At 33.2% G+C, this 144,179-nt stretch overlaps 1 protein-coding gene across 1 annotated transcript; it reads left to right on the top strand.

Moving 5' to 3' along the window:
* Positions 1–43,093: 43,093 nt before the first annotated feature.
* LOC129231691 (transient-receptor-potential-like protein) lies at positions 43,094–131,591 on the top strand. The gene is made up of 11 exons (XM_054866055.1): positions 43,094–43,825; positions 65,862–66,107; positions 76,228–76,439; positions 79,624–79,757; positions 84,721–85,216; positions 101,977–102,172; positions 106,107–106,310; positions 114,886–114,933; positions 115,047–115,118; positions 124,381–124,496; positions 129,220–131,591. Exons 1-11 carry the CDS (start codon positions 43,094–43,096, stop codon positions 129,674–129,676), a joined length of 2,913 nt encoding a protein of 970 aa, XP_054722030.1. The 3' UTR covers positions 129,677–131,591.
* The last annotated feature ends 12,588 nt before the right edge of the window (positions 131,592–144,179 follow it).

Raw genomic sequence — 144,179 nt, 5'->3', positions numbered from 1 at the left:
AAAAGAGCTCGAGCTTGGCAACAAAAACCTATTTTTCTAACGTGTTTTATTATTCAGAGACAAGTTGCACGCTTTGCGGCAGGATGGAATTTGCATTTTTCTGTGACGTCACTACGTCAAATGTGAAAATGGCGAACAAGAGCAGTAATTTCCGTTTCTCAGCCTTTTTTCCATTATTTCATTCTATTTATATTATTATTTTTTTTCAAAACAGAAACGGAAAACTAGTCCTAAATACAGCGTGTTATTTTTTTTTTCATTCCGCGCGAACATTTTAAAGCTATTTCTTTTCTATTCATTAATTTTTGTTCCTATTATAATTCCAAAGTTTTTTCCATGTTGAAATAAATTTGAAAAAACATTTTTTTTGTTTATTTACTCTATAAAATTTTGTAAAAACAATTTATATTTAACGATACAATATGCATTTATAATATAATAAAATAACATAATTTGATATACTAGTTTTCTGTTCAAACCTTCCATTGAAACGCGACTTTTAAATCGTTACTGTCGTTACGGTGACCGTTACTGATAAAATTGTGTCACTTAAAGAAGATAAAAAAAAATAAACAGAAGTAATTGAGCTTAATTTACATTTAATTCGTTACATATTTGTCACGAAATATGCATCGCAGCTAGTTTGCTAAATTACCATTTATGAATATTTCTGCCTAGTTTTTCAGTATATGAACACATTCTCTTTTAATCTAAGCTAAGCGATCAGTGCAAAAAACATTAAAACGAAGCAAAAAGTATTCGAAATAATTTTTCAGAAAAAAAATGAAATGAGATGATTTTGGTCATGAAAATCGTTTTACAAAAAATAGTTTTCAAAGGAATGACAAATAATGCCTTTCTACATGTCACGCAAAGCTTTTAACCTTTCTTCTTTTTGACGCAATACCTGAGGAATGATTGATTGAGGTTATTCTTATAACGTGTTAAGAGAAGGGGGCACAAGAAAGAATCACATCTTGATTTATATACATATTTTATGCAATTATGTATAAATATTATTTATGTATAAACATATGTATATATAAATCTGTGTCTACGAGAGCGTGCGTGTTTATTTTACTATGTTGTTGGAACAAGAAATAATTATGATAGCACATCATTCTGGAGGGGAAAATCATTTATATAGTAAGTTATACTATAAGCATTATGAAGTTCCTATGTAGAGTGATAAACATAACTCCCGTTATTCAAAAGACAGCCATGAGACATAATATTATTATGATATCATTTTGGCAAATGTTCTGTGTCTTAACAAAAAAAAAGCTTTGTAATTTGAAGCACAGGAGCTGTCAACTCAAAGTTCCATTGAGTATAAAACATTTACGATGGTCCCTCGATGTGATATCCCAGTCGTATGAAACATTTATGATATACCGTCTAAAAAATGCATAAAGATGAACCTGTCCTTGTCCTTTAAAAAAGGCATTGATGTAACATGAAACAATTGCGTTATCCCAAAGGAAAGTACATCAACGACAAAAAAATATTTTTTGAAAAAAGTGTCAAGATACGAAATGTCAATAAATGTCATTTCAATTGCGGCTGAATCCTTCCAAAACTTTGAAATTGGGTGCTAAAACTAGAAGCATTTGAAACTGAGCAAAATATATTTTTTGGCTGAAGAAATTTCTTTTACGGATTTAAAATGAAAAGAAAACTTATTTCAAGTCCTAGTTCTGTAAACTTTTCAAAACAGATTACTTTTCTTGGAAGATAAAGTATCTAATGCCATAATAAACTTTAAACTTTAGAAATTAGGTTTCACTTCCCTCATCAACCACGACCTCCCTATGACCTTCACTTCAAGGAAAGAAGAAAACTTTCTTACACTTCCTCGACATTTAGGTTAATCAATTAGTTACCCGTTTGGAGGTACTGTAATCAAAGGCAAAGAGCATCGAGGGACGTTGAAGGTGTGTAGTTTCATAGCTATGAAATCGATTTAACGACACATTTCACTATCTAAGAAGTCTGATAAGGCCCATGAGGTTTTAAGCAGTAATGAAGTTCACATTAAAAATAGATGAAATGCGAAAAACATCCGGTTAAGCCTTTGCTATATTTGTTTCGGCATTAAGTATAATTACTTCGCAGACCTTAAACCACAAAACGCGTGAATGACCAATTAGGTAAACCTACGTAGAAAATCTAGTGGACTCATAGGTACGATTAGGACATGTTTGTTGCAAACCTGTGTATTTTGGAAAAGTTTTAAATTTATAACAATGAACAATGGTGAGTGAAATTTTAATGCGTAAAGCTTGACATCAATGATCAATTATGCTGCAGTGAAAACTGAATTTAATAATAGCAATAACTGCATGCGCTCAGAATGAAGGAATTAAATTCTGCCATTAATGTTATCATTCAGTGTAGGTGATTTAATAGCAACTACAAAAAACCCCAGCAATTTATTGGTTGAGAGCTATTAAACTTTATTGAGAACTTCAGTATAGTCTTTTGTATTAAACTTCGTTGCTCTTTGTTTAGATGATTCAGAACAGTTATACAGCGAGTTTCCGTTTAACATACAGAGGGTGGCCAAATTAATATACTCAAACAAACTTTTCTGTATTTTTATTGTTTTTTATTGTTGTTCCATCGTTTATTATTTGTACACATTTTAAAGTTTACTTAAAATATGCATTAAATATATTAAACATAAAGAACCTTCTGATCGATACTATAAACAGGTAAAAAAATATCTGATCGATACTTTAATTAGGTAAAATTTAGTAACTCCGCCTTTTGCTGCTATCACGGCTTGGATACGGCGTGGCATACTTTCAATGCATGATATCGCTACTTGAGTTACTTCGTATTATACATAAAATCGTTAATTTATTCCAAAAATCACGCTCACAAGAAGAAGCTTGTAACTTGAAATTTTAACGGACATTAACACTGACGTCTATCATTTAAAATATTTATTAAAAAAAAAAAAAAAAAGTCAAATGTTGCCAGAATTTACTTTAAACTTTTAAAGAAACTGTAAAATGTGTTCAAATAATAAAACTATGTAACAACAATAAAAAACAACAAAAATACAGAGCAGTTTAAGTATAATAATTTGGCCACCCTTTGTACATGACCTCTGTTTTCGCAACCGTTAGTCCTAGATGCATACTTCCAATTGCAGAAATGCTCAAATCTGCAGACTCAAGATAATTAAAGTTAGAAGCGATAAAAGATATTTGAAAAAATAATGTCACTTTTTATATGGTCTCCAAGTCCACTGATTGTATTTAGGGAAATCACAAGCATGAAAAAAAAAAAACAATTCGAACACAAAACGTTTGACAGTATTACGATCAAAATTCACAGGCATGTGAAACGCATCGTTTTGTGACTTACACACCTCTTTACGCTCGCAGTCAAATACATCTTTTGAGGAGAAATATAGGGGAGTTTCAAATTATATGCGTGCTTAAAGCGATTTTTTTTCTTTCTTTTTCAAATTGTACTAGCTTTTGTAGTGTGCTTTTGCGTATTATAGCATAACATTTGCGTTTATATTTTAATAGCAATGAACAAATGAATATTTCTTTCTTTATGTTTACAATATGTCATTTTTTTGAAGAGACAATATGTTCCAATCTCATCCTCTGCCCTATCAGTTTTGAGCTCGAATATCTATTTTAACTTTCGTCGCAAATGTTTGAAATTTTTTGCGTTGATATTATTGTTCAATCGAGATTAGAGTCTGATGAGGTAAAGTGGTCATAAAATTCAGGTTTTTCAACTTAGGTAAATAATACAAGAATTTCTTCAAAAGCTTCAGATTTTTTTGTCGTTTTTTGCATTACGTTAATGCACTGTATTGCTGTTGCCCTGAATTTTCAGAAGAAGAATATTTATTTAAATAGCTCAATGCGATTTTCTTTTTCATATGTGTCAATGACCTTTGGTGGGGGTTGGTTTACCAAGAAATTTATCATATTTGGAAGGTGTGATAATTTGAAATGTTTTATATCTATAGGAATATATTAAAGATAGCGTCTGAATAATGGCTAAATTATCTAAATTACGCAATAAAAAAAAAATACACCAAATAGAGTTCCGAAAAAATGTTACTAAATTAAGAAACAAAACGGAAAAAAATGGATTAAGAATTCAATGCATGCAAAATGCTTCTAGTTCTAAGTTTCAAATTTTTATCTATGTTTAACAGCTGATTTTTTGAAGGGTGGAGGAAGAGGGGGGGGGGGGAGGATTGGCATAAATTATTCTACTAGAATAAATTAAAAGCTGTGGTTCCAGAAAAAATGCTGTGATTTTTTTTTCAAATATTGTACGATTACAATCTTGCTTTACTTTAATCGATATGCTATATCAAATTTAAGTGCAGTTGAATTCAATGTATGTTACCTTACAAACAGTATATGTTCAGTTGTTCAGTAAACTTAATATTTAGCAAATAGCTGCGTCATGAATGCAGACTGAATGTTTTCAGATGAAGGATATATGTTAAGCCTAACCTATGACCACTTTACCCCATCATACTTAAATTGGTCTAAAATAGTATATAAAATGAATACAGCTTACTCTCCGTTCTCGAAAGCAAAGACTAGCACTCAGGATAGATTCCATTTTGAAAAGGGGCGACAGGTTGAGGATGGGAACTTTCTGCTCGTACTTGCTATCTCTGTCTTTTTCGACGCTACTTTGGACAAATTGCTGAACACGTCATTTTGCACCTTTTACTTCCGGGTTTCCCTCCCTATTTTGATAAAATAGAACAGACCTGACGCATGCGCAAACTGGTGGAAGGTCTCAGCTAATGAAAATAGACATTAGCTGTTTATGCAGACATGTTCTTGAAGCATTCAAGTAAGCTGCCTGCAGAAAGAATATGTTGAAAATTTCAATAAACAAAATTTTAGAAACTATTTAAAAGAGGTGTTCAGATTTTAAAATGCTTCATAAGTAAAAAAAAAAAATAATTTTTCACGAAATAAAATATTGCCAGTATTAAAATATGTAGTTCAAAACTTAATTCCTAATTGTTAAAATCTAAACTTAAAAAATTACCCTCATTATTTCATTTATTTCGAATATACAGTGGCTCCCAAAAGTGTTCGTACACTTACGATTTTCAATGAAATACGCCATTACCGATTCGTTAAAATTAATATTTCGGAATGGATATTTAATAAGATCTATGATCTATATTCAACAAATTTACAAGAAAATTTTTAACAACATAATTAAACTTGATTTTTAAGAAATTAATAATCAAAAAGTTCCAGAAATTTATCTTACAAAAAACTTCGTTCACTTTGAAAAAAAGTCAAAAAATTAGTAAATAATTTAACTTTTTACTAAGTTATTATTTGGTAGAATATCATGAAGTATCAACAACAGCTTTTAAACGTCTGGGAATAGATTTCATTGTTTTTTCTTTCTTTTTTTGTGCAATTTCCGAGTAAGTGTTCAGCTGCACTTCGAGGCTTACTGTTTCTAGTTCGCTTTTCGTTTCAATGGAGTATTTTCGTAATCTAGCCACCAGATATCTCCTAATATGTTTCATTAAGTTTAAATCTGGCGATTGAGGAGATATTTCTAAGCTTAAGGACAATTTTTGAGGCAACTAACGCAAACGTGTGCTTCTTATCGTTCACTCTCAGAAATGGACTTTCAAATTCGACGAAATTTTCTTCGTTTCTGACGAAGTCGCTTCCAGGGATATGCTCCGAGCGAACATTTCGTCAAATTGGGGAAACTGCTTTCGTCTCTGGTTTGAAGATGCGAATTTCGTCAAATGTAACGAAATATTTCTTCATTCTAGTTTCGTCAAATCGACGATCATTTTCGTAGTTTTGAGAGCATTAGTTTCGTCAAATTAATTTCGTCATATTTGAGCATGTTAATTTCGTAATTTTTTGAGTTTATTTATTTCTTTTATTTTCATTTTTTCTTTTTTGAGCTGATTAGTGTTCTTTCTTTTTTTTGAGAATACAGACGAACCTCGTTAATTCGAACACGCTTAAAAAGAATTACTTCTAAAGCGGAGTTTTTTGTAATCCCTGTCCCATTGTTGTTTTTTGGATAAAACGAATTCTGTTAAAAATAATCGATTTTAATGATCCATTAAAGTTCGTTTTAACGAGGTTCGACTATATTTTATAAGATTTAGTCAAATCTTAACTTCAGAATCTTACACCATAATTTCAAACTTTGATGCGCATAGTTACACTCACAGGCCCGTCATTTACGGGGGGGGGGGGGGGGGTGTCATTCGTGGGAGATGATCTCCCCCCCCTTGATTTTTGAACATTTATGTCTTTACGTACGAAAGGCCGTGGTTTTAGTTTGTTTTCTATAAAATTTTTGAAGATAATACACCTTTTTCCACAATTGGAAAAAAAATGGAAATGACTGGCCTGCACCCCCCTCCCTCAAGTATTTGTTGAAGAAAGAGGCACATAAAAGATGTTTAAAAAAAATTTTATTAATGTAAAAATAAAAGCAGACAATTTTCTTTAAAATGTAAAATTAATTATTGCAAATTCAAGTTAAAGAACAATGTGAAATGACATCTGGGAATCAGGGCTTTACGATGCACCGATACATCGTAAAATACCGATGTACAGTACACCCTTCATCATTACAACCGGTTTAGAATAAAAACCTCTAAAACCGATAGATCGGTGTGCTCCACAAGTTTGCTTACATCCAAGCATTTTTTTTTAATCCAAGCAAAAAAAAAAAAAAAAGAAGAACGGAAACCCGCAATGTTAGTCCGGCCCCATAAATTCCCCCATGGTATCTAACTAAACCCCCATATGGGGAGTGTTCCTGCAAAAAATCTATTTTTTGCCAGATCTTTTCCAAATTTGGCACAGAGGTTCATTCTTGATGCTCAGGAATACTCATTGAGCAGTTTTTGTCCCGCTACGGAGGGGGGGGGGGGGGGGGGACAACCCTCATGGGGGTTCTCCTTATAAAAGCCAAGTCTTTGTTGGATTTTTTCCAAATTTGGCACAGAGGTCCTTTGATGCTCGGGAATGCACTCACAATGGTTTTAGTCCCTCCAGGGGGGGGGGGGGCACCGCCCATGGAAGTTCTCCTTACAAAAATCAAGTTTCTGTTGGATTTCTTCTAAATTTGGCACAGAGGTCGTTTGATGCTCGGGAATTCAAAGGGTGGTTATTGTCCCTCGATTGTGGGGGGGGGGGAGAGGGAACCCCATGGGGGTGCTTCTTATAAAAACCACGTTTTTGTCGAATCTTTTCAAAATTTTACACAGACGTCTTTTAATGCTCGGGAATTCAAGCAGGATAATTTTCGTTCTTCTATGGGAGAGGGGGGGCAACCCCCCATTAGGGTTTATTCTTATAAAAACCAAGTTTCTGTCGGATATCTTCTAAATTTTGGCACAGAGGTCAGAGGTCGTTTGATGCTAGGGAATTCAAAGGGTAGTTATCGTTCCTCTATTGTGGGTGGGGGGGGGGGGGGAGAGGGAACACCATGGGGGTGCTTCTTATAAAAACCACGTTTTTTGTCGAATCTTTTCCAAATTTTACACAGACGTCTTTTAATGCTCGGGAATTCAAGCAGGATAAATTTTCGTTCTTCTATGGGAGGGGGGGGCAACCCCCCATTGGGGGTTATTCTTATAAAAACCAAGGTTTTTTGTGGGATCTTTTCCAAATTTTACACAGAGGTCTTTTGTTGCTCGGGAATTCAAGCAGGGTAATTTTCCTTCTTCTATGGGGGAGGAGGGGGACAACCCCCATTGGGGTTCACCTTTAAAAAGTTTTTGTGGGATGTTTTCTGAATTTAGCACAGAACTTCTTTGATGCTCAGGAGTTCTCATTGGGTAGTTTTCGTCCAGCTATTGGGGTCTATTTTTTTTTTTTTTTTCAAAAACCAGTTTTTATAAGATCTTTTCTCAATTTGGCACAGAATTCCTTTGATGCTTGAGAATTCCCCCGTTTTAGTCCTGCTATGCATGGGGAATGCCCCGCGTATGTTTTTGTCGGATCTATTCCAAGTTTGGTACATTTGTCCTTTGATGTTTTTTGAATTCCCATAGGATAGTTTTCGTGCCAAATTTGGGAAAATTCTGACAAAAGCTTGGATTTTTGCAAGGGAAAAACTCCCCTAATCGGGGGGGTTTGCCGCCTATAGCGGGAAAGAATAATTCAATCTGTTTCAACTACTCGCAATGTAAGTTTGGCGTTGCATCACGATGTAAAAATTCCTACATCGTCCAGCCCTACTGGGAATATAGAAATGCTACTTCCTCAGAAGACATTGGGTTCTAGAAGAATAAGACATAGGTTACTTTTATGCAGAGTTACATCAATATTTGCTCATGAGAAAATTGCTGGGGATTTACTTCTTTATTGCATCGCATAAAAAAATTCCAAAGAAAAAAAAAGATTTTTATCAAACTAATACCATAAATTTTAAAGAAATAGTGCAATAAAATGGACAGCTTTAAGTTTGTATATCTTTGTTCGAAAATTAGATATAGAAAATGAAATTAGATAATCTTGAGAAAAAGCTTACCTTTTTCTTTTTTCAATCGATTATCTGTCTTATTAATTTTGCTTCTATGTAGAATGTTTGTTTGGCAAAATTTATGTTTAATGCAGGAGGTGTATTATTGCATGCAGTACATACTTCATACTTTGAAGTACTTTGGTACATACTTCATACTTACCTCTCTGGAACTTCAAGGGAAATTAGGTACTTTATTTAACATAATTGATTAGAACCTTACTGATTTACTAAGATAGCTCCATAAGCATTAATGCAACCATGGCCAACGCTAAGACAGAATTGCAAGTAAGAGATTCCAATGTATGTAATGAAAATAGTGACTAGCGTATCGAGCAAAGTTTGCTAGTTTTTATCATATACTTTTTATTTTCCTTTCAATTTTTCATTTGAAATTTTACATAGACATTTTACTTTGTCTACAGCAAAAACCATTACTTTAACTTAAATTTGGACTTACTAGTAGTTTCTCTATGAAATGCTTCTGAAGGGAATTCCCTTTTTTTTTTTTTTTTTTTTTTGCTGATAATTCCTTGAGGCAGCAAATATGGCAATAAAATTAATGCTGCATTTGTTTCAGCTGTAAAAACTATGTATAATGGAAAAATTCATAATTATCACAAATCAAGTAACGCAAATTAACATAGAATTTAGCGTACTAAATGTGAAAATAAACAACAAAAAACGCTTTATAATTGTTATTATTTTCAAACATGCTGCTAACTTACCTTATTTTTTAAATCAAGGTTATCTTCAATAACTTATTTTAAATTTGGGAAAATTTGAAAAAAAATTGAAAATATTTAGCTGCAAAGCACAAAGATCTAGTTCTTTATGGAAATTAATATTTTCTTTGTAACTCAAAATGCATTGTATTAAATTAATACTTACTTTACTTCATGTTTTATTTTGCAAGTAAAACCATTCAAAAAAAAAAAGAAAGAAACAGACTCAACAAATAATGAAGTATTGATACAACATAAACAGAAGACAGCTGCAGAAGGAAATGACATTACATAAACAACATGGGGTGCGACTTTAATAAGTCCGGTCAACGAGCCTAATAAAAAAGGGGGGGGGGGGTATCATTTCCGAACCATAAGCTGAGAGCCAGTTTGCATTTACTTTTAATTGCATTAAGCACTTTTTTTCCTCGATTTTTATGGGATTGTTTAAAAGGTTGCTAAGCAATTATTAAAAAATATTTTTTATGAACACTTTTGTGAGACAAAGTTCTTAATACTTTTTGATTATTAATTTCTTCAAAATCATATTTTATTTTTCTATTAAAATATTTTATGTGGTTTTGTTAAGAATTAACTATAGAATATTTATTGCTTATCCATTCCAAAATATTAATCTTACCTAATGGGTAGAGCAATATTTCATTGAAAATGATAAGTGTTACGTACACTTTTGGGAGAGAGCTACTGTATAAATTATTATTGCATTGAATAAAATATTACATGTAGAGTAGAAGAAAAAAATACCAATACTTAGAGAGGGGGGCGAGGGGCGGTACATTTGTTTTAAAAAATAAAAATGCAGAGTAAAAAAATTTTGAATTATTAAACAAAAACACTTCGTTCACCAGAATTATATTAGTAAAATTCATGAAGAAGAATGAAAACACATAACCATGTAACATATTCAACGTTGAAATTAAAATTTTCAAAGTTCTATGCTATTTATCAAGGCGCTGTATTTATTATCTGCGTTGCTGCAGCTACGGTGGAATTTTTTATGTAAGTTTAAATTCGTAAAAATGCTTTGGTCATCTTTGTCAATTTTCTAACGAAATAAAGGAAGTACGTTTTTGGGAACAAATGTCAACAAACAAACATTTTCATTTGCAAATAAAAAATAACGCTAGTTAAGCCTAACGTGGAGGTGATTCAAAGTTAGTTTATACAGAATTCCAAACCAAATCGAACAGATCGTTTTCAATTTTAATGTGTTTTAAATACAACAATAAACACAACACTAAACAAAAATATAACAATACATAAAAGAAGGCACATTGCACATAAAAATTTTAATAAATACTAACCTTTTTTTATAAATCCTTTAGAATAACTGCCGTAAAATAATTTAACGAGCAAGTACAAGACTGAAACGAAAACTCCCAGAATGCACTGCAATATGACGAAATCGGGGCGAAATTATTTCGTGAAAAATTTGAGATTTCTGGTTTCGTCAAATATCACGTGATTCAGTGACGAAAGGATCGTAGAAAATAACGAAATAGTGCTCGAGGATTGCTGAATCGTCAAAATTGAGCGTTTCATTTTTGACAGTGTTATTTTGATAAAAAACAAAGTTGTTTCTGATTACCAAATTTTGGGCTAACAGTTTAAAATTGCTTTTTTTTTAAATATTTAAACGTACAGCATGATTCATTATTTCATCAAAAAATTCCAATATTCCAATTCACCGTCCTGAATAACTGATCCGACTAAGTTCTTAAGATTAAATTCCTCATATTTTCTTCTATTTACAATTACACACAATTTAACCCAAAATGTTGAATTTATTTTTATCTATAAGTAAGACGTTGTTCCAAAATGTTTTGAGCTTATTTATCATTGATTTTACGACGGAAAGCGTAAGCTTTCTGTTTTTCGCACGAACAAGAACATTTCTGCTAGAAGAGGTCCCATTTAATCCAGCTAATCAGAGAACTTGGCGAACAATTTTAGGTGAAAATTGAAACGTAAAATGTTTCATTCAATTCTGCATAAACTTTTTCAGGACTCAAATGTGTATTTTTCATTTTTTTTTAAACTGTAAATCTCCGATCACGCGTTCTTAACTTTGCCAGTCGACCTTTTTTTTACATTGTTTTCGATCCAATTCTTGTCTTTAAAGCATTTTATCCAGTACTTCACTATAGAATGGTATAAATTAACTAATTTAGAGACATTTCAAACCAATTTACGGCTACTGTGAGGGAAAAAAAATCAAATTTCGAATCGTGTTTGTTGTTTTTTACGCATACCTGCTATTTTAAAATAATAGGCAGAATATAAGGGAATCAATAAACAAAATATTAGAGCCAAATGACTTTATTGTGTCCTCGCAATGCAAAAATAATAAAAAAAGACATAATGCTAATTTTAATCATGAGTTTATTCGAAAATATCTCAGTGTACGATGACTTTTTTGGCGCATTTTTCTCTCTCTTCGTTTTTTGTCAAATTTCAAAAACTAAATCTGGCAATATTTTGAAAAAAAAAAAAAAAAAACTACTAGATTTTATTCAGAATGGCATAAGAATGATGTGGAAAAAAAAAGGACTTCATATTCGAATTCAGTTTCGCTTTATTTTGGTTTTACTACAAAATTTCAACGTGTTTTGGGAGCCACTGTATAGCTTTTTATTTGATTTATGACCACTTAACTCAGTTGACCACATACTCCCATCAAACCCTACTTCCCTAAGTACAATTAAGGCAACTTGGAGATCATATGTAAAGTTCGATTTCGTATTTTTTCTCTAATTTCTTTTTTTTTTTTTTTTTTTTTTGCTTCAAAATTTTAGTATTTTTACTTAGCATCTTACTTAAAGTTGATTAGTGCGAAAAAAAAAAATACTCACGACGTTGTTCAAAATAGCAGTAAACCGCTACATCCATGAGAACTTAATTTTTCTTAAAGCAATATATGTTTATATTTCAAAAAACAATTACCAGTACACATACCAAAACTAGAAACATACTACACAATTGGAGAACACCGACTATTTAACTGAAACTCTTAAGACTGAAATAAAACCACACATCTGCTTCATAGCCTTCTAATTTATTTATAAACTCTGAACATTATGTCACATTTCTCTTTAAATCGTTTTTCGTTTTGTTAGAGATTACACGAAAGGTATTATAGTCTTTAAGCAGTTAAACGATTTTTCGTTTTTTGAGAGCACTTAAACATTTTTTTCTTTTTATAAAAATATGCTATTTAAAATTTCTCACGTTTTTTGTCATGTTATTGACTGGAAATCCAATCGGTTTTTTGTTTAAATCTTAACTAATTAAACTGGAGTACAGTCGTCCAGTCAAACTTTGGAACAGCTTTTTATAAATTGGATGCTTTCAGACATGATTTGAAACGATTGCATTGAAATAAATCAAAAAATATTTCGCGCATTTCTCTCAAATTGAGCTAGATTTTTTTTATTACAACTCAAAGTACTTGTATTCCATACAACAATAAACCTTGGAGAGAATCTGCAACAAGACATTTCATTTAATATCTTTCAAATTTCAAACGAATCGTTTTTACTTTTATTGCAAGACACTTCAAAAATTTGAAAGGAACACATTTTTAGAAGAGTGACCATTTATTTTTCGTTTATTTCCTCCAGATGTTGTGACATTTAAGTACGTAAGAAAGTTTAGAGAAAAGTTTGGCTCTTCAAAATAAACTCTCATCGCCCCAGCATGTTTCTTAAGAAATATTGCTTGCTGCCTCGCTTCTTAATGTTTCTTTCTTTCCGATGTCAAAACGTTTTTTTTTTTCCCCAGCGCTATATTTTTATTAGCATAAAAGCACATCAAAAATAACTGCTAGATGTCAAAAAGTTACGTTGAATGCTAAGATACGTTAAAGAACGATATTTATGTAAAATTTGTATGCATAAAAAGTTTAAGTATTTTGTTGTTTTAAGATACTTCGAATACAAGCTGTTTTTCTGTAGAGCATACTTTTGTAATGTTATACAAAAATAAATGCATACAAGCCCATAACGAAAGGATATAAGTTTCATTTCCTCTTATCAGATAAATACCGCAGACTCCCATAGGTAAATTTTATATTTAATAACCTTCTATCAATAAAACTATTCTAATGATCACTTGTCAAGATTGCCTAAAATCTTAACTTGTCTAAATTCATTTTTTTTTTTTTTTTTTTGCTGAAAACTTAGCAAAGAAATGTCCGGAATTTCTTCCCCCTACATTGATTGGATGAAGTTTTTAAATGCATGTGTGGTCTTCTTTCTCTCTTTTCTTTAATGAACATTACTTTGGAATTTTTTAGAAACTTTTTTACAAGTAAATTCCCCTTAATATTTGAACAAGTAAATTCATTAAAGAAGGTGGATACGCTATATCAATTGCCACAGCTCTAAGGTAGTTAAGTTCCTCTGTAAAAGGTTCCGGTGAAGAACAAATATTAATAGAACGGTAAGAAAAGTATTAAAAGCAGAATATTTTTGACTAGGAGGAAAAGATGATAGTCTATGAAGGAGGTACAGAAATAGCAAAAGCTTCGTGATAAATCTCGAAACACGTGTACCTTGTTTTATTTTCTTTTTTTTTCCTGTAGTAGTTTTACTAACCTCTTATCTTCGAGGGAAATTTGCAAGGAAATAAGAATTCTGTTCAAAACGTTTTAGCACTGAAATTTTATGCTGTCTCAAGAGAATGTAAGAAGTTGTTGTTATCGTGTGCCAGCTATGCTGGCAATTTGGGGTGCGCCTCTTCACTTTTCCAACTGCACCGTAATTTGGTGTGAAGTCCGACTTCTACAGTACACACTGCCATAAGAACCTTTTTATAGGGTAGGCAACCATTCACAGCATAGCAACACATTCACACAAAGAAAAGAGACAGCAGAGAAAAAGTACATCCATGACCGAGCCGGAATTCAAACCCGGGACCTCCCAATATCAGTCAGACTTCTCTGACCACTAGACAAGGAGGGCGGCAAAGTAAGAAGTGGTAATACTTTTCAAACCTCGATTAACAAGACCTACTATTTTGAAATTCTTTAAAAAGAGTAAACTGTAACATAGCAGAATATTATGAGAATTTGGATAAGCCACTTGCAAATTTTGAAAAACTTGCAAATTGGCGGGTATTTTCTTAGCCAAACGCTTCATGCAATTTAATCAGCTAAGAACGAATCTGATATTTAAATATATTTAACTTTTAACTGATACAGATTATATGTTAGGATTATAAATTTAAACTTGGTTATGTATTAACTGAAGATAATTGTTTCTTCCTTATACTATCACATTTTGAATTTCATATTTTCAACTAGAGTTTATAAAAGCAAAATAAAGAAAAAAATTAATTATATTTAATGAAAGTTATCTTCATGTTATTTATAGCTCAAAACTTCTTATGAGCTTGAATATTATTACTTTATTATCGTGTAGGAATTATTAGCTACATGTGCTACAAATAATGGGAATACTTTTCATATTACAGCCAACAAACATATCACAATCACAGCCTTGTACTCAACTGTATTTGGGCAGAGTACATTTAGGAAATCTTTTAAAATGAAAGGGAAATGATGGTCTTTTTTGAATTTGCTCTCTGAGAATCAACACCAAAATCAAGATGTCTGTCCTTTCGCTCTTCTTTCCTTGAAAAACTAAGCCACATTTTTATCTTTCACATTTTCTAGTAAAGAGTGCAACAGAGAAAAACTTACTCTTCCAAGGCATAATGATAGCTTGTGATAGATTGTCTGGTTTGACAGCTTAAGGAATTTTAAGCAACTCTAAAAGTTTTCAGAATGGCTCGCTTTCAGGGGTAAGAGCTTTTTCAAAAACAAACAGAGCTCAAAATGTGTTTCTTAAGCTCATTTTCTGTATTTTTGTGGAAATTTAAACGTATGTTATCACTTCTAACAATTTTATATAATTATAGCTTAAGATTATGTGTAAACAAAGTTCTTGTCTGCTACAAAAGGATTTATTTAAAAAAAAAAGGATGTCTACGTACATTTTAATGTATTAAAAACTTCTTTTGAACAAATGGTGAGTTAAACACTAATCTCTTATAGACTAAAAATGCTCATTAAAAGTGAGTTATGTTAATAATGTTTTCCGAATAATATAGACTTAAGGGTCACTTTTTGCAGTTTAAAATTTTTTTTGTCAAAATTTCTTATTATTTGTTCCTGTTGATTTGAAAATCTCTTTGATTCTCATGCTTTTTGCTTTTTTTTTCCTACGAATTAAAATGAGTGAAGCCTTAAACGACAAAAAAACAATGAGTGTTTCAGGCAGAAAATATAGAGGTGTTTTGAGTTTTCGGTGATTTTCTGCAGAAGTTGCATCTTATTTTGGGCAAAAAAAGAATTAAAATTCAAACTTAGGAATACAAAACTGTTGGGGAACCAAGGTGTAGTTTAAATGGATGTCATTATGATTTTTGAAAATGTATGATGTGAATTAATTAGGATTTCAACTATAAAAACTAAAAATCCAACGTTAAAATATTAGTGCTGCTAACATTTAAGTATCTTGTCAAGCTGTTACTCTGCAGAATTGCACCAAAGGATTGCGCAGAGTTAACTTCAAATACAGACATTTTTTGTGCTGCCATTAAGCTTAAAAGGCGTTCAAGTATATTTCATATAAACATGCGTAACGAATCATACAACATCAATAATTAACTGCAGCAAAAGAAAAAAACTTAGGAGCTTCTTTAGCTACATTAAATTTTACTAAGAAGATTGTAATCAGAAGCATTAATCCAAAATATTATGAGACATCCAAATAACACAGGCAAGTATAATACCGTCATCAGTAGGTTTTTGAAGATCCTCTGAAAATGAAAGTATCACACGCAGTATTATGGAAGTATGGAACAGAAACGCGCAAAGTTACCCTCCTATGCAAAACTCGACCACTTACCCTAGATAATAAATCGTAATTTTTAAAAAGAACATCAGTCAGCTGAAACAACATTTTGAGAAAATAATAAGGGGGGGAGGAGAGACTGATTGAAACATAAATGAATCACAATGTTTTAATGTTTTGTGTATTAATTCGAAGCGCTCAATATACGCCTGTATAAAAAACGTAACTAATGAATTTATCTTTCAGAACCATTATTAATTAGATTAGAAATAAGAAATAAATGAAAACTGACGAAAATTAAAGATTTCATAAAGTAAAATTATATTGTTGTAAGTTTTAAAAATATGAAAAAAAAACCTCAGCTGTTTTTTTTTTTTCTAATTAATGTGTAGTCGTTTACTCTGAGATTTCATTTTTATAGCTAAATTCCACAGATTTAATAAAATAACTATTGTAGAGTTCAAGAATTCATGATCTGTATATTTTTTCACTTGTGTAATACCTTTGAACTCTTTTTTTTCTTTTCTTTCTTGGAATATTAATATACGTCACGTGTTCAAGCTGCAGATATTATCTTATTTTTCGTGAAAACGACACATCAAACCTTGATTGTAGAACAATATTCAATGCAAATTTTCTTTTACAATCGCTAATGTAAAAAGCCCATTTACCGATAATTTGAACTATCGGATTATTTGAATTGTCATTAGAAGCAGGAAAGCTTTTGCAGTAAATGTAGTACCAATTTTTGAAAAAATAAGCCCCAACACATTTCAATATTACCGTTTTTAAACGCTGATTAAAATTTTCAATCATTTACCAAAAAGGGAAACAGATTTAAACCATAGGCGGATTTACGGGGGTGCCAGGGGGTGCGCCGCACCCCCAAAATTTTTGGTTGGGTTTCGAAAAAAAATTAGTTTAGTGTATTTCACTCAGAAACGCACTTGGGGGAAAAAATTCATAGCTGTGTATTAGTAAATTTACTTGAATCCAGTGTATCACCACACGTCGCTCCTGCAAGAAAAACATAACTGTGCTCATATTAAGAATTAAAGTAATTTTATCCATTTGGAGAAAAAAAAACCTATTAAAGAATTTCATGCAAATAAAGAAACTTCTCAAACAATTTCAATATTGTATAGAATAATTGCATGTTCTGTAATGGGTATTTATTCGTATATCAATACCAATTCTTCTATTTTGAAACAACAATGTTTAATAAAGAAAAAAAAAAACATGGCTATTGCAAGAAACTTTATCAATAAAATCTACACCGAAATCGACCAAAAACCAACATTTTTAAGGAAAATCTTCAAAAATTTTTGAAGGAGGGCTCCCGGACATTTTGCTGCAGTGGTGCATCCAGGGGTAAGGGGGCACAAGACTCGTGACCCTCCCCACAAAATGCTGAGTAAATGTTTTTTAAAAAATATTCTTTATTATTGAAAAGAAGAAAAGATCTCATTTTGAGAAAACGCAGTTTTTTTACGAAAAAAAAAAGAATGTTGGAAAAAAATCTTAATTTCTTTTCCAAAACGAAATATTGACATTAAATTTTTCAACAGGTTCAGATTTGGCGGCGAGTTGTGTCCCTCCTCGCACAATCCTCTTTCTTTCATATATCCCCCCTCCCTTTTTTTTCATTTTTTCTATTTCGTTTTAATTTTTTCTATTAGTCCTCAAAATTTTTCTTCTCCAAAGCACTTTCTCCAGCCAAAGTTATTACAGAATAAATCAAATTTCGTTTCTTGGGCTTCATTTTCACAAAATTTCCAAGGAAGATCTTCTAATCACCGGAATACATCGAAAATTGTTTAAAATTGCGTTTTTGAAGCTTCAGTTTTGAAAAACTGCAGTGTCCCTAACGTTACCAAATATGGTCTTACACTCATGAGTTTAAGACTTGAATTTTGGAAAATATTCGAACAAGGGCCTCCGACCCTCTTTCTCTAATATTATCAAAAAGTGTTAATATTTTGGTTTTGAAAACTACTATATTTCGAAATATTTAAGTTGGAGAATTCTTTTTTTTAATACGATGGAGTATTGCAGAAGAACTTCATTTTTAGGACTTCAATTTTTAAAATTTTCCAGGGGAGAGCTCCAGAACACCCCGTCCGGTAACAGCATCAAAAATTGTCTTCCGTAGTATTTTTGGAACTTCTATTACGAAAAGTTAAAGAGGTAGCGTGGGGGGAGGGAGGGGTACGTATTTCTATCTGCTTTTCAAAAAATCGATTGGAGACAGTCTATGAGTCTTATTCCTAACCCAAACTATAAATATGGACAATAATAACATTTATAAGACAAAAATTACTAAAAATAGCCTTGAAGTCACACGTACCTTTCTTGCTCCTAAAATATTACCAAGAACTGTAAAACTGCGTTTTCAAAACTACTATTTCAAATTTTTTCTGGGACGTGAATCCCATTCCAAACCAGTAGCTGGATTCACCCATTGCTTCTAATATCGACTTTCGTTTAAGACTTTTTTTTGTAGTTTGAAATGAAGAATTACCCATCCCCTAATCTTACTAAATATGGTTTACATCACGTTTTTTAGACTTAAAAGTGTGTCCCGCCCTAAAAATTTTTTCTGATTTCGCCACTGCCTTGTTATTCCGGGAATACCCCCCCTCCCCAGATCCCTGTTATTGTTGCACCCCCAAATATTTCGGTCTAAATCCGCCTATGATTTAAACGACCTCAGATAGCTATTGACGCCCTCTTAAGGAAATGAAAGTGGTTATATCCCCTACCGTAGACCGATTGTTGTCATTTTACTCCAAATTATGTGGCTAAGAAAACAGATTTCAAAAGTCAATAAAATGCAAATTGGAAAAAAGTGACTTATGCTTTTTTAGCAACCCACTATTTATAAGCAAAGGGTGAGCTCATAATGCATCTTGTTAATAGCGGCGTCTCGCACATGGTGAAAAACTGTGGATGTGAGTCCTCCACAAACTGCTCACTGACTTAAAGCCTCTTAAATAAAGCAGTTCGAATGTTTTAAACTGTCTTTCGTTCTTGCAGCGATGACAAAAACCATGAAACTTCAGCCTCTAAGAACCGTAGAAATTGGCTTGACTAAAAAACGTTAAAGACGCTATGAATGAATAATGCTCAGCTTACTGGGGGAAAAAATCGACTTGTAAAAGGAGATGTAGCACCACAAATAGTTAACTTAGATCGGTCGAGAATATGCAACGAAAAAAAGAAAATATAAAATGTCGATCAGAAAATGGGTTTAAATGTTTTACTTTGTTTAGAGGAGTGGAGGGTGATGAAAAAAATGGACTGTCAAAGATCCACGAGCAACGATAGGGTGAATAAGTAAAAAAATATACTATCCACATATGCTTCAGGATTACAAGGAACAACATCACATAGAAACGTTGAGAAACATGAACAACGGTTGCAGTGACGCTTCCTTGTTAGCTTTCGGCATTCCTTGTAACCACGGCACAAATGTCTGCAATATATAAGTAAAATGTCCCCACTGTTAGAAATATACTACACGCGCAAACTAATGTTTAAAACTTGAATATTGTAGGTATATCCCACGAAAAATTCAATCCTTTGTCATTCACGCGACGGTTCATATATTTAAAATTAAAAGGTAATAATTTTAAAGGGTAATAGCAAAATATTTTGGCTTAAGAAATCACACATAAGTTTGTAATTTGTTAAGCAGAAAATTTTGTTCATTAATATTTTAAAGTATTATTTTTGATGAAATATATGAGCCGTCACGTATGGGACAAAATAACCGTTTTCCGTGAAATGACCCTGTACAGCTCTTAACTCCTTTAAATTAAAACGTCACACCGTGAAACTAGAGATCACTCCAAACGCATTGAGAAACTATACTGCCGTGTGCAGGTAAACGGCAGTAACTGCAGCTTTTTCGATTTTCATTTTTTTGCATCTTTGATATCTGTATTGATATAGTTTTATGGTACAAACATTTTTATTTGGTTGCCGCAGAAAAAAAAGCATTTTTTTACCAGTGGTAATTAGCAGTCACTGCTTTTTTCGCAACATTTTGCGGGAAGTCGGCAGTATGTACTTACTGCTCTTTACCTGCCCACGGAAGAATGAAAACTTTCTCCCGTGGGCAGGCAAACAGCAGTAACTGCTTTTATCGCTACATTTTGCAGGTAATCGGCAGAATGCACTTACTGCTCTTTACCTGCACGCGGAAAAACGGAAACTTTCTCCCGTGGGCAGGCAAACGGCAGTAACTGCAAACTTTTTGATTTTCATTTATTTGCATCTTTGAAATTTTTTGCCCACAACCATTCTGTCGTGGGAAGGTAAACGGCAGTGACTGCGATTTTCTTCATTTTCATCTTTTTTTGCATCTCTGAAATCTGTATTACTTCTTTTTTATGGTGCAAACATGATTATTTGCTTGCAGCTAAATAAGAGCATTTTTTTAAATTTCATTAAAATTCATTTTAAATTTCATCAGTGGTGATTAGCAGTAATTGATATTATCGCTGTATTGTGCAGGTAATTAGTAGCATGTATTTACTGATCTATACCGGTCCATAATCATTGCCCGAAGAATGGAACATAAATGAATCGCTACCAAAATTTGCACCAAGACGCAAAAACCGTTTTCACACTTATTTTAAAACTCAACTAAGCTCAAGCAATAGCGCCCCGATTGGAGGTCATTGTGTGGCCTCTCAAAAAATTCTTTCTTCGGTAAATTTAGAGACAATATTGCATTTTTAAAAATGATTCCTTGTCGCTTCTTATCAGATGTAGATATGCGTGCCAGGTCGTATTTTATCAATCGGCAAAATTGGGAATTAACGCATCTCAAAAATTTAACTTCGAGCATCCTTCGGCGCAAGAGAAACTTAAAACCATTGTTTGAGAAAAATAACCATACTTTATTTCAAATAAAGTCGAAGAAAACGTTTTGTAATTTCACAGGCCTCAGACATTAAAAAAAAAAAAAAGAAATGTTCATTGATTCGTCATATTCGTGTTCTAAAAACAATAAAACAAAATCAGTTCTTGCTAATATACAATTATAAAAGATAACATACGAGCAAACACGAGCAATACTTGGCAGACGATAAATAAACATGTAGCAACAGAGCGATTTTGTTCCATTTGTTTTGTTTTGTCGCAGGCGATATTTTCCGCAATTTTTAATATTAAGCGGCTGCAATTTTAGTTGTTCGATGAGCGCCAATTTGTTAACATACGAAGTATTTCTTCTGCCTAAATTTTCATAGAGATTTATTGGAACATTAAGCGATTTTTCATAATTTGTAAAAATGCCTAAAGAATCGTGCAGTTGCCAAGTGACAACACAGGAACATAAAAGAGTTTTCGATAATGCCGTAAGCAATCAAAACATATGCCTAGGAATCGGAGCAAGAGCATTCATTCAATCCATCCTCAACTCGAACTTCCATGCAGAATGCTAAAGTTCTTCTAGCGGAGACAGCAAGTTATGCTGCCCCTTTTCCAAGACTGCCTACAAAAATACGAAGTAGAATTCAGGATCAACGCATTGCTCGAGATGCGTTAAAAAAAATTAATTAATTAATTAATTAATTAATTTGAATTTTGACATCTTGAATTCAAACTATGTTTTTCGCAATCACGAGTGTGTGTGTGGGGGGAGGATATGTGTGTTTGTGTGTATGGGGTATGTGTGTGTAGGCATGTGTGTTTGTGTCTGTGTGCAGACATGAAAGTGTGGGTAGTTTTGTGTGTGTGTGTGTGTAGGTTTCTGTGTGTGTATATGTGTAAGTGTCTGTATGTATGTGTTTGTGTGTGTGTGTGTAGTTGTGTATGTATGCGCGTGTGTGTAGGACATGGATGCAACCTGGAGACGGCTTTCGCTATAGGAGCAGCAGCGTGAGGAGCCCGCCTGTCCACGGTGATGGTGCAGAGGGTGGCGGGGGGAAAAATCAAAGGACCTCAAAAACAGTCAAATGAAAGGAATAAGCAATCGTGATTGCTCAAAAAACTGCTGAAGTGTTTTAATATTTAACGTTTTATTAAAGTCAAAAAATATAAACTAGAAATCTGAGTTTGTTTAGCAAGGACTGTTTAAATAAGCAAGTATATCTGGTATTTGGATAGGTACGTATATGTTATAGCATTAAATTTCTACCAAATGTATGTAGGTCATTTTGTTTGATACATATTTAAGTAAAATCTTTTTTAAACCAACATATATACATAAAGACATTTATTTCCATTTTTTTATGTAAGAAAATAAAATTTTCTTTTTATTTTCAAGTTACATTTAATTCATTTATTTTAAATTTATGTCAAGTGTCTACACGATATTTATTTATGTTTTAAAACAAAATATATTATTCACTTTGCAATAAATATACTTCGTAATAACGTATCTACTCCGTATTATGTCGAATCTGTAATTATTGGTCATTCTATAGCACAATGTGCAGTTACTGCTAACTACCAGTCAAAAGTGGATGAAAATTACTAGTGCGAAGAGCAGGTAAACGGCAGTATCTGCATTCATCAAAATTTTGATTAAAAAATCAAATTGAAACAGACTACCCAAAAAATATTTCGATATAAACATATAGAATAGTCTAAAATCAAATTTCAATATTTTATTGATGTTTGTGGGAAATCAAAAACGCGTTTCTTCAAATATCTCAGAAACTCATTTTTGTAGATATTGCAGTTTACCTGCACACGGCAGTATAGTTAGAGAGTTGTAGCCATCGTACGGAAGATTTAGTGATTATTATTACGAAATAAACAAAGTTTTCAAAGTGTTATGTGAATTGCATCAAAAAAAGAAAATCACCAATGAAAATAATCATATAGACTTTAAGAGTAACGGTTAATGGACTTAGGAATTTTCATACAATGCAGAAAGTTTCAAATGTAGATTGTAAAGTAGAAAATGAAGTTTACTAATGCAATTTGTAAAATGTGAGCAGCACTTCGTCGCAAAATCTTCGTTTTGAAAAGAAACCGTGCAAAGAAATGGACTTGGAAAAGTGCCATGGAGTCAACAAGTGAAGAGGACTACGTTTTGACGAACATAAAACTTGCCGTTAAGATTATTTTGAAACGCCCAATTATTTCGAAACAGGAAAAGACCTCAAGTTATTAAAATACAAACATCAAATAATAAACAAGGATTGAAACGTTTATATTTTTCAAGAAGCGGAAAGTGGCAACGACACGATGCCTTTACGTTTACAGTAGACATCGTATAAAGTTTCTGCTGGAATGAAACACACAAATTTGAAGCATTGAAAGATAGGTATAGATTGTAGATGCTATTTATATTTTAGATTTTAACTTTAATTTTTAACTTGATTTTTTAGCAAATATTCTTCAAGCTGCTTGCTGCACAGATGACGTTTTAAAGAAAGGGACAGAAACAACTAACGCTTTCAAATTGACTTTATTAAAATTTACCTGTGTTCCTCGAACAAATACACCGCAAACTTTTGAACGCATGCAAAAGAGTGATTTATTAACTCATAGGGGAATGCATTGTAATTCCCAAAACATGAAATATGCAGAACTCAAAATTTGAAAGTGTTAAGAAAATAACTTCATATACTGTATTGGGTAATAAATGAGACAAATTAGAAAATTCCTTATGAATCATCTTGTTGTTTACATCAAGCCAAATCTACAATAAAACCTTAATCTTGACTACTAAAAATAAAACAAAACGCATTTATGATATTTTCAGAAAAGCTTTTGATGACAATTGAACTTTACTGCTAGCAAAACGTTCTACTGTAGGTTAAAAAAAAATAGTTTTTTTACATATACTTTGGAATATGCGAAAAAGTGGAGACTAAAAACTTCTTAGAGATTATAGAAAAATTCTATAACAAGTTGTATGTCTGCAACGCATCTAATGCGTAACTTAACATCGTACTGAAAGTGTAAAAAGATAAAATCAAAGATGCTAGTGAAGAATATTCACTTTTTAATGTTTTATTTTACTAAATTCTTCGAAACTTCACCGATAAAATAGGATTGAGAAAAATGCCATAATATTTACACTTTAAAATATACATGAAGAGATCATTAAGTATTACTGCGCCAACGGTCTGCTGTTAGTATTTTGCATCGCGTTTGTAAAACCTTTTACAAACTATAAAAACTTTTAACTTATGCTACCAGTACATGAGAAAACTAAGTCAATACTAATGAGTCTCCATAAAGTACTCATCTGGTTTGTCTTCATTAATTTGAGGAAACGTTTGAGTTCACGAACATTGCAGTGACTGTAAAAGCATTGGTAACTAATACAGGAGAAAATGTGTATATCAAGGCAATTAAGAATATTTATGGAAAAACACCTAAATCTGTCCACTCAGTAAAACTAAGGGCAAAATGAAGCTAATTAGGTCTGTATTCAAAAAATGCATGAAATATTTAATATTTATTTAATATTTTAAATTATTTTTTCCTTTATACTTTCTAAATTACTTATTCAAATAGACTGCATTCATTATTTTAACTATCTCGTGTGCTCGTAACCCTCTCTCTCTCTCACGCACACACACACACACACACACACACATATATATATATATATATATAAGAGGGGAGTGTATGTACTTTCCTAACGAGAAACGGAATAGCAAACAGAGCAAAAAACCCAAAATATTTCCTACACATCCGACTAAACTTGGTATTCTGTTGCCGTAACTTCGGTCAAATCTTGTCTATCGCAAACGAAATCAAATCAAATAGCAAAATATTGTTTGCCCTTTCATTTTTTTCTTTACCTTCCTTTGCCGATCAAACTTTATTTTCTGTCGTTGAGATGATCGCTGGTTTCACTTTCTTTGGAAAATAACCCAAGTATAAATGCTCTGGAATGTGATTTATGGACGATTTACGCATTGACTTCAAGCTGAGTTTTGGCGCCGACCTATTTAGAAGTTTTTTTTGCAGTTCTTCTGCCAGTATCATTTGTTTTCTTTTCTTTGAACAGGTACATATATTTGTACAGAGATAGTTTCGAAGATTTCTTTTTGTATAACTACTACTAAAGAAAATGATAAGACTTCTTCGAACTTCAACTAGGTATTTTTGGTTTTAATACGATATATCTTATTATTTATCATTGCCGAGAATATGCATTGTGTGTCATCATCATAAGCTCAGTAAATGTACAACTTCCATATAAATTAAAGTACGTATTTTTAAATGGATTGGCTATTTTTTTCCAGTAAAGTATTTTTATTCCTATTCATTCATGGTTATGATCAATAATATAGACAGTGAAAAAAATTGGTCGTAAATTTGTTTTTGCTGTTCTCTGTGGTATAAAATGTTGCTGTTGGTAATGAGATTTCGAAAAAGTGGGGGGAGGGGTTAAACCCTATCAAGAAAAACCAAATCCTGGCATTATAAAAAACCATTTTTTAAAGTTCTGCAGTTTTATTCTGCAATTCCATAGAATTGTTTGCTACAGTCTAAGATTTACTTTATTATATTTTGCTAAACTCCAAGAACAACTTTACTTTACTTTATTTTATTAATTTTTTTATATTTTAAATTTTATGGTTTAAGTGGTTTTCTCCTTTTTATAACATTTTTAAGAAAGGTTGGTTTTTTTTTTTTTCATTCAGTGATGTAAGTACATATTTTCGTGTTATGTATCATGCAACACAGTTTGAGATCTAATAGCCGATTCACGATTAGCTTGTTTGAACGTCATGTAAGGACTTCTGCTATGAGGTATAAAGTTTTGCGAACCCTCCGTGCTCAGAAATAAGAGCATAATAAATGATTAACATCAACTTTTCCATTAGTGAAAATCTACTGACTTTTGCGAACTTTCCCCAATTTTTTTTCCATAGATTATAATAAAATTCTGCTTCCAAGTATTGATGACTGTGTACTTTTGCCAATACTGAAACCAGTCCATGAAAACAAATTGAATTTCGAAATTAATAAAGTGAGGACGGAAAGCATTGTATGAATGCTTTAGAATGAAATAAAATTGTTAAAAAAAAAAAAAACATTGAAGAAAAAACATGTTTAGAACAGTACCTGGATGTTGAGTGAGAAAACTTTAGTTTTAGTGTTATAGCTAAAATTGTTTAGATGATGTTGTTTGCTTAACTATTAGAAATGAAGTTACAAGGCTAGGATGACTGCTGAATTAAACCTATACATGAAGTATCTGTGTTTGACAGACCAAATAAATAACATAAAGTTTCCAGGCACATGCACCAAGGGACGAAAGCCATCACATCCGTAAGCTGTAACCTTCAAACACCAACTTGTTTGCTAGACTGAAAGTGTTTTTTATATTTCCAATGCAGTAGCAATGGGAGGAAACTACCGAAGCCATTTTTACTGCATTTGTAATACGCGAACACTAGCTGACCCGTGCGAAGCATCCGCGCTCGAAATTTATAGCAATGCTGCAAAATTATCCTATGAGTAAATTAATATTCTTCAGGTAGAAAATTACTCAATACCTCAAAAACTCGCTAATGACTTAAAAAAGCAAAATCTGTCATAGTTCAGTATGCTAATGAATTTAGCTGTTTAAGAACTGTTTAGCTGCTAAGGCAGTCATCCAAGAGTCAAAAAGCAAAGAGAATTCCCGCTGAATTAATTTTAATGCCTAAGATGTTATACGCGAAATACTTAATATGCTTTATAGACCGGCTACTTGAACAGAGACTCAAACCCGGAACTATTCGGTTGAAAGCCGAATGCTCTACCGACAGAACTTTCCGGTTCTCCCTTTTCACAATCCAAGCTCCGATTCGATATCTATTGAAAAATCAGCGTATCCACTAAAAGACCTCTTAGAGGATTTTAAATCTAAAATTTAAGAAAGACGGTACATTTTTAAACCGTGGGTCTGGTTTCTGTCATTAGCCGACATGATAAGCTTGAACATGAGGGGTAAATCATGAAATTTGATAAAGAAAATAGAAAGTACACATGAGACGGCAGAAAATCAGCTAGAGAGATAATATTTAAGATCAACACTCCTAACATAGAAAAACGACAGCAGAATAAACCATCGAGAGTTAGCTCTTCCGGTCGTCAACAGCTGTAGGCATTAAATTGAACGAAAGGGACATTTTCTCTAATCTAATGTTCCAATGGTTACTGCTAAACGACCGACTACAGCATGGTTTAGTACCATGGAGGTTTTGATACAGTTAATGGGCAGGGTATCAGTAGATTTTTATAGACTTGGACATCGAACCTAGGTTCCTACGATATCGAATACATTGTAATAACCACAAGGCTTAATTGCGATTTATTGCTGCACGCGGAATGTAGCCTCACTCATCCTCAAGCATATGATAATGAGCACTTTTGCGAATGAGAACAAGCTCATCAGCAACTTACTACTTTCTCTCTGATACTTCAATTACAACTGATACTTCAGTCAGATGATGGCTAGATTCCTGTCTCAACCCCGAGCAAACGGACAGCCGTCGGAAATATTTTTACTGGTGGACAGAGACAGACTGACAGACGTGCACATATTTTAATGCTATTGAGAGAATAGAGATGCCGCCTCGTAGTCCAGAAAATACTTGTTCTAGTGTCCGTGTCCCACGTGATACAAAAGTCTCTAAAACTTAAATTCTCAAAAGTTTCCCGAAAAGTTATTAATTTTTTTTCCTTCAGTTTTTATTTCGTTTTGCAAGTCTTATTCCCAAGCAAGTTGTTTCATTCTAATCTATTGTTTTATTTATGATGTAAAATATCTTTCTTTCAACCCATTTCTTTCACTTACATTTACTTCAGACGATAAATTTGCCATTAAAACTAGCTGTAATAGAATTTTATGAGCCGAAAAAAATCTAACCTTAAGATCAAATGTTCAAACGGAATGTTTATCCTTCCTACATAAAGTGTGTTTCTAATGTCGTAAAAGCGTTAGTTTTAATCTGACGCTGTGGTAAATGAAACGAAAATCAATTACAAGCCTTCTAAATTGTTTCTAAACATTTATTTGTATCTTGCAATACATTTATAAATATAAGTTGAGTTTCTATTTACGATTTTGGTATTCTTCCTTTGCTGTATTGAATTGCTAATCATAAAGGCCTTGTGTATTCGAAAAAGAATCTGTCTTGAAAAGTACCTTTCGGACATTTAGAAAGGAATTTTTGTCAAACAAAGTCTGAATTTTGTAAATTTTCTGTAAGTGCGTGTTTTGTTTCTATTGGAATGTCTACAACCTAACATTAATCTTTGTTACGAGAAAGTTATGTTTTTTGTTCTTAGCTTTGAATTGCGATAGAGCTCTCGCAAACTTTGAGCAGTACATTAGATGTATTTATTTATTTATTTATTTTTATTCGTTTGAAGTGAACATCTTTTTACACGACAAATGTAGGTTCCGATTGAGAGAGACATTGGACACGTACCCGTTTGTGATCTTAAGAAGGGAAAATGTCCTTCGTTTTAGCTGGTATCTTTTCTAATATAAATATTTTTTTAGATTAAATATAGAATATTTTTGCCTCAATATCTCATTGGGGAAGGGGACCTCATCATAGTAAGAATTTGTTATTTATACTGGAATTAAAAATCGTGACTTATTAACAGAAAGAGCAAAACATAGAAAATATTTGGCAAACTGTTTACGTTGATATTTTACTTTTCAAAGTTACCTTAACAGTAACATGCAATTCAATTCTTGCTATCGTAAACAACATGTTCAAAACATAAACTTTAAATAAGACTATGTATGCAACTAAGGTATATTTCCCTTCTTCTTGTATGTTAAATCAAGCAAGGTGAGAAAAAAAACTTATATAGTAAGAAAATTGATTGACGCGAGTTTCAGGGTTACAAGAAACCATTTTTCAATGCAAAGAAATGATCAGGTGGAGGGAAAAAATCCCACAGAAGCGACTAAACGGAGCAATTAACAGTTCAAAAAACACACATCTCTGCTTTGAAAATGCGGATCATTGTTACTCCGAAACATTTGTCACCATTTTATTGTTATTTATGCATTTTAAACGTTGTTTTAATAATTTAGCTAGGTGTGTTTCATTTCAAAAATCAATATTTTTGAACTATTTCTTGATATATTAAAATAGGTACTCCATCATTTGTACTAACAAGAAAAAAGAAACAAATGTTGCTTAGAGCTAAATCTGGGTCCAAATATACTTTATGAGGATTGCGGATCAGTGGTTCTCGATTAGTGGCACGCGTATCCGTAGGGGTACACGAAAATAAGTAAGGGGTACGTGGTTATCTACCAAAAAATGTCAAAATTATATTTATTATGTAACAATTTAATTGCGATGAAGGGTTGAGTTATGTTGCGTGATCTCACATTGAAAGAAAAGTATTACAATACTTTTGTTTGTTAATTAACTTTTAGACAAGTGCAGTAGAACCACGCTACTACGTCACCCTTGGGTCTGTCTAAAATATGTCGTGTTACCCGGAGCGACGTCTTAACCGGAATAATTTACACTCTCCGCCTTACTTGAAGCAGCATACGTGGGCTATATAATAGCGCTGGTCTCTTGTCGCTTTTCAAAAATTCTTACAGTAAGCTTTTCCAGATTTTTTTTATTATTTTACTGATAATATTTCTGTTGTAAAGAAAAATTCGATCCCGTCTAAGCTGCCCAAAGTGTCATGGTAATCGGAGTTGCGCAATAAACCACTGTCGTGAAATCCGGAGCTACTTATTGTGAGGACTGCATGTCATAAATTCGGAACTTTGAAAAAGTGACCTAACATCCAGCGTGTCTGTCGTGAAATCCGGGTGTCGCGATAGTGAAGTTTGACTTTATTTTAAAAGAACACAAAGAACTAGCAGGCATCGCTGTGAAGGTCCTTCTGTGTTTTATCTTTCTTGTGCGAAAAAAAAAGGCTTTCCGGCTTAACTTACTTAAAGAGCAATTATAGTAACAAGCTGAATACTAAGGATTATTTAAGGCTTTAATTGACCAAGCTTCAGCCATGCATTCATGAACTTATAAACAAAATCATGCCTAAATTTCCTACCAGTTTCTCCTGTTTCTTTTTTATTTTATGTCTGATGAATAAAAACACAGTAATGAAACTTCCATAATAAATATTCTTGTTTATAATTTTAGTTGTATATTTATTAACACTTTAACAGTTCAACTGTAACTCATAACAAATTTCAATAAAACTAAAGTTGGGAGGTAAGTGTGGTGATACACAAACAAGGGTTTATGGGATGAAAATGGTTGAAAAATTCTACTGTAGATCAAAGCTGCTTCTTCTCATGAACCTTTATGTGTTTATTCATAGTAGATATACATATAAATCTAGTAGTAGACAAATAATAAGCGGTGGCTATATCACAAACGAAACCGGAAATTATGTCCATGGCACGAAAAGGGATTTAGCCCGCTGCCTGTTATTACACACTGAGACGTGTGGGGATAATATTGCTCGACGGAGAAGCTTGATCTGCTCTAATGTGTCTGCATATCACCTGCTCCAAAACAATCGGTTAAAATATGCCTCTATTGGTTGCACGAAGCTCATAAAAATAATAAATTAACATTTAATTTGTAGAAAATACTTTCAGATCATGTTAAAATACCTAAGCAACAGCAGCAATAGTTGGTGTAAAGTTTGTAGGCTACTATTTTTGTAGGCTAAATCCCTAGTATGGAAAATTATCAATCAGTTTAAAAGAGAAATCTAGATTTTAAATTATTTAGTGCATAAAATTACTATCTGTTTTAAATATACCTTAAAAAGTGTTGACAACGCATTGGTAAATCTTTGGTAAAAAAAATAACGAACTAATCAAAGACAAACAAAACTTTTTTTTAAAACAGTTTAAATTTTAATAGAAGTTAGTTATGCATGAAAATAATTATAAAAGCCACTTACAAAGTGATATGCATCATTTTCAGTTCTACTTTTAAAATAAATACATAATTAATGGTTTAACAGTTTTTAATTTATACTTCTTTTTGGCACGAAAAAAGTGAAACTGCAACATGCAACAAAAGTAATGCCGCATAACTATAGTTTGTTATAGTATTTTAATCGTAGTTCTCAGAAAGAATTTCCATTCATCTGGGAAAGCACGTTTCAAAAATCACTTTTTTAACATTTATTATTACACGTTTTTAGACATTCTTTCTTCAGATAGAATATTTTCCAAATAACATGGTTCATGCAACTGTTGCGTTCCTTCTCTCAAGACAACTTTTTCTAATGTATATTTTTTAACTTAATTTGTTTATTTCTTCATTTACTTAGTTTTGTTTTAACCGCTACTATTCTGAAAACTTTATTTCGGTATAATTTTTGTAAAATCTGATTTTAAATTAAAAACAATGATTTTTAAATATCTTAGTTGCATCATCCACAAACGTGTTTTTCCTATATTTTTAGAGGTTCACACATTGTCTTGGACACTTTCAGTAAAATTCAGAAGATGTCTTTTTCAGGTGGCAAATGAGGCAGTGAGAAGCAAAGGGATGTAAATGGACATTTTCAAGTTTTGAGTAAAACGCGTTTACAGATAAGGACATTGGTAGACTTTCATTTGAAAAGTTTCTCTAAATCATGCTGTATTACAGCACTTATCAGGGCTACTAGTACTAGCTCTTACCCCAAGACAGAGGAGAGGTTCACTTACCATTTGTTTTGATTATCTGCAAAATTTTAAAATTGTTACTTGCATCCCTTTGCTTCTCCTTGCCTCATATGTTTATGAATGCTGTTAAATGTTGTGTAACCGAAATAACTATTAAACTTGTTTCTTCAAAGGGGGACATCATTACTTTTTTTATAAATATGTTAAGTGTTTCCCAATGACACTAAATGTGGTCTATTGTTATTGTTTGATTTTTCCTTGCGTGAAATCCACTTGAAAGTAGGTACGATGCCTCTGTGTAAAAGATGCAATACTTGTGCACAAATTTGATAAAAGATCATTTTCCATCATCGGGATTTTTTTTTTTTTAATGTCTTTTCCAACTTTTTCTCGATATTTAAACCCATTTGAAACCTGGATTATCTTCATAAAATAAAACTTCAGTACGCTTCCTAATGTGTGTAATAGCTTTTTGAATTAATTTAGCATATTTAATGAATAAATGCTATGCTATCGGTTACACAGAAATCCATAATTACTTGCAAAGGAAGTCTGTTTTACATTTTGGTTTTAGTTGCATAGTGTTTTGTCAATTGTTTTCTACTCCAGTTGGTCATTCATTTGATTAAGTTGAACTAGCACGGTTGCACTACAGTTTTGATGCATTATAGACTATCCTGAAAATTGCTTAATAGACAAATTTTAAGATGTAGGAGCACCACTCTATGTTGCTTTGAGCATTTCGCACTTTTAAAACTTTCCAACTTTCAATCATTTCAAAATTTCAAGGTCTTAAATAGCCTACTCATTTAATACGTTAAATTTAATAGGTATAATAACATTTTACCCAATTGCATCATTCCTGGTTAGGTTAAGTGTGTTAAGTAAACATTCATATTTGTGACGGTCGAAAAGTTTGGATACATAATGAGTCATAAAGGACTTAGCAAACGACCTAGAATGTCCGATTGCTTCAGGAAAATACTCTTCTGGGAATGAACGAGAATATGCTGTCAGAAAATGACTCTTAATGTCGATAGTGTATGAGGCTAAAATGGTTAATGACAACGCTTAAACTTGGCTTTCGCTGTGAAGAGGTCTTTATAAAGTATGATTGAGTTTGTTAATAATATCCATTCATGTAAATTTCATAGAAGACATAATGCTGTGTAGCGTGTAATTAAGATTCAAAATCTTACATTTAAAGGCTAAATTTTCAAATATACTTGAAAAAAAAATTAAATGTTTGTAACGTATATATTTACAACTTTATCAATGTAACAAATTTATATTACCTGTACAAGAAGGCTGTATGCTTATTTTTTCTTTCAAAACGTGTATTGAAAGTGAAACTTTCAAACCGTTGTCTATAAGTTAAGCATTATTGATGTTAATGCGGATGTTTGAGGTAATCTAAGTCAGAATGGCGGTAAACGTGGTATGCAAGTGTAATGCACTTATACAAAAAATAAACTGCAAAAACAAAGAATATGAATCAACTTTATATTCCAACGGAGCAATTTGAAAGAAAAAAACGCAAACTAATAGTTTATAGTGAAAATTAAATTAAATGAAAAGATTATTTGGCAGTTCAGTAAAGTGCTCAGTCGCCTTTGGTAGCTACGTATGCTGTACAAAAACTGGCCATGTGTGTTATGAGAAGGTGGGTGACTTAGGCCTCAGAATTATGCTTACCAACCGTTTTTTTCTTTTTTTTTTCATCTCTGAAAAAGAGGTTGGCAGAAATTTTTCTCTTGAATACTTCCTCTAAATACTCAACAGGGTTGAGATCAGAAGGATAACGGAGTCTGCAAGGGCTGAATGTTTTTATTTTCAACGTCCTCGACCAGGATCGCCTTATAACAAACACGTTATCAACCAAGGAAATAAATGACCAGCAGCTCATCGAAACAGATGAGCATAAGGTTCAAGCACTTAGTCTCTGAACCTTTTAAAAGTAACAGACCTCAAATTAGGTTCTGTATGACTAACCGACATTATATCTACCTGTGGTAATTTTGCCCACATCATGACTTCCTTTAAAGGAAAATATGTCTTTCTTTGTCATTTCTTGGGTAAAAAAGTTTCATGCTCTGTTCCTACAGTTATTTGAAGAGAACCAGTGTCTAGAGGAAAGCGGGACTCGTCCCTGAACATTATATTCACCCACTGTCTGAAACTCCGAAGTGATGTCTCATACTCCAGTTTAAATGAGCTCGTTTTTGCGCAAGCGTGAGAGGCTGCAGGTGGCTAGTTGTCAGGTGTTGTCAAAGACCAGCACAATTAGGTCTCCTGCAGACAGTTAGCATGAAAACTTGATCTCCTGTGGTGGATGTGCACGCAAAAATAAGTATAAGGGCATAACTGTATCTCTCTGGTTAGTGCCAAATATCTGTCACGATGAACGAATGTTTCTCCTGGTCAACCTTGTTGTATCGTCGGATAACATCTTCCGTACTTTAAACCTTTGGCATAATCATCCGCTCACACGCTGAGTCACATTAAGAATTAGAGACTCTTTAGTTTGATAATAATAATTAATTCTTCCTTTCAAATCATGTCCATGTGGTGTCTGTAAGCCCCTTTAGCTATCTTATCACTTAACTCGGCAGTCGAATTTCCGAATGCCACGTGAATCGGTTTCATACTATATATGACATGTGCACACTATTTTGAGCGATGTAGACCGTAATGTTTTTGCACTTTCACCTTCAAACAGTGCTGTCTCATATTTTTTTTTTTTTTTTTGAATATTTTGACTTTTATTTACTCAGGTTCTTCCACGTTTTACAAATTACTCAACTTTTTAACTTTGTATAGAAGAAAACCTGTGATTAAACTACTAATTTAGAATTTGATTCATTCAATAACCTAAAATGTAGTATTTGAAGAGTTTAATCAGTGCAAATGTTTAACAAACACTAAAAATAAAATAGTAAAATTTAGAAAACCATCTTCAAAGATTTTATCTTTCTTTTTCCGCCATCTCAACTAATCAGCATACTTCTCACGCGATTAAATGGTCATTGCTGTATTTCAGTATTTTCCCCATATTTTTTTCTTGCTTGATGTTGTCGGTAGTTTCTCTTTGGCTCAAGTATTCAAGCTCGAAAATCTTCGTGCCGGATCAAACTCGTCTCTCGGAGAAAGAAAACCTTATTTCTATAACTGTATTAAACTACGAGTTCTCAAACTAAAAGTTTCGCCCTCCTTCCTACATGTTTCTCATTAACATACTAACATGTTCATATCTACATTTCTTCAAAATTTTCCCTTCACTTGTTTGCCATCAAATTATTCACTTGCAGACATGTTATGAATCGTGTCTGGAAGTAATCAATAAACTCAATATTAATTTTTCTTGGGAAATATCTAAAAAAAAATTGTAATGTCATTAGTAGCTTGTATAAGAGTTTTCCTGAAATTAGTTTATGTCGTCGCCTCAGAGCAACAATAGGATATCTTACTGTTATTCCTGGTATTAGATATCTTATTATTGCTCTGATGCGACGATATGCATTGTGGTACATATCCTGGAAACATTTGTGAAACAAATAGAAAACCACAAATAGTTGCGTTATCAAAATGAGCCTAAAATCAATTAATCAAATAAACATCAAGTTCTCTGGATCACTTCTTGTGAAAATATCAGTAAAATTACATGTATATATATTATGAGATCTTGAACAAGGAGTTCTTGTTCTTACTTTAATGTTAGTTACACAATAAAATCAGTATCTTATTCGCTTTCTTTTTTGAGAAGAAAAGTTATTTATACCAAAAGGAAAAAAAGTACACTGCCCCACCACTTCTAAATCAGAAAGAAACATTTTTTTGACGAAACTCTGAAATAATGCTCAGTAGTGAAAACCAGTCCCCGAATTTCGTGTGTCAAGAGTTTGAAACTTCTTTGTAGATATTTGTATTCAAAAACAGGATGAGCATAACTTGAATGTGGATGCTCAAATATTTATTACAAAGATGGAACTAAAACTTTATCCATATAAAGGCACAATTACCATATGCTTTGTCCACGTGAAAGTTAATGTAATATTCATTGGAATAGGGTACTGTCATTGAAAGAAGTGCAATTATTTTTGTTTCCTGCTACCTTTTGTGTGATATTAAAGTAGATTCGATAATAAATATATTACGGAATTTCGCTTTTCTAAAGCTTACAAAGCAAAGAGGCTATATAAAATATTTCAAACTAAAAGAAAAAAAACATTTTCAAAACTGGAACCCGGAATTAACTTTCAAAAACACAAGAAGCGAGAAGTACAATTAGAAATTCATCCGTTGATTTTGTAATATGAGCTATATCTTTCTCAATAGGCTCCAGATTGTTTGAATATACCTTTTAAAAAATTAAAGAAAATTTAAAATAAAAAAATTCTTTCTCTGAAGTAAAAATATATTATTGTAGAAATTCAACAACAAATTCTTCAATAATTTAAAAGATTTTCTTAATAGGAACATTTTTAGTAACAATTTTTTTCCCAACGCCGAGCATACAAATGACTAATGTAGAAAAACAAACCGAGAACTTAATTACAACAAAGAAAAATGTAAACAATCTAAACTGCAACGTAACCCGCAATGAAAAATTTCGAATCCAAAATGTAATAATTAAATAATTGATTAAAATCAACTTGTATGCAACATTTTGAAAAGACACCTAATTTTAACCAAGTAGTTTATGTTACTATTTAAAAAATACCAAACAAATAAGCTATTAAAAACTAAATCAAAAAGAAGTTTACTTTTTTCACTGCCTCAATTGATGCAGTGAAAAATAAAGGGATGTAAGTGCCAAAATTTAAAATTTTGAAATAACCAATACAATTAGTAGGTGAACTACTCCTCATAAATATTAAAATATCAATGTAAATATATATCCCATAGCCGTTTTCAATAAACGGACTATTCAACACAAAAATAAGTTTTCGATTCGAACCAGTAGTTTCTGAGGTCAGCGCGTACAAACAAACAAACAAACTCTTCAGCTTTATATTATTAGTATAGACATATGCAGATTTGCATCGATGTATCAGAGTGTCCCATACCGTATCTCATTATTGTTTTCATTAGTGTCCATCACTGGAACACTAATGAGAAATAATTGAATCGTTATCAGTTTTATTTAAAATAGAAGAAATTTCTTTCTTAATGCACCCCGGTGCCAAATCACCCCTGATATATATATATATATATATATATATTATATATATATATATATATATATACATACTGATTTTCATAAAAAAACGAGAGAAAAGTAATCATATAATACTTAATATAAGTAAGTTCTTAAAAAGGAACACCTGAACCGTTAAAAAAAACCCTTCACCTTTTTATGTCATCGAGACTGAATGCAAAATAAATTCCACTCGTGTTGAAAGATTTAAATGGAAAATGGCTTACTGAAAGAAATTCTCAGAAGCCGAGGAAAGTACAATTCTCCAGAAACTCTCTCTCTAGTCAACTTACCACATGTTTTTTCAGGGTTTATGTTTTGTTTCGCGCTGAAAGTTGTCTAGACACATCGTTGTACACTTTGCACAGATTGCTTCTCTCTGGAGGCCTTTTCAGGAATGTAGTCAAAAGCAGACTAAACGTGAAACAAATAAAGTTAGTTTTATTTTCTTCCGAATTTTATACATGGCCAGAAAATATTTTCACATCTGAGAATACCTTTAAAATGTGTTAGGAAAATGTCTTATTTTATAACGAACTTCATTTTTTTTTTTCTAAACGTTCTAAAGTGATGAGCAATAATCGCTAGGTTGCTTCCTTTTTTGAAAGAAGAAAGTTTTCGACGGTGATTAAAAACTGAGTTTCTTATATAAAAATATATATTAGAGGTAGTCACTAGATTTTTTTCAGTGACTATAACGACGATAAGAGAAAAGGAGTTAATATAGCTTTGAAGAAATGACTTTATTTAAATTTGAGATTATCTTTTCTTAAATTTGAGATTCTCTTTAGATGAAGTAGCAATCGAAATTTTAAGATTGTCTTTCATTAAATTTGATAATTTGATGGAATCCGTTGAAAGAAAACTGTTAAAACTTCCTTGGCCTGTTTCATGCTGCAGTGTAGTTAAAGAAGAAGAAAGTCCATATGTGTGTGTGAGTTAATATGAACAGGAAAGACGTTTCACTTTTTTCAATTGGTAAGGGATTATCCACCAGTTTACCACTTTTTCTATCAAAATGTGTCATTGTTTAGGTTAGGGGTGTTGCTTGTTATAATATTCTACACTTCTAAAACAGTTTCTATCCTGTGGGTGCTTCTTATTGTGTCGAGTGTACTATTCCATAGTTCCAGTTTTGGATCAATTTCAACTTTGGATTTAACATCCAAAAAACGACGTCTGTCACTACTCTTCACGAAAGCACTGGTCTTACACAGCGTGGTATTGCTTCATTATGTGAAGTAAGCATTTGTGTTGTCAATGAAACTATTAAGTTATAAAACGATGTTCATTCAATTACATATTATCAGAAGGACCATTGCTGCCGAAAGCGAGCAACAAGCTCCTGAAAGAATGCATTTCTTGTTGACGAATGAACGGATTTTCCTTTGCTCACATTAACTTGCACAAGGGTGTGCACGTTCTTATGATACCCTAGTTTTTTTTAAATGGCCGCTTAAAAAGAATGCGTTAAATGATAAATAAGTAGAAAATGTTTATTTATTTATTGCTGTATAGCTATCAAGAGGATATTAGGAGTATTTGGAAGAAAGAGCTGAAGGATCTCATACAGGATCATTTTTTCTGTCGATATATTCTTTCGCGTAGTTCATAATATGTCTTGTCATATCTGAATTTGTCATTTTTAATGTCAAATTGCGAGTGTTAATTTCAGCACATGTTTGTAAAAGTTCAATTCCTACTCCTAATCTTGAAATAGTGCAAATATTTTCCAATTTATTTCGATAATATGCATGTATCTTTATCATTGGGGAGTATAATCTCTTTCATTGGGGCTGAGGTAACCAGGTTGGACTAGCACCAGGCATGTGGCCAAAAGGTTACGAGTTCGATACAGGCTTATCGAAGATCTACGCAAATGGTAAATAATGCACGTTAAATCTGTGGAGGTTTCAAAGTCTCTTCCAAGTTCCTATTCCAAATCCATACTTGTTTGACTCTGTTCTGGATAAAACTACTTTTTAAATTGTGCATTTAACCACTAAACGTTGAAAAATGGTGCTTTCATGCAATACAGGACGATAAATGGTGCTTCCATCAATCGCGTGTTGTCTAAGCTGAAGTCAGACTTCCACCTTTACGGTGCTTAACTAAAACGGATGACTCTCATTAGGATCCGAGTAGCGTATGAAAAACCACATTTTATCCTTTATTAAGGATATATTCTTTCTCCTTCCTTCCTTATTATACCTGTACAAAATTAAAGTATTTAAAAAGTAGCGTTATAATGTGTTATAATTTACGGATGAAGTATTTTTCTGAGTACACGAGTGTTTTCAACTAATAACAAGAAGTTCCGAAGCCTTGTACTTAAATTATTGTTTTAATGTATCATAGTATTTATGAAGTTCTTGTATTGATACCCTCTTGGATAAAACTCGTACCACAGCTTAAAGAAAAATGTTCCCTATTTATTTAAATGCTTATTTATTTACATATTTTTCAAAAAAAAAATACAAAATGTGTTAGCTAAACAAATGTTATTTAATATCATTTACCAGACCACAGCAGTATTTTTTTATAAATTACAAATTTCAATAAACATAATTAGGTCTCTTGTTTTAGTTCTTTCAAAATACGAACGCTGTTTGCAGAGTAAATAAAAATGTTAAATTTAACGAATCTGTTTTTGAAATAAAACAATATTTTATGCTAATGAGATTTCCCCCTACAATTTTTTGACTGTAGTAGAGGCAAATGCACTAAGAGGTTTTTTATCTTTTAAGCTTTCAGTATTCTTTTCAGAGGAGAAAGATATGCTATTCATTTTTTTCATTTATTCTGTTTATCAAGGTTTGTAATACTGGTGTTTCCCTTTCTTCAAGTTACTTCAATCCTGTTTACAAGCAGATTAAAAGCATTTTGACACGTTTTATTAACAGTCGTGTCAATTTTCTCTAACTCTCCCATCCCATTGCACAAACACACACACACACACACAAAAAAAAAAAAAATCCTCGAAACATCCACGTCATCCTCTACATCTCATCATCCTCTACATCCTCAACACTCTCAAACATTCGTTTTCTTTAAAATATTTTAAAAAGCAATTTTCCAGCGTTGGCTATTTTTAAGGAAATACGACTAAAATTAATGTTAAGTTCGGGTTTATAGATGTTATTTTAATTATTTGATTAGTTGGAGAATCCTTTCAACTAATTGAGAATCCGACAAAAATCTTGTTACTGAGAGTAGGAAGAAAACTTTAGGTTTAGATCTTTCGTATATGCATTTTCAAGTATTGCAAGTGAACAGAAATATTTTAGGAATGAATATTTAAATATCTAAAACAAAATCTTAAGTAAAGATACAGGAGGCAATACCATGATTTTGCTCCAATATCACATTTAGGTCTGCTCTTAAAGTTTTTTTACACAAAAGATTTTAGTGATACCATTTTTCCAAAATGAATATCCATAAACTTATAATTACTAACAACTACCTATAACATTGAACTTTAGTTTTTTTGATTCAATATTTCAGGATAGTTAATATACTTAACTGCTTAGAATAGACATCAGATATTTTTTTTCGACATAACTGCGTATATTTTTTTTTTGTTGACGCATTACTCGTTTTATGTGCCATTAACTCGACAAAGAAATATACCTTCAGCAACCTTTCTAGCATATTTTGATGAAGAGTTTCAGAAGGTGACCTTCAATCCATAACTTTTTCACACTAAGCCTAAAGATAAACTCTTAATACTATTTATCCTTAAATATCATTTATTGCCCATCCATTAATAAAAAAGTTTGAAAATGCTCTTTTCGCAGTAAATTGAATTTACTTTTGTTAGTTTATTGCTTCTTTAATAATTATGTATGTGCTTTTTTGTCATTTACAGGAAGTCCTGCTGAGATTTCCGATTGTCTTGACGGTATGAAGTTGGAAATCATGGTTCCTATAGCGACAGGTTATGCACGTGAATATTTTCATAGACAGCGGATGTATCAGATCATTGTTCCAACTTGCTCGTCAAACAGCAATGGCTCATGATATGGCTAACAACCACACTTCCAAACTAAGATATTTTATAAGGTAAGGGTACAAAATGTACATTTACTAAAACTTTTATGCGTAGTCTTTCTGTTTTAAATGATAGTTTGCTAACATTCTTTTTATGTTCTGTTATGATATATTTTAGTTCAGAATTTTTTTGACGCGATTGAGGCAGTGAGAAGCAAAGAGATGTAAATGCCAAAATTTAAAATTTTGAGATAATCAGTACAAATGGTAGAGGAACCTTTCCTCTGTTTTGGGGCAAGAAATGGTACTAGTAACTCTGGTGGGTGCTGCTATACAGCATGATTTAGAGAAAAAAAACTTCAGTGACAGCTTACCTAGGTTCTGAACTTTAGACGCGTTTTCCTCGCAACTTGAAAAAGTCGTCTTACATTTCTTTGCTTCTCACTGTCTCAATTGTAGCAATTCAAGTGGTACCTTTAGTAAGTGAAGATAGGGAAGTATCGAATATATTTATAGAAACAGGTAGACCGTTACTATGATGAAAGTCAGAGTGACTTTTCTCAGCAGTTTTAGTAAAATATTGAGTCTTAAATTTGCACTTTAAAAAATTTTAGACTTGAAAATGTTCGATAAAAATGTTACTATAGTTATTCACTTAAAAATTTAATGATTGACTAGCTTTACAGCCTCACTTAAAGTTATTTATTTAGTCCATGAGAGGGGACTTTTTAAGTGTATAATAAGAGTAGTCAACAGAATCTAAGGCACTATTGGAATTTCTGTGTAAAGCCAAAAATTTAGTTTCTATTTCAAGTAAAATGTGACAACTTTTATTTTTGAGCATTGTTGAACAGCATTTTGTAGAAAATGTATTTTAGTAGCTACACATAGATAGGGGAGGATGGCCAAAAGCGGGTAGGCGTTTGTATACCTCCGCATGGTGTGCAAGTTGTGATATATGCGTATGTCGTGTTTACCCGAACACCCCCGAGTTTCAATCAGTCACAACGAAGCAGCAATGAAGCGGCATGGCGTAACCAGGCTTAAAATAAGAAAAATGAAACATATCTTTAAAAAACTGAAGGCATGTAACTTGTGATTAGTCGAAGAGCAGTTTTTTTTTTAATGTCAATAATATTACGTTATTCTGACACCATCTACTTACAAACAACGATGGTCATTTTGTTTGTTTCTGTTTTAAATTTAAGGTTATAACTATTGAAATAAATAGCATGCCTTCGGGCAAGGCTAGTAGGGCAAAGCGGGTATAAGATTTATTTATGTATTTATTTATAATTTCTTGACACATGTGCTGAATTGGATTTTCTATTTCAATATATAGGACAAGTATATAACTTTAAAAATTATTTTTTATGGTGGCAATTAGTTAGTCTATTAATTTAATCAGTTATTTCTTTATGTTTTATAAACAAATGTGCTGACTTAGATTTTCAATTTTCATTGGATAAGTATAACTTTTTTGTATTTTTTTTACTAATGGCAGTTATATAGTCAATTAATTTAATGATTAATAACTTCATATTTGATTGGCAAATGTACCAAATCACGATTAGTTAAGCTTACCCGCTTTACCCGAACTGCTTATCTGCTTTGCTCTACCAAGGGATGGTAAGGCAAATCGGGTTTTTCAAGTGTTTCTAATGTCTGATAATAAGTATTGGGTTTGAAATAATGCAAAAATCTTTTAATTTTTTTGTGAAGATCAAGAACCCTGCTAGGAAATAAAACCGAAACTAGAAATCCGAAAACTACAACTTTCGAGAGTTCTTCGTTAACCTACTGGCTTTGGGCCACCCTCCCCTATTTCCATCAAACACGTACATTACATATTATTTTTACAAAACTCAAAAAATACTTCAAAATCTGTTAGGTAGTAATTTATGTAACATTTAATTTTGAAATTAGATACTGGAATGCGCAACAATGATATCAGAAATAAAAGTTTTCGTAAAGGATCTGAATCCCTAATTTTGATCCGGTGAAATTTATGTTGCTTGTAACTTGATCTAAGGGGTATTTTCTTGAATAACATTTGCATTATAATTTACATTTTCATAATTTATTATTGTGAATATTCAGTTTCTGATGCGTTTACCTATAAAAACCCCTTTTCTGTTTTTAGAACTTATTTTCTCGATTCAGAAAGATAGCAAATCTGATGCGTCCTATTATTCTGCTGGACAAAATGTATCAAAAAATGACTAAATGCAGTAACAGTAGAAACGCGAAAGGACCTCATAACTTCCCTCACCACAGACATCGCATTCCTATTCCCTTGGAACCTTTAAAAGACGGCCCCTCCATGGATCCTAAGGAACGAATATTCTTGGAAGCTGCCGAGCGTGGTGACAAAGCCACCATGGTTCGATGTCTTCAGCCTCCAAACCCTGTCAGTGTGAACTGTACCAATATTCTTGGACGGAGTGCCATCCAAATCGCAGCGGACAATGAAAATGTCGAGATCGTTGAACTCTTGTTAGAGCAAGAGAATGTGAAAATTGGCGATGCTTTACTTTATGCCATTAGTGAAGGAGTGTATAAGATTGTTGAAATGCTGATCAACCATCCTAGTATCACGAGTGAAATGCTTGCAAATGGTTGGGCAAAATCCCGTCTTCCTGGAGAAGAAAGTTCGGACTACTCTCCCGATATATCTCCAGTGATACTTGCGGCTCACTGTAATCAATTTGAAATCCTCCAGCTCCTACTTACCCATGGAGCTATCATTGACAAACCCCATCCATTATCCTGCACGTGCCCACGATGTCGTGAAGGAATACATACTGACAGTTTGAGGTATTCGCTTAGGAGAATTCATACTTATAGAGCCTTGGCAAGTCCAGCATGGATATCCCTAACCAGCGAGGATCCTATTCTCACAGCATTCCAGGTATGTTTGCATTATATTATCATTCACCTTCAATGCAAATGCATGTGCTATTTTACAATTTATAAATTATATTAGGGAGTTATCGACCCCATTGTCTATTATTGACCGCTTACCCTTTTCTGTATTTTTCTAAGATAAGCACTTACCTATACAATGTTGCTGCTTAGAATATAACTGAACGAAAATAAATAAGCCAGAGAAGTCCCGGTTGTGTTAAAATATGTTGAAGATGTAAAATATGTTTGCATCAATTTCTCATCCGTGGGGTGCCGATAATTCCTTTAGATTAAAGCAGGGGTTCTCAAAGGCGTGCCAAGGCGCCCTTGGGGTGCCCCGAACTGACCACATGTTCAACCCCTGGATAAAAGGATACGATCTCTTTTGTTCTCCTTACCGTTTGTTATCTCATTATTTGGAGGGATTTTTTCTCACTTTAAATATATTTTTAAATCTTGACTCAGCTTAATAAGAGTAACATTCTAATTGTAGAACGGGTCGTTTAAGGGTTAAAAAATTCACAGTTGCAACAACTGAAGAAATTATAACTGCTGCTCGGTTGAACAGATGTTCACCAACCGACTAGTTTACACTTGCTTGAGTAACAGCTCTTACCTTTGGGTAACAAAGGAAATTAAAAATTGAGAAACCTTCGATTTTTAGGACAAATACGTACTTTCGTTATACAATAGGCCTGTTTTTGGTAACAAGTGTTCTAAAAAATATACTAGAGGACAAATGTAAAAAGTTGTCAAATATGGTAAATGCTTGTACTAGCGTGTACATTAATATACATGGTGTTTCAAAATTAAAAGCGGGGTTTTAACATGTTATAATATTTATTACACCAAACTTACAGCCACAAGTGATATATCAAATGAAAGAGAAACTCAAACAGTTTTACATTATAGCCTACAAGTGTTCAATGTGAGCACCATTCGTCACTCGGCACACGTCAAGACGATATGCGAGTTCTTCCCAAACTTTGATGAGTGTCTCATTAGTAATTGCTGCAACAGCTGTTTCAATCCTGTTCCTTAATTCGGGAAGGTCGGCTGGCAGTGGAGGCACATACACACGGTCCTTAATAAACCCCCAAAGATAGAAATCACACAGCGTTAGGTCGGGTGACCGTGGAGGCCATGGGAAACAAGCCCTGTCATTAGGCCCCTTACGGTCAATCCAGCGGTCGGGTACAGTTAGGTTAAACCAATCGCATACCTCATTATGCCAGTGAGGCGGCGCACTATCTTGCTGAAAGATGAAGTTTTCTGGTTCATCTTGTGTCAGTTGAGGGAAGAGCCATAGCTGTAAAGTATCCAGATAAGAAGTTACAGTTGCGCATGCGGGGGGGGGGCACTGATGCCAACAAACAAAACTGTTTGAGTTTCTCTTTCATTTGATATATCACTTGTGGCTGTAAGTTTGGTGTAATAAATATTATAACATGTTAAAACCCCGCTATTCATTTTGAAACACCCTGTACTTTGATTTCCTCGGTACTCATTTTCTGATTTTTTCCTCAAAATTTCAAAGCATTTTTGCAGCTCATTTGTCACGAATGACTGAATACTTTAAGTTTTAGATGTTTTTCGCATGTTTATAAAAAAAAACTAGAGATTCATTCCAAAATTTCAATGTGTAAAAAACAAGTAAAACCTCGTATATTTCACCCATGGTATTGTTCTAATGGCAAATGAGAGATTTGCAGCAAATTTAGGAAGAAATTTCCTGCTTGGGATTACCCTGCCAAACATAATGCGTGAAATAAGTTCAAGTTCATGAGGTTTAGGGTAGACCGACCAGTGAATGAACAGTTAAGCACAATTTCATTTTTTTTAAATCTTAGTAATTTTAAATTCTATACTATACAGATCGTGATAGCTAAAACATTTTAATTGATCTATGTAAATATCTCTAAAAAATCGCGGGAACTTAATTGGTACCGCTTCCGACTTTTTTAGGTGTTTAAAGAAAAAATGGCACAACGACCCAGTGAATGAACACAAATTGGTCCAGTGAATGAACATGATGAATTTTGATTCAAAAATAAACTAAGTTTCTTTGATATCTATCTATCTATATAACTATTTATATCTATTTATATATCTATTTATATAACTATATATCTATCTATATAACTATATCTATTTATCTATCTATCTATTTATATAGCTATCTATATCTATCTTTTTATATCTCTATCCATCTATCAATATACCTTTCTATCTATTTTTCTATCTACTTATCTGTATCTAGCTATCTATATATCTATCTATCTATGTACTTATCTATATATCTATCTACTTATCTATCTATCTATATACTTATCTATCTATCTATCTATATATGAACTTATCTATCTATGTACTTTATCTATATATGTACTTATCTATCTATTTATCTATATATCTATCTACTTATCTATCGATCTATCTAATTATCTACTTATTTATCTACTCACCTACTTATTTATCTATCTATCTATCTATCTACTTATATATCTCTATCTACTTATCTATCTATCTATCTATCCATCTAAATATCTAACAATCTGTTATCCTAATCAATCTATTTATCTATCTATCTACCTGCTTTTTACCTGTCTATCTATCTACCTATCTATCTATCTCCTTATCGGTATATCTACCTATCTATATCTATCCACCAATCTATATCTATCAGTCTATCTACCTGTCTATATATCTACCTACTATCTATCTCTATATCAGTCTCTCTCTACCTAGCTATCTCTATATCAGTCTCTCTACCTAGCTATCTTTATATTAGTCTCTATATCTACCTATCTATCTATTAACCACTACCTATCTATTTATCTATCAATAAATCTATCGATCTATCTATCTATATACAAACATACATACATATCTACCTATCTATTCTCTCTCTTTGTGTATATATATTTCTATTTCTCTATCTCTCTATCTACCTGTCTATCTCTCAAGAGAGATAAAGATATAGAAAGATAGATGTAGGTAGGTAGGTTAATATACAGATAGAGATATAGATAGATAAAAGATAAAACTCAGTAAAAAGTGCATGGTTTACAAAGACAAAAATTAAGAAATTATAAAATATATAATGAAATACATAAACAAATAAGCATATAAAACTATCTGCTTTACAAAAAAGTACAAAAATGGAAATATCTCAAAGAAACTTCAAATTTCTATTTAAATCAAAAGAAATTTTGCCATTGTTCATTCACTGGGTTTTCGCAATTTTTCGTACCCAGTGACTGAACACCCCTCTACCTGAAAATCTACGCATTCTGCATTGACTGAAACAATTTAAATCCATAGCCTAAATATGTATACTTAATTTTTCTTTCGTAGAGTTAAAAAATAAAATTTATCGATAAAAATAATATGTATCAAAACAATTGCTAGCACGAAACCAGCCTTATTATTTTGAAAGAGAGAAAGAACGATTCACGGCAGTAAAAATTTCAAATTTTTTCCAGGAAAAAAATACGCATCCAAAGTAACCAATCAGGTGTCAGATAGCTTAGAATATCAATAAAGAACGCTTTTGTAGTGAATTTATTCAGAAAAAAAATTTTGGAAGCTTTTTTTTTTTTTTTTTTAATGACGCGCTGTTCATTCACCGGGTGGTGTTCACTCACTGGTCGGTCTACCCTACATGTTCCTTACACCCTTGCAGTGTTACAATAAATCAAGTAAATTTTCTAGATATTCAGCAAAACTTCTAAAATCTTAAGTGACTGATAATTTAGTAGCAATATAGTGTACACTGTAAAAACGATTCAGAAACGTTCCTGGAAAATAATGGGCAGCTGATGTGCCCAATTTCTGCCACTAACACATCTTGAAAAATCCAGGAACGTTTTCCGGTAAAATTCAGTAACCATCCTGTTCTTACCTTGGAAGACTCGTGAAAAATTCAGAAATGTTCCCGTTAAAAGGCAGTCGTGTCTCTGGGAAATTAAAAGTAAACTTAGGAAGGTGTAATAAAAAAACTTAGCATCTTCCTGATTTAGCAAGGAACTTCCAAGAGCATTACTGCAAACATGCCCAAAGCAAAGCCAGAATTGCAAGTAGCGAGAATTTTACTCGCCTGCAATTCTGGCAAAGCTACCTAGTCCATACTTATTCGCTCCCTTTGGGAGCTTAACTAGCATGGACAAGCCGTGACTGAGCTGAAACCTTTGCACTTTATAAATACTCTCAGTTAATCTTTGAACTGGGAGCTAAAAATATTTTTCAAAACAGTGAAAAGTCTGCTTTTGTGTAACTTGTAGTAATTCAGGAAACTTTTTGACGATAAAACTTGATTTTTCCAGGAAGTGGATAAAAACCATTAAAATCCCGAAATGTAACACGGAAATACCCAGTAACGATTCAGAATTTTTTTATAGTGTATTACTATAGGTCACTTCATTGTTAAAGGTCACAATAGCGTATTACTATAATACAAAATGTTACCTTTCGCTAACACATCCGATTTATCGTACCTTTGGCGTAAATGAGATGTAAGTGCATTGCACTGAGTAATGTTTTCAGCACCATGTGGTGTAATTAAGTATGACATGAACCTTTAGATTAATCTTTATCTAAATAATAAAGCTGTACTTTTAATAGCTTTGTGGATTTAAGTGCTTATCTCTCTCAAGATCATACAAAATACTTATTTATCTTACAAAAAACTTAGCAGTGAAAAAATATTTCTATAGTGAAAATGTTGAAATTGCAATTGACGTAGTAATTTAGGTACATCTCGACACCTTAAAGGGAAATAATGAGTAGTTAGCTAATATTTGTGGATATAATCATTTGCTTTTCAGTAAAATATTTTTCTCCTATATTCTAGTATCACACTGTAAAAGTTTGGTTCGGCTTGATAACACCATAAAGCATAATAAATACAATGAAAAACACAAAAACAAATGTCCACTTCTCCCTGAACTGCGGGAAATCTCGACAGGTATCTACGGGACGACAGAAGGAATTTGTAAAAAAAATATGAACAATACACCGAGAGAACAAAAATATTGACGTACTAAACACATAGTAACAATACAGTAAAATCCATCCACCTTTTAAAATGAACATTTGTTGTATGCAAACTAGGTTCCATTGCCCTTTTCTGCACAAGTCTCAAGGAACCACTATTACCGTCTGCAGTATATTTCCCCAACTTTTGTCCAGCATTATCAAGATAATGACTAAGCCACCGCACTCACCACAGTAATTTTCACTGTTTTCGATATCCCTTGAAGTACTGAGTTTAGGTTCAGTTCCCCCCTATCTTGTCCCTGTGTGGATGTCTTATTGCGTATTTGTTTCCTGCATTCTGTTGAGCTTGGTGACTATGGGCAATGCCTTAAGTTTCCTAACATGAAGGAGAAGCCCTGATATCCAGGTAAATTTTTTTCCACCAGGATTTGAACCCTGTTCGGTTGCATGATAAACACTCACAGCATATCGAAGGGCATATCGTAAAACACCATATCGAAGGGCAAAATAATGCAAATAATACCGTAAAATAGTCCAACTATGGGCCACTTTTCGATGTTTTCAATGAAAGTTCCGTGTACATCTTTGATTTAGAAATATGAGAACTTTAGCAATGTTAGCTATACATCTCGTCTTTCGAATGAAATGTTTAAAAACGATCTAAGTTGAGACGAAGAGGAAGGGGAATTTTTTCCCCGTGGCCCATAGTTGTACCCCTACAGGGTACAACCGTGGGCCACCTCATTTTAACCTAGAAAACACATTGAAAACTTGATCTGGCCTATTGTGATTTGAGACTACACGTTGTCCTCTGCTTGAAACTGTATAAAGATTTTTTTTAGTCCATCATTTATCTTTTTTTTTTCATTTTTTTAAGACTTAATCATCACTTGTCGTCTCGAGTGATTAATAAAGTTCAACATAGTAAACATAGGTAACGTTCTTTATTATCTGCCTAGATTTTGACATAGAAACATTTGAAAACTAGAAAAATCTCACCAACTAAAGGCTAAGTACCTATACTTAGTTCTCAAAAAATACGTAGGTCTGACAAATTTTAAACGAGATCAGCAAAAATTTTGAAAACTGAAATGTGAAATCACATTTCACATCTCATGAAAATAAATAAATATTTTTTTTTAATTATCTTAATTTATATTTGCTCCGGATTTCAGTCAACATCTTCTGCAAAAACTCCTATGAATACGGACGATAGGGCGATCCTCAAGCTTTCTTCCGTCTTTTCTTGCCATTATTTACAATAAATAACACATAATATGACGAAAGCACCCTACAGAGAATAAAATGAAGCCCCAAGCCCTTAAAAACAATGAAAAATAGGTGGACCATTGTTGTACCCCAACTTCCCATTTTCGATAAATGTTGAGAGCTTGTGAAAACTATGAAACATTTTAAATCAACAAGCGGCTTAATTCAGAACTGACAAATTAGTAAAGCAAATCTGAACTTACCGAATCTAGGAAAACAGTATAAGTGGTCTGCCCAAAGGAGACTATTGGCTCTTCCACGAGTGAGTCGAATTACGCACTACGAACGACTAAGTTATCTAAGCTATACAAATACAATGGCAATCTTTAAAAAAAGCGTATTTAACTACCTAAATGGTTACACTACCTGGTGAATTTTTTGGAGCTCGTAAGTTCAAAAAAAAAAGCCGCTAGATAGCAAAATAATCAAAATGGCAACAGTGGCCCATTGTTGTCCCCTTGGTACAAAGTTGTACCGTTTTACGGTAATTTTTGTTTAGGTATCATTTTGAAAATACAGGAAAAGAAGAATTCGACAAGTCGAGATCTCTCCAAATTACACATAAATGAAAGATGGCACTACTTCCCTCTAAGTGACCACTAATGCATTCATGCTGTTCAGGGGCGGCATTTCAGCATTTCATTTGGGGGTCGATTTTCTTATATATTAACTATCTTAGTATAGAACAAAACACATTGGCTAACAGGAAGTGGTCATAGAATGTGTTTGATATTAATAAAACTTAGTGTTTAAAAACAATTTAAATTTTTGTGAAAAAAATTTTCATTCATTTTAATTATAAGTTATCATATAAAACATCTTGATTGTACAGTTTTTACCTTATATTAAAGTTTTAATGCATGATTTTTGCAATCCAAAAGAACAGGAAATCTTGTTACTAAATTAACTATACTCTTGTTACCATCAATAGCCAGTGTCAGTGTCGTGTTCTTTGGCCAGTACAGCTAAAGATAAAAGTTTTTTTCGCCCATTATGCTTCGAAATCAATTCTCTAACCTTCTAAAATCTGAAAAGGATCTTTCTTGACTAGCCGAGCTGATTGGAATAGTTAAAAAATAACTGAATTAACAAAAGTTATGTACGAAAATACACTTTTCAGATCGTGCTCTACAAAATCACCCAAGCAACTTTAAAAATTATGTGGGGCTTCGTTTTTCATCATTGACTAGTCTAATCTCTTTTCACAAAACAATTCTTCTTGCCTCATATAAATTTTACTCATAATTGAAACATTTTATTTTTCGTTTTCAATATCCAATCAGATAATATAGAGCAAAGAATACAGTAAAATATTTATCATCAACTCTCGTATTGATTTCATTAGAAACTTAATCTACTGGTTCATACAAAATATTAAATCATTGTTTAACTTCATATAATTTAGATTTTTTCCACCGCTTCTAAGTTCTTTTTTTTTTTTTTTTTGCCGCGCCTTTTTAAAATTGGCTCGGAGTAAGAATTTTGTTTCTGAAAAGTTCCACGCTAGTTTGAAAAACACATCTACGTGAAATTTATTGAGTTTCAAGTGTAGATTGAACTGAAGCTTGAACAGACTGAAAAATAAAGTTATCTACTGAAGATATTTCGATCGAGTAAAGCATTATTCAAAAACTCTTTACAATACAAACAAATTGAGTAAAAATTTAAACGAAGTCCTACATGTTAAAGAGCATCTGTTTTTTGACGATTGAAAGAGTCGTTTTCGAAAGAAAGATTTCTTCCAGGTGTTTAATCACTGCTTTGAAATTATCGAGAAATGTTTTTATGGTTTTAACTCCTTAAGATCATCTTGTGTCACTCCATCCATAATTAAAGAGCCCCAGAAAAGGTATTTGTTGAAGTGCGATATTTTTTTCAAAAATTACATGTATTTTAAGAAGTTTCTATGAAAGCATATTATGCATTGAGTAGCTAAAATGTGTTTTCAGAAGAAGAAAGCGATGAACCAGGACCATATGAAAGGGGGTGGTTTATAGGGTTCAAACCCCCTCCGAAATGTTTCATTCAAAAAAATGCTTTCCATTATTTATTTATTTTTAACCGACTTCAAAAAAGGAGGTTATGATTTCGTATTGCGGCTTTTTATGTGTGTTTTCGAATTATTCCAACACTACTGGACCGATTTGAATTTTTTTTTTTCTTTTTTTTTTTTTTGTTTGGAAGGGTATACTTCCCAGATGGTCCCATAGTAATTTGGTCTGGATCTGATAAGGGGTCTCGGAGAAATCCAAGAAACTTGAAATTTCATACGTCATGGTCACGTAGTGTTGCCGTGATCGGTGTATTTTCACACCTAAAAGGTTTTGGCTTTCTCTTGAACGATATTTAATTCTCGCGGCACATGGATGATTAATTTTCTCAACGCTGCGCTGCATGGTAATTTTTTATTATAGTTGTTACTAATGTATTTATCACTGCGGAGCAAAGCAGTAGATTAAATATATTTTGCTACTTTAATAGTTGAATCAATTACCTTAATATTTTATTTACTAATAAATAACTTTATTTAGGCACTAAAATATAAAGTTCTTTATTTAATATTCCAATTTTTAAATATATTTAGTGTTCAATTGAGGAGGAATGGAATACAGAACACCCCTCTCCCACGATTTAATTTATATTTTTTAATAATATACATTATAACTGTGTATGATTTCTGAAGTTTGACCAATATTCTAGATTTACTATTTCACGATGCCGCCAGTTCAATTTGAAATTAGGGTTATATTAATTAGCAGGCTTCAAAAGAAGGAGGAGGTTCTGAACTCGTCAGATTTGTTTTTTCTTTGTACAATGTTCCATAAATACTCGAAGACACCTGCACCCAGGGGCGTGCACAGGGAGGGGGGAGGGACACCTGTTGGCCCGAGCCCGAGCCTGGAGGGGGCCCAATAATGTTTTAACTAACGGTGAAATATAGGGGTAAACAATATGGAGAGGGGCCCGGAAAAGTCATTTGTGATGGCCTCCAAAATTTCTGTGCACGCCCCTGCCTGTACCGATAAGGAAAAGTCTTTTTTTGTTTGAAACAGTTTTGTTCCTCGGCGGTCTAATATTAATCAAATTCAGGTTTGATGAAATTGAGGGAACTCTTCAAATATCATACTCACATTTAAATCGATTTGTACTTTATTAACTTCGTATATCGTTTCTCTTAGTGAACCGGTTTTTATGCTTTTTTTTTTTGTTTTGTTTAGTGGCGGTTTTGTTTAGGGGTGGTCTAACTTAGGTTCCAAATCTTTGATTTACCCTATTTGTTCTTTAGGGAAAAGTTAAGGGTAAAACAATAAATTTCATGCAATTTCCCTCACAAACGATTAAATATGAAACCCATTGATAAACAAAGGCCATAAGACAAAGATTTATACTTTCTTTACCTGTAGTTAAAGAAAATACTAAAAATATATATTATTAAGAGTAATGATAATGAAAATTTTGAATTAAGGATTCTCTGAAGCAAACATAAAATTCATTCTAGTGGAATTTTTAATCTTCATCTATAGTGGGGCCATGTGAAGAAACATGCGACTTTTATCACGAGTTACATGACACTAATTGCGAAACATAAATTACAATTTACAATATTACAATTCTAAAATTTACAATTTTTCAAATTTAAACTTAAAGCGATTTTTTTTTTTTTTAGTGACTCGTGCATTTGCTTTCGGAAAGCAAACTTTGATAAAGTTGAACAAAGGATGAAGACAATTTTTTTTGTACATTAGTTACGCATTTGAAAAAGCCTTTCTTCACAGTCGTCGGAAGTCTCCGAGACGCTCGCCGTGTTATTTACACCACTAAAAAGCAAAAATAAATTACTTTTAAAAAACCGCCTTCAAAAAATATCCAGGAACTAAAAAGCAAAAAATAACTGATTACACTTACATTCTATTTCCTATCCAAACATAGAAATGAAATTTATTTTACAATTCCAGTACAAAAATCAACTAAACTAAACACCGAATTATAAAATAAACACTGATTTAAATTACTATACGATGAATTATTTTAAATACCTAACTAATTATATACGATCTCTTAATTTTTAATAACCTTTTTAAGTCGGGGCCTCTTATAAACTACTACCTAACGTAACTGAGTAGGTTTAATTTTAAAGACTAATTTCGCGTATAGTTAAATTAGTGTTTAATTCAGGATTCGGTGGGTTGTCCGTTACGTAATGTAGTTGTTTATAGGAGGCTCCGACTTCAAAAGGTTATTAAAAATTAAGAGATCGTATATAATTAGTTAGTTATTTAAAATAATTCATCGTATAGTAATTTAAATCAGTGTTTATTTTATAATTCGGTGTTTAGTTTAGTTGATTTTTGTACTGGAATTACAAAATAAATTTCATTTCTATGTTTGGGTATGGGTAGGAAATAGAATGTAAGTGTAATCAGTTATTTTTTGCTTTTCAGTTCCTGGGTATTTTTTGAAAGCGGTTTTTTTTATTTAAAAGTAATTTTATTTATTTATTTATATTTTGGTGACAAAAATAATATTGCTGTTATTATTATTATTTCAATTTTATTTGTAAAATGAAATTAGTATGACTGAAAAATTGTACAAACTCATTGTGTGTTTATGGTAGTTATTGAGAAATTCATTTATTTTGTAACAATATGGCGTTTTGTAAGAACATCCCCTTCCTCCATTTATCTAATCTAATGTAACAAAAATCAATAGAATACACATGAAACCAAATTTGATAGACCATATAAATGTTTCAAAAAATGTGTTTGGTAAAACCCCCTCCGAAACAAAAGTCTGGTTACTGCCCTGCGATGAACATTTTTTAAATAAACATACACTTAAAATGTGGGCGTAACAATTAATGTAAAATACTAAGGAATTTTCTTGTGAAAATTATGCATTCACACCACTTGCACGAGTCTCTCATATTGGGTATACCAACGTTGCACTGAATACACAAGTATGAAGCATTTAACATATGTGAGGAAACTACTTGTTTAGTTAAATTTAACCATGATTGATGAATTACCATCAGTTGTTTTTTTTTTCCTCAAAAGGCCTGGCAAATTATTCATGAATTTCTAAGTCATCATCCAAATAACGGAAAACACTTGTTGTTGTCGGGAAATGTGTCGAGTTTCATCAACTATTAATAAGAACCAGCGAATTTTTTTTTCAACGAGCATTGATTTGAGATTTACATATAAATTGAAATCACCCATTTTTTATCATTCTGCTCGGAAAATTTGGTAATGCGATCGCCCCCTCTCGCCCCCCCCCCCTATTTGCCGTCCTTGATGCTGTTGAATGTCTGATTTTATTAAGCAGTCACCTGAGAACAGCCGAAAACAGAAGGTAATGTCAAGGGGGCACGTCCCCCCCCCCCCCCAACTTGATGGACACTTAACCTTTTGTCCCAGAACTAAAAAGAACACAAAAATCAAAATGAGTGTCAGTTTTTTCTAATTTATATGGTCTTAAAAATGCATTCTAAACAATCTTTGCTGTACTAGAAAAAGCGGATTGGGGGCGTATTCCCCTGCCATTTTTCGAAATTGAAACTTGAAAAACACAATTTTACATTTTTTTCTCTATTTACGTTAAATAGGTTGGGGTTTTGAGGTTCTTCCACGAAAATTTTTCAAATTGTTGTTTTAAAAACTCAGTTTTAGACTATATTCGGAAATGTTAAGGAGAGAAGAAATCCTGGGGGATCCTTCCGGAAATTTTTCGAAAATGAACAATTTAAACAATGCAATTGTCGGCCATCTTTGATATTGTTGTGAGGACCAAAAATTTTTCGAAATTCTTTTAATGATGTTTGGGTGAGTTTTCCAAAATTTTACCGAAGTAATTATTCAAAATTTAAGGCCGTAAACGAAATTTAAGACTATTTTAAATTATATTGGCAAGGGAGGAGGGAGAGGGACGGACGCTCATTCATAAAATTTTCGAAGTTTATTGTTAAAACCCAGTTTTAGACGATCTTTGGGGATGTTACTGGTAGGAGAGGTTCGGGACCCGTCTTCAGCAACCAATTCACCAACCAGTCCAGAAACGCAATTTTAGATGACTAGTTGACCCGCGCGAAGCATTAGCGCTCAAAAGGAGAATTTTCTAATTCCAATGCAACCTCGAGACGCTATAGACTGAAGCAATGCGTTGTAAAGCAGCAAAATAAATTGAAATTTACGTTTGTACAAAGTTAAACTGCTATTCACCCTCTTAAAATCAATGTTTTGTTTCCTGATTTTAACAACAACAGATATACAGCTTAGAATTCTGCTATGAGTATAATTTTGCTTATTAATGGAAAATTCTGCTAAAGAAAAAACCCCATTAAAACGATATTTTTTGGCTGAGATTTGAACACCCTTTCTCTCATTAGCACACTGCTTTATCCAACCGAGCCAATGTGCCTTCGCTCTCGGTTGCTATTCATTGAAGCTATGAGTGTTAAAAAAATTTAAAAAAAAAAACAAAAAAAGAAAAAAAACGGTTTTTTTACAAAAATAAAAGAGCAATTTTTAGACTGTGGATTTTTTTTTTCGTCATTAGCAGATATGATAAGCTTCAAAATGATGGGGTAAATCATGCAATTTGATAAAGGAATAAATTAAATCTCGTGTAGCGACAGAAAAACAGGCTAGAGAAATAATATATTGGATGTTTAATAATGTTATCAGGATGTTCGGGGACTCTCCCCGGAAATATTCTCAGAATTTAAGCCCTAAATGTGAAATTTTAGAGTCTTTCGTGAAATTAGAGGTAAGAAAAATTCGGGGATCTTCAGAATTTTCCTCAAGTACTAAAAACCGAATTTTAGACGATCTTTAATGATGTGGCAGACTTTTTCAAGGGTTTGGGCTGTGGCGCAGTTTTTTGAAATCGAAGTCCATAAGTAATTGCACGCCATATTTGATGGCGATGAAAGAAGAGGTGGGGTAATTAAACTTTTTCTAAATCAAATTTTCAAAATCGCTCTTCTGTAGGCTAAGTTTGATCGCGTAAAACAAAGGGATACAGTTCGGGATCTCTCTCCTTCTCCTTTTTTCTTTGGCAATGTCACTATCGTTTTTATTTTATTAAATATTTGATAAAAATGTTCTAAAAAAACTCTCCACTATTTTTTTTTTCCAAAATTATTTGAGTGCTTTGGTTTTTCAATAATGAGATTTTCAATTTCCAGCCTTATAATTTTATTTGTTTGAAACACAAGCATTTGTGGCCCCCGCCAAAAAAAACTTTCAACGTTTTGAACTTACATAGATGAATTATTTTGACTCATTTTAGTATTTTTTCGTTTTTTCTTTTGTTTTAAATTCATGTGTTCTAAATATCACTGTAAAATTTTTGTGTAATTTCGCCGTTTATTTTTAAACACCCAGAACTAGTGGTGTGACTAGTGATAAAATATTTTAAATCGCGCCTTACTCTGCTTCAACTTTGTCTCAATTAAAACGTATTTTGTCGGCACATACATTTTTCTCTACTTAACCGCGTTTTTCATGTTGACAAAAGCAAAAGAAAAAAAAGATAGAAATTTAAAATTGCCAGTAGCTCCGATGAACATATGTTTATTTACCTAATCATTTTTTATTTGACTGATGCTTGTCATAGGTTTTCACTATACACTGAATACTTTCTAATTCGTTAAAAAATGTTCAAAACGTTCGTTTCAGCGTCCCTCTGTTAGGTAAATCATAATGCAGAAACTTGGATGTTCCTAAATAATATTCAAAGTTTGCATTTCCTTTCAAAATTTCGCAGAAAAGAACCCCTTTTAGACACCTTTTTTATATTTGTTCATTTATCATATCTGTTCAATGTTCTTAAGATCGCGAAGGATTCCTTTCTGCTTTTTTTTTCATCACTAAAATGAAATTGGTGACACCATTTCTGAAAAAAAGGGGGGGGGGTAGAGCGAAACCCTTCTTGGCAACGGCCCTGGTCCCCCCCCCCCCAAAAAAAAAGTTTGGTCACGCTACGCCTATGGTTGTTGTCAGGGGCGGCAATTTAGCATTTTGTTTAGGGGGTCGAGTTTCTTGAACATGAATTTCCTCAGTACGGTATAAAATACATATTGGTTAACAAGAAGTGATAATAAAATGGTTTTAATGTTAAGAATAATTAGGTTTGTTAAGAAAATTAAAATTTTTACGGCCGAAGCTTTATATTTATTTTGTAATAAGTTATCTCGCAAAACATCTCGGTACTAGTTTTTATTTTTTAGTAAAGTTTTAACCTGCTATTTTTGGAGTCAGGAAGAACAAAAAATTTTGTAACTATATTTAATCAATATCCAGTGTTTTGCTTTATTGTCAGTACAGCTAAAGATGAAGGCCATGCTTGCCTCATTGCGCTTCGAAGGTAATTCTCTAACCTCCTGACACACAAAAGTCAAAATTGGTGGACGTTTAGTTCTCCCACAACTTTCTGGTTGTGTGTTGAGTTTTTTGCACTGATGAAGAGGCTCCATTGTAGCCTTGAAATAGCTATATGATGTATTTTCGTGTTAATTTGTGCTTTATTTACATTGGTTTTTCAATTTAATCACAAAAGTCATCTTTCAAATGACTGACATGACTGAAATGAACAGTCAAAAAGCAATGGAAACAAAAACGTTAGATCAAAAAACACATTTCCTTCAGATTTCTCTCTTTAAAAATAACCAAGAAAGCTTTTTAAATTGGGCTAGTATTTATTTTGCGTCATTAAAAAGTATAGTCGCAATTCACAAAACAATTCCTCTTACCTCATACTATTACTTAAAGTGTAATATTTTCTTTTTCGTTTTCTATAACCGAGCTACATAATATTGAACTTAAGATCAATGATAAATACATCTCATCAAATCCTGTCTCAATTTCTTGAGAAACTGAATTGATCATTTTATTCAAAATATTGATTTAATATTTTTTTGCTAAAACTTCATGTAGGTTTTGTCACCTCTTCTACATCGGCATACAGTAAAAACTGCTGAGGAAAGTTCTGTCACAAAGTTCCACACTTGGTTCAAGTATGCATTAGTACGAAAATTACTAAAAGTTTCAATTGTCAATTTAAAAATTAAGATTAGCTGGTTGAAATTTTTATGATAGTATGTAGCATTGTTCAAAAAACGCTCCGCAGTATAAATAAAGTAAACAAAAATTCAAACAAAGTCATAAATATAAAATGACTTCAGATTTTCTGTTAATGAAACGGTCGCTTTCCAGTAATTCTTCCAGCGGGCTTTTATAGATTCAACTCTTGAATACCATCTTGTGTCACTCAGAGATTGTCAAGTAAAGAGCCTCAAGATATATTTGTGGATATGAAAATATTTTTTTGATGTGGGATGTTTTTCAAAAATAGCATACCTTCTTTAAAAAAAGTTTCCATGAAAGCATATAATACATCGAGTTGCTAAAATGTGTTTCTAATACAAATCATCAATGAACACTTACCAGCTAAACATTAAGCTATAATATGAGCATAAAAATTTATGTAAAATGACATGGAGTTTGCGTGTAAAAATTGCGCAGTCTCAACACTGTACGAGCATCTCATACAATATGCACCATCATAACATAGAGTACACAATTTTGAAATGTTTAACCCATATGAAGAGATTACTTCTTTAGTTAAGGCAAAAAATTATTCTCCATCAGTTTTTACTGTTCTGAAACTGCAGGCAAATGATTTTCTTAATTATCTAAATTGAATTTACCCATTTTTTTTTCTTATTCTTAATGAAAATTTTCGGGGTGCAACCCCCCCCCCCTCTCTCAACCCCCCCTATTTGCCGCCCCTGGTTGTTGTCAATGCCAATCTTATAACTTAGGCTTTGTAAACTCCAAGAACTTACTTAATGGACTTTTAACGTATATTTTCTTTGCTCAATTTCTGAAATTTAAGGAGTTTCGATTAACAACGATGCGTGACCACTGCCCAATGATCACTCCAATACAGTGGTTCCATGCGCGGAACTAGAGTGCAGACTTTTTTGTTTAAGGGATTTTCTTGAAAGTGTCGAAATCTCCCCAGGTGTCAATTTGTCCCTAAATTACACTATTATAATAAATGTCATTCTTCTATTTGTCTGAATAATTTCGTTCAATGGCATTTGTAAGCAAAGAGGTTTTTGTTTTGTTTTCACAGTCCCCCCATCCTTTCGAATGCTTTACTGAATTTATAATTTGCATGCTAAGATGTTTCATTTCAGGCTGCTTCCCAACTGTCAAAACTTTTTTTTAACAGCATTGAATTTATTTTCCAAGATGGCAAGTTGTACCTATACAACATGATCATTATTTGCTTGCTCTGCGGCGACTTCCTAACTTCTCAACTAAAACAATTTATTTACTCTAGCGAAATAATATTTAAAGATTTTAAAATCTTTCTGTGTTAGCTTTCAAAAACACATAGCTGTCGGAAATCTGTAATAAAAATGTCTAACAAAATGAAATAATGCAGATTGAGATCATTACTATACCTTCATAATATCTTTATCGTTTTCATTGGCATAGAAGTCATTTTAAATTTTCATTAAGACATGAGACAAAGAGTTTCCACATCTTTGTTCTTCTCGAAGAATATCTTGTCATCAAAGCGTATTTGTTTTCTCATTCAATTCGATAGTTGCCTAAATTCAAATGAATGGTTTTTAATGAAAAATGATGTATTTGCTCTTCAAGGCTAGGTTGATTTAGTGCTTTTTGTTTTCATAATACAAATTTATTACTTTTAAATAGTTATTTTTATGCTATAAACAAGGGTGGTTCTGATAGGGGTGTGTGATAAGTTCTGGCAGTTTAAGGACTAAAAATAATTTCGTTTGATCAATAACTGTGAAGTGGATCAGGAGGATAAAGAACCCGAAATTTAAATATAAATTTAATCTAAAAAATTTTATTACAAATGATAATTTTCAACAAAATCATTTTTTTTTTCTTGAACTTTTCCTACGTCAGAAGATTTTTCCGCTGAAGTTTGTTCGAAGTAAATACACTTCTTAGACGAAAACTCAAATGGGAGTTTAACTACCCCGTAGTTTCCAATGTTAACGTTCTTTTTATATGTTCAAATTTGAACGAAACGTTGTTAAAATCAGAGAATGAAACATGAGAAAGTACTAACCAAAATCTTGGAAACATAAAAACAGTTTGTTTCGAATCGGATTTTTCTCAAACTCTATTAGGCATGGAGGTTTCCTTAATTTCAGATGTTCAATTTTTGAGTGTATATTGAATTGATCAATTAATTGTTAACTTATATTTGCTCTTAGTGACATTTTAAAGATACATTCAGTCTTCCTTCATGTGTTTTAGAATCTTTTATAAATGCGTAAGAACCCAAACCCTGTGGCACTACAGCCCGCGAGGGCCAAGGTCTACTGTGTCCAACTCAGTTTTCCTAACCAGGGGCTCTGGGGTGCAAGGCTGATGTTCCGGTTAGGTGGTCAGCCTAACGCGGAACCCCAAGTGTTTGCTTCCCAAGTACGCTTGGTACTCATTTTATCGACCCACTGAAGGAATGAACGGTTGAGTCAACCATAACCAACCCAGGAATATAAATGTGTAAACTAATAACAACTTCTTGCTTTAAAAAAATTTGAAAAGAAAATATTTCTATTTCAGGGAGGGGTAACTACCGTCATTATTCTGCCAGTAAAAGCGCCACTGGTCGTAAAGTATCTGTAATCATTTACTTGCGCTCTAATTACCATTTACTTTCTTTACTAACTCTTCATCCACAAAACAGTACTAAATGTGCCGCGGCAATTAGAAGTTATGATAAATTATTTTTTTCATTACAAGAAATATGTCGAAAATAAGAGAATTTCTCCTTTAATTTGCAACTTAGTATTTTTCATGTAACGGTAGAGCAAGAGCTTATGCATTTAGTGCTGCCTGTTTGAGTTTCCCAAGAAAATCTTGAGCAGAATTTAAAGTTATTTTATGCCTTAAAATGTTCCCTTCTATCGCATAACTTATAACATAAAGTAAATATTATAAGTCAGTATTAATTATGCATTACAATTCTAAAAAACAAGTAAATTAATAAAGTAAGGTATAAGTTATGACATATAAATCAAAAAATAAAATAAAATTACATTCTTTTTCTGCGTTTTTTTTTCTACCCGTGGCGAGTTTCGAAGTAATCAGAATACGCTGATACACTGAAAGTGAAAACAAGAAAATGTCTTAGCATTAGTATTATTTTACCGTATATCTCGGTTTCATATTTTCGGTTTCTTTTTTTTTCACCTAAGAAACTGTTTGGTAAAACAATCAAATCAATTAGAAACTAAACTTTTTTTTCTGTAAAACGAGCAGTTCAATTTAGTGCTGAACTACAAAATTGTAAATGGAAAATGATGCATTCTTTAAACAAGAAAAAAATTACTGGAACGTATTATCAAAGAGATGAGATAATTTGCATTGTTTTCTAAGCAACACAGAGAAAAGCATTAATTACTATTTGCCAAGTAGTTTTTCTATGAAATATCAGCACTGCTTAATAAATCTCATTCATGTAAAATATTGTGAGACAAGCTTTTCTTACAGCACAAAAATATTCATTCAACACCCGTGAAAATGTTTTTCGGCATAAAGAAATGATTCGTGTTTAATGGAAACAGTGACAAATTAATGTTGCATAAAAATGGCTAGATCTCTTTTTTTTAATTTCCAAGATGAGTAATGTTTCAAAAAGATATTAATAGAAATTTAACATTAAACTTATGTTTCAGATGTAATAAATATTTTTGTTAATTTCATTAATATCTATCTTAAACGTTTTGTTTTATCTGAGAGATTTACGTTAAATAACATGGAAGAACTATTTAACAATGGATTTTACATCTTTGGTTATTTATCAATGTGACTTTCTTCCTCTCTCTCTCTCTCTCTTTAAACTCTTTAAGGACTTTCTCTAAGGACTCTTTAAACTGATTCTTAGTGATACATGCACATTTTGCACAAAACAATCCAAAATAATGCCCATTTAGACCAAACATTATATCATTTAGAGCTCTTACAAAATTCTACTTATTGAAATGTTTGTTCAGAAATATGGTTCAAATATTTTGTTTTTAAATTCGAGATATTGTGTTTAAAAACAAATTTTTCCCATTTGCTGTTCAATTATGAGCTTAATAACTGAGAAACGATTCAACAAAATATTTTTTTGAATTTTTTTCTTGCTTTAACAGTTTTTTCCTTTAAAGTCTTCATTTACGTTGTACACGCGTATTTTCTGCTGAATACTATGAAAACAATAAAGCATCTCCTTTAAAATTCTCACCAAAGTGGTTTAGCAAAGACAAATTCAAAAAAAAATTTCAAATGTTCAAGTACAGTAATTAAAATGCCGTGACATTACTTTAGAGGAAAACAGTCCCGTTTGTTGTTCTCATTTATATTTAATAGTTATGAAAGAAAAAAAGTGGGTTTTTTGCTTTTCTTACTGTTGAGGACCTTGTTCTTGCATGTTATCTTGCATGCTAAATATGTTACAAACATTGTAGCAACGTGAAAATTTTGAAAATAGCAACAGATAGTGTTGCTATTGCAATTTAACTTTATGATCAGTATTATGTTAGTAACTTATTGCAAAAGGTATATATTTTAGTTCTGTACCTGGGAGGTAAAGGAAAATAAATCACAAAAACAAAATTAGCCAGAAGATGAGTTTTCGTTTTTTTTTTAATGATTTTTATTACTGCATTGTCACTTATGAGCTTTTAAAATGAAAATGTTTTTATCAAAATCTTAGTGCTTTATACCAGTGAATAGAGTATAAAAAGTTGAGTAAGATAGTGCTTAAATCTCGATTTAGAAAAAATGAACATAGTGCCCTTTACCTCCCACCTACAGGCAGGGTGTCACACCGAACGTAAATTTTTGGGAGGGCGGAAATTCTTAATTTACCGAATGGAACTGAACATTTTGCCGAATGGTGATACTTTTGACAAATGGAACACCGAATTTCGCCGAATGATGATAATGTTACCGAATAGAACTCCAAATGATGCCGAATTATTATAATTTTGCCGAATTGTCAAACAAAATTTGCCGAATAATGGAATTTTTGGAAGGTCACAGTGACCTCCCCTGACCTCCCATCGGGGCGCCCCTAGGTACAGATGTGAAATATAACTTCGTTATTCGCCACTACGCTCTTAAAGGATTCACAATATAATCAAAAATGCCCTTTAAATCGTTACGAAATTTATAGCTATTTCACTGTAACTTCACAGCTTCACATATAATAGCACCAAATGTTCTGGTTGTGAAGGCATAATATTATATATATACAGGGGTGTTTCAGTTAACTTTTTCAAAACTTCTAACAGAGGTAGGATGCATTGTGACGACTTGAAATCATATAGCAATGCGGGGTCGGAAATGCGTTCCTGAAGCAGTGATGTACACTCACAGAAGCACCATGAAGAAAAAATACCGTAAGTGAAAAACCTCGTTAATATTACAAGTAAAAAAAGCAAAAGGTACATGCATCAAAGTAAGTGTTCCAAGTTTTTTCCACCAGCTACAATACACACCTCACATCTTCCACTCATGAAACTCCGAACAGTCTGGAATAGTCCTGGCATATCACAAATTTCTCGGGTTGGGAAAGCATTTCCGACCCCACATTGCTATATGATTTCGAGTCCTCCCGATGCCCCCTACCTCTTTTAGGAGTTCTGAAACAGTTAACTGAAGCACCATGTATCTAGATATATGAACGAGGCGTGTTTTTTAAATAAGGTCCGTTTTGTTTTAGACACCAGTAATTCGCGTGCATACCGCAACGAACACGTGCGTCGTGTACCGGCATGCCTCGGGAACAAATGTGCTCATTTGCACTTCTGTAGCTAACTTGTACGGTTCTGTTCTATGCTCTCATAATGTTTAAGGCTATCAATTCGCCCGCCGCATGTGAGTTTCGCTCAGTGATATGTTTTTTGTCAACAAGGAACCTGTCTACTGCAGAAATTCATCGTCAGATTTGAGAAGATTTCGCTTCCACTGAAGCTATGAAATCGTCTGTAATCAAAGAAGGGCTACCGGAGCGCTCCTCATCATGGACGTTGTCACGGCCATCTTTGAATTTCCTTACCCATTTACGTACTTTGCTTTCACTCATAACAGTATAACTGTACACTTCGCAGAAATGACTTCAATAAACTGAAGATTACCTACCTGTATGTCTTTGTCGTCCATTTTAGCTTTGATTTTTTTTAGAAAATATTTAAATGACCGTTCTTGATATATTCAGCTTCGTTGCAATTTGACATGAAATAATTCCTGAAATTTTGGAAGCATCCCCTTCTCCTTTTTCAAATTCCTAAAAATTAGTACCTAGTGGAATAACTGCAGGAATAAAACGATTATCTTACTAACCATGTATATAGTCAAGTAGTGCAGTGCGCAGAGAATAAATCATACAAATTTTGCTTTTCAGAACACCCAAATATTGTTTTCCTTATAACTTTGTCTTTGTCACATGGCTTTCTAAATCCAAAACGCATTTAATGAACATGAATTTCTCATATACTATTAAACCTACAATTTTTATACTTGATTTACCCGTGGTTTTAAGCCATAATATTTGCATAATGTTTCGGACAACATCAGGAAAGATTCGGCGATTTCCCCATGTCCTTATAAGTTTTACCACCCACAGTAGTAGTAATCTTCCAGAAATAAATGGACCCCCAATCCACTGTAGATACTCAGTGTCTTCTTACTGTACATTTTTTTTTTCAATCTGTTTAACTCTTTCAGCTTTCGTGGGAACTCGAGCACCTCGCCCACAGAGAAAATGAATTCAAAGAAATTTATTTAGTTCTCAGCAATCAGTGTAAAAAATACTCTTGCGACTTATTGGATCTTTGTCGAAGCACGGAAGAAGTCATAGCTGTTCTCAACCGGAAATCAGAATCTGAATACGACGAAGAAGATCGCAATGGTGAAGAAGACAAGCTTACTTTGTCAAGACTAAAAATGGCTTTAAAATATGAACAAAAACAAGTAAGTGCATTCTCCTTTTGTGTTTGTCTCTTGTACTCAAACATCCAATTTCAAATACTCAAAATGAAGTAAAGCAAAGTAAGTTTATTTTCCTTCTTGTTTATCTTGTGTTCAAATTTATCAATTTAAAAATGTTCCGAAAAGAACAAAAACAAGTAAGTTAATACTTCTTTTTGCTTCTTTCTTACTCATATTTATAAATTTAAAATGTTTGAAATTAACAAAAACAAGTAAGTTATACTCTTTTTTGCTTCTCTTTCGTTCAAGCCATAATTATTCTGCTTTTTCTTATCTTTTACGGAAATTCACCATTTTAAAATTGTTTTCCAGTTTTCGCATAGTCATATATTTTTTAAGTGATAGTAACGAAGCGCCTGGCGAACAAGCCAAAAATGATTGCTTTGCGGGAGTTAAAAGGAAGTTAAACGGGGTTAAGGAAAGTATACGAAAGTAAAACTGAGTAACGAACTAAAATATCTAAATACATGTTTTAACCAGCAACACTGTTAAAGATTTGGTATCTTCTGATTCGAAAATAATACGTTCATCCGATTTCAGAGGACAGTTTTCGACCTTTGTGGATATTCTTCAGAAAAGTTACTCTGATTACGTTTTCTGTTCATTATATTGACGATAGAAATGTATACCAAGAACTGTTTCATGTGGTTATTAGGACTGCAAGGCTATTAAATGAATTTTTGAATTAAGATTATGATTCCAGGCTTAGAATGATTAATGTGTATGGTCTTAGGCAAAGAAGAGTAAGATGGAATATGGTCCAGTTATTTAAGTTTCTTATAATGAAGGACGTTTATGGGCTGAATTTCTGCATAGATGGCAAAACCAGGGGTCATTATTTAAACCATTTCAAATCCAAAGCTAAGTAAAAATTACTACTTCAACAGGGCTATAAGCGTTTGGAATAGTTTACCAGAAGCAGCTGTTACTTGCAATGTGGTAATTTTTTTAATTGGCTGTTCTTCATTGATCTCCATTGGGGGTTCAATTTATCTGTATAAATTGACTAGGACCAGCCTAGCTGGGCCCGGAACCTGTTGCCGGTCGTCACTATATATTCGTACTTGTATTTGTAATGAAAAATCTACTTTCAGTTCACTTTTTTATTATTTTTTTTATTTAACTCATTTTGAATGTCATCTCGTATACGGCAAAAGTAGTTAATACAACTGAAACTTTCGCAATATAAGTTACAAACAACAGCTTGTGAAGTTTTTTTTTTTTTTTTTTTGGTAAAATATTCTCAACTCGTTAAAAGAGCAGTAAACGTTGTACAGGAAATATTATAATTCAATCCTTACTAGTCTATCAAACGGAAGTAGTTCAACTTTTCAAGTTGAATAACTAAATAATCAAGAATATTTTAGAAGAAATTTCTTAAAATCTTACTATTCTAAAACGAGTTAGCAAAAATTTGATTTGGGGCTCATTCGTGATGCGTGTTAAAATATCAGTTTCTTGCTTGAGGCAGTCCTTAAATGATATCACACTTTTTGTTCTACAAATCCCCTCTCCGCCTCTTTTCACAATTTTTTATACTTCACCTCACCCCCTGCTTTTCAATTGCCTCTCACATGCCACGATATATTATATAAACATACGGTAGACCGGGGCACGTTTACGCAGTGCCCTTTTTTCAAAACAAATTATAAATGGAGAGACAACAGTCATAACAAATTGATGCTGCTCTCTAGCACATGTTCGCATACGTTTTTGAGCGTCAGTCGAGCTTCGGTCTAGCATGCAGAAATAATAATCTGTTTTGTACTAAGTTGAGTAAGTTTTGTGTTGAACGTTTTGAAGCTTATTTTGAATAAATAATACTTAGCTAAGAAAGAACAAATACATAAAAATTAGCAGAATTTCATCCTTTTTTGAGAATTGTACTTGTATGAACTGAAATGTTATTAATTTTTTTTAACGTTAAAAATAAATCCAAACTTGGCGACGGGGCAAGTTTACGTGTTGACGTCGGAGTAACTTTACGCACGTTCTTACGGTGTCTTACTTACAAACTTGCCCTGACGCTTTTTTTGCTCCGAACTGTCTTAAACTGTTTTAGTATTTTCCGGATATTTAGTTTTGAAAATCACCATTTATTTTTTAATTGAGTTACAGATTCGTATCTTATAGGTTACAATCATGTAGTGCTGTCTTCATGCCCATTCAGCTTTTCCTTTAGAAACTATTCAGTCTGTAATAAATGTGCTTTATTATAACGATGGTAAGACGTTATGTTTGAAACAATAAAAGAGCCACGTTAGGTGTCAAAATAAATATGCGTGCCCCGTGTTCGGAGCAAGTTTACGCAAAAGACTTCGACTCAAAAATTATTTTTTTAACGGTTAAAAACATAAACTGAGCAACAACTGAATATACCAATTTTGACTCAATTAACTGCTTAATAAAATCGACATGTCTAAAATTTCCTAAGTTTAAACATAAAAATTAAAAAATTCATTAAAAAAAATCCGCGTAAACGTGCGCCGGTCTACCCTATTGTTTTTAAAAAGTGTGTAATGTCGCACTTTTTGTTTCCTTCTCTCTCCCTCTTTGTCACAAACTGTCACAATTTCACGAACCCTCCCCCCCCCCTCCCCAAAGCAAAACATCAGAAAACCCCTTGTACTGAAAATTGCTAGGTTGGAGATTAAACTGTTTTTGAACTTCTCCTCATTATTTGCTCTTTTACCACACATAGGTATCACAAAAGAAACACTCGACGTTTTAAGAAAATATATTTATTTACTGACCGGAAAACTAAAAGCTCTGCTGTAAGAGTGATATGGTAACATGCATCTTGATTTATATAAGTAGCAGATTTGTTGAACTTTGCAAGCACCATCTGGTTTGTGGATGTCTTGGAAGGGAAAACGTCTCAGAGCTTCACGCTTGGACTTACTCAATGCATTTCAGTGGCAGTGAAGGAAAATCGCAAATTAGAATCTATGTCCATTCCATTAGGCAGAGCCACTAAGTACATTAAATTAGAGACTGGCCTTAATTCTGACTTAGAAGCTTTCATTTCGTTGAAGCAGTTAGTCTCTTAACATTTCATTTTGGTATAAACTATACACTGATTCTTTGGAAAACATTTTCAGCTTGAAATATATTTTAAAGATCTTTTAATTAAAAAAAGCAACCACCCACTTAAGATTTCATGTTAGTATCAACAACATACATTCACTGGGTTAAAAAATATAAAGCTACTTTTTTTCTGAAATACTTTTAAGATCATCAATTTTCATTATTTCAAAGAAAGTATTTACTTAGTGTATCTAAGGCGAAAAAATAAAAAAAACCTTTAGTTCTTCAGTTCTGTTTCTAGAATAGATTTACAGGTTAATATATATATATATATATATATATATATATATATATATATATATATATATATATATATATATATATATATATATATATATATATATATATATATAATGTATATATGTATATATATATTGATATTTTGAAGATTTTACTAATTCTGTGTAAGGTTTTTCTTATTGTACAAACATGTTCAAAGTAATCTAAAAAATGCATCCACTTTAATTTTCTAAAAAATATTGAATATAAAATATCTAATCTAATACTGGCAATTTTTAAAACTTGCAGCTTTTGTTTGCAGTTCGTCGGTAAGAAAACCATTTCATGTCAGTATAAACCACTCATTCATTCTTTGGAAAACAGCTTGAAATATATTTTTGAGGTCTTTTAGTTTCTGAAAGCTCACTTAGGATTTCATTTTAGTATTAACACCCTACATTCACTGAGTTAAAAAATATGAAGCTACTTTCTTACTTAAATATGTTGAAAAGTCATTGATTTTCATTCTTTAAAGAAATTACTTACTTAATGCTTCAAAAAAAAAAACATTCAGTCATTGCTTCTAGAATACATTTGCGGCTTAAAATATTTTTTACTATTAGTAGAAGATTCTACTAACTCAGTGTAAGTTTTTTCTTAGCGCAATGAACATATTCAAAGTCATCAAAAGAATGTATCCACTTAAATATTCTGTAAAATATTGAAAAAAAAATAACTCATCTAATATTGGCAATTTTTGAAACTTACAGCTTTAGTTTTTACTTTGTTTGTAAGACTGAACTTGAAAATATGCAATTTTATAGCCATTAAATATTTATTGTAAAATTAATTTTTCTGTCCTACTCAATAATTGATGCATGCACGATATTATTCCCTTAAAAAATATGTACTAAGTTCTTTAAATAACTCTTAGGCACGTTTTAAATGATTCTGATTCAATAAATTTCTAGTTGAATAAATAATTCTGAATTTAGTCGGTGCCAAGTCGATTAGAGGATGATGGTGTTTTACATCGAAAGCACACCAATCTATCAAAAATTTGCAGCAGTTCACCTCTCAAATATGACGAAATGTTTGAAGGCAATACTTACTGACCAACTTAAAAATTAAGCTGATATTTTGTGCAACATGGAAATTTTGAAAGCATTAAATGCTTGTTCGTAATAATTGAAATTGCTATCGATTTCTCCAAATTTCGAGCTTGATTGATTATTAAGGATTTTTTATACTAAGAGATGACTATTGAACTGACCATTTCAACCGAAAAATTTCAATCTTTAAATACCAAGAAAACAAGTCGTAACATATTGTCGTCACTTTTCATGTTAACCAACCATCGATAAAGTAGTAACAATAATATAAACACCAAACAATCGAAAAGAAAAACCTTTTAGTCATCTCAGTGTTTGAAAAATATCTTTTTTAAGAAAATTAAATTAAAAAAATTTTGAAAACCCCAGGAAAATTGCAAACACAGAAGCAGTTTTAATAATGTATTTCTGCACAAAAATATGAAAGTTGAATTATATCTTTAAAATTTGAGAACGTTGCATGTATAATAATTACAGGAAATCTGATTACTTTTAACGCATTTTTGTTGACTGAAATTATTCGCGCATGACGCGATTTGACGCTTGTGCTTTTCAAAATACTAACAGTTTTGTTTGTAAAAGACTGAACTGAAGTTTCAAAGGAAAACTGTTTTGCACTTGCGAGTGCAAAACAGTTTTCAATGACAAACAGTTTAAAATGATATTTCACTTCCGTACGTAAAAACCCTACTTATATTTTACGTATGGATAACACTGCAGAAAAATGTGGGTAAAATATTTCATAAATTTGCAAAAAACAAGCTGGTGTGTGCATCACATGACTTCCTTTTGCACCAATTTAATGTTATTTCTCCATTATTGCAATTTTAATGTGATTCAAGAGTTAACTCTCTAAATGTCGCCAACAATGGCCACATTGAAACCAAATTAAAAAAATTAATTTGAATTTTGACATCTTGAATTCAAATTATGTTTTTCGCAATCACGAGTGTGTGTATGTAGGCATGTGTGTTTGTGTGTGGGGGGGGGGGGGGGTTGTGTGTACGGGGTATGTGTGTTTGTGCCTGTGTGCAGGCAGAAATGTGTGGGTAGTTGTGTGTATGCGTGTGTATGTCGGCATATGTGTTTGTGTCTGTGTGCAGGCATGAATGTGTGGGTAGTTGTGTGTATGTGTGTGTATGTATGCGTGTGTGTTTGTGTGTGTATGTATGCGTGTGTGTTTGTGTGTATGTGTTTGTGTGTGTATGTATGCGTGTGTGTTTGTGTGTGTATGTGTTTGTGTGTGTATGTGTTTGTGTGTGTAGGTGTATGTGTGTATAGGTGTATGTGTGTATGTGCGCGTGTGTATGTGCGCGTGTGTGTGTGTAGTTGTGTATGAATGCGCGTGTGTGTAGGACATGGATGCAACCTGGAGACGGCTTTCGCTATAGGAGCAGCATCGTGAGGAGCCCGCCTGTCCACGGTGATGGTGCAGAGGGTGGCGGTGGGAAAAATCAAAGGAACGTCAAAAACAGTCAAATGAAAGCGATAAGCAATTGTGATTGCTCAAAAAAAATTGCCAAATTTGTTGCCCAGTTGGCGACAAAAGTTGGCGACCAAAAGACTGGCGATAAATCTCCAAGTGTCCTCCAAATTATAACACCACTTGAGTTTGCATCGAAATTAACAATGAATTCCCCCTAAAAAGTTGCAAAAGACACCTTTAGAAACACTCGAATGCAACCAAAAAGGGAGGTGCACAACTAGACCCCACTAGGAGTCTACGTACCAAATTTCAACTTTCTAGGACATACCGTTCTTGAGTTATACGACATACATACACACATACGGACATACATACGTACATACAGACGTCACCAGAAAACTCGTTGTTATTAACTCGGGAAACGTCAAAATGGATATTTCGGGCGTCTATACGTTCTTAGGTACATATGTACGTGTGGTCGGGTAGAAAAAAAAACTCGACATTCATTTGGGGGTGAGCAAAATGGAAATTATGGTCGATTTTTGAGTGAAAATTTTTTCGCGAATACAATACTCCCTTTTTTGTAAAAGGAAGTAAAAATGAGGAAATATAAAGTTTGAATGAAATCATATTTAGCCATAGCTATTCAACTCAAAAATTGCTCTGTATATTAAAGAACAGACAGCTTTGCTCAGAAAAGAAGGATGATTTTTATCTCTTTACCTATATTGTACTCGGAGTCCTTATACAACACTGCTACATGTTTGATGTATGGATAGCACTGCAGAAAAATGTGGGTTTCAAAAATTTGCAGAAAAATGGGGAAAATATTCAGTTTGAATGAAACCATATTTAGCCATTGCTATTCAGCTCAAAAATTGCTCTATATATTAAAGAACAAATAGCTTTACTCAGAAAAAGAGGATGTTTTTTTATCTCTTCATCCTTATACAACACTGCTACATGCTACATAGATTTTTATTCACTGTTTGTTTGAATTTAATGTGACAGTGAGCCTCTGTTGAGGGCTATCCCAGATTCATTTAATTTCTTTTCATGCCGTAGCTTTTAAATTTGTTTCTTGTTTAATGTCTTTTATTTTAAAGGATTTTCTTTTTTCTAATGTTTTGAAGGAGTTTGTGTTTTTTCGATTGTTTTTTTTCCCCCAATTTTGTTTTTGTATGAATTTTGCCTTATATGTGTGTGCATGACTGTATTTCAGGGGTAGGTTTTTATGGTTCAAACCTTCTCTGAAATTTTTCAAAACTATTCCAAAATTTGCTTTTCATTATACATTTTTTCGGAAAAACTTATGGTCAGTGTCTTTGTATTTATTTATTTATTTATTTTCAATTTTATTTTAAAAATGACGACCTTATTATTGACAAATTGTACAAACCCGGTGCTTTTTTTGCAGTATTTATTTTTACTGCAGTTATTGCAGACATCATTCCTTACAAAACAATACAGCGTTTTCCTTCAGATTTTGAAATTTAAAACTTCAAACTCTATACTCAACGATACTTTCGTTAGATTTTGAATACCTGGACTAAGAAAAAATAAAAAATATTTGAATTTGAAAGTGCCAAACTCCATATTTAATGAATTTTGTAAGTGTCAAAAAATACGAATTTAAGAAATATAACTTCGAATTTTGAGTGCGCGTATATGAATACAAGCATTTTTTTACTTCCTTTTACAAAAAAGGAAGTATTGTATTCGCGAAAAAATTTTCACCCGAAATTCGGCCTTAATTTCCATTTTGCTCACACCCGAATTAATCTTGAGTTTTTTTTTGTTTTTTTTTCAACCCGGCCATGCGCGGATAAGTGCTTAAGAACGTATAGACACTCGAAATATCCATTTTGACATTCCCCCGAGTTAATTACAAAGAGTTTTCTCGTGACGTTCGTATGTACGTTTGTATGTATGTTCGTATGTGCGTATGTATGTCGCATAGCTCAACAAATATGCGAGGTATATCCCCTATAATATAGGTATGTCCTAGAAAGTTGAAATTCGGTACGTAGACTCCTAGTGGGGTCTAGTTGTACACCTCCCTTTTTGGTTGCATTCGGATGTTCCCGAGGGGGTCTTTTACACCTTTTTGGAGGGAAACCAATGTTAATTTCAATGCAAACTCAAGTGGTGTTATAATTTATGCAAACACTTGGCGATACATCGCCAAGTTTTTTAGCCAAATTTGAAGGTTTATTATTATTTTTTTTTTTAATCTGGTTTTATTTTGGCCACTATTGGCGATATTTAGAGAGTTAACAATTGAATCACATTAAAAATGTCCAATATTGGGAAAATTAATCTGTATAAGACGTTTTTTTTTTGCTTCAGTTCGCAACAAACTTGGGGTAAAAATATTTAAAGTGTTTCTTTGCTTACTCCATAGCACTATTATCATAAAATTGGCGTAAAAGGAAGTCATGTGATGCACACATTAGCTCGTTTTTCTTGAGTTTTTAGAAAGACATGAGGCAGAAACAAAGAGATGTAGGTGCCAAAATTAAAAATTTGGAGATAACCAGCACAAATGGTTGGTGACCCATTTCAATGGTAGAACCCATCGCCTTTGTCTTGGGACAAGAGCTAATACTGGAAGTCCTGGTAGCTGCTATACAGAATGATTTAGAAAAACGTTTTAATGAAAGACTACCTAGACCCACAACTTTAAACGCATTTTACTCAAAACTTGAACGTGACCACTTACATCCCTTTGATTCTCACTGCCTCATATGAATATCTATCACGGATGAAGTAATGTAATAAAAACATCAGATTTTTTTACTTCCTTTTACATAGTAAAGGAAGTATTGTATTCGCGAAAATATTTTCCCCCAAAAATCGACCTTAATTTCCATTTCGCTCGCCTCCGAATGAATATTGAGTTTTTTTTTTTTTTTCAACCCGAACACAGGTGGATATATGCCTACGAACGTATAGATACCCGAAATATCCATTGTGACTATCCCCGAGTTAATAACAACAAGTTTTCTCATGAATTACGATGTATATGGTATGTATCTCGCATTACTCAAAAACGGTATGTCCTAGAAAGTTGAAATTTGTTACGTAGACTCCTAGTGGGGCCTAGTTGTGCGCCTTCCATTTTGGTTGCATTCGGATATTCCAAAGGGGGTCTTTTACACCTTTTTTGGGGGAAAATCTTTGTTAATTTGAATGCAAACTCAAGTAGTGTTATAATTTGGCAGACACTCGGAGATATGTCGCCAAGCTTTTCATCGCCAAGGTTTTGTCGCCAACTTGGCGGTTTTTCTTTGAATCTGGTTTCATTTTGGCCATATTTAGAGGGTTAACCATTGAGTCACATTAAAATAGCTAATATTGGGAAAATTAATTTGCATAAAACGTTTTTTTGCTTCGGTTCGCAACAAACTTGGGGTGAAAATATTTAAAGTGTTTCTTTACTTACTCCAAGGCACTATTATGATTAAATTGGCGTAAAAGGAAGTCATGTGATGCACACATCAGCTCGTTTTTTCTTCATTTAATAGAGACTTTAGCTTTCAAAAGTGTATTTTAAAAATACAAAAAACAAAAGTGTCAATAAAGAGTAAGAAATGTATCTGGATTTGGTAAGTCATAACCGAAAAAAAAAATCCAGGGCGTGTGCGCCAACTTGCATTGCATATGCCATAAATAATCCGGAACGATTTTTAAATGAAAAAAGAAAAGAAATACATTCCCAAAACATTGAAAAGTTTTGTCCATCGGAAAACCAACTGATGTCGAAAGACAAGATATTAGAGCAACGAAATAGGTTTTAAGTGTATTTTAAAGGAGTTTAATAAATGTTGTATTTCTTAAAGCACAATAGAAAAGAAGAATGTAAAATAATTTTATCTTAGAAAAAAAATTATTAGACATAAGATTTTTCTTGGATAGATAGAATGAGTCTTAAAAAACATAAAGCAATTTATTTAGTTATATATAGTATTAGACCTTATGTATTCTGTCGTACTATTCGTAGCTTTGATTTCATAGAAAACTGGTCCAAAAAAGTTGGATTTTCATTATTTTCATAGTAAATGCAACTGTTAATTTTATCTTGTAATTCTATACGAGGAAACTCTTAGCAAGCCTCTTACAAAAAATAAATAAATAAATGAATGAATAAATCTCATCCACGTTCCATTTCATTTCAAGAGAACATATTTAAATTGACAACTGGAATCATATTTGATGACATTAGATTTTTCTTATACATTTTCGTTTTTCATTGCAGTTTGTCGCTCATCCTAATTGTCAACAGTTGCTGACCTCCATCTGGTACGAAGGATTTCCTGTATGGCGGAGGAGAAACGGATTCACGAAGATAGTTATCTGCTGTGGCCTGATAGCCTGTATACCTGCGATATCGCTTTATTATTTATTCTGCCCGAGATCAAAATTGGGAAAACTAGTTAGATCACCTTTCATGAAATTCATCTATCACAGGTAAATGTATTCTCCTGTATAAGTTTAAGAGTCAGTAGAAACATTTTTCATCACTCATTGATTTAAAGTTGAATCCAGTTAAATGTTTCAAATTAAATTTACCGTAGCTGTAAAATTTCGATTCGCCTTCCCAAGGCCGTGGCAAGGATATGTTTTCGGGGAGGGACATGGTCGGACGCAAAGGTGGTTCCAGACATGTAATCCAGGGGGAAAATAGCGCTTAAAAATTATGTTTATTAGGGTTTTTGCAAATATTTAACTAAAATGCAATTAAAAATTACTATTAAATAATTATTTTAAATAAACTAATAAATTCATTAATATTTGATGATAAATTTTCATCACAATAGAAGCATTCATCAGGGAGAAATAATATTTTTGTATGAGATCTCTATCGCTATTGCTATCTGATGCAGGGCGTGCACAGGGGAGAGGGACACCTGTTAGCCCGGGCCCGAGCCTGAAGGGGGCCTATATTTTTAAAACTAGGGGTGATATATTGGGGGTAAACAATATGGAGGGGGGCCCAGAAAAGTAATTTGTGATGGGCCCCAAAATTTCTGTGCACGCCCTTGATCTGATGACTATCCGACTCAACAAAATAAGAGAACTAAGTACACTTATACGGTCTATAATATGGCGAATAAATGAAAATAGTCACAATTAAAAAGTAACCTACAATCACCACCTTAAAAAGCAAATTAATATTCTTAAAGGCTACAAATGAATTAACTAGTTGGTAAAATTTTTTGCACCAAAATATATAAATCCTTTGCGTTGTGTATTAATTTATTAAAACCTACCAAAATCAAGCATTTAATCAAAAGTATGATTGGATCAAAGATGATAGGCAGATAGGCTTAATCATGTATTCCTGTTACGTCTCTTATTGAAGTTATTAAAATATGATGTTTTAAAAATGTCTAATCTTGCCATCTTTTAAAAATGTTATTCGTATTAAGAGTCATTAACATTCTGGGATGGACCAAAGTAAAAATATTGGACTTCTTTGAAAAAAAATTTTGAACTTAATTTTAAAAAAATTTAAATCAGATACAGATATCTTTATTCGGGCCGGATGTTTTTGATTTTTAAAAAAAAAATTGAAATAGCTGCTTTGATCCCCCACTTTTTTGATTAAAAATTTAAATTTTCAGGCTTAGTAAGAGAGTATTTGAATAGATAAAAATTGTCAAATGAGGATAAAATCGCATAGACAGAATAAAATGTATACGATAAAAATATATTTAAAATAAACTTAAGCAAGAAAGGTTGTACTTTTTCTCCACATCGCCTCGCCTCTTACCGATGCGCCTTAGGTAAGAAAGGTTGTACTGACTAATTAAACGGCAGCATTATTGGAATTCAAAATCTAAAAAATATGTATCCAAGAATTTCGGGGAGAATTAGTCCCGACGGACCCCACCCTGTCTACGGCCCTGCGTCCCTCCTATTTTACGTGTTCCTTGAAATTTTTCATTCATGAAAAATTTGATCCATTGTTCACCAAGTGCGACATTTTTCTTCTTGAATTCGTCAACTACATAAACTTGGCTTTTTGAACAATTAACAACTTTCATATTAGTAAACTACAGTGAACCATTAAGAAACAAAATTTACTGTAAAGTAAGTCAAGCAATTTCGAAAAGACTGTTTTTAACAACTGTTGCTTCACTTTTGCCTGTTAACAAACTGCTTGTTGATAACGCTTTACCATCAGTTATGCCTTCTGATGTCGGTAAAACCACGATTTAATGAATTTTTGCTATCTTACATTGAAAAATAGGGAAGGGGGGGGGGGGTTGCCAAAATAGTCTGCATGGCTTTACTTGACGCACCCACCTTGCATAGGTGATCTAACTAAAGTACTAAAAAACTTAAACTCCTGAAAGTGGCAAAACTCCTTTAATGTATGTTTAGTAGTCTATGTTAAGCACACAGCTGGTTAGCAATCCCCCCAAAACTTCAGACTTTAATCAGTGAAGGTACAGTTATCAGTAGTGTCTGTTGTATCTCTCTCTTTTTTATGCTAAACCAGCACATGTTTATTTATTAGATTTGATGATTATTCAATACTTTTTTGCATACATTTATTTTTTTACTTTTTCAGTTTCTGATTTCATAAAATTAAAGGTGTGAATATATTTGTTAAATTAGACAAGTAGCGCACAAAAATTAATTCCTGTTTTTTAGGAGCTCAATTTTTGGAGTGATTCTATTTATGTTTTAAGTTTTTTTTCCCAACATTTTTTAGTCCTTATTTTTTGTCACATATTTTTTGCAATTATTAGTCTTTATTTCATTCCTTTTGCAAGTCTTGTGTTCATTTTTATAAATACCTAGTAGCTCGTTTATTTTTAAAATGTATACGAATTTACAAGTTTTATTGTTTCATCTGGTCGATTATGTTCATATACTAAGCCGAGCAATATATTTCTTTATTTTATGCATAGAAAAAATACCTTTTCCTAATTTTTTACTACAAAGGACTGATCTATTAGTTATAAAAAAAGGAGGATAGAAAAAAAGTAGGAAATATTTGTAGTTGAACCGATTCACCCCAATTTCCAGATTAATAGGTTCGCAGTAAATAAAAAACATTCGTAACTTGTGAGCATTGTCTGAATTAATAATGAAAAATATCTCAAGTCTGGAACCCAAGGCTAAAATAATGGAAAACTCATTTCTTTTTTTATTTTTATTTTTAATTTTTTCACAAAAAAAAAAAAAAAAAAAAAAAACTACAACTGCAAAAAGTTGAAAACTGATCCTATTCACCTCCCTCCGTTTTAAGGTATTCATCTCGGTCTGTATATAAGGGTAAGTATTACTCATTATATTCGCGGTCTAATTTTGTATCTAATAATTAAAAAATATACTTTATTTTGTTTAAAAAAAAAATAATAAAGGATGTGATGTACAAACTATCTACAACTGCAATTTTCACTAAATAGAGTATCGAACTCATGCTAAATAGAGCCGCAAAATTATTATTGAGAGAAAATGTTTCAAGTTCGTAATTTTGCAATAGACAATGAGTATCAATGGGTGTTCTCTAGCAAAAAAAAAAAGGTTGCAAGCACTCCTTAAGGAAATAATTGCTACACCTCTTGGACCGCGATAGTTTATCCGAGTCTATAACGGTAATTACTTGTTAACTTAATAAACTTTTTGTTCTTTCCAGTGCGTCTTTCGGGTGTTTTCTTCTTCTGCTGGTACTTGCTTCCACTAGGACGGAAGGCAGCGAAAGGTCGAGGCAGAACATTCGAGGACCTCCTCCATCTTTAGTCGAGTGGCTTATTTTCTTCTGGGTTTCAGGTACAGAGTACTATGAAATAAATGTAACAAAATACATTCATAAACGCAAGCTTTAACATCTGCACTCTTATTATAAAAATATTTGAGCACAAAATAAATATCCGACCTTAAACGGATGCAGATGACTTCATTTGAGGAACTTGTTTTATAAAATATTGCACCCGATTTATTTTCACAAAGTAACTTTTTCGATGAAATATTCATTTGATGTTTTGTTAAATATTTAGGGTGTTTATTAACTTCTTTCAAAGAAAATTCATTTACAAAAAAAATATTTAAGAATTATGCATGATTTTTTTTTAAAAATCCTTATCTGATCAAGCTTTTTCTTACATTGGTACAATTTTAGCTAAATACGAGTAGGTGGCGCTAATATCGAAAACTGACAATGTCTATGAAAAAAAAAAAAAAAACTCCGGGTGATGCCGCCGCTGTGAGTTGAATTTTAGGGTCAACCCTCCAGAACACATGCGTTTAGTACAAATTACCAATTCTGATATGATAGCTTGTATCTATATAAAGACTGTCATTACCAAACTTTCACCTAACCAGAAGGTAAATACTGGCTGCGTTAGTGATTGGCATGAAGGTGAAAATCATCTACATCTTCTCACAACTGTGAAAGGTGAACACGTACAAGTGCACAAACATTGTGAAAAAAACTTTTTGCTATAGCAATAGAAATAAAAAGATAATTCTGTTTAAATCTGAAGTAATTTTTTTCAGTGAAGTTTCTTGATCAGTGCAAGACTTTATAAATATTCTGAACAGTACTGATAAAATCTCAGAAGAAAAAGAAAACAGATAAAAAAAAAACAAATGATGACAATTCTATTGCCTTTTTATATCCAGAAATTTAAAGCCGTTTTTCACGAGTATCAAATACTCGATTAAAATACTATTGAAAGCATAACAACAAAACAACAACAACAAAACAAACTCTTAGTTGAGAAAAACTTAACCTTCACGTTCATTAAGAAAAATATTAAAATCCCCATAGTAAATATAACTTTGGGTAAATACTATGATTCAAAGCCTCAGTCGAAAGAACTGGAAAACAACAAACAAAACTCAGTTCCTCTTTTTCTCCAAATATTTACTCAATCGTTGTTCATACGCATTTCAATTTAATTGCTGTTGACTGCAATGATAAGAAAACAAAAATTATTTTTTGTAAATCAATATAAAAATCATTTATATCTATATTAAACACTGCGGTGGTTATAGCTGATATAGTTTAGAAAAAAATCTATTCTGGATTCTAGTTGTTTCTATTCCAAAAACATCTTTAACGGTGAAGCTGCGACAGTGTCAAATACGAAACATAAATGTCAGGTTTTAAGTTACAAAATATGACATAAAATGTGTCTCCCTCAATAAAAAAAAAAGCAAAAAATACTACACGTAGCAAGAGTTTCGAAAAATGCTAAATCACATAAAAATGTATCCAGTAAAAGAAGGAAAAAGGTTTGCTATTTTATACCTTAGTAAATAAATTATGTTTCGGGAGCATCTTTACTATGTGGTTCAAAAAATATAAAACAATATTGATAGTTATTTAGTTCATCTTGTCTAAAGTCTTTGCGATGCAAAACTTCCATAAATTAATCTTTAAGAAATTCCAACAGAAATTCTATGTACACAAAAATTAAAAACATAAGTATTTCATAAGTAAACTGTCTAAAAGTAAACTGACTATTTAACACTGTTATCAGAGTTTACTGTGTTACACACTTTTAATTATTTTCAGATAGTGAAACTTCTATATCAGTTCTCAAACTCTATTTAGGGATCCTTTACAAATGATTTCACGCTTTTAGGGAGACGTGGGTTTATGAAATTGTCAGTTTTTTTACAAGGGGGAGGGCAGGGGTAACAGAAATTGTCATATTACACATTTCAGTTGAAATAAAAGCAATTTTATGCAATAATATGATTCTGTAACATAACGTGACATGTTACAGGGGAAGGAGTGGGGAATTTGACATTTTGTAAAAAAGAGGGGAGGAGGTCAAATACGTTGCAAACAATATGCTATTTATAAACACTACCTTACTGTGATTATGCACTTTTAATCCATCAGTTAAGTAAGCATATATATTGTTACTTTTCTGGATTAGTTTTGTTTTTATAGTTATCGCGAAGGCTCGTGAGCGATTACTGTTTGCTTTTTAAACTTTTAAATTGATTTTATATGTGCTTTTATTTATGTTCACTCTTTATTCCTAAGCCTTGGCACAAAGTGTCCTACTTTTTTTGCGTATATTTTAAAATATTGTTTTAAAACTTGTTTAAATAAAGAGCGAGGGGTATATTTCATCTAATGCTGTAAGGAAACCATTATTTATCAGGATATATTTTCTCAAACAATATCAATAAAAAATTATCGTCTAGAGATTGTTGTTACACATTAAATAGTTTACAATGCTTTGGGAAGGGTGGAAACATCGGGAAAAAAATAGTTTGACCTGTGTTTTGTGTAATTTGTTTTGATCGAATTTGAGTAACTGGCATTAATTTTTATAAAACATAGCCATAAAATCTGTACCTCAGAGCCAGACTAACGTAAGTCCAAAAATTGCGATTTTCCGTTTATTAGTGCATTGTATGTAGAAGCCTATTCCGCGTCAAGCCATGTGAGCGTAATTCTTTAAAAAAAAAAAAATCCATATCAATATTTTATCAGAGTTAAAAGAGCGCGCGTCCCATCTTTTGCATGTGCCAGAAAAAATTTTATCCCCTCTCCAGTAAAATTATCATAATGTGACTTACATCCTTCTGGCTCAGTTGGGAGATTTTTTGCACTGAAAAGCAACACTAAATTTTTGATCCGGATAAAAAGCCACGGAAAAAAATTTTGAGAGCATTTATTGTTCTGTATTTATTGAACTATTTATAGACACACTAAAAAGTACTGTAAATATTGCTTCTTATAACTCTTATAATACTAAAATACGATAACCACAATTATATTAATCAAGCATTTATTTATGCATTTCAAGCTCATATATGAGTATTTATGAAAATTTTCAATGGCCTCTTTAAAAAGATTTTCTTTTCGATAAGACCAGTTTTCCATACAATGGGGAAGTGTTGAGCACTAAAAATGCTTGTTCATCATCATGCGATATTAATTAATGTAAAGATTAAACTATTACGACTAAGTGCAAAATTACATTTAGTATCTCTTTTCCATTATTCACACACTCATACCAAAAATGGCTGCCTAGTGTCGTTACATTACGTATACAATTCTCATTGCACATGAAATTGGTTTCTCACCTTAGCTAAAATTTGATCTTAATTAAAAGTTAATTTAATATTATAAATTAAATTATTATAATTTATAAAGCTACACTCCTAAAAAAATCTTGAAATTTTACGGTAACAGTTATTGCCATCCATGTTGCCAGTAACTTTTAGCGTAAAATCTTATTTTACTGTAAAATTTTACGGTAGACTAAAGGAGAGTTAAAAAACGCAAAATGCGCGCAGCAGGATCGAACTCGGGACCTTCGTATTGGCAGTCGGCAGTGCTAAACTCCATACAAGTTGGAACACACTAAGGGATAGGAGATACGATGTTCTCACAGTAAATCACGTGGTGTATCAATTGGCTTTGCAATCGTTTATTTATTTATTTTTTCGGTACAATCTACTGTAATTTTTTCTGTACTGTAAACACTCCATTTTACAGTAGTATTTACCATAAAAGTTTCCTGAATTTTTAACAGTGTAGTACACTTCTTTTACATGTCGCATCAATGACCGATTTTGTAATTACGCTTCAAGTTCCATTTCTTCAAACTGAAGAGCCGTCAGTGGGTACCCGTTGCAGGGCCTAAAAGTTCGGAGTCAGTGGGGCACCAGTTACAGCAAAAGCACGTGATTAAAGTAAAATTATATGAAATGCTTTCTAATATCTGATACCTCAGTGCTAGGATAATTTGATTCTTGTAACGTGATTTAACTGCGCACAGGTGATTTTGAGCCATACTAGTCGAAGCTCTTCTGTGACGTTAGAAACACGGCTTTTCTGAAGCAAATTTTTTCAACATTTGATTAAAACACCTTTAGAGACTTTACAGATGCTGAGGACGGAGTACGTTTTTGAAGATGAGAGCTCTGGTAGATTTGCTACTTCACGAAGAAAGGAAAGTGTTAGTATTTCAAAGGCAGCGACCTTCTCAAAGACTGTTACTGAATTTTTAGGTAGATGGTTTTCCATGGGAGCTCACGGGAGCTCAGTTCCTGAACTTCTTTTCAATTTTGTGCAGATTTTTACATATTGGATGGAGTTTAGACTAATTTGGCATTAAAACAAGTTCTGAAGACTACAGAGCTTCCGCACCTCTTTCGTTAGAAATTAAGCCATGCGATTGGAAGCAAATCTATGCCCACTTAGTTCCCGAAGAGTAGTACAGCATATTCCGATAGAGGACTTTAACATGCTTCGAGTGTCCTGTCAAATTAGTCCGTGCCGTTGTACCAGACTGACCATCTTTAGAGAAGGATTTTTGTTCGTCTTTAAAACGCTGGTAACATTTGTATACCTTCAATCTCGACATAGTGGAATCACGCACTCTTTCCTCAGAATGTTTAGAGTCTCTGAAGGTGCTTTAACCAATTGCTGACAAAGAATGGATCTTCAAAAGCCATGTTTCTAACGTCGCCAAGCAGCTTTGGCTAACTTAGAAAAAAATCATCAACGTGCGCAATTGAATTTCACAGGACATGCTTCCAACTATCTAAACATTGAAGGAGGAGATAAAAGAATGCATTTCATGCCGTTTCATTCTTCTACATGATTCACAATTCTACATGCTTTAGCTGCCTTTGGTAACTGCAGTCCCCGAATTTTTTAGGTCATTCTACATATTTTCAGTCATTATTTCAAATTACCAAAATGTATTGCTAAAACATGATTAAGATTGATACTGATTTTCAACTCATCGCTTTATAGGTATGGTGTGGGCTGAATGCAAGCAGCTATGGGAAGAAGGCTTGAAAGCATATGTTCGACAATGGTGGAATTGGCTGGATTTCATCATGCTTTCATTCTATTTGGCGACATTTTCCTTAAAAGCAGTGGCCTTTTTTCAAATACATAGTGATCTCTATGGTAATCGAGTGATGGAAAGACATCGATGGCCAAACAACGATCCTACACTCATAGCCGAGGGAGTTTTTGCAGTAGCTAATGTTTTCAGTTTTGCTAGAATCATCTATCTCTTTCAAACAAATCCACATTTGGGACCACTGCAGATCTCACTTGGATGCATGATCATTGATATCGCTAAATTTTTATTCATATTTTTCCTCATATTGACTTCATTTGCTTGTGGTTTAAATCAGTTATACTGGTACGCTGATTACGTTGATGAAAATTGTCAAGCAAAAGGAGATAATTCCACCATGTTCGCAGGAAACTGCTATCAAAACAGTGAACCTTTCATGACGTAAGTATTATCATAAACATATTTTTAAAATGCAAAAGTAACAAACTATTAGAAATAGTTTACATTTGGACAGATCTTTAGTTGGTAGTGCAAAAGGAGTAATTGAAAACTTTTCAGATGAGGAAGACAGCTTAATATAATTATTAAGTAATGACAAAATCGAGCCGCGCATTTCAATTAATGTGCTCCATGACTTCCAATTTAAAATGTAAAACAGAAATTACTTAAAAAGTTAGTGTATTTTTAAAATATGTAACATTTAGGATATTTTTTCATGTGATTAACGTATCCATAACACACAACTCACTTTAGACACATTTAAATGTTAAGTCTCTTACGCTTCTTGAAAGATAAGCTTCTCTTCAATAACTAGATTAAAACAATTTTACTTTTGGTGTTTTCCACAAACTGTAAAAAGAGCAGAATCCTTTCTTATTTTTAGTGTTATTTTTTTCACAAAACAATTCATTTGGTGGAACAATCAAAAAAGCCCCATAGATTTAATGCCAACAATATTAACTAATCAAAAATTATAATATTAATTATATTTATAAAAATATACTGAAAATTCAATGAGAAAACTGTTGATAGTTCTCATTTTACCAAAATATCCGGTGCTTTGAAATGTTGTAGGTACATAAGTTGGCTTGCGCTGGAACAAAATTGAAATAAAATAACTGGAAAACTTTTCTGCAATTCCAACCCCTTTGTTAAAATTGATGTTGTGAAGATTATTTCCTTACGCATTTTTGGTCTCTAATATAATATTAATCAGTGTATACTACCTATGGTAAATTTATCAGAATTATGGCTTTTTCTCAAATGGAATTTTCATTTGTAACTGTATTTCAAACAATAAGGTAAACACACCAGTAGGGGTCAGTGCTTAATAGTGCTTCAGTAGCGGCCACTTCAAGGTTTATATTTGAAAAATTAGCACTCCAAGTTTTCCAATGGATTCAAACGTGCGGGATAAGACCTTACAACATTGATTTTAAATATTTTTTTGTGAATGACTAACTTAAATGATATTCTCTAAAATGAATTAAAAATAAAAGCGCTGTAACAGCTTTAAGCGTTGAAACTTTGCAGCATTTTCTTTCCTTTGCTCTTTTGTAAATGACAAACCTACATCTGCAACAAGTATACGGGCTCATATCTTCATTTATTAGTCACCTCCATACATTAATTTTCTAGTTTTAATTTTCGATCTTTATAATTCCCGTTCTGATTTAATATATGATTCTTAATTTAATTAAGGCATTTTGTTTAAAAACATAATTTTATTGTTCTTGAAACAAATAAAGTGCTTGATAGAATGGAACTAATATTATGTTGTAGGGGAACGAACAAATTGGAACTTTGCTTTGAAAAATTCAATACATAAAAAAAAACAACAATGTATGTCACAATTAAACCTGTATTAAAACATTATTTTTTATTTTTGGCAGTCAGTTTGTACCTTCAAAAAAGGTAGAAAATGTTCACATTTTTTGGGGGGGCGGGGGGCAAAGTGAAAAATAAAATATTTGTCTAATTAAACACTTTCTACCTGGTTATCAAAAATATTTTTTTATCAAATGAATGAGCAACTACTAGAAAGAATGAAGGAACTAATGAATAGATAGTGAAATAATAAACAAGTAAATGTATGTAAGTTAATTGATCACTGTATGAGAATTAATAAATGGGTGAATAAAATAGTGAATGAATAAGTAAATAGGTGGAAGAATGAAAAAAAAAGGAACTTTGAAATTAAGGAATGCAAATGAATTAATTGGTAATTGAATACAAAAGTGATTTAATAAATAATTGAATTAGTAAACGAAATGAGCTATTTCACTTTCACCCATCCACTTTGCCCCGCAAGAACTTGACTAATTAAAAAAAACATTTAAAATAAAAAATAAGCTTAATATTAATTACATAAATACCGCACTGATTATTAGTAAATCTCAATTGATGTTTAAAAATAATGTTGTAAGATTCCGGGCTGTTGTTCCGTGGTCTGAGTGTTGTTACTCCAAACATTTCGGCCGCATCTACGGCAGCCATCATCAGTGTTAGCGTGGTCGTAGTTTCCAGGGAAGCGACTTCCTAGCAACTGATGCAGATATCGAAGTGTTGTCACTATCTATATGGGAAGAGCTAGCTCTCCCTTCGTTCTGGGCCAGGATTGGCTGATATACATTCGTCCTTGTTTCTGGTTGGCTGAAATTTGAGCTCTCTTCATTCTGGTTGGGGATTGGTTGAAGGGCGTCCGTCGCTGTTTTTGGTTGGCTAGAAGTATCTCTCGGTATAATCCGTCTAAGTGTAGCATGCCAGAGTTAGTTGATCTTTATTCCTTCTTCCATTTTGTTAAAATTGTTGGGATGTTTGAAAATTTTAGAACGCTTCTCTGTTTAATCTGGCGTAATAGTGGGAAGTCCTTGAAAGTATTTTGGTTTTTTTGAATTGAATGTCATGGGTGCCATCACTAAAAGTATGTTCCGCGACTGCTGATTTCTGTGTGTTTCAAAGGAAGAAGGAATAAAGTTCAACAAACTCCGGCATGCTACACTTAGACGGATTATACCAAGACATACTTCTAGCCAACCAGAAGCAGCGACGGACGCCCAGCAACCGATCATCAACCAGCAGGGCCGGACTAACACTCCGTCAGTCCGTGCCCCGGCACGGAGAAAAAAATTTGAGGGGCGCAAAATTACCTAATCAAAGTAAGAAAGTATCGCAACTGAGTTTCTGTAAAAATAAAATTTAGGAAGGGGGGAAAGAGAAAAAAAAATCAGCAAACAAAATCCTAAAAATGAAAACTATATAATTCATACATGACTAAACAGTTTTCAAAGTTTCTCCACAAAGTAAAGGGGGGAGCAGCGTAAAAAAAGGGTTGAAAAACGCTTCATAAAGCGATAGTGGGAAAACATCCATAAAAAAATCCATGTGTAAAACTGCTCATTTGTATTTATAAAGAATGTTTCTACAACATTTTTTTTTTTTTTATGCAAAAAAGAGTAACAGAAAGGCGCCTTTCATTCACAGATGAAGAGGGCGCACCGTAAAGCCTCCCGATCGTTTATTCTAAACTCAATCGAATAATAATCAGTCGATCGGATCCTCGCTTGAAGGATTTTCGAAATTCAAAAGCGCAATTTCAATTTATCTTAAGAGGCACTAAGCAATAAGGGGCGGTTAGGGATCTCTCTCCAAAAATTTTCGAAATTGAAATCTAAAATTCACGATTTCAGAATTCAGACTATCTTTGGTAGTAACGCTAGGGAAAGAGGGGTGGTTCAGGGACTTTCATCGAGAATTGTTTCAAAATCGATTTCCTAAAAACGCATTTCCTTAGACGTTTTTATATGATATCAATATCCCATTGTTACTCCAACGAATAATTAAACCTTCTTTTTAATTTCTTGCTGGGGAGGAGAGCTACAGGGCGCAGCGGTTTGAAGACTCTTATTTTCAGGCAGACTAGAAAAAAAAAAGAAACAAAAGAACGAGAGGGGAGCGTTGTTTGCTGCCCAATAAATTGTGCCTGTTGAAAGTTTTTGGTTCAAAGATTTCTTTTTGAAATAAGGAAGATTTTCCCCACAACATTATTTGTTTTTTCTTAGTAACTTCGTTTTCCAAATACACGTTCTTTTCTTCTCTTGAGTAAGAGGCGCGGACCCCTGACCCGTCAGGTTGTACCACTGCCTGGTGCCATCTAAAGTATTATTATCATCATTTATTTATTTTTTGGAGAAACAAACATGGAAATTTTTTGTGTGTAAACTTAAACCAAATGACAATAACTACCCTTATTTAAATTTTTAAAAAGAAATTTGAGAGGGCCCAGGGTTCCTCTCTATTCTATGCGCCCTTGGAGTCATTCAAGAACGTCTAAATTTTTTTCAAATATAATTTCAATTTCAAAAAAGTCTTAGAGAAGCTCCTCTAGCCCCATCATACTGGCATAAAGAAAACCCGTCTAAAATTGGGTTTTTCGAGCTGAAATTTCCTGGGAGAGGATCCCCAAATCTCATCCCTTTACCTAACGTTGTCAAAGATGGCCCACAAAAGCGTTTTTAGGCCTTCCATTTTGAATTTTTCCGGGATAGCCCTCTCAATAAAAATTTCGTTTTTCGAACTGAAATTTCGAATCGTCTAAAATTTTGCGTTCAGGACTTCAACTACGAAAAGCTCCAGGGAACACTTTCCGAGCCCCTTTTCCTAACATCATCAAGCTAGTCTAAAATTGCATTTTTGAAACTTCAAATTTCTAAGAGTTTTGTGGGAAAGTACCTGACTCCATTTCTCAGACAATCATAAATGATATGGCATACAACCGCATTTTAATGCTTCAATTTCTAAACATTTCCGGGGGAGTTTCCTAATATCATTGCACCCCAAAGATCGGCTAAAATTGCGTTTATGGAACGAATTAAAAAAAATTCCGGGAAAGAATCTCCGAACTCCCTATTTCCGTAAGAATAATTGCTCTTATGAGTGATATTGCTAGTTTTTTTTTTTTTTTCTGCATATATTAAGCAATTCACCTGATTTTTGTCCTTTATCAGATTAAGCTATATGATGAATATTAACTTGGTAACGCTTTAACTGTTTTTGAATAGTTGAAATATTCACAAAAAATTTTTTTCTAAATATTTTTTTTTAAATCCTCTTTACCTAACTTCTGTTAATCGTTTTTCGAAACGAAACATTTTCAGTCAAAATTATGATAAATATTTACATTTAATTATTCAGTTACCGCATACCATTTTTTGCATAGTTGTTAAAAAATGTAAAAATACTATCTCCATGTATTTGGGGGGGGGGGACAAAGGTCAATAGGGGCGCAGTTTTTCACCTTAGCACGGAGCAGTTCAAAAGCTAAATCCGGCCCTGCAACCAGAATGAAGAGAGCTCAAGTTTCAGTCAACCAGAAACAAGGACTAATGTACATCAGCCAATCCTGGCCCAGAACGAAGGGAGTGCTAGGTCTCCCCACATAAATAGTGACTACACTTCGATATCTGCATCAGTTGCTAGGAAGTCGCTTTCCTGGAAGCTTCGACCACGCTAACACTGAAGATGGCCGTAGATGCGGCCGAAACGTTTGGAGTAACCACACTCAGACCACGGCACAACAGCCCGGAATATTACAACATTATTGACACCGGCCGTGAAAGCCTTCATTCTTACGATGTTTAAGAAGTTAATTTAGCAATCATAAAAACAAAAATTATTTTTATCTTACCACAAAACATTACAATAAGAGTATCAATATTTTAAAATTGCTTGTATTGACATACGCTTTGATCTTTAGAGATATCTTTTTCCTGACTGGAGTAGTACACGTGTTACTACATAGTTAAAATGTTACTAGGTAGGTGGTACTAAAAACCTGGTAAATATTTCACCACTTCACTTTGCCCCGCTATTTCACTTTGCCCCACATTACCCTACATGAATTCTTAAACTTAGTCCATCGTACAGAAAATAGCAGTATTTTTCGTTGGAGTTTTCTATTTTGTCCCTGTGTATTGCACCGTGTGTGTTGCCCTTTATTTTAAATTAATATCATCCCTCTCTCATTTGTGTAATAGAAGTGAAACCGAAGCAAAAACTTATCTGTACTGTAATCAAAAACAATTTATTTTCTTATCAGAAATCTAAACCCTTTAAGCAGCCATGAAGCAATCTAGCTCCATAATGTTTTTCTAACGTTTCTATGCCTTATGGAATGAATCGAGTAGCAATTGGTACAGGTTGCGGGTTAATCATTGATTCTAGGAAAAGATAAGATTCACTTAAGAAAATTCTTGAGAGAATAATAGAAAACCGTTCTAGATTAAGGCTTTAACATAAAGCCTTAATTTCCAGCAACTGTGATATAGTTCTGGAAAAAGAGTTTTTTCATTGCCTCGGGTTATTTAAACGATACTTCTTACGATACTGCACTTTAAGTTTCAAAAGTTTAAAAACTAAATTACGAATCTTATTAAGTTGAACAAAAATTTTGTGATAAATTTCGAAAAGTATAACCTTTTAAATATTAATGAGTCTGCTGAAAGAGGAAAGTACGAAGGTCGAGAGATTTCAAATATTGTTTTAGTAGATTGCGACGAAGTCCTTCAGAACTGAATGAGCCTTTTTTTTTTTTTTTCAGAGATCGAGACAGATTTATGTATTATTGGATATCACCCTTCGGTTCTTAACTGTTTGAAAATGTTTTTAAAAGCAAACGGAACTGTAAATTATTTTGAAAATTCTTCTGTTTGAGAACGCAAGCATAGATAATAAACAGATTTTTTTTTTTTTTTTTGCTGTCGCTTTACGATAGAAAGTAATTCGAATGTTACAAAAGAGTTCCGTCAGCCTACATTTTGACTTTTTCAGTTCTATGCTTGAGCAGGATCTGAGTGTAGTATGAAGACTCGAGTCTGCTGGCTTGAGCGGAGATTTAAAGCCATGCAATTTCATTTTCATCCGTCGCATTCGAGTGTAGACGCTTCTGTTGTTTTCATTAATGTATAAGCTTTTTGCATTTATTACTGACAAAAAAATATTATCAATAAAATTATGATTGCATGAAAAATAAGCTCAAAGCGTGATTTTTTGCATAATTAGACATTGCAGATTTTACAATAAGAAAGCATATCATTGTTGTTTCTTTTCAGATTCATTCAAATTATATATTTCTTTCCAGCAAGCTAAAGGTTTATGCCATGTCGTAAAATAATTCTTAGTAAAAAACATTAGAACTTTGTTTCCTTTATATGAGATTTTTTTTTTCGAACAACTTTTTCTTCAATATCCAAACTTGCCAAATTGCTTTGTGTGAGCTTTCTATTTAGTCAGTAAATTAAGAGGAAATAAAAATATATAGTTAAAACCAGTTTTCACCATTTTAAAACCATGCCATTGCTTTGATTCCGTACCATTAAAGTTGGTGCATTCATATCAAGTTCATTATTAGGTACGCTAAACGCAAACAGGCCGAAATCTTGAAATACTTTGTTTACTTAACACTGTTCAGTGTTTCTAATAGTTTCGTTACTTAAAAAATTTGTTTCTTTCCAAAAGTATTCGAATTTCTGTCATGTTTTCTGAAGTGTTCTTGTTCTCTTTTCCTTTTTAATGCATACGTGCTTGAAAAGCTATATATTATTCAGATGTTTGAAATTGAATTCTGTTTCTTGTTTAGGGGCAAGTGGTCGAATTCTACGCACCTAAGGGAAAATTGGAATTTTACTGTACCTAAGCAAAAGTAACCCCACAGTTTTTTCCCCAGTCTGTAGCCTAATGTATAATAGGCCAAATAATAAGTCTGTTACTTTGTGCTACATACATGAATTAAAAAAAAAAATACGTCTTTCATTTCATTACACAGCGCAGTATTTTCAATATCGGTCGGTGTGTTCTATGGAGGGGGTGGGGAGGGGGACCGGATTTTACCAAATTTGCTTCTTTAAAAGTTTGACTGCAGCTATGTCATGATAATAGCGCTTGAAATAAAACTTGCAGACAATAATAAAGTAACACGAGATTAAGCATAATTGCGATAAAGAAAAGAAAAAAAATATATTTAGACTAAATTGTATTGTTAAATTATTCGCATCCCTATTAGTAAACTATAGAAACAAACAAACTAACAGATATTATTATGAGCTTAATATACGATAGGCTATAGATTTAGTTTACATGTTGCATCTATAAAAAAGTTTCGAACACATTAAAAGTTTAAAATTTTCGTATCATATTTAATATTATTAAATCCGAAGAAATAAATTTGTCACAAACGTTTTTATTCGTCAAATCTTATGATGAGATGTATATAAACGAAAAAGGATGTTCAGACTCATTTTACTTTTTAGTAAAAATATATATCTATTTTTTTTATCAATCTTTTTATTTCTAGTGAAGTTATTTTCCTTAATTTTTGTGGAAAATATATCCAACGTCGCTAATTGGCAAACATGCAGCCTAATTGGAGGCTCTATGTTTTCCAATAAGCGAATAACATAAAAAGTAAGGAACAAATTTGAAAATAAATCTACTGTAAATGTTTTCGATACATTACAAACCATAATATGAAATTAACTTAAGTCATAAATGAATTTCATAATTTTTTCTATTGAAACTGTCTTTGCTTTTTATGTTGCTTTTCTTTTTTTAAAGCGTAAAGTAAGTAGTTTTGATCGTCATGATTTTCCCACCTTTACATTCTTCACGGACACAGCGACTACAAATGATACTACCTTTCAACTTGTTCACGCTCACAGTGAGCTAAAGAATGACCTTTTGGAAAAAGTTTTTCAATGTGGTTATTATCTTCTTCATTTTTGCCGAACTTTTGTGCATCGAAAGTTCATCTAAATAGAGCAGTCGAGAATAATCTTCCGCTTGCATCCTTTTCTTATAAGGTTTCTTATATTTTTCTTTTAGTCCTGCTCTGTTTACAGTTCTCTTTCTTTGCATTCTCTTTTTTCCTTCTGTTCCGGAAGTACGACTGTTATTTTCTTCTTTCAGACTTCTGTTTGTTTAACTACTACGATTGGATCTACAAAAGAATCTTGAAACATTTCGTTGCGGTGGTACTAGAAAAACATTTAACACTCTAACATAAGAGGATGGCCCTGACAGGCTAGCCTACAGATCTGCTTCAACGATGCAATGAAGTTTTGAATCCCTGTTACTGCCAATAGTGATTAAACTTGCAAGGATTGATGAAACGGCCTTCTCTTTTTCTTTCTTTTTTTTAATTAGAAATTCAGATTATGTTCTTCTTCTATTTCCTACTTACGTTTACGGTTGAATATTCATCATTCTTTCGATTAATATGAGAGGATTTAAAAAAAAAAAAAAAAAAAAAAAACATTCTGTAGAAAATTTACGTTTCTATTAACAACCAAATTGTAATTAAAAGCAAAATGATACATTTTTCCAAAATTTAACATTTTAGAGGAAACCTTCCAATAGTTTCTTTAAAAGTTATTTTATATTTTTACTATTTATTGAAAGTATAATGCCATTAAAATTAAGAGAAACATTTAGGCACTTTGAGTTTCGGCAAGACGTGACAATCTTTGCATGTACGAGCTTTCCAATGATACCTAAATGAAAAAAAAATCGGTCACTCCTTCGTTTAGAAAAAGCAGTTTTATGCCATTTCATAACTTAAAATTGGAATAAAAAGAAACAAAAATTGAGATTAACAAAAAAAAAAAAACACTTCGAGGTGCACGTCCATAAGCTCCAAACTTATTTAGAACCGAATTTCATGAAAATTGACCTAGCGGGTCCTGACTCCAGACGAGTCACAGACATAGAGAAACAGAGAAACTTTATTATTAATAGAGATAATGCTTTTTAAAATATCCCAGCTGCGATACCTGAATATCCATGCTACAGCGATGAGAAAGGTAATTTTGAGAAGTACACTAGCTACGTCTTCATTCATACACCCTTTTATATTCAACATGACGAAAGGGTGAATGAACAAACGAACGTTGTGGCGTGCATCGTGAAAAATCACGTAATTCAACTCATAAAAAGACATGAATATCGCATGCCTTATATTCATCTCTCCTTTCGGCATGTTGAGAACGAAATTAAAAGGGAAAATGCATTAGTGTAGCCACAGCTGTACAGTTCTTTAAAACAGGTTGCTTTGGTTATTTCATGCTGTCGCTCTAAACCTTATAAAAAACGCTATGGGGTCATTTCACGGTATTTTTGACATGTATGTAGAGTCCGTAACGTGACCTTATTTTGCCATAACTGTTTAATTTACTGTTTGATTTGAAAATTGTTTTATTTTGAGTTGGTGTGTTGATAGGACAAGCTCAAAATAAAATAACATGCTAATCAAACAGTAAATTAAAAAGTTATGGCTAAAAAAAGGTCACGTTACGGATTCTACATAAATGTCAAAAATACCGTGAAATGACCCTATGACATTTTTCACTTTGCAGTAAAATTCAATTTGACAATGGTTGCTTAATAGGCGAAAAACACACAATTATGAAACTAATAACGGGTCTTGCCTTCTGTTGCTCACCATATAAAGTTGTAATACAACGAAGTGAAAATTTACAATTACATACAGCAAAAACGATAAGAATGAGCAATAGCTTAACTATGTGATTGATGTCTCCCAACTTCCAAGAAGGTGACATTGAAGATAAGCGTAAGAGCAATAATCATACGTGAAACATCTTCAAAGTACCTCTGATTTGGTAATTTCTAAAAAGTTTACTTTTATCCTCACACATACTTTTTACAGAAATTTATAACCCTATAACTAGGATAGCGTTGAAAAACTACTTAAACGTATACAATTTGTAAATATATCTCATAATTTACATCGAAGACACATTATCGTTTCCTCCTAATGTTGAAATGTAACTAACTTTATCACTAGCGCAGCCAGAAATACCTTCTGGAGGGGTTTTTGATCAAAAAATACTTTCTGGGGGGGGGGGGGGGTTCATCAAATATACCTTCTGGAGGTTTTTTTTGATCAAAAATACCTATTAAAGGGTGTTTTTTGTGATTAAAAATACCCTCTGAAGGGGATTTTTTGATCAAAAAACCGTCTGAGGGTTTTTTTTTTTCATCAAAACAGCCCTTTCATATGCATCACTTACTGTATTATAATTTGCATTTATGTTAAAACCAATGCCTCTGACGGGTGTTCCCCCCCCCCCCCCAAAAAAAAAAACCCCTTCGCTGCGCCACTGAACTACATTAATCTTAGCGAACTTTGAATTACTTTTTAGAACATTTTTTCACTTCTTCATTATGTCGTAAAACTATACAGAATCCAACTTATGTAATCTGTGCAGATTGTTATGAAATACTCCGTATCCGATAATTTCGTTTCGGAAAGAGATTGCTTTCACGCAAACGCTATTCAGTGTGAATAAAATACACTGTAAAGCAATTTCAAAATAAAATAAACTTGCAATGCAAGTGTTGTTGGAGGCAATATTTGTATTTGAAGCATTTATTTAAAATTCTTGAAAATGTTTTTTGAACAAAATAATGAATCAAGGTAGCGATCAAATGATAGCGGGGAAGTTTCATAACACTATTTTGTAACCAATCATGATCGACATTTATAATTATGGGTAGCCTAACCGTTTCTCTTAATTTTACACCTCAATAGTAACGGCAATACTACTTAAAACTGTATTTCATAGTGATCATCTTTTAAGATTACTAGGGCATAAATCGAAAGACCCATTGCATTGGTTTTCTCTAGAAAAATTCTCAGTATGTAATATATCAGAAATCTTTATGTATGTTATGGGTTGACTTACGTCAAAAGAGTATATCAGCTAAGTTAACGCAATAGTAAGTTATTTATAGCTTCTCAAATAAACTTAGTGACACGAATAACTATGAGTTATATCTTACGATAAGATCTTTAGACGAAAAGTAATAGATGATTCAATAAATAAAGAATAACCCCTTTTTCAACAGAGGTCAAATACTCTAAAAATTTTATACATATAAAATATAACTTTATTGCAACATCAAAAACTCGATGGAAACTATAATTTAGATGGATGAAAGTGCTTGCTAAAAAATTGCTTTAAAGAAATTTTGTTATTATTAGCTGAACTTGGCTCTAAATCATTTAATCTCACTTTTGTTTGTATTTATTTAACTTCAGAAAAATATGAATGTACATAAAGTATTTATGTACTGAATTTGTACGAAAGATTTTTAACCAAAACATAAGCCAGCGTTTGACTGAGATGGAAACAAAAAAAAAATGTCATCAGGAATCTTTGAGAAACTTATAGGAACTTTTGGATAAAAGTGGGTTTTTTTTATTTCTAAACTTACATTCACACACACACACACACACATGAAGGTTGTTAGAATATAACTTCATTAATACCATTGAAACATCATCATCTGTAGCATAAATATGCTTACATACCTTTAAAATACAATTATATTTCCAAACTGTGACATTTCATCGTTAGTGATATAAATAAATTCATTATGTAAACACAAAAAACTTCTATCAACTGATGACTTGAAATGTGAATAAAATTGTCAACATAAATTCCCTTCAAATAAGATTTTTTTCAATGTTCAAAACTAATCCATAAAAATGAGAAAAATACTAGAAAACTATCAGGTTCTAGAGTCCCACTCCAGACAGAACACTTGTGCTATATAGTTTATTCGACCCTCAATATAGTCCACGACTCCATTATTTCTTTTTTCTTTCTACTTTGTGATTGTTTCCTAAAATATTATTTCAACTTTTCTGCTACTTTTATTTTGTTCAAAAATATTAAACTACATTACCTATTTTTCTCTATAAAAATCTAATCAAAATTAATTTCGTAATCAATATTTTTACACCAGTTCGGACATTTTGTGTTATTTTATGAAATTATACAAAATATGTATTGAATAGAAAAACTCTTGCAGGCTTTTGTATGTTCATATCACATACAGTCAAATAATCAATCTACGTCATTATTAAACTCTTTAGTCAAAAGACTCATATAAAACATTCATTTGTGTCCAGAAAAAACATCCCGTAAAATATATGTTAAAAATTTCAAGCTAGGCTGCAGAAAATTGCGGTGAGGTTAAAACTGATTTGAGAGAAAATTCAATAACAATTTCCCTTGAGTTTTTAATATTTAGTGTATATATTTTCACCAATTATCAAAGAGGGCAAAAGCATTTTACAGCAAAGGTTTTCAAGAACCTAGAAGAGTTTTAATAGAAGTCATGCATGCAAATAGCAATTATTTGACTCCTTTTTAAGTTTTCCTTAAAAAAAAAAATCTCCCTATGTGTGTTCGAAATTACCCTTTTTCAGTAACAAGTAAGCAAAATCTAAGAGAAAAAAATATACAGTGGAGTACGTCCGTTGAAGCAAAACTGAAGGTAGTTAACTATTGAATGTATTATTTGTGCAACTGAAATTCGTGCTGAGTTATAACAAGAAAATTTCTGAAGCACGCTAATTTAAGTATTTACTTCCAGGTAATTTATTCAGACTTATTCTAATTAAGATTATTTTTCTGTCTAAGAAACAGCTTTCTTGATTGAGGTTAACGTTGTATGCTGAGATTGGAAGATAGAACGTTATTTAGTGAGGAGAAAACTAGTCTCAATTAAATTAAGAACAAACTGTAGTTTTGACATTTGATTTCGCGTGTTTTACGAACTCTCAACACGTAATTAACACTTCAACTGCTTAAACATTACATCTAGTAGAGTGGTTTTTCTTTTTGTTTATTCAAGTATTGTTTTATCACAGAAAATATACATTAGCTTTTTGGTCGGTCCCAATTTGGAATTCGTGTTTAGTAGTTTTGCTTTTGACATGATTAAATATGAATTAAACACAAATTGTTCTATTGGTGCTTGTTTTCTTTTAATTAAAATCAAACCCTCCACCTATAAAAGGCATTTATGAACATTTCGAAGGCAGCAACTATTTTCAAGATGTTCAAAAAGCAGCAGGTGTGAATAGAAGTTTCAATATTTTTATGGATCGCATATTAAATGCTTTGCACGATTAAATAAATTTAATTTCATTTAATTTGTAAAAGTTTTGGCAGTAACTTTTATAATTCTCTATTAGCATGAAACAATAGTCTGAGTGACAATAGTCGAACAATTTGTAAAAAAAAAACCTTGTGGTCAGCCTCTATGTAGGAGAGTATTCGTGATTATTGGAAATTTGTAATCGACAAAAATAATAATAATAATAATAATGATAATACTGCTGAGAGGCAGAGAAGAATGTAAAAAATTAGACATGATCACGCATAAGTAGTCTTTCTAGAAAGCGTTGAAATTTTTATCACTGGTAGGGGTAGCTGCTGTACCCGCGGACAAAATTTATTTTTCAATTTTTGCTGGTCTCTGGGAATGGATAATCGATCGAAAAAATTTTCTGGCAGAATCTACAACTTATCATCAAATTTGACAATTTTTGTCAGGTGAAAATCTTAAAGCTTTCAACTTCAAAAAATTTTTCTTAAAAACCATCTTTTTTGTCCGTGGGTACAACACCCCGTTCACCCCGCGGATAGGTGCCTTTGTACCCATGGACATACAAAAATATAATATATAAATAGGTCTGAGGGGAACTCAATTATACTCAATACATTTTCATAAGCCATCTTACATTGAAATACTTCAAACATCCATTGAAAATAACATATTAAATAAAATATCCAACAGAAATTAATCTTTGAAAATTAATCGAAGGTTTTTTACCTTTTTTTAAAAAATTTCCGTAATTTTTAGCATTAGTGAACTCTTTAAAAAAGTTATTGCTCTTAAGAGAGTTAATGATGTTATGAATAATTAATATGTTTTTAAACAAAAAAATAACTAGATTCATGACATTATGGCTTTCTATGTACCTACATAATAACCTCAATTTATATGCAAATTGAAACCTTTAACCAAAATTAACCCATTACAAAAAAACTCAGTTTAGATCAAACCAACAAAAATCTATAAAAGTCGACTTCAAATGAAAACAGGTGGGATTGACCTGTTGTAGGTCTGTAGATCCTACAACAGGTGGGGGTTACTTCAACACTATATCTTCAAGCCCTACTTCAAATTCATCATCATTGTTGAAAGCAATTTCGGACGTTGATGACAAGGCACCATTTTGAGGTACTTCACATTGTAAGAAGACTCACGTGTGACCCAAGGAGACTAAAAATTGCCGTCCGTGGGTACATATGGTTATATGTCCTTGGGTACAAAGGTACGCCATTTTGGTTTTGCAAACCAGTCTCATCGACAAGACCACAGTTTCAAAACATTAAAAATCAGAAACAAAACCTTCAAAATATAGGGAATCATGATACCTACAACAAAAATGAATAATACAATCCACGAACGACGAAAAAACAAAGAAAATGCTCGTTGTTTTTTTTACTTAGATCCTACTAAAACCGGAAAAATATGATAGAATCTTAAATGTTCGTTTGATGGCGTTGAAACTTCCTGGGGTACCGGAGAGGGCTGTGACACATACGTTGAACCCCAATTAGGATCTCCCTCGACGATACCCAGAATTTCCCGACCAACGTCCGTAGGTACAACCGTCCGTGGGTACAGCAGCTTCCCCTAATGGGTGTTGTTTGTGCATGCTTTTCCATAAAATAGAAATTTGCTGCAGAAAAACAAGAAAACTTTTGAAACCACAGATAAAAATGAGGCACTGACTTTTTTTTAGCAAACCCTGCAAAAGAACTTGATTAAACGCATAATTTATTTAGATACAAATTGCTAACTGAAACCGATGTTTATGCGGTTTGTTATGAGACCTGTTTCTGGTTTCGCTAGTTAGACATCAACTAGATTCGGGATTTCAAGTAGCATGTGCCCAAATTGACTACACATGATATTTTCGCAATCTTCGTAATCTGCATTCATACCCGAAAAATGCTGAAATGGGCTAGCATGCCGAAAAACCATCTCAATGCGCATGCATACTCGAAGCTTTGTCCAAATGCGCACCGCGTCCTGCAATAATTGGTACAACATCTATTAATGTCATTATATTTCCTCCAAACAAGTATGCAAATACGAAATATCATTGTGTTGCGTTTAGTAGTTTAATACATAGCTTATCTTGGAAACTATGAGTGAACGTAAAGCCTTTTTAACATTGATTTCAATACCATGTTAAGTAAATCTTACTTCACGTTATTGAAAATCACGAGAAAATACATTTACCCCTAGATTCCCAGTCTAATGTCTTTTAATTTTCCTAAAACACACAAATAGAGCTAAATTTTAGAAAAAAAATCACATGTAATTTTCTTAAACTCACTGAGTATCCATGTCTTTATTGAAGCAGGGAAATGTAGGGCAGAGTGAAATACTTAAGATGACTTACCTTTTTCAAAGTGACCAATTTGGAAATTCGTTTAGAAAACACTCTCAAAAAAATAAATAAAATAAACGGAAATTTTTCACTGTGCTTCACGTGTGGGGCAAAGTGAAAAATAAATATTTTTCTAATGAAAGAGAGTCCATTTTTCATCAAATGAATGAATAAGTGAATGAATAATGAAACAATAAATGAATAAATTAATTAATTAATACATATATGACAAAACTGAGTGAATTAAGTAGTGAAAGAATAATTAATGAATAAATAAGTGAATTAATAAATGAAGGATTGTAAATAAGTTAATTAATGAATGAATACTTAAGTGGTCTAATAACTGAATGAATAAGTAAACGAAATGAGGTATTTTACTTTGTCCCATTCACATTGCTCCACGTGCATTTAACACAAATTGTATTAAACATTTTAAACCAAAACATGAATAATATTAATTAAATAAGTATTGCACTGGGCATCAGAAGATCTCAATTAATACTGAAATTGCTAATTACAAAAACTTAATTTTATTATAACAAAAATTATTTTTGATAAACCACAAATATTACAATATGTACATCAAACTTTGACTTGTATATTATATACCTTGATCTTCAGATTTATTTTTTTACTGGAATCAACTATAAGTTTAAGAGCATAGTTAAAAAACTGCTAGATGGATGGCGCTGCTAACTGTGAAAATATTTTAACATTTCGTTTTGCCTAGCAATTTCATACTACCCCACATTTCCCTGCTGATTTCATATTATTAAAATAACTTCCAAAAAAGTTTTCGTGTATTATTTTTGATTAAAACTTACGAAGCTGACCCGTGTTTCACTAAATCCCATCTTTTTTCTTCTAGAATCGATTCCAGCTACACATCTTTGTTATGGTCTTTGTTTGGCGTGATACCTATTAAAGAAATAAGCAGCCGAAGGGACCAAGCCTTTACCAAATGGGTCGGCCATGCACTGCTTGGAGCCTATATGATTATGGCCATGACTGTCATGATCAATATGCTTATTGCTATGATGTCCAGATCTTTTCAAGATATAGAGGTTTTGAAATTTCTACTATTGCAATGCAATTAAACAAAGAGTGAAATTTGAAACAATAGAACTTAAAAAGTAAATAATTGAATGATAGTTCTGTACCTCAGAGCCAGAAGGACGTAAGTCACATTATGGTAATTTTACCGGAGAGAGGAAAAACTTTTTTCTGGCGCATGCAAAAGATGAGACGCACGCTCTTTTAACCCTGGTAAAAAAATTTAAAGGTTTTTTTTTTAATTTTTTTGACAGGTCAATATGCTTATTGCTATGATGTCCAGATCTTTCCAAGATATAGAGGTTTTGAAATTTCTACTATTGCAATACAATTTAAAAAAGAGTGAAGTTTGAAACAATAGAACTTAAAAAGTAAATAATTGAATGATAGTTCTGTACCTCAGAGCCAGAAGGACGTAAGTCACATTATGGTAATTTTACGGAGAGAGGAAAAACTTTCTTCTGGCACATGCAAAGGATGGGACGCGCGCTCTTTTAACCCTGGTAAAAATTGAAAAAGATTTTTTAAAGAATTACGCTCGCATGGCTCGATGTGGAATAGACGTCTACATACAATGCACTAATAAAAGGAAAATCCCAATTTTTGGACTTACGTCAGTCTGGCCCTGAGGTACAGAAAAAAAATTAAAAACTTTACTTTGGTCCTTAGCCTATTCCACTACTAGTACTTAAATTAGATCATTAGTTTTCAAATAAAATTACTGGTGCAGTTGATGTTCGGAAGCCTTTTCCCTGTCCCGTATCACGGAACACAAGGAATAACATAATAAAATATGAATGATCAAATGTAATGACAACATGAGTAAATCAGTAACATAAAAGTGCGAAAACGAAGAACATATTGATAGGTTTTAAGATCATAGTGGCAGAGATCAAAAATTTTATAATATGAGTTAAGCATCGATTTGAGTTCCTCTTTAGTTCTTCTACTCCCCATAGTGTACTCATTGCGCATATATATATATATATATATATATATATATATATATATATATATATATATATATATACTGGGTGTCTGGTATAGCTAAGATACCATACGCTATACAATTAACATTCTCACTGCGTCCCTTGATGCCAAAACTTGGAATTAACGCTCTTATATCAGAAAAGGTAAGAGATACAGGGAAAAAATCCATTACAAAGCTGTTCAGCATCATCAAATTAAGACAAAAGTGATATTTCCGCACATTAATTTTTAAAATAGTAGGTGTAAAATGCACGTGCTTTTGATCGCGTTAAACAAAACTGCACTTCTCGGAAACGAGCCTAATCTATCTGTAATGCAAAATGTGATGTATTTCAACACAAATACACATCTCCGCACGGGACTGCATTTCCCGCAGCCCATTGTACAGCATATTATTTGACACGCTGACATAAGTATACGTAATATTGCTTAAAAATTGGCCATTCTACGCAACCACCATAACCAGAGACTTGTAGCTGGAATGCATTTTAAGCATACTATTATAACATTTCTGTGCGGGAAATGTCTTGAATTTTTTAATTTGATGATGCTGAACAACTTTGTAGTTTACTCTTTTCCGTATATCTTACCGTTTCTGAGATAAGAACGCTAACTCTGAATTTTGCCACCAGGTGGAGCTGTTAGCGACTTCATTTTGTAGTGAATAGAAGCTTTGCTATACTTAGACCCCACTCTTATGACAATAGCTCTTGCCGTTTTGAAATTATTGTAATGGCAACGGATTTCAGTGGGAACTGTGTATTTACTTGCAAAGCCGTGCAAGGCATTCGTACTCGTAATTTGTAGCCCTATTGTACAAATAACGTGTAAAAACGCAATGTGTAAAAATTAACTAATTCGGCATACCTAACGGACTCAACAACTCACGAGCAAGCAAAAAAAATTACTTTGTTATTGCACTTTTAATGATATCTTGAACGATGCACGATGAATTGATTAAATAGATTTTAAAATATTGTATAATAACCGTTATTAACTGAACCATTAAAATCTTTGGGAGATGTACAGGATCAATGAAAAAAATCAAGTAAAATTGATTTGAGGTGCAAAAATAAACAACTTTTCTCAAAATATAACCCGTCTCACTGCTAAAAATTTCTTTTTTAAAAAACACTAATTCAATATATTTAGCTGAATTAGTATTATAGTTAAGTCCATTCTCGGTTAGGGGCTCTTTGAAATAGGGACTCCCTAATTCTGCAAAATTAGAACTTTTTAACAGGTGTTAAATTCATTGTGTAAAATTTATGTAGGTAATTTAGCAAATACAAAGGGGCCTCCTAATTGAATCGGTGAGTGCAAACACTACGTAAGTCAAGAATTTCAAATTTTTCAGGAGAGAGAAAAAACGTCATAGCTCCTCCAAGTTTTCAAAAAATCGAACAATTTTTTTTTCTTCCGTCACAACATGCATTTGAGTTGCTGTCATGCAAAAATTACGTTGTTTCCATTAAAATTGCTCTCATGAAAAATTAAAATGTAATTCGGACTAACGCTGTTTTGCACTCAGAAAAGCGAGTGCAAAACAGCGAAAGAGGGAGAAAAAAAAGTTATGATACATTCAAAATTATATTTATTCGTAATTTCATCAGAAAAGAAGTAACGGTTGCTTTACCATAATAACACACTGTATTCCGAAAAATGATCAAGCTCTCAATATAGACCTTTTTTAACCATACAGCGTTATAAAAAATTACAAAATCATACGAAATCAGTAGTTAAAAAAATTTACAGTATTCAGGAATGCAGGCTAGCTACAACAATGGAAGGTTATTACAAAAGTTGAGTGGCGGTAACTAACTCCGTTCCAAAAACGTTCAAAACGTTCCGTACGTTCAAAAGAAAGGTTTTAGATTAGTGGTTTTTCGAGCCACTAATCTGAGTGTCGTGGTTTTTGCACTGAACATGCATCTTGCCTCTCAGAGCTTGTTTCCATGAAAAACGAATTTTCGAATTTTTGTGACTGAAGTGGTTTTTGCTCTCACCGATTCAATTGTTGTGAGCCGAAATGTACTACACACGTATGAAAAGTCCACTTCAGGCATATTTCTCACAAAATTTAGTAATGTTCTGTATTCGCACATCAGAGAAGCGTGCTGAATTCTATTTTTTTCCAAAACAACATCAATAAAGATAAAATTATCCAAAAGAAAGCGTTACTGAATAGGTTTACATAGATTAGTGAGCTTTGATTGCTTTTGCGTCTTAACTCATTTCCGTATAGACTACAGTTTTTTCTACCATAGGCACTTCATATTTTATCAGTTTAAAAATCACTATACACTACCGTGCTAAGCAAAAAAGTCGCATCTGCACTTCTTATCAAAATTGAGTTACGGTCCCCAGCTGGGTCTTTGTGTGTGTAACATAGTTTACCTAAATACAATTTTTTATGGTAGTTTGTGAATGGGAAATATATTTTTTAAACTCTGATAAAGCGGCACCTGTTGTTGTTGTCGTGTGCCAGCTAGGCTGGCAATTTGGGGTGCGCTGCTTCACTTTTTCAATTGTACCGTAATTTGGTGTGAAGTCCAACTTCCACAGTACACACATGCCATAAGGAACCGTTTATAGGGTAGGCAACCATTCACAGCATAACAACACATTCATACAAAGAAAGGACAGAAGAGGGAAAGTACATCCATGCCCGAGCCGGGATTCGAACCCGGAACCTCCCAATCCGCAGTCAGTCTCCTCTGACCACTAGACAAAGCGACACCTGAATCAAGTGTATAGAGGAGTAAAACTTTAAAAAGAAATTTCTCATTTGGAACTCAGCTGCAGATACGACTTTTGTGCTTAGCATGGTAATATAGAGAAATAAATAAGTTACACAAAATTTTCAGTTAAATTTAAATAAGAAAAGTTAAAATAAAGTTTTCTCTTTATACTTATGTGACTGATGATATATCTATTGAATCTTGTTTCTTTTAGGATCATGCTGATCGAGAATGGAAGTTTGCAAGGTCAAAGTTATGGATGAGTTACTTCGATGAAGGCTCTACGCTACCTCCACCGTTCAATTTAATTATTTCTCCTAAATCTATATTCTACTTTCTTCGAGGCATTAAAAATATCATTGTTCAACTGTTTAGACACAGCACAAAATTATGTGGAGTTAAGTCAATAGATGGAGCAGTAATAAAGGTAAAAAAGTCGACTAAAATATTGAATATTATATCTAATATCAAATGATGCGTTTTAATTTGATGCGATATTTTTTTTTTTTTTTTGTTTTGTTTTCCTTAAAAAAGATTTCAACCCTGATTGTTTGAAAGACTCTGTTTATTAACTTAATAATGCTAACTAGTGCAAGCATATGTATCATACTTAAGAATCCGAGAGATATTTCAAAATTTGAGATGTTTCCCCAGGGTCTCTCACTTGAGATTAGATTAACTGAAATCAAGCTAATCAAGTACCAGATGATATGAATGAAGCTACATTTGCAGATAAAAGTCAACCATGCAGTAATTTCCCCAATTTATCACATATATTATTAATGGGACATTTTTTCTTTTCTAATGAACATAATCAAAACAGGCTGTATGAAGAAATCACACATACGCGAACAAAGACTTAGCTCAAGAGTTCAAAAATTTTAGTTGCTTGATAATCGAAATTGACCTCATTCACAGCCTCAATTGCTCTCGTATAATAAAGTTTGTTTACTATGTGTACATTCACCAACTTTGCTGCCAGTCTGTAACTAGTAAATAAAGTAATATAATAGTAACTAACAAGTAAATAAATTTAAAATAATTATAAATGAGTAATAATAATAATAATAAATTAATAGTAACAATATTAATAACAATAACAATAGTAAAAAATGGATAATAATAAAAATTAATAATAACGATAAGTCGATCAGTGTGAAGCATATTTTGTGCTACAGAAGGGATTCAAAAACCCGTTTTTTTCAGTAATTTTTTGAATAACAGCAAAACTGAGACTTCTTAGTTTGATTTTCGTCGATAGCAGTGAAACAGTCTTCAAAAACCTTCAAAAATCAAAATGATGTTTTATTTTTGAACTTTGATAAAGTATTAAAGAAGTTATGGAGTAATCACAAAAAACTCCTTTGAGAAATAATATATACTATACACGAAAGCAATGCGCAATAAAGCGACAAAATAAACTGAAATCTATGCCTCTATTTTATAAATCGTATACTGCGATTTACCATGCTAAAATTAATGTCTTGTTTCCTGATTTTGAAAAATACTGAGCTGCAGCTCAGAATCCTGCAATGTGTTTAAACTATATGTTCATGAAAATTTGGATCGGATTTCTGCTGATTAAAATAAGTCTTAAAAATGAAACTTTTCTGCACATGGAAACAGAGATTTGAACTTAAGATCATTGCATTATTAGCATGGCTCTCTAACCAACTAAGCCTATGGGTCTCCGTTTTGGAGGATATGCTTTGAAGCAATCCGTAAGAAAAAAACGAATAAATCGGTTTTTTTCGACAAAAGAGCAAACATTTTTACTGTCTATTTATTTTTCGCTAAAAAAATATTTGAAATGATGCCTTACTGATGTAATTTGATAAAGTATTGAAGGAGTTTTGACGTTGTCACAAAAAAAAAAGCATCTCTGAGGAATAATATAGTATATGATTTTTCATGATGCTTAGTTTTTTTTTTTTTTGGTACCTATCCTAAATACTTTCTGAAATAAACTGGCTTCCAGAAGTTAAGGTATACTATGTTTTCTTAGGCTCACAATAGAAAATGGCAGTAACAATAAAATTTGTAATTTAGATAAACTTTAATAACAAACTTGAAAAAGACATGCAGAAACGATTGCTACTAAAAGCTTGACCACGGAAAGATGGCGGATGAACTTGAACCGGAAACATCATTTGTATCGTTTGTATAATAGGTTGTTTGTTATTATTTTGTAATAAACAGGATCAGCGAGAACGCACCTATTACACTGGTGAACAATTGCTAAGGACGGATGGTAATATCAGCGTTAGGAACCACAAAATGGAAGGAAAGGAAATGTAGAAATATTAGCATAAGTGTGGAATACGGTAAGACGTGTTTTGCGTATGCAAATTTTAGATTCATGACGTTGCTCGTCACGTGATAGTGCTGATAAGCGATATAAAGGATTTGGCGCGCGACGACTATTGTTGCTCAAAAGCAGAGTTTGACGGGAAAGAATCAATTGACGAACTTGAATTTTTCGGTGTGTCTTCCCGACATTCGAAAGAAGGTTTTGCGGGTGACCGTGTTGACGGCAAGATTTGGAGAAGAGCAAAAAGTGTCAGTTGTTACCAGGGTGTTCGACGTTAGCCGCAGGGTTGTTCCGAAGGTTTGGAATTCATTTCAAGCAAATGGAATGTGTAGCAAATGTCACGGGGGAGGTCGTGTACTGAGTACGATGTCAGCAGAAGATTGGTACATAGCGCTAGCAACAAAAATTAACAGGCGCAACATAGCTACTTATGTAGCAAAGCAGTTTCCTGCTGCAACTAGCAAGCAAATGTCCCGAAAAACTAGCCAGACGTTTGCAAGCAGTAGGACTACATGCATGACGGCTTGTTTTGTACACCCCATTGTCTACAAGTCAGCGTTTCGCCCGTTAGTAATGAGGTGGTCAGCATCACAATTGGAGAGAAGTTGACTGAGCTTGTGTACTATTCTCAGATGACAGCAGGTTCTGTCTGTCGTCTAATTATTGACGACAACTGATCTGGCGTGAGAGTGGTACTGAATACAGGCCGGAAAACACACAAAGGATAATGACAAATATCCTACTAGTGGTATTATAGCGTGAACTGGGATCATGATCAATGACCGTACGTCGCTCATGTGCTGCCAAAAAGAATATGGCTGGCCAGGGATACAATGAGGTTGTTCTGCTACCTCATATTTGCATGTTCCAAGGTGCTGTGGGCGATAAATTCGTTTTCGTGGATGACAACGCAACATGTCATCGAACAGTCGCTATCCAGAAGTGTCTGGAGAGCGAGAATATTGAACCCATCGGATGGCCAGCACATTTTATAGATCTTATTTCCGTTGAAAATGTTTGGAGTGCTCTGGGGAACAGTCTCGCTGGTCGACAACACCCTCCAATAAACAAGAACACCCTCATCCGTGACTGACAGAGGAATGGGATAAAGTACCCCAACAGCTGCTGAATATTGTTGTGCAAAGCAGCAAACGACGTGTGGAAGCTTGCATTGCTATCCATGGTGGCCATATCCCATATTGACATCTTACGCCGGAACGCCTGGGGACGGTAGTTACATTTTTTCATTTTTACGTATTCAGCACAAAATGACCGTTTTGTACTTTGAACACTTTTCAACGCCTTCTGGATTTCAGAGCGCAATAAATTATCGTCATTGTAGAGTATTAGTGATCTGACATTAGTTTATTTCACTTGCCATCGAATTACATTTACTTTTTCGCGCGCTACATAGCACAGTATGATCCGTCCTTAGCAATTGTCCACCAGTGTACTACACGGTGCTTTCTAGCTGATTCTACCTATTACAAATGATGCAAATAATGCTTCCGCTTCAAGGTGACCAGCCATCTCTCCGTGGTCAAGCTTTACTTTTGTTTCAGCGAAAAGAGCAGGTATAATAAGTGAGAGAAAATATGCAAATACTAAGCTTTCATAATTTAGCGTGTAAATTTCGTTAATTTTCAACTGTTGTTAGCAGTTACGTGGACAATGGTCTGTAGAGTATAGCAATGTCTTGGACAAGTCGTTTGCCCTATTCGTTACAGAAACGGGCAGTCGGATGAGTGAAAATAAGGCTGTCATAGGCTAATACTTCTTGCCGTCTCAATGTGTCTTACAGTGTTTTCCAACGACTTAAAAATCAATCTTAAGTTTATGTGTTCAGAAAACATGTTCCAGGCAAACCACGAGTTACAACACTTGCAGAAGACCGTTTCTAGCTCTTTCGGCCCAAAAGAAAACCAGTACTTTGCTGCAACTTATTGCAGACAACTTTGTAGCATCAGGGAGAAGAATTTCGGCTTCTGCGGTGCAAAAACGCCTCAGCAATAGAAGTCTTATTGAAAGACGGCCAGTTGTATGTGTCCCCCTCAACAGGCGACAGAGAAAGGCTCACTTTTTGTGGGCAATAAAACACGTTTCCTAGACCAAAAAGCAATGGGCTTCTGTTCTCTTTACAGACGAATCTAGATTCACAGTGATGAACAATTCAGTGCATCTGCTAATGTGGCGAGGAAAAAGCACCAGATACTATTAATCCAAGACTGTTGAACATGGTTCGGGCAGGGATCTTACTCGGTGGTCATATTGATTTGAATGTGTGCCGTGAGGAATTCTGACTGGTTTGACATATCTGGATGAGATCCTTGATCCATATTTCCGACCATAACCTGATTCTGTTGGTAGCAATTTCATTCAAATGGATCTTAATACACATCTACAGCTGTTGAGGACTATCTTGGGAGTTTGGACCGAATGGGATGGCGAGTTCAATATCCATACCTGAATCCCATAGAACATATTTGGGGATATCTTGTTAGACTGGTTGCTGCTTTAAGTCCTCCTCCAAGTTCGTTGCATGAACTGGAGCAAGGTTTACTCCGTATCTGGTCTTCCCTTCCAGTTTCAGTGACCAACAACTTAATCGACAGCATGAACACTCGATGCTCCCATTGCATTAAGCTAAGGTTAGACACATTCCATTTTGAAATGTTTTGGAATGTTTTTATGACGCTAATCACATGAAACTGTTTACAGAGCATTTTTTAAGGAATTTTTACTAGGCGACACAAGTTTTATCATAAAGGCTGTAACATTCCCAATAAAATTCCCCTTTTTTCAACAAATAAGTGCATATATCGTTGCCTCAAGGTGGTATTTCTGTAAGTACTGTTTGTTTCTGAGGCGACTCTATAGGACTTCTGATTTAAGAGGAAGCCGATATGAACCTAACGTATAATATTAACTCGGAAGTAAAGGGAGTCCGGGGGTTTCTCCCCCGGAAAATTTTCGAATTTGTAGTCTTAAAAACGCATTTTAGAGGATCTTTGGTAATGTTAGGGGAAAAGAGGTTTGGTGGCGCTCACTTGTCTATTTTTCGAAATTGTAGCTTTAAGAATGCAGTTTTAGACGATCTTTTTGCTGATGTTAGAGGGAGGAGAGATTTGAAGGCCCATCCCACGAAGTTTTTCTGATTTGTAATCTTTGAAATGCATTCTGTCTTTCGTAGTATTAAGCGCTTGGGAGCGACCCCCTCCCCTCGGCCATTTTTCGAAATTGAAACCTTAAAAACGCAAACATTATGTCCAATAATGTTCAGAAGAGGGAGGTTCGGGGGTTCTCCGGCGGATTTATTTTTTGCAAATGTAGTGCTAAAAAAGCAGTTTAATACTATCTTTTCGTGATGTTTCGTGGAGGAGAGATTTGAAGGCCCGCACCAAGAAATTTTTCTAATTTGCAGTCTCAAAGATGCATTCTAATTATCTTTTATAATGAAAGGGAAAAGAGGTTTGGAGCGCTCCCCAGGAAATTGTTTGAAATTGTAGCTCTAGAAAGGCTGTTTTAGACGATTTTTGGTGATGTTAAGGAGAGGAGAGATTAAAAGGCCCATCCCAGGAAATTTTTCTAATTTACAGACTTAAAAACGGTTTCTAGACTATCTTTGGTATAAGGTTAGGGGTTGAAGAGATTCTGAGGTCTACTCCCAAATTTTTTTCAAATTGCAAATGTAGACAATCCATGATTCATGAGTAGATTTTACAGGACTATCAATTTTTCGAAATTGAGCTCCAAAAACGTAGTTTTTGAAGACTTTCAATGATGTTAGGGAGAGAGAAGTTTCCCCCGGAAACATATTGAAACTCAAACGGTTAAAACAAAATTTATGCTGATCTTGAACGATGTTGGCGAAAAGGAGGGGTGGAGGGCCTCCCCTCTGGAAACTTTTACAAGTTCTTTTTTAAAACGCATTTTGTAGACGATCTTTGGTAATATTAACAAGAGGAGTGGTTTGGAGGGTCCCATATTAAAAAGAGAATGAATAAGAATTACATAGCACTCACAGCATAAAGCCAGTTTTGTTACTATTTTTAAAATAGATGATCAGGGTCGCAAGCAAGTAGCCTCCCTATGCAATTTTTTTCAATTCTCTAACTTAATTATGGTGGGAATTATTTGCGTTAAAAACCCGAATTTTTCAAGACTTCGCTGCACTTTAGGCACTACTTGGGTAGGTAACACTTTTCAAATCCTTCGTTTCTTTCTTTCTTTTTTATTTCAATTTCTTAAAAGCATTTTATTTTGTAGTGATCCATAACCCTGCCTAAAAGTTCTCCGTGACACAGCGGGAAAAAAAAAAAAAAAAGTCTCCGTGACACAGAGGACAAATTCGTGAAAATTCGTGATTGCGAAAAAATTATATAGTTCGCAATCACGAATTGCGATAGGACCCTACTCGTTGGGTTTCGTTTCTTGTTTATTCAAATAGAACGGAAATGGTCCAGAAATTTGCACCTGTGGTGGTACTGGTGACTTTTTATGATATGTAGCACGAGGCATATGCATATCCATAAAAAAAAAAGAAATGGTAATTAGGATGTGGTAATAAAAATTAAGATTTTACGACCGATATCCACCAGTACACTAAGCATAAAGATTATTTACAGCGTGTAACGTTATGTATTTTAATTTCTTATCAAACTTAAATGATGGATATTAGGAATCTGGAAATATTACTGACGGTTGGATGACGTTTTTCTGTTTAAGTTAATCTATATAGGCGTTTTTTAATTTAAAAAAAAAACTTTACAAAAAAAAAAACCTTTTTTTAAAATATAAAGCTTGTTTGAGTTAAGGCCTGAAATAAATATGAATAAAATCAAACCGCAGACGATTTGTAACTATGACGAAGAACATTTTGCTCTCTAAATAAAAATTAAAAACGATTGTCGTCACAGTAATCTGAAAAATCAGAGCAGCATCAATTTTGTTAAAGTGATGATATTAAGCTATTCGTGATTACTCAATAATAACACTATGACAAACTACAGGACTACTGCAAACACAAGAAGTGTGCAGAATGAGAATGTTATTTATTCGATGCTATTTTTGTCTGAACGTAATATTTAGATGGGAATCCAAAATAAGGTGTAACGCTCAAAATTGTAAAAAGAAAACACATTTCAAAAAAATGCAATACAACTTACCTATGACTTTTGGAGTGTGTTGAATTTTTTTTTTAATTTAAGGATGAAAAAGTTTGGCTACCGACACCAATAATGGAGATGAATTGTGCGACCTCAGAGACGCACACGTCTCCTGTGCTGGCACCTTCTAAAAATGTGGCGCTGTCTACAATGGCCCCGCTGCGGACAGCCCCTTCCCTGATTAATAAAAGCAGAAAAACATCCCAAGTGTCACTTTCCTTTCGCTATATGACCCAGGGCCTTGATATGGCCTTCCCTCAAAAACATTCCCACATGAGAGTGGGACGATTTCGAGGAAAGTTTATAATGGCCACTCATCATTGATGACCCATCAAATCTTTCGGAAAGTCACAATAAATGTTTGTTTACACGCTGCTGGTAATTTTCACGTGCCGAGGTTCCCTCTGGTGTTTGGAAAAAGATAAGCAAACTACTTTTGCTGCCCCTGCCCCAAGGAGCGTTCCTGTACACAGATGAAAAGCTTATCGGCTATTATCAAGGGAAGCGCTAATGAGGTGGGGTGCTAATCGATTGTTTAATCAACGCCGAGTGCGAGGTGGGCGAGGCGGCCCGGTCTACTGGCAGGGCTTTTCCACAAGGGAACAAAAAGATGAAGTCTCTCGGCAAGTCCAAGTCAGCGGTTTTAAAGAAGACGAGGTTTTACAAAGATTTGAAATCGGTTTACAAAAATTCGTGAACCAATCTTGGATTTTCCAATGTCGCCCAGTGGTTTGATTTTGCATCTTCTAGGCGACAGATTTCTTTCACTACGCGACATTGGTGTCGCGTAGTTCCTATGTTAAAAAATGCTCTGAACTGTTATACTGTTTTCTTTAAGAATAGACTTCCGCCATGGGTGTCTTGTTGGTTGAAAATCATTTTTGCAACTAATGTAAGTGTCCGTCCATGACGTATTCAATAAAAAACTGTTTAACGCATATTTCCTCCAAATTTGTTTTTACTGCATTCATTCATTTGAAAATTAGATGCAAAAAAAAAGGAATAAAAACAGAAGTACCTTCACTTTTTGGAAGTTAGTGTATATTGGGGTCCAAAGAGACGAGAACAAATGTGAATTAGGTAAAGTAATAAGTAAAAAAATTGTCCTGTTTTCAGTTATTTCATCGAGCATAGTATAAATACAAATCAGTAAGGCAAAATTTTCCCCACTATTGGAATACTCTGACTGTCAAAAATCCCTGCCAGAAGTAAAAGTTTCAAAACTTGAAAATAAAAAAATTCATCCTAAATACAGTTTGCTACTCATGAGGTTAGCGCAATTGAGAGAAATTTAGTCATTAACAATAAAGAAAAATATTTTTTCACTTCTAATCACATTAAAATAACTTCAAATATGAATAGTGAAAAGTCGTAGAGAACAAAAGCGTGGGACAGATCCTTTAATTAAACATTTGGAGCCTATCAAACCGTGCAATGAAGTTTTGAGACTAGCTATTGTATAACATTATTTTACAATGATATTTCCAGTTATATGACTATTGATCTTTCTTTTTCAGCCGGAAGATAAGACAGTGAGTTACATTGGTGATTTGACCGAAGATAAGGTATTTTTATTGCGCTTCTCTAGAGATAAAATAATAATATTTTGTTTCAATCTTCTAAAGAGTAATATAACTACAGTGATTCAATTAAGATAAGATCTCTTACTTGTTTTTAGGTTGAACCAAATAATACCTGTTTAAGCCCTCCCTTGGAAATAAACAAATTAAAAAACAAAGTAAACTATCAGGTGAGTTATTTCCTGTTATCTCATAGTTTTTGTTTTTATTCCCTTAATAGAATGAATATTTTTCCTTTATTCGTTTTCCTTACAGATTCGTCAGTCTTAAAATCTGTTTACTTGTAATTTATTACTGTTGAATTTTCCACTTTTCATCCGATTGTTTACTGGTCACATTGTAAATTATTAATACGTCTACAGCATTTCTTCTTGCTTTGCAAGCCTATCTTGAAGTGCCTGTAGTTCTCTGAGACTGCACTTCACTTGATTTATACTACACTAGCTACATTGCGGGCTTTGCATGGTTTACCTCGAAAATAAAAGTTGTGTCAAGTGAGGCAGGTTCAACAATCAGGTTTAGATAAAAAAAAAAAAAAATAATATGCAAAATCTCCTTTTCAACGCTGAATTTTGATGTCTTTGATTTTTTTTAAAATTCCAAAAGTTCAGTCCTCGTTATTAATGGGCTTATATCAGGCAAAAGTTTTCGTACTTTTAAAAAAAAGAGCATTTTTCATTTCCTTTAATTTTCCCCCAAAATGATATGTTTTATTTGCTCATCTCCATACATACTGTATACTAATTCTCTACACTGATTTTTTAAGGAAACAAATGATTTTGACAAGGATATAAACGCTTGAAGTATTGTTGATACTGCTTTCATGTAGCACAATTAGAAGACCAAGTAGTAAACATGCTTCATTGTACGGTCACCATCTTGTTAAAACTGTTCGGATTTCATTCACTGTGTCAACTGTCCTTGCTTACGTTCATTACTATGAGAGAAGTCTAGTAGAAATTAAACAACAATATCTTATTTTTCAGTCAATCAAAAATATATTATGCAACAAAGTTGCTTAAATGAACAGTTTTCAGTATGTAAGACCAAACTCTAATTAAAGCCACAAAGTACCATTACGCTCATTTAGGAACTCTAATTATTTCTTTTAATTTCAAATGCATAAGCACAATATATGGGTTGAATAGGAACAGTACGGCAAAGCTTACTTGAATGATATAAAACATCTATCACGGGACCTACGCGGGAGCGTCCCGGCCGCCAAGAAAACCAAACGTCAGCAGCCAACAAAGCAAATCCACCGCCTAGAAAGACGAAAGAAAATAAAAGCGACCATGAACAGTTTACGCGACAGAACAAGTTGGGGTTTTTTGGGGTTTTCACCCCTCTGTATCTCAGCCCCATGAAAACCCCTGGAGTTGATTTTTGGTATGCTCGATCTCTAGTGGCCCCTGAAGACATAAACCAAAATACAATCCCCAGGACCATCAGGGGGAGGAGGAATTTAAGTTAGAAAATCGCTGTTCAAAAAAGTTTTCGCTTTCTTTGACAGGGCTACAGCCCAGGCGAGAAGAGGAATCGAGCTGAAATTTCGCACACACATTCCTTGTGCCCTACTGATATGCCTTTTGTGCCATTTGACCCCCCTCCCCCCTTGTTTTTACCCCCCAAATCGTACCTTCCCGAGGTTCTGTAGCAGCCCCCCGGGGGGCTTTGGTAATGATTATTTGTATACATATTCTTGTGGGACCATTGAGGACATATACAAAAATTCAATCCCCAGGAACATCATGGGCCGGAGTAATTAAAGTTTGAAAATCACTAATTTCCCCTACATTCTTATGTACTTACTCTCAGCTTATGGGTTTGTTAATCTCTGACTGCAATTGCAAGGTTAGAACAGATCTAACAGTTATTCAAAAGTTGTCTCAGGAAATGAAATTCAATCAAGACTAAAACATATCCAACAGTCGCAACTAGACGTTAAATCGCGGATATCACAAATTTGCCACAGCTACTGCGCATGCGCGCAGACTTAGCTCATTGGGCTTTCTGTTTTCAGATTCTATGTTGTTTGTTTATACTTAAGCAGAGAAACAAATTAATGAATGAGATTAAAATGCTGCCCCCCTCCCCCCCTCCCCCCCAGTTTCGCCAATACGAAATATCTTTCCTTCCTGTTTTTCAATGTTGATATATTTAAGGGAGAAGAAATTTTAACTGTCGGCGAAAGTGGGGTTAAACCATGAAAATTTTTTGAGTAACATATTATATGTAACTGCACGCATATGACTATGATACATCTAACTTTATAATTGAAAGCGAAAATTATATATATATTTATTGGTTTGCTTATTTTCTAAATTGATGCATTTTTCACAAACATAACACATTAAGAATTGAAATATATAAAATATGTGTGTGGATATCAGTGTTTTGCAGTAATTTGTTAACAGACAAAATTTTTGCAATTAATTTAAGCAAGACTTTTGAAATGAGCTAAGTCCAGGCTCATACGCAGTCGCTGTGGCAAATTTGTAATATCCGCGATTTGACGTAGAATACAGTTGCATACATCTATTGACACATTCAAATTTAAAATATTTAAAGACTTAGGTTTTTTTTTTTTTTTTTTTTTTTGCTTGGTCATAACATACGTTATTTTGTCTTTTTAATGAACTTTTAAACAAAACTATGTATTAAACAAAACAAAGAGTTCCATCAAAAGAAAGATAAATCACCCAACAATTAAAATTATCCCATAAAACGTAAAATAATCCACAATATGGGAAAAGAAGTAATTAAATAAAAACTGAAAAGCTATCTCAAAATATCCCGCAAGTTGTAAAACATTTACAAAAAAACCTCATGAAAATGTTGAATAATCCGTTAAATAAAGAAACTGTTATGGAATTTATTGCGAAGCTGTAAAATACTTGAAAACAATATAATTTAAAATGTAGTATTTTATTATCCAAGCAGTTTTCTTTGCCACAGAGAGGATACAAGGATTGCAATAAAATTTAAACGGCCCGATTCTCACGTTGTTTCAATTGAATATTTATGACTTGAAATTCTCAATTCTAAAAATACAGACAAAGTAATAATATCAATGCAAAAAGATGTGATATCTCAGCAAAAACAACCCTGTTGTAAAAATTTTCCCGCCAAGAAAACCTTTAACTCTTCCCCACAAAAAAGAAAGCCTTCATTCTAAACCCAAAAACCCTCAGCCTTAAAAAGACGTGATATCTAGTTTGCCCGCCAAGTATCTACCAAACTATAGTGCCTAGAAAGAATAGTGTGCCGATCGGCGCTTTTTTCCCCACGATTCTTGAAGACAAATTGTATGAAAATTGCTAGAGGGCAGTGCGGTCGAGGTGCACGTTCAATTTCGCGGTGTCTACATTAGTAGACGCGGGATTTTGTTACAATTTAGTTCCTCGTTTCTCTTTTTTACCTTTATTTCGAGAATATTTCATGAAACAGCGTTTAAGGCATTTAATGGAGGCATCAAAGTTAAACATTAGAAGAAGTAAAGCTTCATCTTGTTTCGTACCAGGGTGCAAAAGTGGGTACAAAACATGCAAAGGAAAAGTTTCGCTTTCTAAAGCTCCAGCAAATGAAGAAAAACTAAAGAACTGGAACTCGTTAATTCCCAGGTTAAATAAAGTTTTTGATAAATATTGCTCAATTTGTGCTTTGCATTTCGAAAAACATTTTATTGAAACGCATTATAAGCATATTATAAATGGTGAGGAAGTTTTGATTCCTCGGGGAAAACCTTTTTTGAAAGATGAGGCAATTCCGACAATTTTCCCAAATCTGCCAACATACTTTACTAAAAAATTACCAAAGCAAAGGTCCATCAGGAATTATGCAGTTAAGAAAAATGCTCCCTGTTTGAAAAAAAATAAAACTGATCTTTCCGCAGATGAAACTGAAATAACCACGTATAAATCTATTATAAATGAAATTGTTCATATTAATTAGCCTAAACGAATATTGGGTTTGTATGAAAATTAAAAAATCTCCAAATATTGTAGTTTTTGTATATAATGAAAATTATGTAGAAAATAATATTGACGATAAAAAGATCATTATTGAAGTAGAAGAAAATTTACAAATCAATGCTACTATTTTAGTCAAATGTGTAAAAGTAGATTATCTTGTCCTTAAATCAGTATCGGATGTCAGAAAACTTTATTGACGTTGAAGCTAGAATCGTGTGCAATGGGATGGGTATATCAGAGGAATTTAAATTTGTGTTGCCTGTAATGAAACCAACTGAATATTTTGTTGATAGTTCATCTTTAAGGGACACTGTAAATGTCAAGGTTTTTGTATTGAGTGAAAAATTAAGTTGTAATTTTTTGTAAAAAGAAACGTAAATATTTGTTGACACAGAGAGCTCTGAAAAACAAAAGAAATATAGCAAATTTACAAAGAAGTATGGTTGCGAAAAAAATTAAAAACATGCATCAAGTAACTTACCGTCTGAAGAAAAAATCAATGGACTTATCAAACAAATTAAAAGTTAAGGGAAATTAAGAATAAGGCAAAAACTTTCGAAACCTTTACAGCTTTCAGCAAAGCAAAAATTAGCAATTGATGCTTGCGTTGTTGCATCCAATCGTAAAAGTTGCAATGGAATGAAATATTCTAACGAGTGGCTTCTAGAGTGCATCATAATGAGAATGAAAAGTCCTAGGCTATATGAACACATAAGATTGAAGTTGATCACATAAGATATTAGTTGAGTACCGACTTTTTTACGGTATATGGTAGCACCACCTCTACAGTTTATAGGTCTGGAGAATAGGTTGGAAATCTCCAGCAACGCTACGCCCTGGTAACTGTTAGCAACGACCATAAGACTTTCGGACAAACGGAATCCACGAGCACGTAAGTTATTATTTTAGAAACAAAATTTTTTCTTGAGTTTCAGCCTTTTAAAATCCTGTACGAAATTGATAATTATTATCGTTATCGTCCCTCGTTATCGAGATAAAAGGTATTTAAGTCTCCCGAAATTTTAAGGAAAAGTGGCAAATTTAAACACTTGGCGAGGGATCGAAGGTACCAAGTTCTCACAGACGATTTCCCTCGTCTGCATGTGGCAGGACATCTATATCTACGGAGCGTGAGAAAGATGTCTGTCCCCATCGAAACTCGCTAAATTTGGAACAACGAGACTCGCTTTTCTTAAAACTCCCATTACGGCTTTAAAATCTCATGTATCGACAACGGGAAAATATTTTTTGCGTCCAAAAACAAGTATCACAATGTTCTTTTGATCGCTACTTATTTAGATGTTTTAATTGTAACACTGTCATGTTGTTTCCTGATTAAGGGTAAGGAGATTCAGAAACTGCGCTTCCTTTTAAAAGAACATTTTAAAGCTATCATAAGCAATGTTAGACAAAGGAGAGGGACGAGGAGGTTCCCTATTTGTTTTTAGTTTTTAAGGATACATTTCTTTCGCTATTTTACATATGAGATAAAAGGTAAAAATACATCAATACTTTTTTTTTTTTTTTTTTTTTGATAGTGATAACGTCAGGTTCAAAAACGACTTCTAGTTCGATAATTATCGACAACAAAACCGTTTGCTGACAAGTTCTAAAGAACGTTATAAAAATAAGCAAACTAGCAGTTTGACGTTGATTAATTAGTATTACGAAAAATTCAACAAATAATCAAGCCAGCTGTTTGCCAATTGCGTTATTTCAAATTAGTATGTAGTTATATATATGATCGGAGCAAGTGATCCTATTATTTTTTTAATGTATGGAAAGTCCTTGAAAATTTAAAAAAAAAAAAACATGTCGGAGTCGGTACGTTTTCAAGCACTAAGACTCTTCGACTCAGACTGAGAAGCCCTGATAATTTTAATTAGCTTCAAGAATTTAGAAGCAGTTTTATTTTGAAACTAGCGGTACCCGCCCGGCTTTGCCCGTAGTAGAAAATTAAAAGGTCATTTGATTAGCCTGTATATTTACAAATAATGGATGATGAATTTCTCGCCAATCGGCTATGTTCATTCGCTCTTCCCATGTTACGGTTCCACGTCATGATAATTTCGTAATTTACTCGTCGATCTTTTGATAATTTTGCTCCGGAAAATGTTCTTAAAATTGAAATAGAAAAAGAACAAAATCGAATTTTCGAAAAATCGCTTCGAGGTGCACACCCCCATGCTACAAACTAACTTTGTACCAACTTTCATGAAAATCAGCCGAACGGTCTAGGCACTATGCGCGTCACAGAGATCCAGACAGAAATCCGGACAGAAATACAGACAGAAATCTTGACAGAAATCCAGACAGAGAGACTTTCAGCTTTATTATTAGTAGAGAAATCAGAGAAGCGCAGTTATTGAATACTTATAGTCTACTATTTTCATTGAAGATAAATTAGCATTAGGTAATTTTATATGCTTCAAAAAATAAATGAGCACCCATGTAACAAATAGCACTCATTACAGAATTTGTCTTTTGCACTGAAATAAGTTCAATCCGAAAAACGGGGCTTTTAAACTGCGAAATGAGCATGCAATCGCTGATTTAAAACGAGTCTGATGGAGGAGCATAACGTACTCCTCGAGCGCAGCGCCATCTGGATTTTCCTCAGATCTGACCTCACTTTTTCTCCGTCGATTGGCACACTACTCTTTCTAGGCACTATAACTAAACTATCATCCTCTCTGTTCTCCTCTTTCATCACACCTACTTCCGTTAGAACCTCCTCCCACATTCAACTCCTCAGAAATATGGATAGATCCTTTAAATTGTTTATCTTGTTTGGCGGGAAGCTCACCAAGCAACCACCTCACTTAGAAAAGCTTCCCGCCAAACAAGATAAACAATTTAAAGGATCTATCCATATTTCTGAGGAGTTGAAGGTGGGAGGAGGTTCTAACGGAAGTAGGTGTGATGAAAGAGGAGAACAGAGAGGATGATAGTTTGGTAGATACTTGGTAGGCAAACTAGATATCATGACTTTTTAAGGCTGAGGGTTTTTGGGTTTAGAATGAAGGTTTTCTTTTTTGTGGGGAAGAGTTAAAGGTTTTCTTGGCGGGAAATTTTTTACAACAGGGTTGTTTTTGCTGAGATACAAATTTACTAGACAAAGACGAACGTAAGCAGCACTTTAAATTTTTAAGAAACAATTGTAACTGGTTGTTTAAAGTTGCGTCCAGCAACTCATATACAAACATTGCAAAAGAGAACGCAGTGTTAGGTGAAATCTTGTCAGAATGGTTCGTGGTTTAGACGGTCGCGGTGTTGTCATTGTAACGCATAGTGTGATTCATGATAAAAACATATCATTTGCGAACGATCCCTCTAATTCGTCGTCAATACAAGAATACTGAAGTTTGGGTGATTAGATCGCTGATATCTTTCTAAATTTTTAAGATATTGAATTGGAATTTTTTAATGAATTGGGGGATCTACTTCGGTTTCAAATTATGAAAGTTTTAAACGTTTATCATTTGAGCATCCGCAGTGAAAAATCGATTTCTTTAAACCTTCACATATCATCAAATTTTGAATATTTTCACTCCAAATTTTAGTACTATACTTCTTTTGTATGCTGTCAAGTTTCTGTAAGTTTATTGATGTTTGATGGAAAACTCTGTTTGCTATCAGCAAAAAACCTGCGAGTAAAACTGGTGTTTTTAAAAGAAATGCTTATATTTTCTAAAATATAAGTAATATTTTCTCGAAAATATAAAAAATTCATTTTACATAGTTCGTGAACTTATTTCTGATATTTATAGTTTATTTCCAGCTATATACGATGAAGGATGATCCAAAAACTTTTGTTGTTTTCTCAACATGTTGCAGGTCCCCTGAATGCATGAGTCATTTAATCTTTTTTTATTGGAAAAGGACAGCTGAAGCATACCTTCTATGTCACAAAAGTTACCGAACAAATGGTCTCTTATTTCTCGAGAAATCCGTAAACATGTGAATTTTAGAAAGTGCCCCAACACTTTAGGTGAGATAGTGTATCACCTAAAGTATTGGAACACTTTCAAAAAGCACTGCAGGAACGCACAACTGTTACAGTGACGGACATTGACAGAAACATGCTAGTAAACGTTGGAAGATATTACTGTTGGGATGCATGTCAGGTGACTATAAGGACGAACAAATTGAACATTTGTAGTATGTACAAGAAACTTGGTGCTTGAATGTATCTTTTCTCTCATCACTTGTGTTTGCTCGTTTTATATACTTGTAAAGAAACAGCCTATGGGCCCCTATGTGTGTGAATCATTTTTACAAACTCTGTAGAAGAGCAAAATGTAGGGGAGGGTGACCCAAAGCGGGTAGGTTAACGAAGAACGATCAAAAATGATAGTTTTTGGCCTTTTTATGGTAACGATTTTGGTTTTATTTCTTGGAAGAAATCGTGAACTTTAAAATAAAAAGTGATTCTTGCATTTTTTCAAACCCAATATTTATTTATTATCACAAACACTTGAAAAACCAGCTTTGCCCTACCAGTAGGCCTAAAGCGGGTAAGCCCTTCGGGTAAAGAGGCTAAGCTTAGCTAATTGCGATCTGGTATATTTGTCAGTCAAGTGTGAAGTAATGAATGATTGAATCGACTGATTAGATCACTGCTATTATAAAATTTAAACAAATTAAGTTAATTTTTAATCGGATAAGTATAAGTCAGCACATTTGTTTATAAAACATAAAAAAATAGTTGATTAAACCAATAGATTAGCTAATCGCAATCATAAAAATACCTCTTTGAAGTTATACTTATCGTATTGAAAAAGAAATTCTAAGTCAGTACATTTGCCAATAAGTATAAAGAAAGCAGGCACACCCGCTTTGCCCGAATGCCCGTTTTTTATTTCAATAATTATAACCATAAATTTAAAAAACAAACAAACAGAATGATTATCGAAGTTTATAGGTGGATGGCGTCAGAATAACATAACATTATTGACAATCAAAAAAATTAACTGATCTTTGACTAATCACAAGTTACAAACCTTCAGTTTTTTTTTAGAAATGTATCATTTTTTTAATATGAAACCATGCTACGCCATATGCCGCTTTACCGCTGCTTCGCTGGGACTGATTGAAAGTCGGTGATATTCGGGTAAACACGACATACCTATGCATCGCCGATTGCACTCCATGCGGCAACATACGAATGTCTACCTGCTTTTACTGTCCTATCCGCTTTGTGCCAGACACCCCTATACATAGGTGGAACATCCCTTCAGTATCATTTTCAAATAACTGTGTTATTATTAAACCAACTAAGTTTAAATTATAATTATTTGCAGTTTGATTGTTCCACTGATGTTTAAATTTAATTATCAAGGAAACATGAGAAAGTTATGAAGAATAAAAATTTTAGCTTTTATTGTAAACATAACGTATTTATATTTTGAAATTATTTTTATGCCTAACAGTAAAATTTGTTTTTAATTCCGTTTAGGAAGTTATGAAACGACTAGTTAGCAGATATATTCATCAAGCAAAGAAGCAGCTCCGTCAAGATGGCGTGAATGAAGATGATTTACTTGAGATTAAACAGGATATTTCCAGCCTTAGGTACGTTACTTTATGCATTGTGTTTTATAAAAAATGTCATTGCTTGAAATATAATGTATTACACCGCTGCTTGACCACTTCGCATTTTGAATAGAATTAGAAAATATCTACCTTTTTATTAATTAACATTATCTGCATATTTGAATTCGATCAAAATTTCATAAATTATCTGGATCTTTGAAAATATAATCATAAAAGTAGTAATATGAGAACAACTTAAGAACCACCTTGAAAAGTTGATTTTCGTCGAAAATTCCGAACTTTTTTTTTTTCTATCTGATTTAGAATGCATGAACTTTTTCTCTCAAAATCTTTTTTTATTTGTTCCTACGATAGTTATTTAAGCGGAGAAAAAGCCATTTTAATATTGATCCAAAGCTGTTTTTTGAACCGGAAGTAGGACCGTAAGTGCAAAATCAGAACAAAAACCAGATGATATTTCAACTTCATTCTGCTATTTTTATGATTTGAACAGTAGATATAATATTTTTCAATGCTTCAGTTACCGCCATCATATTTTTGAAACTATTTATTATATTTTACTAAAAACTATAATGGCAACAGCTTGGATCGTTTGTTTACTTTTATTAGCAAAACTCAAAGCATTTGAACAGTAGATATAATATTTTTCAATGCTTCAGTTACCGCCATCATATTTTTGAAACTATTTATTATATTTTACTAAAAACTATAATGGCAACAGCTTGGATCGTTTGTTTACTTTTATTAGCAAAACTCAAAGCATCTATAAGCGCATTGCATTTCGTATTTATTGATATAAATCGTTATTATTTGTTTTATCTTTAAAAGTTTTTTGAAAAGCTGCCTTAATGGTTATGAAATTGCTTCAATTCACCTACATCATTATTACGGTAGGAAATTCATGCCATTTTATGAGTTTAATTTCATGCATCATTGAAGCAATATCTAAGATACAAAAGGCAACTATTTACTCCCAAAGTAATAACTAACATTGCAACAAAAAAACTACCATACTAATAGAAAATCTCTAGGAAATTGGAATTCCATAAATTCTTCCAGTAACTCATACAGATTCTTCTGAAGTAGCGTTACAACGTTACTTTAGAAGTTGTACTGGCTACTAGAGGAGTTTATGGAATTCCAGTTTATTAAGACTTTCTAGTAGTTAGGCGATTTCTTTTTCTTCTTCTTTTTTTTTACTCTAATGATAACGTTACGTTGCTTAACAATGCCCATAAGAATAATTAAGGCAACTTTGAAATTTGATTCAAATGAATAATTTTGCTTTACAAGGAATAACTTCTTACAGGCTTTAGTTAATTTATGAGTTTGAAAATTACAAATTGATTTGTGCTATACTAAAGCATGCTAAAATATAAGAAACATTATTAATTTCTTATTCTGGTTGAGGACGAACAAAAAATGCAAACATATTTCCAATTTTTACAGGTAAATTAGCAATTTTTCCTAAATATTCAAAAGGGGAGAGTGGGGTAAAACCGGGACCGAGTACCTCTTTCTAGCCTCTGTAAGCCCTGCAATCACGTTGACAAGAGGGGTACTACCTTCCACCTTGATTAACAAGCAGCGGCCATTAAATCAGAACGCAATAGACTCGCGTCTTTCGTTCCTGTGAAGAAAATTCTGTTTGAGTGGTTTTTGCTTAAAATTTTTGAACAAAACTGGACCGATTATACTACGTTCCTGTTTCTACAACAGTAAAGGCATGTAGCTCTCTTTGTACAATATTTAATTACCTTCATTATCATTCTAAGTAATTGTCTGTTGCGTTCTGTATAGTCATATGACAGCATTTTTTATGAAAACTGTACGTGCGGGGCAAAACCGGGTAGTACCTCGCCCATACACTGAGAGAAAGACACAGCCGATGGAGGACAAGAGAAAAGGAAAAACTGTCATTTTGACTCGCTCCCCACACTAGCTTCATCTTCAGGCAACATTAGAAGAAAAGAAAAAGAAAAATGATGGAAAGAAGACCTAAGATGGACGGAAGAAAAAAAAAACCTGAAGGAAAAATAAACGAATCAAAGAAACGACAACATTATAAAGATGCCAAAAAAGAACAGACAGAAAATAAACGTCGAAAAAAAGAAAAACCGAAGGAGCAGATGAGTCCAGTGAAGAGGATGACAATACTGCCTGCATTTACAGCAATAAGCTTTACTCGGACTCCAAGGGTGGCGAGGGATTTATCCAATGCATCCAATGTCGTCGTTGGGACCATGAAAGCTGCTCTGGGGCCGAAGAGGAAGATAACTATTTTACTTGCGGCTTGTGTCAATAGGCCTTATATTACAGAAAAAAATTAAAGATAAAGACAATTAAATTTACTGACAACTCATCATTATGTGTCCTTTTATACTTATTGTATTATGTTATGACAATAGTTAACATATGTCACTAAATAAAACTTGAACTTTGTGGAAACTATTAAAATTTTTATTTTCCCATAGCAATAACATGTCTACCCGGTTTTACCCCACTAGTGGGGCAAAAACCGGGTAAAATGACTTTTCTTACAAAACAATTAATAATAATAATAAAAAAACCACTTATGTTTTTGAAACTGTAGTTGCATTAATAGATAAGTAGTACATATTTTTGCAAAATTTTGTTCCTTTATGCTAAAAACTGATTTCTGGAAGCCTGTAAACCTTAAGGTCCCGGTTTTACCCCCACTTTCCCCTACATACAGTGCATAAAATGCTTTTCGTTTGCACACTTCTAGTGAAACCAAGTTCATCTTCTGTCAAGTGGAAACAGTTAACCCACACGTTTTAAAGCTGAGAGGAGCGAATCAGCCCTTTTATAAATCAATATTTTTAATCAGAAAGGAAAGTGCTTATATGATGTAGCACTTAAGTAAATTAATTTCTTCCACTAAAACCTATCAGTATATTTCTAAAAGGGCTTGATGTTTATTTGAATAAGCATTGATAAAGTATAAATGTTGTTATTTAGGATTAACGGAGGTTTGTCGCTATCTAAATTATGAGATTCATTAAAGTTATATTTTTATTTACCTAAGAATTGTAGTTTTTGGTAACAGTAAGAATTATTTAACAGGAAAAATACACATTTTCTAAATTTCGTCACACGCTCTTTGCATTCTCAATCATTATACTCTAATATACGAGGACAATAAAACAATTGACACATTGCCTCCTCAATACAATTATGATTGTTTTACCCTAATGACTTGAAAACTATATAATAATTTAGCTATCTCTTACGTAATAGCATATGGAAAAAGATTCTGGTTTTACAAATTCGTACATATAGTAAAATACAGATGTGCACCCTAAAAGCAATGACCCCCCCCCCCACATTCCAAAAAGACCCCCCCCCCCCCCAAGAAAAAAAGAGAAAAATATCAATTGCAAAATTTATTCTACCAGTGGTTCCCCTGAATGGGACACCACTGGTTGAATAAAATGAAAATTTAAAGGAAAATAATTTCAATATGATTGAAACTTAAATTTCAATAAATACTTAAAGCTGATGTTATTCTAATTTAAAAGATAACATAGTAGAGGAATGTGAGGCAAAGTGAAATAGTTAAATTAACTTGCCTTTTTCAAAACAAAAGAATTGGAAATTTGTTTAGAAAATAACAGTACATAAAGAAAGAACATTGTATTTTACTATAAAACTTCCATTGAAACATTATTTTTAGTTTTTGGCAGTACACTTGTACCTTCAAGAAAAATGAAGAAAAAAACTTTCCACAATTACTATAGAATATTTGAAAAGTAATGAAAGTTCCATGCTTTGTTTTTACGCTGTTGAATTTGATGGTGTAAGAGCGTCCCTAGTCTATACTGTGACAGAAAGGTTAATGAAAATAACATGATTAAAGAAGTATTATATAAATATTTCTATGAAATTACTAAAACTAAAGAAACAGGGCGAAAGGCTTCTGGCTAACGCAATTCAGTTTTGCATGTGATTTGCATGCTTCGTCAGAGTTATTGTTAATTTCGTAGTTCTTCATTTCGTTAGGAAACGCATTAAAGAATCTGAAGGGAAAAAGGTGCACGGAATAAAAATTAAAAGTTCAATAAAAAACGGAAATTTATCATGAAATTCTAGTACCCCTAAAATTGTTTCTATTTGCTTTTTCCACTCTTTCAAACGCTTAATTTTAAATGTAAAGTAGCCATTGCTATGAATATTTGCATCATAAGTGAACAACATCTTTTTCTTGGAAAAATTGTGACTTCAGTAGCTCATAATTGTGCAGCAAAAACGTTTCTTAGTAGGACTCGGCTCTGGTTGAAAATTATGAGCATTATGAAAGTAACCTATTCAAATTCCTTTCATATTTTTCTTCCCGCGTTTCAAGTGATTGTCATTAAATATTTTTGAGCACCTCATCGCGCACCAACTTCAAGGAATAAGCCGAAGAATCAAAATACAACCTTTCTGAAAAGCGTTTTGTTACTGCTTAATCAACGATTGCTTTATTAGCAGTAACCGTGCTGAATTTGTCTCATATAGCAAACATGATTTCATTGATGTCTTACTCAAACGTCTTACTAAAATGATTTCCATGTTTGAAACCTAAACCAAAGCCTAAGTAACACTTGCCAAAAACACGCCCAAAAACAGATTCTTGTAGATTAACGACAACGGTAAGCTTCTCTGATGAAATTGAAATAGTTTGTCATGGTGCGTTCTGTATTTCTATTATAACCGGATTGTACTTGTTTATTTATAGATATGAACTAAGAGAAGACCGTAAAAGGGAAACAGCCAGAAACACGGGACAAATCGACAGTATCAAAAGAGATATCATCCGAACTTTAAGTGGTAGCCAGATGTTAGGCCCTAATACACCTTCTTCAACATCTCCTCCACCCATTGAACAACGCATGGCAGTTAGAAGCATAGAGGACATGTCAGCCGATCATGATATGAGAGACAGAATTGCTAGTTCTGCGCCAACGCTGTCCAGTCAAGACATCGACTTAATTAGAAAGGAAGTGATTTCTGGGGTCCAAAAAGAACTTCAAGCCTTACTGAAAGAGCTACAATCTCAAAATTCTATGGTTCATCCTCCCCCACATTCTGCACCTCATCCACAACTTGGTGTTAGATTACATCCTAGTCTCCCAACAGCAGTGCCGAATTTTACGTCCGAATTGTACCAAACCCATCTTTTTACCCAACTGTAAACCACTTTCACCTTCATCATAACTATGCATCTCCAAGAGAAGAATTCACTTTCTTCTACTGCTAACAGAGCAGTTGTAATTCTTTTGTGAATGAGGGTTTATTCAGGTATTAGTGATAAAATTTCGGCACAGTAATTAAACTCTATATAATATCTATACAGTGATTATGTATAGAGCAATAGAATTTCATTCATTTTAAATCACTATACATTAGTAAGTCTTCATTAGTGGAATTTCATAAATGAAATGATGGCTATCTCATAAAAGCCACATTTTAAAAAGATGCCTTTAGTAAAATATTTCTCTTTTTCTGTGTTGATGTTAACTAGAGATAAATCTGCAATATGTGTTGCTATTGAACTAAAACAAATTTTCATGAATCATGAAAAAGTTCATCATTAAGATGTAAAGGAAGGATTTTTAAAATAACGAAACCAACTAGATTTTAAATGCTTCATTTTTATCAATAAAATATTGCATGAAAATAACTGATATTTTAAGAATGTAATTCAGATTTCTTTATTTTAAACACTAAAACATCTTAGTATTAGAATAGAAAGCCTAAATGGGCTCTAAATTTGTTTACCATAAGACAGAAAAAAGAAATTCATATATATGAGCTTTTCATGCCCATAAGATCCATCTTCGCTAGATACAGTGATCATTATATACTATTTAAAAATATGAAACGTATAATTTAATTACCCCTACAAAGATCAAATGCTATTTTAATATTTATTCATGTCGTTCAATGAATATTTGACATGAATATTTTGCTAACTATTTTTCTCATAAGTACACTGGTCTGCTGCTTTTCTTAATAAAAGTCTTCAACCATTATTTCCTTTTATTTAAAGAAAGTTTCGCTAATCTTCACTAATTATTCATTATGGCTCGCTTGACCAATTTTGACGCAAGAAATCGTGTAATAGGCAGCAAATAATAGTAACGTTCATGCGATGTAAAGCTTTTGGAGCCTAAAACTCATAATTAATTATTTCTAACTTAAAATAAACTTACCAACACTTGAACGCTAACTTGAAACAACGTTTATACTTCAAGTGTTGCTCCTTGACTTGGATTAGCGTTTCAAGTCCGCTTCTAAATTGGAAATGGTTGGAAGAATCCATATATTATTCTCAGTGAGAGCTACACTATGGTAAAAATGAACATGGTATTTTTCCTATAGTGCATTAAAGTTTACAAGAATAAACCCTGGTATGAGATTTTTTGAAAGAATAAACGCAACGATTTGTTTTAAATAAATTAAGTCCACGACGGGTTTGACGATCTTTTGTGAGTCAGCAAGGTCCACATAGCTCCAAGTCCTACCAATAAGGAGCAGTATTATATATTAGTGTCTCATAGACAATTTCTAGAAATATTAAACTGTTAAACTAGTCAAATCATTATAATGCTTTACTGCGTGTAGATTAACATACTTATAGAAATGCATATAAATTTTAAAAATCAACGCGCAATTCGTTTAGCTTACTTGTCGCATTTTCTTTTACAATGACTAAAATATTGCTATAAGTTTAGAAATACGTGTAAAAGAAAAAATTAAAATTTTGGTTGTTTATGAACAGTAAAAATGTGTATATAACTTTGACTACAAGATATCATTTATGTTTAGTGTTGTGTTATAAATTAATCTAAAGCTTATGCTTCAGTGAGTTAAGTAGGCAATTTAGGTATTTATCAAAGTAACTATCGTATGTAGCGAGTTTGCCGCATTTTTCAAAATGTCACATAACTTACTGTAAGTACTAAGTTGTGAATTTTAGCTATGCTTTTAGCTTCTTGTTTTTCGTACAACATGGGATGAATCTACCGATGAACGTTGTAAAAAGAAATGAAAAGAAAATTTCCACAATTTGTCACAGCGAAATTTTTTTAATGGAAATATATGTTCATAATGTGCTGAAAATAAAGTATTAAAATCAGTTCCTCTCTCATTACTTGCCCATTACACAAGGAACTTTGCGTAGGAATATTAAAGCTCTATTTACCACAATAATTAAAGATTAATTCTTTGTAAACTTATTTTGCAATGCCTAACTTTATTTATTGTTTGTAAAATGGTACGTACTCGAGTGTTAAGTCCTGTCCCTTCTCATTGTGGCGGTTCAACCTGCGGCAGTTGGTATAGTGCAGCTCTGGTTAGTTGAGCTGTGACCTTGACTATGTTTACCTGTTTTAGGGGAGTTTAGTGAAAAATAGGCGTGTTGTTGGCTCGGATTTTAGTTGGAATATTTTTGAAAAACTACTAAGAAAGTTTCTCAACTCAACTTAGCGCCAATTACCCCTCCTTTTTTCCGAAACAGAGGTAAACATTGTCCGAGTCGGAGCTCAACTTCTCAGAGCCTCACAATATCTTCACCAACACAAATCAATAAGCAATCCACGAAAGAGGAGGACTGTGCATTTCGATTTCTCTATTGGTAAAAGTACCAGCATATGGTCCTGGAGGAATGGCCCTGTTTCGTGAAGAAATCTTTAAAATTTCCGTTGAATGACGAAACTTATGTATGTTTTACTCTCGATTGATTCATGAGCCTAGACCGGGAAATTAGCATTTTGAAAATTAAAATCCTTTTATGAGTTTCTTGTGGTCGGATTGCAATTAAATTCAAATATATTACTTAAGCTAATTTAAATATTCTGTCTTCATGTATGTAGCTAAAAATAGAACGTTTAACTTATAGCTTTGAAGGTACACTGTACAAAATTTTGTGTAATATTACTCCATAAAATCGGTGGCAGCTTAGCTGCCTCCACTGCTCTGGAGTAACTTAAGTGATATAACTGGTGTAAAGTTACACATCACTAATGGAAGGTTACACCACGTTAATGTAACTGTAGCGTAACGTCTCAATAATTTTTGAGCAAGATTACACCAAAATTTTCTGTTCGCTTATAGAGAAATTGCTTGAAAAATTACACATTAGCAAAAATTAAGCTCTCCACTTGACTTTCTTGAACGAGTACTCATTTTTAATGGTAAGTAGACTAATACTTCAAGTTAACTATTCGATGGTTTAAATTATCCAGATATATTAAATGATCAAGCAATAATTTCTTTCTATATTGAAAGTACAAAAATTAATTACTAGGTTACAATACTTGAAATTTGTTTTAACAGCATTAAAAAAAGTAATCTTTGAAAACCCTTCTTTACAGTTCTTGATTTTAATTATTCGTTTATTCAATATTTATCACGTTCATGCTTTTTCTCAACCAATATACGCCAATTATTTATTTATTTTTAAAAACTGCATTTTATTGCACTAAGAGAGGAAATAACTTGAGTGGTTTCCAATCCCACAACGTGAATCTCGCAGACAGGTCGCAAAACAAGACCTTTTATTGCTCGGCCACAAAGGCCGGTTTCCGTTTCGCTAATAAGAGTTTCTGCGCTGCGCAGATTTTGATCTTTACGCATACGTGTTGAATTCTAATGAAACCATAGTGCAAGGGTCCTCCAACGATTTGAGTTTTTAAAACAATGATGCTACACACTTCAGTACTCGTGTAACGTTACACCCATTAATACAGGTAACCTTACACTTTTTTTTTACGGTGTAGCGTACATTTTTAGTATGAATACGGTTCTTCTTTCAACTTTTGTTGCACAAAATTAAAAGGCTTGATTTGATGTTTATTGGTACCTTACTTGTTTTCCTAGTATGCGTGATGGCTGAGTATAGTTTTTTTTTCCTCCATAATTGTATACAATCTGTACAGTTTGTTAATGAGCAGTAATAGCTCAACAAATTACATTATTCCATTTTCCCCAATACTCTAGCATTAAGTTGGCTACAAACTAACAGCGAAAATATTTCCGCTGCTCAAGTTCTGAGCTTGCAAACTTTCAGTATTGCAGTTTTATTCGTTCAGTTTTATTAGTTAAGTAAAACGAGCTGATGTGAGCATCAAATGACTTCCTTTTACGCTAATTTAATGATAATAGTGCGTTGGAATAAGCAAAGAAACAGTTTAAATATTTTCACCCCAAGTTTTATTTCCAATCGAACCGAAGCAAAAAAAAAAAGTTTTATACAGATTAATTTTCCCAATATTGGCAAATTTAATGTGATTCCATGGTTAACTCTCTAAATATCGCCAATAGTGGCCAAATTAAAACCAGATTAAAAAAAAATTAGAAAAAAACCCGCCAAATTTGTCACCAAGTTGGCGACAAAAATTGGTGACAAAAATTGACGAAGTTTGGCAATATATATCGCCAAGTGTTTGCCAAATTATAACACCACTTGAGTTTGTATTGAAATTAACAATGATTTCCCTCCAAACAGGTGTAAAACACCCCCTTTGGAACATCCGAATGCAACCAAAAAGAGAGGTCACAACTAGACCCCACTAGGAGTCTACGTACCAAATTTTAACTTTCTAGGACATACCGTTTTTAAGTTAAGCAAGGCACATACGCACATACATACGTACATACAGACGTCACGAGAAAACTCGTAATTAACTCGGGGATCGTCAAAATGGATATTTCTGGGGTCTACACGTTCTTAGGCATATATCCGCGTGTGGTCGGGTTGGAAAAAAACTCAATATTCATTCGGGGACGAGCAAAATGGAAATTAAGGCCGATTTTTGAGTGAAACTTTTTTCGCGAATACAATACTTCCTTTACTACACTGTTAAAACTACAGGATGCATTCGGCACCTTTCAGGGGAGAAACGCTTGTTCACCAGCGGCACCCAATACGGAGCCGAAATCGCAACTCTAAATAGGGTGAAAAACAGGCACCTTTTAAAAAATAGACAGTCGGAGTGAAAAAAAGGAACCTTTGGAGAGAGAAATGGCACCCTTACTATAGATCCTCCTAACCCCTCCCCCGTATTGTGTGCGTTTTTGAATACAGATGTGTATTTTTTTTTTCTTTTTTTAAGTTTTGTTTTGATTTATGATATTCTACGTTTTGGACATTTTTCACATTGAATTCGGTACTGGAAATGATTAAAACATGTAATTACAGCACTTGATCATATTTCAGAGTTTTCAACATAGCTAAGAAGTGCTCATTGCTCTAACTCAGTGTTTCTCAACCTCTTTTGACCCACGAGCGCGGTAAAAGCAAATGAAAAACTTTACGGACCAGTGAAATCTTTATCGTTTTCTTAAAAAATCATAAAATAAATAATATTAATAATAACTCTGGGGCCGTTAAAAACATGTGAAAAATTCAGAGTTCTGATGAGTTTTTTTTTTTTTTTTTTTTACAAAAAGTAATGTTAAGAATTAATAAAACAATAAATATCTACCCCTTTACTTGGTATCAACGATCTGTCACAAATCGTTATAATTTAAAGACGAGTAATTGTTTAACTAATGTGAGAAATTATACATTTACTAAAACATGACGCATTTCGAAAATGAAGCATAGCTGTACTTATGAATTATTTACATGAAGAGCCAAAAATATTCAGGGATATTACAGTTACGGAAAAACAAAATCGTTTCATAAACGTTAATCAAGAGTAACAAAATAAAATGCACATGAAGTTTTTCGGCAGTTAAAAAACCAAAAGAAATTTCTAACGCTATCGAGACATTAACCGCTCACAGGAAATGATTCTAACACTTGAATGAAAAAGCAAAAAAAAAAGAGCTAGACTGAGAGAGATTTTTTTTTATCGCTAGCTTTCTGTTATAATCTACGAAGCACAAGAACCATTTTTATTAAGATTCTCACTTGTTGATTATTGATAATCTTACAGCAGGTGGTTTTTTTTTTTTTTTTTTTTGGTGATTAATAAAAGCTGCTTATCGAGTACTCAAGAAAATAATGACAGATATTTTTAGTAGCGTTCTGAATGATGGAAATTTCACGATAGTAACGGTAAACTGAAATTAAAAGACAGTAACGGTAACTGAAAAGCAATAAATGCACTTTTAAACACTTAACTATGTTTGAAAACCCTAAAAGCTACAAAGTGATCAAAAGCTGTACTTGCTTGTAATTTCGGATAATTAATCCTGGAAAAGTTGTGTCTTAATCCAATAGTGTACTTCATTCAATGTGAAAGACACACAAACGCAATCATCATTTGTCCGCCATATTGAGGTGGTTGAATGTATGTCTAAGCCAAAAGCGCATGCGCAATGAGTCTTTTTGCGATTGCATGCTGTTTCGGCTCCTCTGCTCTATTTTCTGGCCTGCATTGCACCTTCAGGCACTATGCTTTCACCTTAGAGGGAATATTTTCACTCGTCTGGAACCCCTGGTTATAACAGTGTATGTAAAAGGGAAAGGAAGTAAAAAGGAAGGCAAGGCGCTTTGTTTGCAATCCTTCATTGTTGATTTGAGTGGAGCCAGTTGGTCTTTGTGATAGTTGATAGCAAGTAAAAAAAGCGTCATAGCACGCAAAGCTTGAAAGATGGAATTTTGCGTCTGTTCTCACCCAGAACTAGGCCGCCCTTCCACCGTCTCATTTTTGATTGGAAGCCCTTTTTAATTTATACCTTTTTCCATTGAAAACAACACTAACGGGACTGTACTTCTCGATGCACATTGTGCAACATGGCAGGTGACACCCTGGCATCAGCGTACCTAATACGGTTTCAGCGTTCCTTCAATGTTGATGAATAGGTAGAATACATCGCGTGATGTATTACGCTGTGGGATGTCTTCTTTCCGAAAAAGTAAGAGCTCAGATCAGGTGAAAGTGGAAGCCATTCTGCTCAACCACTATATCCGTCAACTTGTAACTGAAATGCATTTTACGCCTGTAATTTTTAGCATTGCTGTGCGGACAAAGCATTTCTTTGTTACTTTGATGATGCTAAACAACTTTGTAGTTCCCTTTTAACGTATCTCGTACATGGTTTCTGAAACAAGAACTCTGAGTTTTGCCGACAGGTGGCGCTGTAAGCGGCTTTATTGTGAAACACGTGGCAACTTTGTTGTATCTAAACTCCACTTTTATGGCTATAGCTTTTGGGGTTCAGAAGTTATTTAGGTGGCAATGGGCTTTAGTGGACGCCCTGTATATAGCGAAGGATCTGAACCCAATGATAGGACTTCCCTCCCTCTAAAAAAATTCGACCCCTAGCATCTGATTCAACACTCTTGATATATATAAAAACCATGTTTCATTTTTTCCGGGAGACCAAGTTTATACCGTTCCCTCGGGAGAGATACATTTAATAGGATAATCGCATGAGGCTAAAAATATATTGAAGTTGCTATCGAAAATTCCCATTTCCGGTAATAAGTCGAGTTGTTGGGGCCTCCATGGCTCTGTGGTAGAAGCTGTGTCTTCTAAGCTGGAGGCTGTAGGTTCGATTCCCACCTCGCCTTGGGTGTTCATTCATGCTCATGTATTGTAAGTCTGTCATGTGTATTGTCCTGAGGATAAAATTTGGAATAACGTTGTGGATTGTTGGAGGTGTAAAGCTTCTCTGCTGAGAAGAGCTTAGGACCTAAATGTGCGTTATCAAATCAAATCAAAGCCCAGTCGTTGCATTTCCTCTCGAAACGAGCCGCTATTACGACATATGTGACACACTAATCGATTTCGATTCAAATTTTTACGATAGATTGAACAAAAAATCTCTTCACCCTTCTTCATTCTTGATAAGCTGTGTTGTCAAACGGTTCGGTTGTTTTGGTTCAGCAATAATTTTTGTCACTGGTTTCTATGCTTGAACCTGGCAACGACGTAAAAGTAGCTGCTTGTTTACAATGCTGAAACGTATCTGCGTCAGTTTTTTTTTGGTGGAATCTGCCGTCGTGAGAGCCGCGTTTTTTTTTTTTTTTTTGGAGGAGCAGAGTCTTAATAATTTGATATTTTGAGTCATTAGACTCATTTTGTCTTTTCTTCCCGGGAGGACGTTTATATGCTGCACCAAGTATTGTAAAATTTTCTTGTTCTATTCTCTTTTTATTTTTCCCCCCTCTGTTTGCTTGGCATGTTTTATCACCAATGACAAATAATAAACGTAAAAGTAAGGAGTCCAATAATGAAGAGAGTCTAGTAGCGGACAAAGTTCGCAAACATGACCCCCTCATTTTCCAAAATAATACTCCGGACACAGACAGATACAAACTCGCAATAAAAAATGGCTGTCCAAACGTTAAAATTGCCATTTCGGGAAACGAAACCCAAATTCCCACAAATAAAGGATTAAAATTCCATAAAGAGCTGGAAAAATTTACACATAAGGGAGACTTGGTCACTTTTTCCCGTAATGGAAACCTTATATTAACAACAAGCAACCAAAAGACCTTTGAAAAGGCTATACAAATCAAATCTTTTCTAGATGTAGCAGTTCACACCAGAGTTATAGATGATTATATTTGCACCAAATACATAGTCAAAGACGTAGATGTTGAATTAAAACTAGCATATATCGCTGAAAAACTGCAAGAAGATGATATTCATGTGTCGCAAATCTGCCGTTTCACAAAGAAGGGAACCAAGGAAGAAATACCAGTTATACTTATTAAAGAAATAGGAAAAAGCAATAGAGAATATATATATATCGGAAGAATCAGATACAAAGTCAACAAATTCATAGATCGTCCCAGAATATGTAAAAAATGTCTGAAAGTGGGTCATCCGGAGAAGTTTTGCAAAGGTGAAACAAGGTGCCCTGACTGCGGCGAGCAACATACTGCTTGTGGGAAAAAACCGGAGTGTTTTAGATGCAAAGGGGAACACTCGGCACTCAGCACGAACTGCCCATCCCTGACAAAAAACTTAGGAAACAATCAACCGGACTCTAGCAAAAAATCTTTTACTCAGGTTGTGGAAGGGAAAAATATTCAGAAAATCGAAGACAGCAAAGATAAAATCATATACGACTTAAAATCTGAACTAAAAAGTAGGGATAAAGAAATATCTGCATTAAAACAAGAGATAAAAAAAATTAGAATTGAAATTATTAATCTGAAGTTCAACTTGGATATCAAAAGCACCAATGATTTTGACAACTTAAATGAAAGTGAAAAAAATTTAATAAATCAATACCGGGAAACCATTCAAAAAGATGTTTTCTATAATGCTCTTGACAATGAGGCCATGATAACTAGCGAAATGGACGACATTCTTGGCTGCTCTAGCCAAAGGTTACATTCTTTGGATAGCTCCCCTGAAGGGGACATCCAAATTTAACTAGGACGTTAAGGTTTTTTTTTTTTTTTTTTTTTTTTTTTTTTTTCCATGGGGTTTTTTTTGCTGTCCTGGAACATCCGCAGCATTTTTTCTAATTGTGACTTTCTTAAATTCCTCATTTCGTGGTCAAGCCCGACCGTTATATGCCTCCAGGAGACCTGGAGTAAGGATGTTGATTTCCCCATTTTTTCCAACTATGTTGCTTATACAAAAGAAAGATCTTCCCCTCAAAGAGGAGGAGGAGTCTGCATTCTCGTGGACAAATCTGTCCCGTCTATTAAAATCCCAGTTAACGTCAATGACTCTAGTATTGAAATTGTGAGCGTCCAAATTTTTACTGATAAAAGGAATCCCATTCAAATTATTAACTGCTATCGCCCACCTGGAAATATTAATAACGACTTCATACACATCCTGAACTCGCTGCTTAAAACAAATCAAATTTTTACTGGGGATTTCAACGCCAGGCACATTATGACAGGAGACTCCAGAAGCCACCCAAATGCCGATAAATTTTACGATTGGATCAATGAAAAACATTTAATTTTATTAAACAACACATCAGGAACTCGTATCAATCAAAATAATAATAACGCTATTCTTGATTTGATTTTTACTACAGCAAATCTAGCCCTTGATTTTGGTTTTCATATCAGCAGAGAAAATGGCAGTAGTGACCATTATCCACTTCTGTTAAAACGGAATCCTGAAAATACAACAAATGGAAAAAAGAAAAAATATACAAACTGGGATAAGGCTAAATTGAACATAGCAGAAAGTTTTCAACAATACGATCAAAACAATTTTAAAGATCCAAATAATATCGAAGATTTCAACAACATCATTAATAAAAATATTAATGAATCAACTCAAACATTTTACTACAAAGACAATAAAAATAACATGAAATGGTGGGATATGGACTGTGCCAAGAAAAAGAAAGAAAAAAATAAAGCCCGTAACAAAGCCTTTCACACCCAAAATATTGAGGACTGGATAATGTACAAAAAAAAACTAGCAGTGTTGAGAAGGCAAGTTAAAATTTCCAAAAACAAATTCTGGTCTAAGATTAATTTTGACCTAAAAAAAACCAAGAATATTTATCGCTCACTTAAACACCTTAAAAATAACCTTAATAGCAGAAGAATCGAAAATAACCTCGTCATTGAACACAATGGGGAGCTCATTACAGAAGCCATCAATCAAGCTAACATCTTTGCGGACTTTTTCCTTAATAAACCTTCAAAAAAGACAACAGATAATCTCAATATTTCTAGCAATCCTGACAGATGTTCCATATCTCAAGATATCACAGACCAAGAATTCATTTATGTTACAAGAAACCTGAAAAATACTTCACCAGGATCTGATAAAATAAACAATAAAATGATAAAAAACCTTCCAGATGAAGGGAAAAAAATTCTCATTGCTTTTTTCAACTCAAGCTTAAGAAGCGGGAAAGTACCCGACGTTTGGAAAAAAACAATCATATATCCTATAAAAAAACCAAATAAAGATAATAAAATTGTAAACAACTATAGACCCATCGCCCTAACACAAAACTCATGCAAAATCATGGAAAAAATATTACTAGAACGCCTCAACGGGTGGGACAATAACTACAACATTTTACCCAATTTTATTTACGGTTTTAAAAAGGAAAGAAGTACAGAAGACTGCATTATTAAAATAGTCCAAGAAATAAAGAATGCTAGGAAAAACAAACTCACAACCTATCTAATTTCGCTCGACATCAAAGGAGCATATGATAACATTCAGCATAACATCTTAATCAATAAATTATACAATACAAACCTTGACATCAAGATCATTCAATGGGTACAGGACTTCCTTACTAATAGAAAATGCCTTATTAAATGGAGAAATGAAGATTCCTCAGAGAGAATTGTCCAGCAGGGCCTGCCTCAAGGAGCAATATTATCCCCTTTTCTTTTTAATTGTTTTTTACTGGATCTCGGACAAATTCAAAATAAGCACTGCTCCCTGTATGTATATGCTGATGATATTACTTGTATCATAAGCCATGAAAATGCAGATATAGCTGGAAAAATCCTGGTCAACACTATGACAAACCTTTCCGAGTGGGCAGACAAAAATCAGCTAGAATTCTCGCCCGACAAATGTGCAGCTCTCAACATGTCCCCCTTTAAAGAGAAACATAACATCACAATTAAGTTACATAATACACCTATCAAGTGGGCTAATACTCACAAAATCCTGGGGATTTATATTCAAGACAACTTAAAATGGGACAGCCACACCAATTACATTGTTCAGAAAATTTTCAAAAGTATAAACGTTATCAAGATCCTGGGAAATCAAAAAACCGGCATGAGCCACAAAAATTTACTTTCTATCATCAAGCAGGTCATCATCCCTCAAAGCAACTATGGCAGCATTGTCAGGACACTGGACACAAAAAAAAATAGGAAAAAGATTAACACAATCGAAAATAAAGCAATCAGATCAGCTTTTAAATTTAATTCTTTTGCTCCTAATGAAGTTCTCAGATATATGACCACAATAGACAAATATGAGGACAGGATCAAATGGTCTTTTATAACTTACATGCTTAAACAACACTATAAAAAAAATCCAAAAAATAAGTTCTTGTTGGAAAATTACCTTCAAGGAAGCACAAATAATATGGAACAAGAAATTCTTAATTTGGTGGAAAATTATAAAACCAGTTACCTGATTGGACAAAACAGTTACATTAAAGGGGATGACTCCAAACCTTGGGAAGGCTATAACTTTGAAGTTTTAATCAAGAAAGAATTTGTAGAGAATAGCAAAATTAATAAAGAAGCAATACAGAAATATTTTTTAAGTTACATAAATGAAAATAACGAAGCTGAGTTTTGGGCAACAGACGGCTCTAAGAATCAAAATGGAGTCGGTTTCGGTATTACTAATAAGGCCAAAACCACCACAAGAAAAATAAAACTTCCAGATATCTGCTCAGTGTTCACAGCAGAACTTGCTGCTGTTTTCTATACTGTCAAATACCTTATCGGCAATGAAAGCCACATAATAATCATTACTGATAGTTTAAGCGCAGTTCAAGCTATTAAAACAAAAAAAAATAAAGAAGATAACCTAATCACTAATACAAGAAACACTCTCATTAAAGCTACCCAAGATAAAAAAATCACGATCACTTGGATTCCAGGTCATTCAGGCATTGATCTTAACGAGACCGCAGATAACCTTGCGAAGGAGGCAGTCAATAATAGTCATACCCCCAAACTACCCTGCACCACTTGGAAAGATTGCAAGAATCATATCAACTTCATTAAGATTAGTTATAGAGAAAAAAATTGGAAAAACAGCAAATATTATAACAAATTCAAATACAGAAAGCTGATCTTAAACAAACAGCGTAATAATGGTATTTTCAACAAGAAGCAGGAGATCCTGATTAATAGATTAATTACCAACTGCTATCTCACTAAAGAAAAACTTTACAAAATGAGATTAGAGCACAGCCCTATGTGTAACTCATGCAAAGAAACTGACACTATCCATCATCGCCTTTATGACTGCACCAAGTTTAAAGCTATTAGAGACTCTTTAAAAAACCAAATTCCGCCCAATCTTCTTATATATGCCAATGATTTTCTTGCCTACCCGCTGCTTTGCTTGCATGGCTTTTGCTCCTCTGTTTTATCCATCTTCCTCCAATAATTCTCCTATTTCTGGTTTTCCTCTGCTCCTCCTGTTTGAGGTTTTGTGCTCCCTTTTCTTAATTTTTTAATCCTGTTTCAGTTTTTATGAAGGCAAGGCGCCTGGCACGCAGTCCTTCGTTTTCTGAAAGGGGTTAGAGGCCCCTGGAATAGTAATAGTAATAGTATCTGCGTCAAAGGTAGGAATCAATAGTTTTAAGTTTATAAGTAATTTGAAGTACAATATTATCTCCATATGTTTATTTAGTGAAAATTTGACGAATTTAACCTACTAATTACGCAAAATGTTTTGATATTTCAATGATAAAGAATCTAATTGCGCACCCTATATGTTACACTGGGTAAACGCAACTAACTATTTTGCTCAACACTTATTTAAGATAAAATGAAAAAATAAAGTGCATTTGATAAGTTGAGAATTCTCTTCAAATTATATAACATTAAAAAGTTTAGAAGGACATTTTTTCTCATGTTAATTAATTTAATTTATGTGAAGTAAGATTTCTTTCACAATAACTCAAATTTAAAAAAAGAAGAATATTTTCTATTGAATTTCACAGTCATTCAGTATTGACAGAGCACTTTAGAAATTTTAACATGATTCCGCATGTTCAATTTTCTTCGTTTATTTGCAATGGGAACGTGCATATTGGTTGATTAGCATTTGTTGCCCCTCCCCCACAGTGCCCCCCACCCCCCAAGGGCTGTTATCCGTTCTTTCATGTTGCACCAATATCGGGAATAAGTAATACCACTTTGAGAGTTTTGGAGCCCAGTATCCTAGCATATACTCAGGCCGGCACGATGAAAAACTGTTAGGAATTTAATTTTTCCGACAGGTCCCGAGTGAAATAGATAATCAAGGAATCTTTAATATGCAGTAGAATCATATGGCATCCAAACTGACGATCTTGAAGGTCCACCGGCTGGAGTCAGGTTGGCATCTTGAGCGAAAGATGCAACGCCTGGCCACTACGCACTTCTGCCCGTTCCGCACTCTGAATTAAACGATTTCCTTCGGATATTCACTGATTTTAAACTATAGTTTACTCCATTATAAACGCCAGTAAAATGTTTAGTCAAAGTTATTTTATTTTTCCATTTTATGTTCTTGTTTCCACTTCGTATTCATCGCATTTTTGTAAATGGTTCGAAGAAAGCAATGATAATTTGACAGTCATGATTGTACATCAAATAGAGGCTCTCGCAAAGACGCCTAAACATACACTATATCACCAAAAGTATTGGGACATTTAAAAAAACTGGCATTTTTACGGATTTCTGGAGAAACAAGCGACTCATTGTTCTGTAAATTTCGTCCCAATAAAGGTGTGCTTCAGTCTTCAGAAAGCACTTTCCAATGAAAATTAAATCACTCACGCATTTAAGAGACCAGCAACAAATTGAGAAAAACAAAAACGGTATAGAATGGTGCTGAATTTATTTTTATAATTTCGTGATAGTATCACTTATATGCATAAAGATAAAAGTATTTATTGCAAAAATACAAATTTTGTTTGAAGGGTGTTTTGTTGACTCATAACACACAAGGTTTTCTATCACCCCATACGACTCTAAAAGAATATTTGCCATCATACAAGAGAAACATCATACTGAACTTTGAAGTTGAAGCATTGAAAACTTGA

This window comes from Uloborus diversus, chromosome 10 (genome assembly GCF_026930045.1).
Source record: "Uloborus diversus isolate 005 chromosome 10, Udiv.v.3.1, whole genome shotgun sequence".
Classification (NCBI taxonomy): Eukaryota; Metazoa; Arthropoda; class Arachnida; order Araneae; family Uloboridae; genus Uloborus; species Uloborus diversus.
This window is presented reverse-complemented; position numbering and strand designations above follow the sequence as displayed.

Bases quoted from the DNA above. Each gene is read 5' to 3' on its own strand.
- LOC129231691 (XM_054866055.1), top strand. From the start codon at position 43,094: ATGCGTCCTATTATTCTGCTGGACAAAATGTATCAAAAAATGACTAAA. The intron at 43,826-65,861 runs GTATGTTTGCAT...TAACTCTTTCAG, and splicing joins CTATTCTCACAGCATTCCAG to CTTTCGTGGGAACTCGAGCA. The intron at 106,311-114,885 runs GTAATAAAGGTA...TTTCTTTTTCAG, and splicing joins TTAAGTCAATAGATGGAGCA to CCGGAAGATAAGACAGTGAG.